Below are 129100 nucleotides of genomic sequence, written 5' to 3'. Positions count from 1 at the left end.
ATCTGCCGGACTCTGGAGCCAGAGTCAGCTCGGCGCCCATGAATGGAAAGCTGAGAAAAACGCAATTCGTCCAAATTCCTCGTCGCCATTTTGTTGTGTCGAGTAAACGTTGCTAATTATGCTGTGTGACCAAGGAGAACCCGCTGATGCTGTATTTTCATCATAAAGGTTTATTCATAACAAAGGGTTACAGCGTCAATTTACAGATACCTGCAGATACCTGGAGAATAATCGCCCCATCTCAAATCTGATTATTCTGTCGTCCTTTGTCCCAACTGTGGTATATATCCTATGTAATCTGATATGGGTGTTCCCCTACAGACCAATCCCAGGAGGACGCCTAACAGACTTCCTCTGCTTTAGGGTGCCCCTCTAAAACTGCTCCCCAGATGCTCCCTCTAAGCTGAATAAACCTGAATAAACCTCCTCTCAGGTTCCATTTGAAAACGTTAGCAAAGTCATAATTCCTCAGATACTACAGTTTCTGCGAGGATAACAGCAGCAGGCACTCTAGCGCACAGAGCAAAGGATCACGTACACTTGGCGCGAGCAGAGGACCAACGGGCAGGCGAGCAGAGGTAACGTAGACAGTGCAATGCACACGCACCAAAACTAAAGTAAAAAAGTAGGCCTATAAATATAAAGTAACTAGAGATTTCACACCAGTGACCTCAGTAAATGTTTTCCTGCCTATTAAAATTTAAATAACTTGAACATAAAGTACCAGTCAAAAGTTTGGACACACCTACTAATTCCAGGGTTTTTCTTTATTTTTACTATTTTCTATATTGTAGAATAATAGTGAAGACATCAGAACTATGAAATAACACATATGGAATCATGTAGTAACCAAAAAAGTGTTAAACAAATCAAAAATATATTTTATATTTGAGATTCTTCAAATAGCCACCCTTTGCCTTGATGACTGCTTTGCACACTCTTGGCATTCTCTCAACCAGCTTCATGAGGTAGTCACCTGGAATGGATTTCAATTGACAGGTGTGCCGTATTAAAAGTTAATTTGTGGAATTTCTTTCCATCTTAATGCGTTTGAGCCGATCAGTTGTGTTGTGACATGGTAGTGCAGTCGCAAGAACCATCAACCATCCGTTAACGTTAGGTAGCAAGTGCTACTGTGCTTGAAATTTAGCTAGCTTGTTGCTACCTGGATAGCTACTAGTAAACAATAGCTGGAACGACCGAGCGAACAGACGCGAACTGGCTGATTCAATTCAGTGGCTAGCTTTGCACTTGGCTAGCTAACAGTAGCTGCTAGGGGTAAGTCATAACCTACATTTGTGTTTTGTTTTTTACATATTGATAGCCCGAGTCGTTCAAGGAATTCGGGACATGGGTGACTAGTTAACGTTAGTTTGGCTCTCTCTGTGTGTTCGTGCCGTGAAAGGAGGGGTTCTTCTTTGTCTGAAAGCAATGGCTAGCTAGTTTGCTAACTATTTTAGCTAACTAACTGGCTGAATAAGTTGACGACGGACTCGCTCAAGCTGTCGGGACTAACCCACAACGTTAGACACGGACACGAACGATCTGCTTGCGTGTTGATACACTGGTGGTTTGTTGTGGCCGAGTATTGGTGCTAAACCGTGTTGTTGGAGTCCGGCATGCTAGCTGGCTGTGGCGTCTTATGACTAGGTGCCCGGACGATTTTTACTGAATAATACTGCACCTAGTTAGCTAGCTGAATAAACGAAGTTAGTCTATTCCTAGAAAACATTGAACCGCTGTAGTTTACAACAATTATAGTTTCTGAGGTGGAAGTTGGGAGAGTTATATTTGGGAGTTGTGGTGAGGGAGGCCCCGCTCTCTCCTTTCCCAGATGTTTAGTTCATTTCATTCCGATCTCCTCTGCATTATTGTAGCCATTTGCTGCAGCCTGTCAACTATGCCTCTGCCTATCCCTGTTCTCTCCTCTCCGCACAGGCTACACAAACGCCTCACACCGCGTGGCTGCTGCCTCTCTAACCTGGTGGTCCCTGCACCACCACCCACGTGGAGTTCAGGTCTCAGGCAGCCTCTGGAACTGCCGTTCTGCTGCCAACAAGGCAGAGTTCATCTCAGCCTATGCTACCCTCCAGTCCCTCGACTTCTTGGCGCTGACGGAAACATGGATTACCACTGAAAACACTGCTACTCCTACTGCTCTCTCCTCGTCTGACCATGTGTTCTCGCATACCCCGAGAGCATCTGGTCAGCGGGGTGGTGGCACAGGAATCCTCATCTCTCCCAAGTGGACATTCTAAATTTTTCCCCTGACCCATCTGTCTATCTCCTCATTTGAATTCCATGCTGTCACAGTCACTAGCCCATTTAAGCTTAATATCCTTGTCATCTATCGCCCTCCAGGTTCCTTGGAGAGTTCATCAATGAGCTTGACGCCTTGATAAGTTCCTTTCCTGAGGATGGCTCACCCCTCACAGTTCTGGGGGATTTCAACCTCCCTACGTCTACCTTTGACTCATTTCTCTCTGCCTCCTTCTTTCCACTCCTCTCCTCTTTTGACCTCACCCTCTCACCGTCCCCCCCTACTCACAAGGCAGGCAATACGCTTGACCTCATCTTTACTAGATGCTGTTGTTCTACTAATCTCACTGCAACTCCCCTCCATGTCTCCGACCACTACTTTGTATCCTTTTCTCTCTCGCTCTCCTCCAACACTACTCACTCTGCCCCTACACAGATGGTAATGCGCCGTCGCAACCTTCGCTCTCTTTCTCCCGCTACTCTCTCCTCTTCCATCCTATCATCTCTTCCCTCTGCTCAATCCTTCTCCCTCCAATCTCCTGATTCTGCCTCCTCAACCCTCCTCTCCTCCCTTTCTGCATCCTTTGACTCTCTATGTCCCCTATCCTCCCGGCCGGCTCGGTCCTCCCCTCCAGCTCCGTGGCTTGATGACTCATTGCGAGCTCACAGAACAGAGCTCCGGGCAGCTGAGCGGAAATGGAAGAAAACTAGACTCCCTGCGGACCTGGCATCTTTTCACTCCCTCCTCTCTACATTTTCTTCATCTGTTTCTGCTGCTAAGGCCACTTTCTACCACTCTAAATTCCACGCATCTGCCTCTAACCCTAGGAAGCTCTTTGCCACATTCTCCTCCCTGCTGAATCCTCCTCCCCCCCCTCTGTGGATGACTTCGTCCAACCATTTTGAAAAGAAGGTTGACGACATCCGATCCTCGTTTGTTAAGTCAAATGACACTGCTGGTCCTGCTCACACTGCCCTACCCTATGCTTTGACTTCTTTCTCCCCTCTCTCTCCAGATAAAATCTTGCGACTTGTGACTGCAGGCCGCCCAACAACCTGCCCGCTTGACCCTATCCCCTCCTCTCTTCTCCAGACCATCTCCGGTGACCTTCTCCCTTACCTCACCTCGCTGATCAACTCATCCTTGACTGCTGGCTATGTCCCTGGACAACACCCTGTCGTTCTCCGCTAACATCAGGGTGGGACCCGATCCTGTAGGTTCATGCTCTACAACATTCGGAGAGTACGACCCTGCCTTACACAGGAAGCGGCACAGGTCTTAATCCAGGCACTTGTCATCTCCCGTCTGGATTACTGCAACTCGCTGTTGGCTGGGCTCCCTGCCTGTGCCATTAAACCCCTACAACTCATCCAGAATGCCGCAGCCCGTCTGGTGTTCAACCTTCCCAAGTTCTCTCACGTCACCCCGTTCCTCTGCACACTCCACTGGCTTCCAGTTGAAGCTCGCATCTGCTACAAGACCATGGTGCTTGCCTACGGAGCTGTGAGGGGAACGGCACCTCCGTACCTTCAGGCTCTGATCAGTCCCTACACCCAAACGAGGGCATTGCGTTCATCCACCTCTGGCCTGCTGGCTCCCCTACCTCTGCGGAAGCATAGTTCCCGCTCAGCCCAGTCAAAACTGTTCGCTGCTCTGGCACCCCAATGGTGGAACAAGCTCCCTCACGACGCCAGGACAGCGGAGTCACTCACCAACTTCCGGAGACATTTGAAACCCAACCTCTTTAAGGAATACCTGGGATAGGATAAAGTAATCCTTCTACCCCTCCCTTACCCCAACCCACCCACCACCCAAAAAATATTTAAAAAATTAAAAATTAAAAATATATAAAAAATAATATAAAATAAAAACATTGTAAAGTGGTTATCCCACTGGCTATAAGGTGAATGCACCAATTTGTAAGTCGCTCTGGATAAGAGCGTCTGCTAAATGACGTAAATGTAAATGTAAATCAAGCGCAATGATGAAACTGGCTCTCATGAGGACCGCCACAAGAATGGAAGACCCAGAGTTACCTCTGCTGCAGAGGATAAGTTCATTAGAGTTACCAGCCTCAGAAATTGCAGCCCAAATAAATGCTTCACAGAGTTCATGTAACAGACACATCTCAACATCAACTGTTCAGAGGGGACTGTGTGAATCAGGCCTTCATGCTTCGAATTGCTGCAAAGAAACCACTACTAAAGGACACCAATAAGAAGAAGAGACCTGCTTGGGCCAAGAAACACGAGCAATGGACATTAGACAGGTGGAAATGTGTCCTTTGGTCTGGAGTCCAAATTGGAGATGTTTGGTTGGTGTCTTTGTGAGACGCGGTGTGGGTGAATGGATGATCTCCGCATGTGTATTTCCCACCGTAAAGCATTGAGAAGGAGGTGTTATGGTGTGGGGGTGCTTTGCTGGTGACACTGTCTGTGATTTATTTAGAATTCAAGGCACACTTAACCGGCATGGCTACCACAGCATTCTACAGCGATACGCCATCCCATCTGGTTTGGGCTTAGTGGGACTATAATTTGTTTTTCAACAGGACAATGACCCAACACACCTTCAGGCTGTGTAAGGGCTATTTTACCAAGAAGAAGAGTGATGGAGTGCTGCATCAGGTGACCTGGCCTACACAATCCCCCGACCTAAACCTAAATTGAGATGGTTTGCGATGAGTCGGACCGCAGAGTGAAGGAATAGCAGCCAACAAGTGCTCCGCATATGTGGGAACTCCTTCAAGACTGTTGGGAAAGCATTCCAGGTGAAGCTGGTTGACAGAATGCCAAGAGTGTGCAAAGCTGTCATCAAGGCAAAGGGTGGCTATTTGAAGATTCGCAAATATAAAATATACTTTGATTTGTTTAACACTTTTTTTTTACTACATGATTCCATATGTGTTATTTCATAGTTGTGATGTCTTCACTATTATTCTACAATGAAAAAAATAGTAAAAATAAATGGTTAAGAGCGTTGTGCCAGTAACCGAAAGGTCGCTGGTTCTAATCCCCGAGCCGACTAGGTGAAAAATCTGTCGATGTGCCCTTGAGCAAGGCACTTAACCCTAATTGCTCCTGTAAGTCGCTCTGGATAAGAGCGTCTGCTAAATGACTAAAATGTAAAAAATGAATGAGTAGGTGTGTTCAAACTTTTGACTGGTAGTGTATATATTTTTGGTAATACTCTGCTCAAAAAAATAAAGGGAACACTTAAACAACACATCCTAGATCTGAATGAATGAAATAATCTTATTAAATACTTTTTTCTTTACATAGTTGAATGTGCTGACAACAAAATCACACAAAAATTATCAATGGAAATCAAATGTATCAACCCATGGAGGTCTGGATTTGAAGTCACCCTCAATATTAAAGTGGAAAACCACACTACAGGCTGATCCAACTTTGATGTAATGTCCTTAAAACAAGTCAAAATGAGGCTCAGTAGTATGTGTGGCCTCCATGTGCCTGTATGACCTCCCTACAACGCCTGGGCATGCTCCTGATGAGGTGGCAGATGGTCTCCTGAGGGATCTCCTCCCAGACCTGGACTAAAGCATCCCCCAACTCCTGGACAGTCTGTGGTGCAACATGGTGTTGGTGGATGGAGCGAGACATGATGTCCCAGATGTGCTCAATTGGATTCAGGTCTGGGGAACGGGCGGGCCAGTCCATAGCATCAATGCCTTCCTCTTGCAGGAACTGCTGACACACTCCAGCCATATGAGGTCTAGCATTGTCTTGCATTAGGAGGAACCCAGGGCCAACCGCACCAGCATATGGTCTCACAAGGGGTCTGAGGATCTCATCTCGGTACCTAATGGCAGTCAGGCTACCTCTGGCGAGCACATGGAGGGCTGTGCGGCCCCCCAAAGAAATGCCACCCCACACCATGACTGACCCACCGCCAAACCGGTCATGCTGGAGGATGTTGCAGGCAGCAGAACGTTCTCCACGGCGTCTCCAGACTCTGTCACGTCTGTCACATGTGCTCAGTGTGAACCTGCTTTCATCTGTGAAGAGCACAGGGCGCCAGTGGCGAATTTGCCAATCTTGGTGTTCTCTGGCAAATGCCAAACGTCCTGCACGGTGTTGGGCTGTAAGCACAACCCCCACCTGTGGACGTTGGGCCCTCATGCCACCCTCATGGAGTCTGTTTCTGACCGTTTGAGCAGACACATGCACATTTGTGGCCTGCTGGAGGTCATTTTGCATGGCTCTGGCAGTGCTCCTCCTGCTCCTCCTTGCACAAAGGCGGAGGTAGCGGTCCTGCTGCTGGGTTGTTGCCCTCCTACGGCCTCCTCCACGTCTCCTGATGTACTGGCCTGTCTCCTGGTAGCGCCTCCATGCTCCGGACACTACGCTGACAGACACAGCAAACCTTCTTGCCACAGCTCGCATTGATGTGCCATCCTGGATGAGCTGCACTACCTGAGCCACTTGTGTGGGTTGTAGACTCCGTCTCATGCTACCACTAGAGTGAAAGCACCGCCAGCATTCAAAAGTGACCAAAACATCAGCCAGGAACTGAGAAGTGGTCTGTGGTCACCACCTGCAGAACCACTTCTTTATTGGGGGTGTCTTGCTAATTGCCTATAATTTCCACCTGTTGTCTATTCCATTTGCACAACAGCATGTGACATTTATTGTCAATCAGTGTTGCTTCCTAAGTGGACAGTTTGATTTCACAGAAGTGTGATTGACTTGGAGTGACATTGTGTTGTTTAAGTGTTCCCTTTATTTTTTTGAGCAGTGTATTTTCCCCAATACTCTTTTTGCCTCACTTTTTTTTTTTTAATCTTCCCGCATACCCTCTGGAGACTGCCCACTTAACCATAGAGGTACGCTTACCCCCTGTTGGGAAACACTGCTCTAGGACAAAGTTACTTTTATCAACATTTTCGCCTGTATTCACACTCCAGTGCAGTAGGAGGCGGTGTATACACCTTTCAGTTGGTTGTGATCCGCCAATGCACATTTAAAGAAGAATAAGAAGTATACCTGTATTTACGAAATTAGGAGATATGAACGCAGCATTATGCCGCGTTCATAACAACTGGGAACTCGGAAATCTCCGACGTCCAAGCGTTCAAAACAAATGGGAACTCGGGAAAAAACGAGCTTCGACTGGGAATAAATCGATTTGAACGATCATCCAACTCGTAATTCGAACTCGAGAATCTTTCTAGAGCTCCGACTTTCCGAACTGAAGATCACTGACGTCATGATTTGACCTCGTATTTTCCGTATTCACAGTTGTTCTGAACGCAGCATTAGACATCACCGGAGGTGTCATTTAGATTAGTGTGGCAAATTAGCTAAGCAACACATTTTATCTAATTCACAATACACATTTTATGAAAATGTTTGATATTTCAAGTTGACAAGCTATAGAGTCACCAGTGGAATATTTTGCGGCCCTCACAGCGTTCGTGACATGTATTATTTTGTCTCTATAAACCTGTTGCGTCCATATAATGTACATCTTTAGCAGCTAGCTAACAAGTTAGCTAACTATCAACAGTCTGCCTGCTAATCCAACTCAGTTGTCACAACTTCCTCTGCATCGAGAGTTCTCCAACACCAGAATGGTCAGTAAATAAATGTGCTTTCTTTCAAATGTGTACATTTGTCTTGGTGTTCCTTACTATGTTGCATGCATGCTCATTGCTAGCTGAGGAACGCTCAACTATGTTCTCTTATATCGAGGCGGTGTTCAGTATTGATAACTGTTCGCGCGATTTGTTAGAACAACATTGAGTCACGATCAGTCCACATTTCAATTCCGAAAGGGCTTACCTGTACCTATGTTTGTCCTGTACAACTGTGGTCCTTCCGCAGTGTTTCAATTAATAATTTTAATAAAAACGTATCAAATACAACCACCGACTTTTTCCTAATTTGTGTTGCTCAACTGCTGTAGATTTACTACGTAAACCGAGCTTCAATCCGAACAAACGCATTTGGACTGAGGTGAACAACACAAATCTGGAAAAAATCGGTGGTTGTATTCGATATTTAAAAAAATTAAAATTATGAATTTCAGCACCCCGCGGAATGACCGCAGTTGTACAGGAAAAACATAGGTACAGGTAACCATTTTTAGAAGTATGATGGTGACTGAATGTTGTTGCTAGCAAATTGCGCGACCAGTTGTCAATAGTGAAATATGCCTCGAACGTTGAGCGTTTCTCAGGTAGGTCATTGCATGCTGGAGAATTTAGCTAGTTAGATATTGAAGGTGGCGCGAATTTTCTGTGAATTTAAAACAATTCATACTTGCATGAGAAGACACTGATTTCATGAAAAGTTCCTGTCTTTACAAGTTCAGCATAGCTCTTCACACAAGAATGTCTGCTGTTGCAAGAATCGCTCTTAATTTTTTGTTAGAACATTACATGATTTAATGTGATTAAGCTACTTTGTATTCTGGATGTATTTAATTTGCAATACACATCACATTTCTTTCATGTGACAATATTAACTTAGTTGTATTGTACAAAGGTAGACCATTCTGAAGGGTAAGACTAACCTTAGTTATACATTCATTCAATTTTTATAGGAAAAGGACTACACAACCTTGTCAGGGCGTGGCCAAGGCTAGAAAATGAATGGCTCCTTTCTGAAACCAACACTGGATCAGAAACATACAGGATGTTGAACTCAGGGTTCATCCCCACATTCTGCAAGCCGTGACGATAAGGGCTTCTACACTCATCTGTGGGAGTTATAGCATGGGCATCCTGAGGGTTCTAGTCAACACTATGGGCAGGGTCAGCACCTTCAGGTTCTATCAGTTTGTCCTGCTCCTCGCAGCAGCTCTGGCTGTCGTAGCCTTCTACTACTTTGGCTCGGAGAGGCATGATTTCTCAAGCACCACCAAGCGCATCAAGCAGACCCAGGCCAGCCAAAACGCCAACCGGAACGACGCAGACCTTTCTCTGGACACCAGGCTGCTGCACACTGAGGGAGGAGAGGAGGAGAAGGAGGGAGATGTGGAGGAGGGCGAAGGCAGGGCTAGGAGGGCGGTCAGTGGGGCAGACAGTGGACCCGAGGTCAGCCAGTACTACCATGCCCTCATGATGTTCACCAAGGTTGACAAGAGCCGGAGCCTTCAGGAGAAGTTCCGGGTAGCCATGTTATCCATGGCGAAATACGGTCTCTTCCTGGACGAAGAGGTGCTGGTCCTTCATTTTGTGAGCGACGAGGCCAGCCGAGAGCTGGGCGAGAGGATGCTCCCGGAGCTGCTCCTCGACGCAACGTTTCAGCATGAGGCAAGTCTGTTTGGAGCCCTGATGCATTTCTTACCAGGATTACCACTTACCGGTCAGTGTATATGTGCTTGTGTTACATGGCATGTTAGTCCTAAAGTGTGATGACCTGAGTTTAATCCTTAATAAGAGGCTTAATCCCAAACCTGGCAAACACAGGCCCTGCTTGCATGAGTACACTGGCTGGAGAGTGCAGCAATGCACTGAGTGAACTGTTTTGTTCTTTAACACAGAGTGGCAGTGTTGCCCTTCCAAAACATCTTACAGTTTAGAAATCTTCTGGTTTTTTTCAACCAATGGGAGGATTATGCTGTATCTAAAATAGTAAACGCATGGTCTTGATGCATGTTCAGAATGTCTTCACTGACAGAACTAACTAAACCCTGTACCTGAAGAGTATGTGACTGTCTGATCTCAAACCTGCGTAGAGCAAAACATGGCAGACTTTCTGCCATAGAAGTTTGACCTCCGATTCCTGACTAGCAATTCCTCTGTCTTCCCCTCTCTATTTGCATGATCTGAGTACAGTTTGTTACAGTAAGGGAATCCCCTCCCCTCTTGTCTGCATCACAGAGCATGAGATAACAAACTTGTTTACAAGTTGTTTATCCCCCTCAAATGAAAATATATCCTCCCTCGCCAGCCAGGCACGTCCCCGGTAACATATTATCATCTGATGGGGGATGTTGAGGCACTGCATTAGCTTAGTCTGATCCTCTGCCTTGGATTGAGTGGCAGTTTGCTCAGTTTAGCAGTTTGCTCAGCTTAGCATCTTAGGCGGCTCAGAGCCAGAGGGACAGATTACTCCCTCTTCAACTAATGCTCCTCTCCCTCGCTCCCAACCGAACCCTGCTCCAGCCCCTTTGGCCAGGCACAACAGGGTAATGCTATATAATGAGGACTTGACAGGCCGTGACATCCAGTTTATGCCTCTGCGCTCCTGTCAGCCCCTGCCATGGGATGCAGCAGCACTCAGATGAGTAAAGCTTTACTGAACATCCAGGGCCCACTGAACACACACAAACACATCCTGTACAGTCACTAATGGGATGGAGCTTCCTGGGGCTGGCCGTGAACTGCGATGGCCTGTGAGCATGTTGACATGCTTTTCAGCAGATCCTCACCTAATTTCTTTAATTATTTATCTCTCAGGAGCGCCAACACAGGACAGTGGTTATGTAACCCTGCTGTTACTTTTTAGTGACAAAACACTGTCTGAGACCCCTGTGAAACCAGCGCAAACAGCCCATACAATTCCACTGCCGGGGGCCATGCTCGTTACAGCATCTCTGACCCACACTCACACGTGCATGTATGAGTTACACACTAACAAGTGCGTGTATATGCTTGCGTGGGGCCTTGTTGACAGAGTAGCCCATATGCTCTGAAGGAAAACATTGTTTCTGTTGTTATTTCCCAGTCCCATGGATGCTGCCCACATTGCTTATGATTTGTTAGGCAATAGGTACAAGCATGGGACAGGACATGGGGCTTTCCACGAAATCTGTGGTTGCTTGTACTGCAGGCTCATGACGTAGAGGGGTGACAGTCTGTGACCCTAGTCCCCCTGTTCAGTGGACTGAAGTCTTTGGCGAGCCAGCCAGGAAAAGCTGAAAGGAAGCTTTTCTCAATGTGGGCTTCCCTTCTCAAACCAGTGCAGAACCAAATACCTGCACAAATTCAGTTCTTATTAACTTGTTTGTATCTAACACTTTGATTCTTGTGTTTTTGTATGTTTTATTTTGACTGTACTGTATCCAGTTAATGTTAGCTAGGCTACATATTTAGGCCTATACTGAAATTGCTTTTTTTCAATTGAAAACATTCTTCTCAACAAAGCGGATGTTTGACTCAGATTTGGAGAGGAAACTGTTATTCTCTACCCAACAAGGTGACTGGAAATATGTCACCCTTTTTTGTTTTTCTCACTTGTGAGTCATTCACAATGGAACATTTGCTTTGCTTAGACTGAGTATTTTATTCTTCTTACTAAATACTGTCTTTTTTGCTAGTGTATAACCCAATTCAACTGTAAATTACTTTTGTAGCCAACTATGTAGCCTAATTATGAATGGAAATGTGACTTATCAATATAGTGTTGGCTTAGCAAACTGTTCTCACTCTCTGTTTTTGTTTATGACACATTGTAGCCTCACGCGAGTCATGATCATGTAGTGAGTTACGCTATAATGCTATAACTAGTAGACTTAATGGGATAATTATGTGGTCATGCCATGGTCTCAGGCCTTAGTGGTTTTTCAGAGAATCAGCCTGCTACAGACTGACAGCCAGCTGCCTCTGCGCTAATGTCCCATAGGATTTAATACAGAGTGGCCTTTTAATTTGATAAAGCTCCCCTCTCCTCAAGTAAGTAATTATCCCAGTGCTTTGTGCGTAAAGGAGGCTTAACCTCTCCTCTGTTGGCTGTAATGTAGTTAGTCAACTATCCAACTCAGAACATGCTCTTCTTATTGGCTTTAGTAAGCAATTGGATTTAGTTGTGCTCAATGGCTTTAGTAAGCAACTTGGTTCAGTCTGCATTGTTCGGTTTAGATTCAACGTTTTCTTGATTTAATCTATACTGAACAAACATTTACTGAGTTACAGTTCATATGAGGAAATCAGTCAATTGAAATGAATGAATTAGACCCTAATCTATGGATTTCACATGACTGGGAATACAGATATGCATCTGTTGGTCACAGATACCTTAAAAAAAAAATGGGCCTCACAATGGGCCTCAGGATGTCGTCACAATATTTTTGTGTATTCAAATTGCCATCAATAAAATGCAATTATGTTGTCTTTAGTTTATGCCTGCCCATGCCATAACCCCACCGTCACAATAGGGCACTCTGTTCACAACGTTGACATCAGCAAACCGATCACCCACACGACGCCATACACATGGTCTGCGGTTGTGAGGCCGGTTGGACGTACTGCCAAATTCTCTAAAACAATGTTGGAGGCGGCTTGCACGCTCCATCAAAACTTGAGACATCTGTTGCATTGTGTTGTGTGACAAAATTGCACATTTTAGAATGGACTTTTGTCCCCAGCACAAGGTGCACCTGTGTAATGATCATGCCGTTTAATCAACTTCTTCATATGCCACACCTGTCAGGTGGATGGATTATCTTGGCAAAGGATAAATGCTCACTAACAGGGGTGTAAACAAATTTGTGCACAACATTTGAGAGAAATAAGATTTTTGTGCGTATGGAGCATTTCTGGGATCTTTTTATATCAGCTTATGAAACATGGGACCAACACTTTACATGTTGCGTTTTATATTTTTGTTCAGTGTATAATCACAATGACAATCGTAGACAGCCTATTTTATGTTAGGTGAGTCTATTCTCTGCTGCTTCACTTTGCCTAACCTTTCCTTTATGTTGTGTTCTATAAAGTCGAAATAGAATGTAAGTTGTATGTTGGTTCAGTATAACTGAGGAATCTCCTACACTTCTCCTGTATTAGGCTATTTAGTACATGTGGGTTGTTGTGAGTGGTTCTGCCCCGTCTTGTTTACTATCTGAATTATTCATCCATAGCTCTGAAAAAAGAATGTAATCTATTAAATATACAAGCAAAATCTATAAATAAAAGTAATATAAATGTTTAATTTGCTGCTCTCATTCCCGCATTTTCTAAGCCGAGGTGCTCTCAGCTGCAAGTCATTTGGGAAAGGCAAAATCAGCACAACACTCAGTTTTCACCCAGTTAGGTTTAGAAGATTTAATTAATTAAAGCTACAATTCATGTGATGGTCTTTAATTGCACTGTGGTTAGTGGGTAGTCTACATAACAATACTGTCATGTACTGAAAAATGGGCTAACGTAACAGTTAGCTGTTTCCAAAGCTAGGCCTACGTGCTGTTGTTCCACTATACTATCTCCAGGGCTGTTTTTATTGCCGACGTAGGGGAGGCTTACCTTAATCAGTTATGGAACATTAAATGATGTGTGCACGTCCCAATCACACATCTCCTTTTAAATATGTCTAATCCCAACCTTTACCACACACACACTTCAATGCAGTAGCATTTAACCGAGACATAATCTGGAACACCTTTGAACATGTTTGTTTCTGCAGTAATAAAATGACCTGACTGGGGAGTGGGGACCACTGGTGATTTTCTGCCAAATCCCTGCACTGCACTGTGGGATTAGGGCCACCGGGGGCAGCAGGGTTTCATGGGAGCTGGGAGAGTGACCTGCTGAGGAGGGAGGAAGAGGGGAAGTGGGACAGGGGGCTCTTGCTTGAAAGTGTTGAACCCTTATGCGCATCCAGATTGCGATTAGAATAATAATGTCATTAATGTCATGGGCATGTGTCTTGTGCAATTGACAATATCAAGTGTGAATGACTTGAATGACATTTTTCTCATATCACTGACTGCCCTCATTTGTGTGTTTGTGGTGAAGGTGGTGTTCCATGACGTGGGGGTCCTGACCCAGAAGCTCTTCCCCATTGTGGAGGCCATGCAGAAGCACTTCAGCGCCGGCTCCGGGGCCTACTACAGCGACGCCATCTTCTTCCTGTCCGTGGCCATGCACCACATCATGCCCACAGGTAAGGGTTGCTTTAGTTACAAAGACAAATCTGAATGTTTAACTTTTTCATAGGTATTTACAGTATGTCCAACTCCACAGTTGATACCATCAGAAGATGATGTCTTGGCAGATAACATGTTTTTGACCATGACTGTTTAAAACTATGAAGTTCTGTTTCACACACTATATTAATTGGTTGTTGGGTGTTTTTTGCTCCCACACTCTGTATCAGATGTTTACTGCAATATTTATTTATTAATTTTTATTTTTTGGGATGACTGACAGAAAGTGCCCCAAAGTATATCCCAAGGTGACCAGCTCAATCTGAAGTTATGTGCTTGGTGGATGACTAATCTAGCCCGGGTGCCAGTCTGTTCCAGTCAGTCTCTTATGGAATGCTCATGCAAAACAGTTTGTCCTGACAATGGAGTAGGCAAAAGCACAAACAGATCTGGGAACAGACTATGACTAATCTGCGTTAATGTATTCTAACGGAGTCCGAGTCCCAGAAGGCTGTGTGGAGTAGACAGCTAGCCTCTAAATAACACCTTCCTGTCTGTCTGTCTGTCTCTGCACGGTAGCTTATTTCCTCAACCGGTCACTCTCTCTAACCCTCAGTGAGCCATGACTAGTGAGTGGGCACTGATAGGGCTCTCAATGGGAGACTGAGGAGTGTTTTGCAAACACTCTTACTCTCTTTCTCTCTCACACATGCATACTCTTTCATGCTCAAATACACTCATACATTCTCTCATTCACACACATGCACTCTCTCTCCCTCTTACATAAACATAGCCTACACTGTTTTTTTACACACTTAAAATTCAGTCAAATGTATACACTCGTTTATTCTGTGTCGCCTCACAGGGTGCTTGGGGAGAGGCAGGAGGGGGGAACTGAGGGTATGTGTGTTGAGGGTAGGGGTGCACACAGCTGGATAAAGGCGTCCGCAAACTGCACCAAACATGTTAGTTACAGTGGGGAGAACAAGTATTTGATACACTGCCGATTTTTGCAGGTTTTCCTACTTACAAAGCATGTAGAGGTCTGTAATTTTTATCATAGGTACACTTCAACTGTGAGAGACGGAATCTAAAGCACACTTGTTCGGTTTGCCTAGCCGAAGCATGCGGAAGCTTTAAGGTAGACTGGCAGGGGCCTGAAGGACACATGGCATGGAACGCTCTCCCAGGGAGGGAGGGAAGTGTTCTGTTCGATTGTCGCAGGACGCTTCAGCGTCCCTCAGTGTGAATGGATGATGGCAGTCCCCTCTGGTTGAGCGCTTTTAACGCCCCGCTGGAAGGACAGCATGGGGCTCAGCCAGTAGAGCCAGTAGCCGGGCTTTTGGGGCCAAATTAGGGCTGGGCAATATGGCCAAAATATCATATCACTATATACAGTGGGGAGAACAAGTATTTGATACACTGCTGATTTTGCAGGTTTTCCTACTTACAAAGCATGTAGAGGTCTGTAAATTTTATCATAGGTACACTTCAACTATGAGAGACGGAATCTAAAACAAAAATCCAGAAAATCACATTGTATGATTTTTAAGTAATTAATTTGCATTTTATTGCATGACATAAGTATTTGATACATCAGAAAAGCAGAACTTAATATTTGGTACAGAAACCTTTGTTTGCAATTATAGAGATCATACGTTTCCTGTAGGTCTTGACCAGGTTTGCACACACTGCAGCAGGGATTTTGGCCCACTCCTCCATACAGACCTTCTCCAGATCCTTCAGGTTTCGGGGCTGTCGCTGGGCAATACGGACTTTCAGCTCCCTCCATAGATTTTCTATTGGGTTCAGGTCTGGAGACTGGCTAGGCCACTCCAGGACCTTGAGATGCTTCTTACGGAGCCACTCCTTAGTTGCCCTGGCTGTGTGTTTCGGGTCGTTGTCATGCTGGAAGACCCAGCCACGACCCATCTTCAATGCTCTTACTGAGGGAAAGAGGTTGTTGGCCAAGATCTCGCAATACATGGCCCCATCCATCCTCCCCTCAATACGGTGCAGTCGTCCTGTCCCCTTTGCAGAAAAGCATCCCCAAAGAATGATGTTTCCACCTCCATGCTTCACGGTTGGGATGGTGTTCTTGGGGTTGTACTCATCCTTCTTCTTCCTCCAAACACGGCGAGTGGAGTTTAGACCAAAAAGCTCTATTTTTGTCTCATCAGACCACATGACCTTCTCCCATTCCTCCTCTGGATCATCCAGATGGTCATTGGCAAACTTCAGACGGGCCTGGACATGCGCTGGCTTGAGCAGGGGAACCTTGCGTGCGCTGCAGGATTTTAATCCATGACGGCGTAGTGTGTTACTAATGGTTTTCTTTGAGACTGTGGTCCCAGCTCTCTTCAGGTCATTGACCAGGTCCTGCCGTGTAGTTCTGGGCTGATCCCTCACCTTCCTCATGATCATTGATGCCCCACGAGGTGAGATCTTGCATGGAGCCCCAGACCAAGGGTGATTGACCGTCATCTTGAACTTCTTCCATTTTCTAATAATTGCGCCAACAGTTGTTGCCTTCTCACCAAGCTGCTTGCCTATTGTCCTGTAGCCCATCCCAGCCTTGTGCAGGTCTACAATTTTATCCCTGATGTCCTTACACAGCTCTCTGGTCTTGGCCATTATGGAGAGGTTGGAGTCTGTTTGAGTGTGTGGACAGGTGTCTTTTATACAGGTAACGAGTTCAAACAGGTAATGAGTGGAGAACAGGAGGGCTTCTTAAAGATAAACTAACAGGTCTGTGAGAGCCGACATTCTTACTGGTTGGTAGGTGATCAAATACTTATGTCATGCAATAAAATGCAAATGAATTACTTAAAAATCATACAATGTGATTTTCTGGATTTTTGTTTTAGATTCCGTCTCTCACAGTTGAAGTGTATGATAAACATTACAGACCTCTACATGCTTTGTAAGTAGGAAAACCTGCAAAATCGGCAGTGTATCAAATACTTGTTCTCCCCACTGTATATATATATATTATTTTTTTTATGGTGTGACTGTATTTTATGTTTTTGAATAATAATAAAAGTTATACATTTGCTTTATGAGTTGTGTATGACCCTAGGGAGGGAACACATCAATTGTAAGTGATTTCAATGGGGCTTTCTCCATTGTGATTTGTTTTATACCATTCAATCAAACTTCAACTAAAAGTTGATCTCATTTGAGATAATTTCGACACTGCCTTGTAGGGCTGCACGATATGGGCAAACATCTATTTGACTTGCGATTTAGATCGAAACACTTGGGTGAACTGTTGGAATCGTGGAAATATAATGATTAATGATAAAATATGGTATACCGCCCTAGACCAAATCAATGCTCACTACACAACACCTTTCCCTTGACACACACACACACACACACACAGTGGCCCTACTATGAATCACTTTCATAAAACAAGAGGGGGCTTTGGAACAATAGTTTGTTGTGTTCCTTCCTTACAGCAATAAGGAAGCATTGGGAGTGGAAGAGTTCAATAAATGCTTTTCAAATCATGCTTTTCCAACAAGATGTTACAGTGCATTCAGAAAGTATTCAGAGCCCTTGACTTTTTCCACATTTTGTTATGTTACAGCCTTATTCTAAAATGGATAAAATTTTAAAAAATCCTCATCAATCTACCTACAATATCCCGTAATGACAAAGCAAAAACAGGTTATTAGAAATTTTAGCAAATGCACATTAAATAAACAAACATAAATGCCTTATTTACGTAAGTATTCAGACCCTTTGCAGACCCTTTTGTTTCCATTGATCATCCTTGAGCTGTTTCTACAACTTGATTGGAGTCCACCTGTGGTAAATTCAATTGATTGGACATGATTTGGAAAGGCACACACCTGTCTATATAAGGTCCCACAGTTGACAGTGCGTGTCAGAGAAGAAACCAAGCCATGAGGTCGAATGAATTGTCCGTAGAGCTCAGAGACAGGATTGGGTCGAGGGACAGGTCTGGGGAAGGGTACCAAAAAATGTCTGCAGCATTGAAGGTCCCCAAGAACATAGTGGCCTCCATCATTCATAAATGGAAGAAGTTTGGAACCACCAAGACTCTTCCTAGAGCTGGCCGCCCGGCCAACCTGAGCAATTCGGGGAAGAAGGGCCTTGGTCAGGGAGGTGACCAAGAACCCGATGGTCGCTCTGACAGAGCTCCAGAGTTCCTCTGTGGATATGGGAGGACCTTCCAGAAGGACAACCATATCTGCACCACTCCACCAATCAGGCCTTTATGGTAGAGTGGCCAGACGGAAGCCACTCCTCTGTAAAAGGCACGACAGCCCGCTTGGAGTTTGCCAAAAGGCACCTAAAGGACTCTTAGACCATGAGAAACAAGATTCTCTGGTCTGATGAAACCAAGATTGAACTCTTTGGCCTGAATGCCAAGCGTCACGTCTGGAGGAAACCTGGCACCATCCCTACGGTGAAGCTTGGTGGTGGCAGCATGATGCTGTGGGATGTTTTTCAGCGGCAGGGACTGGGAGGCTTTTCAGTATCGAGAGAAAGATGAACGGAGCAAAGTACAGAGAGATCCTTGATGAAAACCTGCTCCAGAGCGCTCAGGACCTCAGACTGGGGAGAAGGTTCACCTTCCAACAGTACAACGACCCTAAGCAGACATCCAAGACAACACAGGAGTGGCTTCAGGACAAGTCTCTGAATGTCCTTGAGTGGCCCAGCTAGAGCCCGAACTTGAACCCGATCGAACATCTCTGGAGAGACCTGAAAATAGCTGTGCAGCGACGCTCCCCATCCAACCTGACAGAGCTTGAGAGGATCTGCAGAGAAGAATGGGAGAAATGCCCCAAATACAGGTGTGCCAAGCTTGTAGTATCATACCCAAGAAGACTTTAGGCTATAATCGCTACCAAAGGTGTTTCAACAAAGTACTGAGTAAAGGGTCTGAGTACTTATGTAAATGTGATATTTTAGTTTTAGATTTTTAATAATGCTCTTATCCAGAACGACTTACAGTTAGTGAGTGCGTACATGTTTTTTAATTTTTTTCATACTGGCCCCCCGTGGGAATCGAACCCACAACCCTGGCGTTGCAAGCGCCATGCTCTACCAACTGAGCTACACTGGGCCCATTATGGGGTATTGTGTGTAGATTGAGGAGGGGGAAAAACAATTTAATCAATTTTAGAATAAGGCTGTAACGTAGCAAAATGTGGAACAAGTCAAGGGGTCTGAATACTTTCCGAATGCACTGTATAAGATCACGGTCAGTCAGTTGTCCATTTAAGTCATAGCGAAACAAGGTTTCAGTGTAAAAATTACATAAGGTGCCCTTTAGAAATGAATGCACCTGAAGCACAAGCCAGAATTCCAAGAAATCCTGAATTCCTATTAGAAGAAGCAACATCCAGGAGAAGATCTTGAGATTGACAGACTTCACGGACATGTGGATCAGCGCTTTTTTTTCAAAACTTTTTTGTCATGTCTCAAGAACCAGAAGTGTGCCATTCACACTAGACTGGTTAACAATGCCTGGGCCTGAAGCGATGTGAAGAGGCCTGAAGAAAAAGTTAACCGCTCACATGAAAACACACTCAAAGGAACCGTACAAAGTCAACAGGCTGAGAGGGGAAGGAGTAGGAATGAATGCGCTGTGTTCCACTGTCTGAAGTGACTGAGCTTTCAGTTCTGCAAGACCAATTTACTGAAGAATCTGATACATTTTCCAGAGGACTTTGAACATGGTTCTTCAGTTCAACATTGGTGTTTGCCAAGCTGCTTGCCCCTTCAACTAGCAACTGAAGGCTAACCTGAGGTTGAATAGATGTTTTTCTGCCCGTCTAAATTGCAGAGGTGTGTGTGTGCGTGCACACATACGTGTGGCTTCTTTGGAGAAAGCTGCTCAGAACACAGTAAACAAAGGTTGATTCAGAGTCACCAAGTAGCTATTCCTCCGTCGGAGGAACTGTTATATCTGCAGGCGGCTGCTGGAGTCTTCACTTGAAGATGGGCAGTTTGTGTGAATATGATTGTGTGTGTGAACCACTGGACCTTATATGATCTGCACAGTTAAGTGCTAGCTATAATTGACACAGATGTGAGGGGGAAGTGCATTTGTATTTTATTTATCGTTTGGATGTTGATCATGTGTATGGAAATGTTCCAGCTGTTTCGGAAGTATGTAGCTCTCTATGGGGCCTATACATGAGTTTTGTTAGACTTCCTCCCTCTCTTACCCCAGCCATACAAACTGTTCATTACTCCAACCATACAGAATGCTTTGCACCCACCTGAGTAGAAGGGCAACCTGGTCATTCCAGGACACAACAGTTTCATCATAAAATCCTGTCAGTTGTCAAACGTTCAACTCCGAAGGGACTCACAAGTGCGTACAATGAGGGACTGAACAACAGCCTAAAAATAAGTATCATACGCAGAACTCGTTCTTCAAAATAGAAGAGGGGAAGTACACAATGGAAATGTTTCTCAGTATCTTAATTTAATGAATCCCCTGAGAGATTCATCCTTTTATAGATTATGTGTTTGCCTGTAATCTCCCAGAGGGTCTCTACAACATGTCCTGACCTGACTGTCCCCCTGGCCTCAACCACACCTAGCCCCCTTCATTTTCCACCTGGCCTTTAATAGAGCAAGAGACCGGAGTCTAATGTATGAAGCACTTTTGTGAGTGTGAAAGTGGTTGGGCAACAGATGGAGGTGTTTGAGGTGGCAGTCGTGCTGTTTTTCATCTATAATCAGCCTGTTTAGTACCTAGACAGTTGTTAGGCCTGGGCAACTTGAATGGGGGTGGGGGCCATAAAAAAGCTAAACTCATCATGAGGGGCCGCAGTTGCTCGCGGGTCTGTGTACCCACATCCATACCCCCCACATTGCGAGCGAAACATTTTAGCGGCTCCCCTCTTGACAGTGGAGATCATTTTTACGTTTTGCCGTGGGGCGGAGAGAAGATTTAGCATTTTTATAACTAATTTCAGGCAATTCTACACATTTTGCCATAAGGTGAAGATAAATGTTTTTAATATGATATCCGAGTGAGACTGACTAACAAAATCAACGGGGGCCCCCCGGCCTGTAATTCCACCATGATTGCTAAGTTTAGATAGTCTAGCGGCTAGCTAATTTACCAATCTAAAAAATGTTAGCTGAAATGGGCTAATTGAGTGACTATCAGTGACTGACATAACAAAAGAAAAACTGCTGATGCACAACCAAATTTAGAAATTGCACCTTGTGTATTCTACTATTCTAACTCTCAACAGTAAATTGCCCATCCCTGGCCAAGATGGTGCCATTTTCAATGTTCCCTTACCTAGGCCTATGTGGTGCTTTACATTGCACTGTGTCATGCTAAGTTGTTGTCCAAAGCAAGAGGGATTGGAGGGCAAAATGGAAGAGAGAAATTAATCTTAGAAAGTCTCATTTTACACGTGCTGCTCTGAAATTACTTTAGGTTTTTCTGTAAGCGGTGATGAATGAGCCACCGCTGGAATTGCAGCGAGGTCACCAGGCATTTCAATGGACACAGGATTCGATAGCTTGTTCCAGCTATTGAATCCTACCCAACAGATCCATCAATACAGGCTGAGAGGCCTGGGAAATGGGCTGGACTGTACTGTGTTGGACTTGGCTGTGTTGGCCTGCTGTGTGAATGACACCATTGGTCATGAATAAAGCCAGACAGATGGTTTTCAGTGTAGTATGAAATATTAATGTCTCTAGGCAGCCTCACAACAACCTGATCTGCAATATTCACGGTGTCCTGTGGCTACTATCTGATTCTGGGCCAGCCTTTTTTTTTCAGTATAACAAAGACAGACCGTTATAACAGAACGTCACACAGCAGTCTTTTCAGGGACTTTATGGCAGTTTGTATGAAGCTGTTCTTTAACCCTTGTGTGGTGTTCGGGTCTGTGGGACCTAAAAGAAAATAAAAATGATACAATTAATTATTTTGTCAACCTGAGACTCATTGGCCTTGGCTCATTTTCTGTGAATAACATGTAAAATAACACATTTTCATTGAGTGCACACTGTGCACCCCTCTACACATTTATATTACATACAGTGGGGGGAAAAAGTATTTAGTCAGCCACCAATTGTGCAAGTTCTCCCACTTAAAAAGATGAGAGAGGCCTGTAATTTTCATCATAGGTACACATCAACTATGACAGACAAATTGAGAAAAAAAATCCAGAAAATCACATTGTAGGATTTTTAATGAATTTATTTGCAAATTATGGTGGAAAATAAGTATTTGGTCACCTACAAACAAGCACGATTTCTGGCTCTCACAGACCTGTAACTTCTTCTTTAAGAGGCTCCTCTGTCCTCCACTCGTTACCTGTATTAATGGCACCTGTTTGAACTTGTTATCAGTATAAAAGACACCTGTCCACAACCTCAAACAGTCACACTCCAAACTCCACTATGGCCAAGACCAAAGAGCTGTCAAAGGACACCAGAAACAAAATTGTAGACCTGCACCAGGCTGGGAAGACTGAATCTGCAATAGGTAAGCAACTTGGTTTGAGGAAATCAACTGTGGGAGCAATTGTTAGGAAATGGAAGACATACAAGACCACTGATAATCTCCCTCGATCTGGGGCTCCACGCAAGATCTCACCCGTGGGGTCAAAATGATCACAAGAACAGTGAGCAAAAATCCCAGAACCACACGGGGGGACCTAGTGAATGACCTGCAGAGAGCTGGGACCAAAGTAACAAAGCCTACCATCAGTAACACACTACGCCGCCAGGGACTCAAATCCTGCAGTGCCAGACGTGTCCCCCTGCTTAAGCCAGTACATGTCCAGGCCCGTCTGAAGTTTGCTAGAGTGCATTTGGATGAACCAGAAGAGGATTGGGAGAATGTCATATGGTCAGATGAAACCAAAATAGAACCTTTTTGGTAAAAACTCAACTCGTCGTGTTTGGAGGACAAAGAATGCTGAGTTGCATTCAAAGAACACCATACCTACTGTGAAGCATGGGGGTGGACACATCATGCTTTGGGGCTGTTTTTCTGCAAAGGGAACAGGACGACTGATCCGTGTAAAGGAAAGAATGAATGGGGCCATGTATCGTGAGATTTTGAGTGAAAACCTCCTTCCATCAGCAAGGGCATTGAAGATGAAACGTGGCTGGGTCTTTCAGCATGACAATGATCCCAAACACACCGCCCGGGCAACGAAGGAGTGGCTTCGTAAGAAGCATTTCAAGGTCCTGGAGTGGCCTAGCCAGTCTCCAGATCTCAACCCCATAGAAAATCTTTGGAGGGAGTTGAAAGTCCGTGTTGCCCAGCGACAGCCCCAAAACAACACTGCTCTAGAGGAGATCTGCATGGAGGAATGGGCCAAAATACCAGCAACAGTGTGTGAAAACCTTGTGAAGACTTACAGAAAACTTTTGACCTGTGTCATTGCCAACAAAGGGTATATAACAAAGTATTGACCAAATACTTATTTTCCACCATAATTTGCAAATAAATTCATTAAAAATCCTACAATGTGATTTTCTGGATTTTTTTTCCTCATTTTGTCTGTCATAGTTGACGTGTACCTATGATGAAAATTACAGGCCTCTCTCATCTTTTTAAGTGGGAGAACTTGCACAATTGGTGGCTGACTAAATACTTTTTTTCCCCACTGTATGTGGTGTTCGGGTCCACTAGACCCGAGGGTAATAAAAGTGTGTGTGTGTGTGTGTGTGTGTGTGTGTAGGTGAAAACAAGTAAAAATGAAACAAAAAGGTTTGCTGTGTGCATTCACTCTGTCTTCCTCCCTAGGCCTGCTGTTTCAACATAGGCAGACTTGCAGGTTCTTGGTGCTGTCTCCCACTTTTCTCGCACTCTTTACCCTTTGTAGCGTGTGAAACCTCACAATGTCTTGCGGGGACTTGCACAATGTTATTACAATACATTATGTCAATACATTATTTCGATACACTACCCCAGCCAGGTGCAAATTGGGGGAGGGACACAACAAATAAATAGCTTTGAATGTGTGGCTCTTTACCACAATCAATCAGTATGGCAAAAATAATCTCTGCTCAGAGAGAGAAGCTAGTGTGGGAAGAGCGTCTTCCACTTTGGAAGATTAAGAATTTTCCGATATGAGGATCATGTCTCTGGACCGCCTTCCCCTGTTTTACAACCCTGGACCCAACGTTACTATTGATGAGTAGTTTATGCCACTTAGGGGCCGCTGCCCCTTCAGGCAGTACATACCATCTAAACCCATATGTCATCATATGCGGGGAACTTACAAGTGTATACAGGGAAGCCAGATGGAGGAGACCCTGAGAAGAACCAAGGGATGTGGGTTGTCCTGGACGTGACACAGGGACTCTGTGGCCATAACATCACATGCAATAACTTTTTTACTTCGCTCAAGCTGGGACAGGAGCTCCTCAAGAGGAAGCTGATGATGGTAGGAACAGTACGAAAAAACAAGCCAGAGCTCCCACCTCAGCTGTTGAATACACGGAACAGGCCTGTCAATTCCTCTAAGTTTGTGTTCACGGCCGACACGTCCCTAGTTTCCTACGTGCCAAAGAAAGGCAAAAATGTGGTACTCATGAGTACGCTACATAGGGATGGGAGAATCTGTGGCAAGGAACATCAAAACCAGAAATCATAATGGATTACAATGCCACAAAGGAGGGGTGGACAATTTAGACAAGCTAGTGACTGGCTACAGCTGCAAAATAAGAACCTTATACTGGTCACTTGTGATATTCTTCAACATTTTGGACATCTCGGCGTACAACGCGTTTGTCATCTGGATGGCGTTGAACCCAGATTGGAACAGGGGGAAGCTCCAGAGGAGATGGCTCTTTCTGGAGGAGCTGCGCAAGGCATTGGTAAGACCTCAAATCCAGAGGAGGTAACATATCCCAAGGACCCCAGCTTCTGCAGCCATCGTGAGGAGGATTCAGGAGGAGGATGCTGGTGCCCCATTCGCCCGACCCACAGAACCAACAACTCTAATACTGGAAGTAAGTGTGAGTGATGTTGTTGCATGTTTGTGTGTCTGACTCTCCTACATTGGCATGCTGTAACTATATATGTGAGTGGGTGAGATGTTAGCAAAATTCCTGAACTAAGTGTTTTCATCATTCTAGATTGCAGCCAGTAGCAACAAGAAGAAGCGCTGCGATGTGTGTGGACCCAAGAAGGACAGGAAGACACAGTACACATGCATCAAGTGCAAGAAATACATTTGCAACACACACAGTAAAACTGTCCCTCATGTGGTGTATGCACTCACTAACTGTAAGTCGCTCTGGATAAGAGCGTCTGCTAAATGACTAAAATGTAAGTGTAAAATGTGTGTAGACCGGCCTTAATTTGTGTTCAATGGGGCTCATTTATCATTTCCATAAAATACTGTATGTAAAATTTGTCCTTCCAATTTGTTCAGTTCAAAGCAATAAACATCAATAGTGATGAAAACCTTGTTTAATTTATATTTGTTCAAGATAAACATGATTTATTCCACCCATGTCTTGATTATAGTAGAGTGGGAGACAGGTCCTTCAGCTCGACTTGTCTAGCAATGATCAACAACCAATTTGACAGAGCTTGAAGAATTTCGAAAAGACTAATTGGCAAATGTTGCACTATCCAGGTGTGGAAAGCTCTTAGAGATTCAGAGCTGTAATCGCTGCCAAAGGTGCTTCTACGAAGTATTGACTCAGGGGTGTGTGTACTTATGTAAATTAGATATTTCTCTATTTCATTTTCAATAACTTTTCTAAAAAACCCTAGATTATTTAAATTGTAAGAAATTTGACTAAATGACACACTCAAAATGTACCAAGTATAATATATTATACATAAATATTATTTATATATACATATTTAAAACATAATCCAAAATGTGACCAGAGGACAATATTCAGAAAGCATTTCAAAACCCACACAAAGTAGGCTATTTGATTGACAACGTTGCTTCCTTTGCATTTAGCATACAACATGCCATGAAACTTATTGAAGCAAAGCCCCATCCTACAAAGTGGCACAAAATGTAAAAATAGTCCTTTGACAACAATTCAGTAAATGCAACAAGTATTAGATCGAGAAAGATTCAGAGAAAAAAGCCTGAGAAAAAAATCTAAATGCACCCACACAAAGTAGGCCATTGTATTGACAAAGATTCAAACAACTATTCAGAGACTTTAAAAATGTAGATAACCTCTCTCAATACGATTTGGTAAAGACTAGTCCTGACACAAAATCTGACAACAATTCAGTGAGTTGGATGTGGTGGCGGACAGGTTGGTGTTAATCAGCAGATATGAAGAAAAAAACAGACTCCTACCACTTTTGTAAAACAACTCCAAAACCCCTGCCGCTGTCACTTTAGGCCCAGGGTGTGTGGTACAAGGGTGAATGGTGGGACTTGGGGCAGACGGAAATGTAGGCTCCCCTCTCGGGTGTGCTCTCTCTCTTCTCCCTCTGCTTCCTCCTCTTCTCCCTCTGCTGCCACCTCTTCTCCCTCTGCTGCCTTCTCCTCCCTCTGCTTGCCTCCTCTTCTCTCTCTGCTTCCTCCTGCTCTCCCTCTGCTTCCTCCGCTTCTCCCTCTGCTGCATCCTCCTCTCCCTCTGCTGCCTCCTCTCCTCCCTCTGCTTCCTCCTCTTCTCCCTCTGCCTCCCCCTTCTCCCTCTGCTGCCTCCTCCTCTCCCTCTGCTGCCTCCTCCTCTCCCTCTGCTGCCTCCTCCTCTCCCTCTGTTCCCTCCTCCTCTCCCTCTGCTGCTGTCTCCATCCCTCTGCTGCATCCTCTTCTGCCTCTGCTGCTGCCTCCTCTTCTCCCTCTGCTGCTGCCTCCTCTTCTCCCTCTGCTTCCTCCTCTTCTCCCTCTGCTTCCTTTTCTCCCTCTGCTTCCTCCTCTTCCTCCTCTTCTACCTCTGCTGCCTCCTCTTCTCCCTCTGCTTCCTCCTCTCCACTATCCCTCCACTCTCCTCTCCCTCTCTTCACTCTCCTCTCCCTCTACTCCTCCCTCCACATCTCTATCCCTCCTATCATCTACAACTCCTCTTCCTCCTTGCCTTCTGCTGCTGACCCCTGAGTCTCCACATCACTTCCCACGCTTTCACTGACCTAGTGGAAGGAAAGGAGCAGACAACAGATAGGATACAATTTTGGTCAGGAACATCATCACACAGTCTCTCTCTTCCTTCCTCTCTTTTTCTCAACCATACACATGCTCTCTTCCTAATAATCACCTCTTAGGGGTTTCCATAATAAATTGTGTGGTAGTTACACGCCTCCCATTACACACACAGTAAACAGTATCATCATGATGCTATACAGCACTTTCAATAAATCAATCAATTATTTTATTAAGTCCTTAGTGGCCAGATTGTTTTTCAGTTCACGTGTGCATATGTATGGCAGACTGATGGATAATCAGACGGGGTAGATTACGCAAAAAGTTCATGAATATGTTCATAGATAGATGGGTCAGATTATAACCATAAAGGCTATATAGGATACACACACTTCAAGACCCATGGTCAGATTACTTTTCATAGATGGTAAGAAGTCAAAGTATGTGGCACAATGATTTACAGATTCAACATATCATCTGTTGTTTATTTAGGATGTTGAAAGTTAAAGATTACAAAGATGACACTGTGCAATTTAGCCAAAGAGGTTCCGAAACATTCTTCATCTATTTCGATGGGCATAGTTAGCTGGTTGTCTTTTATAGGGAGGGAGTGACTGGATCAAGTGTGACAGCGTTGCGAGCGAAGCACAATGTTGCCTCCAACGCTCGTTTTCTTGCCTGACAGACCAACTACAGAGTTCGCCAATGTTAGCTGATTAGTTACGAAGGTGGGACAATTAATTGCATCGGTAGAAACAGGACAAAACAAGCAACTTGTTAGCTGGCTATGTAAACAAATATCACTACAACGTAATAACATATGAGCGCCATTGCGCAAGCATCTATCCTAATACAACAGCTAAGCTGCCAAATAATAGAAAAACGAAGCAATGTATAGCCTAATAATATCTGTACCTAGCAAACATGACAAACCATGACCTAAGCCCAACAGAAACACAAATTACTCTAATCACCATTTCGGTGGCTAGTTAGGTGGTTGTCTGTATGGCTTGCTAGTGAAAGTGACAGCTGAGGTTGACGCTTCGCAAGTGCAGACCAAATCTACTGCCACACAACTTTTCTTGGCTGACAGACTAGCTAGCGAACTATAGCAAGCAGCCTCAAATCAAATCAAATTGTATTTGTCACCTGCGCCGAATACAACAGGTGTAGACCTTAAAGTGAAATGCTTACTTACAAGCCCTTAACCAACAATGCAGTTTTGAGAAAAATAATTGTTAAGTAAAAAATTGAAAAATAACAAATAATTAAAGAGCAGCAGTAAAATAACAGTAGCACGCTATATACAGGGGGTACCGGTACAGAGTCAACGTGCGGGGGCACAGCTTAATTGAGGTAATATGTACATGGTAAAGTGAGAATGCATAGATAATAAACAGAGAGTAGCAGCAGCGTAAAAGAGGGGGTGGGGGGGAATGAAAATAGTCCGGGTAGCCATTTGATTAGCTGTTCAGGAGTTTTATGGCTTGGAGGTAGAAGCTGTTAAGAAGCCTTTTGGACCTAGACTTGGCACTCCGGTACCGCTTGCCGTGTGGTAGCAGAGAGAACAGTCTACGACTAGGGTGGCTGGAGTCTTTGGCAATTTTTAGGGCCTTCCTGACACCGCATGGTATAGAGGTCCTGGATAGCAGGGAGCTAGGCCCCAGTGATGTACTGGGCTGTATGCACTACCCTCTGTAGCGCCTTGCGGTCGGAGGCCGAGCAGTGATGCAACCAGTCAGGATGCTCTCGATGTTGCAGCTGTATAACTTTTTGAGGATCTGAGGACCCATGCCAAATGTTTTCAGTCTGCTGAGGGGAAATAGGCTTTGTCGTGCCCTCTTCACGACTGTCTTGGTGTGTTTGGACCATGATAGTTTGTTGGTGATGTGGACACCAAGAAGCTCTCAACTTGCTCCACTACAGCCCCGTCGTTGAGAATGGGGGTGTGCTCGGTCCTCCTTTTCCTGTAGTCCACAATCATCTCCTTTTGTCTTGATCACGTTGAGGGAGAGGTTGTTATCATGGCACCACATGGCCATGTCTCTGACCTCCTCCCTATAGGCTGTCTCATTGTTGTCGGTGATCAGGCCTACCACTGTTGTGTCGTCAGCAAACTTAATGATGGTGTTGGAGTCGTGCTTGGCCATGCAGTCATGGGAGACCAGGGAGTACAGGAGAGGACTGAGCACGCACCCCTGAGGAGCTTCTGTGTTGAGGATCAGCGTGTTGTTACCTACCCTTACCACCTGGGGGCGGCCCGTCAGGAAGTCCAGGATCCAGTTGCAGAGGGAGGTGTTTAGTCCCAGGGTCCTTAGCTTAGTGAAGTGTTTTAAAGGCACTATGGTGTTGGAACGCTGAGCTGTAGTCAATGAATAACATTCTCACGGAGGTGTTCCTTTTGTCCAGGTGGGAAAGGGCAGTGTGGAGTGCAATAGAGATTGCATCATCTGTGGATCTGTTGGGGCGGTATGCAAATTGGAGTGGGTCTAGGGTTTCTGGGATGACGGTGTTGTGAGCCATGACCAGCCTTTTAAAGCACTTCATGGCTACAGACGTGAGTGCTACGGGTCGGTAGTCATTTAGGCAGGTTACCTTAGTGTTCATGGGCACAGGGACTATGGTGGTCTGCTTGAAACATGTTGGTATTACCGACTCAGTCAGGGACAGGTTGAAAATGTCAGTGAAAACACTTGCCAGTTGGTCAGCGCATGCTCGGAGTACACGTCCTGGTTTGGCCCTGCGGCCTTGTGAATGTTGACCTGTTTAAAGGTCTTACTCACATCGGCTACGGAGAGTGTGATCACACAGTCGTCCGGAACAGCTGATGCTCTCATGCATGTTTCAGTGTTGCTTGCCTCGACGCAAGCATAGAAGTAATTTAGCTCGTCTGGTAGGCTCGTGTCACTGGGCAGCTCGCGGCTGTGCTTCCCTTTGTAGTCTGTAATAGTTTGCAAGCCCTGCCACATCCGACGAGCTCGGAGCCGGTGTAGTACGATTCACTCTTAGTCCTGTATTGATGCTTTGCCTGTTTGATGGTTCGTCGGGGGGCATGGCAGGATTTCTTATAAGCTTCCGGGTTAGAGTCCTGCTCCTTGAAAGTGGCAGCTCTACCCTTTAGCTCAGTGTGGATTTTGCCTGTAATCCATGGCTTCTAGTTGGGGTATGTACGTACGGTCACTGTGGGGACGACGTCATCGATGCACTTATTAATGAAGCCAGTGACTGATGTGTGTACTCCTCAATGCCATCGGAAGAATCCCGGAACATATTCCAGTCTGTGCTAGCAAAACAGTCCTGTAGCTTAGCATCTGCGTCATCTGACCACTTCTGTATTGAGCGAGTCACTGGTACATCCTGCTTTAGTTTTTGCTTGTAAGCAGGAATCAGGAGGATAGAATTATGGTCAGATTTGCCAAATGGAGGGTGAGGGAGAGCTTTGTACGCGTCTCTGTGTGTGGAGTAAAGGTGGTCTAGAGTTTATTTTCCCTCTGGTTGCACATTTAACATGCTGGTAGAAATGAGGTAAAACGCCACTAGGCGCGCCGCCTCTGGATGAGCGTTTTCCTGTTTGTTAATGGCCTTATACAGCTCATTGAGTGCGGTCTTAGTGCCAGCATCGGTTTGTAGTGGTAAATAGAAAGCTACGAGAAATATAGATGAAAACTCTCTTGGTAAATAGTGTGGTCTACAGCTTATCATGAGATACTCTACCTCAGGCGAGCAAAACCTTGAGACTTCCTTAATATTAGATTTCGTGCACCAGCTGTTATTTACACAGACCGCCACCCCTTGTCTTACTGGAGGCAGCTGTTTTATCTTGCCGATGCACCGAAAACCCTGCCAGCTGTATGTTATCGATGTCGTCGTTCAGCCACGACTCCGTGAAACATAAGATATTACAGTTTTTAATGTCCAGTTGGTAGGATATTCTTGATCGGATCCAATGATTTTACGTTGGCTAATAGGACTGATGGTAGAGGCAGATGACCCACTCGCCGTCGGATCCTTACAAGGCACCCCGACCTACGTCCCCGATATCTCTGTCTCTTCTTCATGCTAATGATGGGGATTTGGGCCTTGTCGGGTGTCTGAAGTAAATCCTTTGCGTCCGACTCGTTAAAGAAAAAATCTTTGTCCAGTACGAGGTGAGTAATGCTGTCCTTATATCCAGAAGCTCTTTTTGGTCATAAGAGATGGTGGCAGAAACATTATGTACAAAATAAGTTACAAATAACGTGATAAAACACACACAATAGCACAATTGGTTAGGAGCCCGTAAAACGGCAGCCATCTCCTCCGGCGTCATTCCAAGCTTGGGCCGTTTCCATATGAATTAAATCAGTAGAAACAAGACAAAACAACCAACTAGTTAGCTGACTATTTACAGCTAAACACTGCAACTATTTCCATGAGACAGAGAGAAATCATTCAAGCTCCTGCTCCACCTCTGATGTGCTCACCTGTACCAACCAAGTGATCATGACAGGATTTGCTAATCTGAGAGCTATTCTCCAAGTTTCACAGCATCAATCAAAAACACCAAACATATATCTGCTGTTTACTTATTTCACTCACATCGACATCATCAAAGTGCAAGGATGTGTCCGAAGCCGTATCACAAACCAACATAGGTACAGCTTCTTCCACAATGAAAAGTCGTGGCCACTTCAGCACTTTCATTTTGAGTAATTAAGTGATTTTCTTTTCCTTTTAAAAGTCAAATGACAGCATACCTTGTTTCTGACTGATGACAACAGCCACACGAATACGACAGGTTGTTAGCAAGTTAATTTTGCGATATTGGTACAGATATTATTGTTAGAAAAACAAGGCAGTTCGCGGCCGCTGTAGGAATTCATAGAAAGACCGTTGACGACCTCTATGGGTTCTAAAGGGTTTTTAATTAAAGAACTGTCAATCTTTCAACTTACTGTTGAAAGTTGTAATAGTAGAATGGGAAAGGTGAAATTTCGAGATTGGGTAGTGCGTCATCAGTATTCCTCTTGTCATGTCAGTCATTACTTTAGAGAGCTATTTATAACTTGTCAGAAATGTCCAGATCAACTAGTCCATGTCAGCTAATGTTTTTAGCTAGGTTTTTTAGCCCATAGATTTTGTAGTAATGTTCAAGTTACTCAAATTTCACTTGAATACACATAAGACATAGTCAAATGTATAGAATTTGAGGAAAATGAGCTTTAAAACTGCAACATTTTCTCTCCGCCAACAAGAGGGTTGTGAACAGTTTGTCATGAACAGTGCTTGTGCTCATAGAAATAGACGTGGTGCGCAGGGGGGGCGTGGGATGTTCCCCAATGCTGGAAGGGGGGCCTGAGTGGAAATAGTTTGGGAACCCCTGCCCTGAGTAATGTTCTCTGTTGCTGTTGTTGTCAGTCATCTTGAGGTTGAGACACTACAGACAGGGCAGCAACAGTGTAATGCACTCGCTGCCTCTTTACCTCTGACAGACAATGCAGCCCACAGCTACTACGCTGTGTAAAAATAGATAGAACTGGGATGGATAAAGCTTGTCTTGGTACCCATTCCATTTTTATTCAATATGAGTAATTGAAAATGGCACAGCAGATTGCTGGCCTGAAGCATAGTGAGAGGAAAATGAGGCAAGGTGTTTGTAGATTATGTTGGTGATAGTGGATTAAGTTATGAAAGGGACTGACTCATTACCAATGTAATAATAATAATAATAATATGCCATTTAGCAGACGCTTTTATCCAAAGCGACTTACAGTCATGCGTGCATACATTTTTTTTTTTTGTGTATGGGTGGTCCCGGGGATCGAACCCACTACCTTGGCGTTACAAGCGCCGTGCTCTACCAGCTGAGCTACAGAGGACCACAATGTACATAGCAACAAGATACTGCAGACAAAATAAGGCATAGGCCTACATGATCTGGAGATCAGGTGATGACCACACCTCACATATTTTCTTTTAAAGAAGCAAATGGGAAAATAGAAGACCATGTCCCCCTCCCAAAACCCAAGCCCCCCATTCAATGCCACATACTTCACCTCAGACACAACATTCCCTTAAGGCATGATTTAGACAAAGCAGTGTTGTGCAGCCAGCCTGCCTGCCCCATCATGGCCTGCTGAAACCTGGTCCGTGGAGACGGTCTTTGCTGGTCCGCACGCTCGGTTGGACGCCGGAGGTGGGCAGGGGCGGTGAACCTGCAGTGACCCCTCCGGTTTGGGAATTGGTCTCTCCCTCCGGGTAAACTCGGCCTGGTGAAATTAATCTGAGTTGGCCGAACACAAACATTCTGTTATCGTGCACTGTAACGTTACCCCGAGGCACCGGCCAGAGAGCCTCCAGCTCCTCCGGTATGGTCAAATGTCACCCTGCATTTCCCTATCAGTATTAATAGGGAATTTGATCTGTGCAGTTCAAGTAAAAATTAAGTTTGTTTTAAAGGCCATCCTGCTGTCATTGACGGTTAAAGTGAAACGGCGATGGGAGAGTGTGAGTGAATGTGACTCTGCCTGTGTGGGCCTTTATGATTGATGTGGTTATATTATAGCTTAACACAATCATGTATCAGACAAATACTCTACTCCTGCTTTCCCCTGTTCCAAAGCAGGCCGTTTTAAGCCCCCTCAGAACGAACAAAGTCAGCATTAGCCGGGCATGACTCACCACCGATCTCCCTCTTCTAACGCAACACATGAAGGCATTGTGAGGGGGACTTCCTTGTTTAAAGAGCAGGGGAGAAAATGGTTGACACTCTGCAGAGTTCAGTTTCCGCTGCTTGTTTGGACAGAGACCGACCCTAAAATATCTCTCTGGCCAAGGTCTCCGTGGAGGCTCTGCTCTAGCCCAGTCACCCAGCATTGTTCTTGTTTCAACAGGCTTAGTTTAGGACACTTGTTTTCCTTTTTCCATATACAGGCCCATTGTCTGTGCAGTCTGGCCTCTCCAGGCCAGGGCCCCGAGTTCGGTTTGGCCTTTCCATTGTGACCTCAACCGTCAGATTGGGACAGAGACACGTTTGATTACAGTGCATGCCACTGTCTGACCACAAGAAGCTGGAAAACTGTTTCTTGTTCTATTATTTGTTAGTATTGTTAACTGGAATCACGTTTTTCTTGCTACACTTAGGCAGCGATTGCTTGTACTGTAGATAGGCCTAGATAATATTGGCTGATGCATAAAAAACAGTGAGCTGGGTTGGGGTCATCACCGACACATCACCGTTCTTACTTTGCGTTATAGATACTCAGTGTCATGGGTGTCAAACCCCTTACCCTAATTAACATTTTTTTTGCATAAGTCCCTGAATGGTCTAGAAATCAGAAAATGGGTCTCGCACCCAGGGGAGCGGCTCTCCCTCACTTTTTTCTATTTGAGAATACACGGAGCTGGTAAAACTATTTCTGGAAAATGTATTCTGATAAATTATAAATAAGTTATTTAATTACCACTAAAATTCCATGAAAAACGATGGCATGACAAACCAGATAAATATGTATAGCGGCCTAGAGGTAGGTAAATGGTGGTTTCTTCCCAGTCTTCTCTCTGGCGGTGGCGAGAATGATGAACTGTAGGCTACGTGTGCACTGCGGAGGCCCGTCAGATGCTTGGCCACTTTGATAAATCAGAAAGTAAAAAAACAAATCCTTAAATTTGCGTCATCATTATCCCTTTTCAGCATGCACGGTTAGCAGAGGCTTATTTTTGGGCAGCTGGCTAGCTGTCATAGACATAATGGCGACAAAACAAACAAGCATTGGTGCAATTTTTTTGTTTGTTGCAAAAGCTGCAGCAACTACCACCACCAATAGGCCTGACAACAACACAAACAGCCAGCAAGTCGACATAGGTGAAGATCCTGATCCAGCTCCCTCCTCATCTGACCTGGCTACTAGCATGGCAGCCCCCACCACAACCTTGACGGCTCCCTCCCAGTCTCCGGGTCCAGGCCTGATCTCCGCAACACTGACAGTTCCCAATCACACGTCCTCAGCTACCAATCCCACCACCACCTCAGCTACCTCTGTTCCCTCAGATGACAGAACAGCTCCGCTCCCTGCAGCTGGTACCACCACCACGGCACCAATAGGCCTGCTACCATGCGCTGATGTATGGACAAACAGTATGTGGAGGAACAAACAGGAGGCATACCCATGAATAGATTGTAAAGAAGATAAGCTGGGCTGCAAAATGTGCAGATGTCACACAAAGTCTCAAGGGTTGAAACTTTTTTAAACTAATGCCGTTTTGTACAAAGTAAGTCAGTGGGTCAAATCGCATCGCACAGCTGAAATCACGGTGAAAAATGTATCCAACACAAGCAATCAAGAGTGCACGAACAGGCACAACAAATCATTGACCACGATAAAGAGGAGACTCTTGAAAATATGTGTGACAGCATGAATGCATCCTACCTGAAAGCCACCTGTGCTGTTTTCAGGTCAGCCTACTATCTTGCCAACAAGGACAGGCCTTATTCTGATCTACTTGAGCTGCAAAACATCAATGGGGTAGACATTGGGTATGGACTGATTCCCATTACAGCACTGCTCAAATAATAGACCATAGTACAGTGGGGAAAAAAAGTATTTAGTCAGCCACCAATTGTGCAAGTTCTCCCACTTAAAAAGATGAGAGGCCTGTAATATTCATCATAGGTACACGTCAACTATGACAGACAAAATGAGAAAAAAAATTCCAGAAAATAATAATAATAATAATAATAAGCCATTTAGCAGACGCTTTTATCCAAAGCGACTTACAGTCATGCGTGCATAAATTTTTGTGTATGGGTGGTCCCGGGGATCGAACCCACTACCCTGGCGTTACAAGCGCCGTGCTCTACCAGCTGAGCTACAGAGGACCGTTAGACAGGGTTAACACACCATTATACTGCTGGTTAGACAGGGCGTTAAAGGGAGAGTGCATAAATACTCAAATAAACATATGGCTGGGAGTCAGGAGGTAGTCTTGAATAACTTTATTGTATTTTTTAGAAATAAGGAACTGCCGCTTATAGCCACATGAACAGGAAGCTTACAACCACACAGTGTATGTTGCCTTATAAATTATATACTGAGTGAACAAAATATTAGGAACATCTTCCTAATATTGAGTTGCAACCCCTTTTGCCCTCAGAACAGCATCAATTTGTCAGGGCATGGGACTCTACAAGGTGTCGAAAGCGTTCCACAGGGATGCTGGCCCATGTTGACAAGGCTTCCCACAGTTGTGTCAAGTTGGCTGGATGTCTTTTGGGTGGTGGACCATTCTTGATATACACAGGAAACTGTTGAGTGTGAAAAACCTAGCACCGTTGCAGTGCTTGACACACTCAAAACGATGCACCTGACACCTACTACCATACCCCGTTCAAAGGCACTTAAATCTTCTGTCTTGCCCATTCACCCTCTGAATGGCACACACAGACAATCCATGTCTCAATTGTCTCAAGGCTTAAAAAACCTTCTTTAACCTGTCTCCTCCCCTTCATCTACACTGATTGAAGTGGCTTTAACAGGTGACATCAATAAGGGATCATAGCTTTCACCTGGATTCACCTGGTCAGTCTGTTCATGGAAAAAGCAGGTGTTCCTAATGTTTTGTAAACTCAAAATCACATTGTAGGATTTTTAATGAATTTCTTTGCAAATTATGGTGTAAAATAAGTATTTGGTCAATAACAAACGTTTCTCAATACTTTGTTATATACCCTTTGTTGGCAATGACACAGGTCAAACGTTTTCTGTAAGTCTTCACAAGGTTTTCACACACTGTTGCTGGTATTTTGGCCCATTCCTCCATGCAGATCTCCTCTAGAGCAGTGATGTTTTGGGGCTGTCGCTGGGCAACACGGACTTTCAACTCCCCTCCAAAGATTTTCTATGGGGTTGAGATCTGGAGACTGGCTAGGCCACTCCAGGACCTTGAAATGCTTCTTACGAAGCCACTCCTTCGTTGCCCGGGCAGTGTGTTTGGGATCATTGTCATGCTGAAAGACCCAGCCACGTTTCATCTTCAATGCCCTTGCTGATGGAAGGAGGTTTTCACTCAAAATCTCACGATACATGGCCCCATTCATTCTTTCCTTTACACGGATCAGTCGTCCTGGTCCCTTTGCAGAAAAACAGCCCCAAAGCATGATGTTTCCACCCCCATGCTTCACAGTAGGTATGTTGTTCTTTGGATGCAACTCAGCATTCTTTGTCCTCCAAACACGACGAGTTGAGTTTTTACCAAAAAGTTATATTTTGGTTTCATCTGACCATATGACATTCTCCCAATCCTCTTCTGGATCATGCAAATGCACTCTAGCAAACTTCAGACGGGCCTGGACATGTACTGGCTTAAGCAGGGGGACACGTCTGGCACTGCAGGATTTGAGTCCCTGGCGGCGTAGTGTGTTACTGATGGTAGGCTTTGTTACTTTGGTCCCAGCTCTCTGCAGGTCATTCACTAGGTCCCCCCGTGTGGTTCTGGGATTTTTGCTCACCGTTCTTGTGATCATTTTGACCCCACAGGGTGAGATCTTGCGTGGAGCCCCAGATCGAGGGAGATTATCAGAGATCTTGTATGTCTTCCTTTTCCTAATAATTGCTCCCACAGTTGATTTCTTCAAACCAAGCTGCTTACCTATTGCAGATTCAGTCTTCCCAGACTGGTGCAGGTCTACAATTTAGTTTCTGGTGTCCTTTGACAGCTCTTTGGTCTTGGCCATAGTGGAGTTTGGAGTGTGACTGTTTGAGGTTGTGGACAGGTGTATTTTATACTGATAACAAGTTCAAACAGGTGCCATTAATACAGGTAACGAGTGGAGGACAGAGGAGCCTCTTAAAGAAGTTGTTACAGGTCTGTGAGAGCCAGAAATCTTGCTTGTTTGTAGGTGACCAAATACTTATTTTCCACCAAAATTTGCAAATAAATTCATAAAAAATCCTACAATGTGATTTTCTAGAAAAAAAATTCTCAATTTGTCTGTCATAGTTGACGTGTACCTATGATGAAAATTACAGGCCTTTCTCGTCTTTTTAAGTGGGAGAACTTGCACAGTTGGTGGCTGACTAAATACTTGTTTTCCCCACTGTATAATAAATACTACAGTGAGGGGAAAAAAGTTTTTGATCCCCTGCTGATTTTGTACGTTTGCCCACTGACAAAGAAATGATCAGTCTATAATTTTAATGGTAGGTTTATTTGAACAGTGAGAGACAGAATAACAACAAAAAAATCCAGAAAAACGCATGTCAAAAATGTTATAAATTGATTTGCATTTTAATGAGGGAAATAAGTATTCGACCCCCTCTCAATCAGAAAGATTTCTGGCTCCCAGGTGTCTTTTATACAGGTAACGAGCTGAGATTAGGAGTACACTCTTAAAGGGAGTGCTCCTAATCTCAGTTTGTTACCTGTATAAAAGACACCTGTCCACAGAAGCAATCAATCAATCAGATTCCAAACTCTCCACCATGGCCAAGACCAAAGAGCTCTCCAAGGATGTCAGGGACAAGATTGTAGACCTACACAAGGCTGGAATGGGTTACAAGACCATCGCCAAGCAGCTTGGTGAGAAGGTGACAACAGTTGGTGCGATTATTCGCAAATGGAAGAAACACAAAATAACTGTCAATCTTCCTCGGCCTGGGGCTCCATGCAAGATCTCACCTCGTGGAGTTGCAATGATCATGAGAACGATGAGGAGAATCAGCCCAGAACTACACGGGAGGATCTTGTCAATGATCTCAAGGCAGCTGGGACCATAGTCACCAAAAACAATTGATAACACACTACGCCGTGAAGGACTGAAATCCTGCAACGCCCGCAAGGTCCCCCTGCTCAATAAAGCACATATACAGGGCCGTCTGAAGTTTGCCAATGAACATCTGAATGATTCAGAGGAGAACTGGGTGAAAGTGTTGTGGTCAGATGAGACCAAAATCGAGCTCTTTGGCATCAACTCAACTCGCCGTGTTTGGAGGAGGAGGAATGCTGCCTATGACCCCAAGAACACCATCCCCACCGTCAAACATGGAGGTGGAAACATTATGCTTTGGGGGTGTTTTTCTGCTAAGGGGACAGGACAACTTCACCGCATCAAAGGGACGATGGACAGGGCCATGTACCGTCAAATCTTGGGTGAGAACCTCCTTCCCTCAGCCAGGGCATTGAAAATGGGTAGTGGATGGGTATTCCAGCATGACAATGACCCAAAACACACGGCCAAGGCGACAAAGGAGTGGCTCAAGAAGAAGCACATTAAGGTCCTGGAGTGGCCTAGGCAGTCTCCAGACCTTAATCCCATTGAAAATCTGTGGAGGGAGCTGAAGGTTCGAGTTGCCAAACGTCAGCCTCAAAACCTTAATGACTTGGAGAAGATCTGCAAAGAGGAGTGGAACAAAATCCCTCCTGAGATGTGTGCAAACCTGGTGGCCAACTACAAGAAACGTCTGACCTCTGTGATTGCCAACAAGGGTTTTGCCACCAAGTACTAAGTCATGTTTTGCAGAGGGGTGAAATAATTATTTCCCTCATTAAAATGCAAATCAATTTATAACATTTTTGACATGCGGTTTTCTGGATTTTTGTTGTTGTTATTCTGTCTCTCACTGTTCAAATAAACCTACCATTAAAATTATAGACTGATCATGTCTTTGTCAGTGGGCAAACGTACAAAATCAGCAGGGGATCAAATACTTTTTTCCCTCACTGTATATACAGTGGGGCAAAAAAGTATTTAGTCAGCCACCAATTGTGCAAGTTCTCCCACTTAAAAAGATGAGAGAGGCCTGTAATTTTCATCATAGGTACACGTCAACTATGACAGACAAATTGAGAAAAAAAAATCCAGAAAATCCCATTGTAGGATTTTTAATGAATTTATTTGCAAATTATGGTGGAAAATAAGTATTTGGTCACCTACAAACAAGCAAGATTTCTGGCTCTCACAGACCTGTAACTTCTTCTTTAAGAGGCTCCTCTGTCCTCCACTCGTTACCTGTATTAATGGCACCTGTTTGAACTTGTTATCAGTATAAAAGACACCTGTCCACAACCTCAAACAGTCACACTCCAAACTTCACAATGGCCAAGACCAAAGAGCTTTCAAAGGACACCAAAAACAAAATTGTAGACCTGCACCAGGCTGGGAAGACTGAATCTGCAACAGGTAAGCAGCTTGGTTTGAAGAAATCAACTGTGGGAGCAATTATTAGGAAATGGAAGACATACAAGACCACTGATAATCTCCCTCGATCTGGGGCTCCATGCAAGATCTCACCCCGTGGGGTCAAAATGATCACAAGAACGGTGAGCAAAAATCCCAGAACCACACGGGGGGACCTAGTGAATGACCTGCTGAGAGCTGGGACCAAAGTAACAAAGCCAACCATCAGTAACACACTACGCCGCCAGGGACTCAAATCCTGTAGTGCGAGACGTGTCCCCCTGCTTAAGCCAGTACATGTCCAGGCCCGTCTGAAGTGCATTTGGATGATCCAGAAGAGGATTGGGAGAATGTCATATGGTCAGATGAAACCAAAATATAACTTTTTTGGTAAAAACTCAACTCGTCATGTTTGGAGGACAAAGAATGCTGAGTTGCATCCAAAGAACACCATACCTACTGTGAAGCATGGGGTTGGAAACATCATGCTTTGGGTCTGTTTTTCTGCAAAGGGACCAGGACGACTGATCCGTGTAAAGGAAAGAATGAATGGGGCCATGTATCGTGAGATTTTTGAGTGAAACCCTCCTTCCATCAGCAAGGGCATTGAAGATGAAACGTGGCTGGGTCTTTCAGCATGACAATGATCCCAAACACACCGCCCGGGCAACGAAGGAGTGGCTTCGTAAGAAGCATTTCAAGGTCCTGGAGTGGCCTAGCCAGTCTCCAGATCTCAACCCCATAGAAAATCTTTGGAGGGAGTTGAAAGTCTGTGTTGCCCAGCGACAGCCCCAAAACATCACTGCTCTAGAGGAGATCTGCATGGAGGAATGGGCCAAAATACCAGCAACAGTGTGTGAAAACCTTGTGAAGACTTACAGAAAACGTTTGACCTGTGTCATTGCCAACAAAGGGTATATAACAAAGTATTGAGAAACTTTTGTTATTGACCAAATACTTATTTTCCACCATCATATGCCAATAAATTCATTAAAAATCCTACAATGTGATTTTCTGGATTTTTTTTTCTAATTTTGTCTGTCATAGTTGACGTGTACCTATGATGAAAATGACAGGCCTCTCTCATCTTTTTAAGTGGGAGAACTTGCACAATTGGTGGCTGACTAAATACTTTTTTTCCCCACTGTATATAGAATAATTGACCATATAGCCTTTGATATGCACAATACTAATAACAAGTCTACTAGCCTTAGCAGCAAAACTAAGTTGATAGTTTATCTCAAATGTAAAACCGACAAGACCCGTGACCCAGATTTAGTCTTGATCTTATCGAGCTTCCCAACCAAAAGGCAGAGACTCTGTAACATTTGTTAGGATGCTTGTGTGGTCACGGATTCAACAACGATTGTGTGAAGAAACACTTTGCAAGTGATGGTGCCAGTGTCATGCTTGGGAAGAAATCAGGCGTTGCACGCAGGCTCTCCCAGCACTATCCCAACCTTGTTGTGTGGCACTGTCTAAACCATAGACTTGAACTGGCAGTAGGGGACGTAGTGTCAGAGGTTGGTGGTGTGAACCACTTCCATATCTTTATGAACAAATTGTACACTGTATACATTCGATCTCCCCAAAACCAGAACCAACTCGCTGATTGTGCTGCCAAACTTCAGCAACAAGTGTCAAAAATAGGACACGTATTGGGAACATGCTTTTTCTGCACAGTGTGTGCAGTATGGTCCAACTTTGAAGCGCTCTGTGCTCACTTTTCAGATTCAGAGATTCAGTGTTTAATAGTCACATGTACAGGGTTGCAGGTGTGATTGCAGGGTACAGTGAAAATCTTAGGCTCCGAGCTCCAACATGCAGGCAAAGTGAATTAAAATAATGAAAATTGTAATAAAAAACAACAACAATATAAATGTAAATAGCACTATATACATCATAACTGTAGCAGTGATGAATAAATGTCCATTGGGGTGGAGTCAGAGTAAAGACTGTTGAGGGGGTGTGATGGGGAAATGTCCATAGGTGGAGTAGCAGGGGGGGAAATGTCCATAGGGGGAGTAGCAGGGGGGAGTAGGTCGCTGACTAGTGGTGGCTATTCAGCAGCCTGATGGTCTGAAACTATTGGCCAGTCTTCCAGTTTTTGCCATGATGCTCCTGTACTGCCCGCATCTGAGTGATTGAAGCAGGGAGAACAGGGCATGGCTTGGGTGCTTGGGGTCCCTGATGATCTTCTTGGCCTTCCTGCGACACCTGGTGTTGTAGGTGTCCTGTAGGGCAGGCAGTGTGCACCCAATGGTGCATTTCGGCTGCATGTATCACCTTCTGAAGCGCCTTGCCGTCTGCGGCGGTGGAGTTGCTGTACCAGGCTGTGATGCAGCCTGACAGTATGCTCTCGATGGTGCTCCTGTAGAACACTGTGAGGGCCCTAGGGGACAGGCCGAATTTCTTCAGCATCCTGAGGTTGACGAGTCGCTGTCGTGCCTTCTTCACCACTGTGTCCATGTGGTTAGACCATTTCAGATTCTCTCACTACATCTGTCGGTACAAACTTTGAGGAAATATATATATTTTTTTTTTGCTCCCTCACCTAAACAAATTGTACTACACCACTGTTCGAACCAATAGATCATGTGGTTTTCCCATGAAAAATCATTGAGTGCCAAATGATTGCACCACCTGGACACCCAGCTAGATTTGGGACTTCTTCTTGTACCTGGATTTCTTTCTTGGAGGTTGGTTAGCAATTCACACTTCTTGGACCCCCAGATAACTTTCTTGAACCATCAGGGGGCACACTGAGATCACTTTCTTGGACTACTAGATTGGGTTTTTGGACCATCTGCGTACGTGGTCTAGATCAGTTTTTTGGACTTTAAGGTTACTATTTTCTATAACACTTGTTAACTGTATTGTACAATATACAAAGTTGTGAGTGACATCTTTAGAGTCGCTGTAACATTTTAGCAGTTCGAGATGCCAAGACCCAATGCATGGTTTTCAGATTGACACCGATTGATACTGCTCTGTTGTCCATTGCACAGCAGTCCAGCACCTTAAGTATTTCCTAACCTTTCACTGCCATGCCAATCAGCAAAACACAGGAAGATGGAACAATGAACAGATGAGTCTGTATTTCCTGGGGTGACTGTGTCCACAGAGTGCTGCTTCCTGGCTATTAGTGATGGGGGAAAAATCGATACAGTTATGTATCGGGATATTATTTTTGACGATATAACGTATTGTCAAAAATAAGTCGTAAGTCGCTCTGAATAAGAGCGTCTGCTAAATGACTAAAATGTAAATGTAAAATCTATTGTTTTGACTGTCGCAATATTATTTTTGGGCTAGTTGGCTGTACCTGTACCAAAACTCCAATATGTTTCTTTCATAGCTTGTTCTACATCTTCTTTTTAAATAGGGAGATAATTTGTTTTCAGCACTTTTATTTCCATGACTGATCAAAACTAATCTTCTCATTGCTCTCTCTTGTCCCTCTGCAGCAGACATATGGTGAGCAATATGTTTGGAACATGAAATAGTAATAAAATCACAGTATCGAATCGTAATACATAAAGAATCATGAGAATCGCAATACATATCGTATCGGCACCTAAGTATTGTGGTAATACCATGAGATCCCTGGCAATTCCCAGCCCTACTGGCTATTGACCGGTGGTAGCTACCCAGAAACGGGGCCTACATCAGCGCTATAATTAGCGATGCACGATATCAGCCTTCATATCGGTATCAGATGATGGCTAAAAACATATTTGGTATCGGACGATAATCAGAATCATTTCATAGCCGATAGTCTTGGCTGATATGATGTATAGCCAAAGTAATCTGCTACTCAAGGGGTGCTAGCAAGACATTTTAATTTCTGAGTAAAAATGTATTTAACGCTTTGTTTCAGATCTGCAGTGCATTGTACAGCTGGACCTGGATCTGAAGTACAGGAGCAACATCAGGGAGCTGTTTCTGGAGTTTGATCGCTTCCCTCCTGGAGCTGTGATCGGCATTGCCCGAGAGATGCAGCCGGTATACAGGTATTCAACACACAATAAACACACACACACACGTACCTTTGTTTTATTATCCTTGTTGGAACCAAACAATTGATTCCCATTCTAAATCCTATTTTCCCTAAACTTAACCTAACCTTAACCCTATCTCCTAAACCTAATTCTAACCCTAAGTGTAACCCTAACCCCTAAACCTAACCCCTAAGCCTAAAATAGCCTTTTTTGTTGTGGTGACCGGTGAATATACAGTACCAGTGAAACGTTTGGACACACCTACTCATTCCTTTCTTTATTTTTACTATTTTCTACATTGTATAATAACAGTGAAGACATCAAAGCTATGAAATAACACATGGAATCATGTAGTAACCAAAAAAGTGTTAAACAAATCAAAATATATTTTATATTTGATATTCTTCAAATAGCCACCCTTTGCCTTGATGACAGCTTTGCACACTCTTGGCATTCTATCAACCAGCTTCATGAGGTAATCACCTGGAATGCATTTCAATTAACAGGTGTGCCTTCTTAAAAGTTAATTTGTGGACATTTTTTCCTTCTTAATCCCCCCCCCCCAAAAAAAAAAAAAGTATAATTGTAAAGTGGTTATCCCACTGGCTATAGGGTGAATGCACCAATTTGTAGTCGCTCTGGATAAGAGCGTCTGCTAAATGACGTAAATGTGCCCTTGAGCAAGGCACTTAACCCTAATTGCTCCTGTAAGTCGCTCTGGATAAGAGCGTCTGCTAAATGACTAAAATGTAAATGTAAATGAGCCAATCAGTTGTGTTGTGACAAGGTACGGGGTGTATACAGAAGATAGCCCTATTTGGTAAAAGACCAAGTCCATATTATGGCAAGAACAGCTCAAATAAGCAAAGAGAAACGACAGTCCATCATTACTTTAAGACATGATGGTCAGTCAATACGGAACATTTCAAGAACTTTGAAATTTTCTTCAAGTGCAGTCGCAAAAACCATTAAGTGCTATGATGAAACTGGCTCTCATGAGGACCGCCACAAGAATGGAAGACCCAGAGTTACCTCTGCTGCAGAGGATAAGTTCATTAGTTACCAGCCTCAGAAATTGCAGCCCAAATAAATGCTTCACAGAGTTCAAGTAACAGACACATCTCAACATCAACTGTTCAGAGGAGACTGTGTGAATCAGGCCTGCATGGTCGAATTGCTGCAAAGAAACCACTACTAAAGGACACCAATAAGAAGAAGAGACCTGCTTGGTCCAAGAAACACGAGCAATGGACATTAGACCGGTGGAAATGTGTCCGTTGGTCTGGAGTCCAAATTGGAGATTTTGGGTTCCAACCGCTGTGTCTTTGTGAGACGCGGTGTGGGTGAACGGATGATCTCCGCATGTGTATTTCCCACCGTAAAGCATGGAGGAGGAGGTGTTGTGATGTGGGGGTGCTTTGCTGGTGACACTGTCTGTGATTTATTTAGAATTCAAGGCACACTTAACCAGCATGGCTACCACAGCATTCTACAGCGATACGCCATCCCATCTGGTTTGGGCTTAGTGGGACTATCATTTGTTTTTCAACAGGACAATGACCCAATACACCTCCAGGCTGTGTAAGGGCTATTTTACCAAGAAGGAGAGTGATGGAGTGCTGCATCACATGACCTGGCCTCCACAATCCCCCGTCCTCAACCCAATTGAAATGGTTTGGGATGAGTCGGACCGCAAGAGTGAAGGAAAAGCAGCCAACAAGCGTTCAGCATATGTGGGAACTCCTTCAAGACTGTTGGAAAGGCATTCCAGGTGAAGCTGGTTGAGAGAATGCCAAGAGTGTGCAAAGCTGTCATCAAGGCAAAGGGTGGCTATTTGAAGATTCTCAAATATAAAATATACTTTGATTTGTTTAATACTTTTTTGGTTACTACATGATTCCATATGTGTTATTTCATAGTTTTGATGTCTTCACTATTATTCTACAATGTAAAATTATAGAAAAACCCTTGAATGAGTAGGTGTGTCCAAACGTTTGAATGGTAGTGTATCTGCCCACAATATCCAACAGAACACAATGACATTACATGTACAGTAGGGTCTGAAATGATTGACACCCTTGATAAAGATGAGAAATAATGACTGTATAAAATAAACAATTCAAATACTGAGCTAAAAATTTGGAAATTGTATTATTTTATCCTAATACAATTGCTCAGAGAAAGATATTTTGTGTAACAGGTAATACTTTTTTTCTCAAAAAGGTAGGGGGCAAAAATTATTAACACCCCTAAAGATTCGTATAAATAAAGTAGTAAAATGTTCCTTGTTTTACTATCCTTGTGAGGACTTCTGGTCACCAGAAGGATAGTAAAACCAAGCACACATGCACACGTGAGGAATCTTGGGTTGGAAAACATCAGTGTGTTATTGAAAAAATGAAATCACTGCCACAAACTATTGTACAAACCAAGACCATTTCACATCACAAAAATCAATATCTTAAACTCTGACAAACATCATCATAGTACTATTTCAGACGAGAGAGCAGACCAGAACTTTCTCCTGAAACGTATGGCTTTGGGTGGCAGAGAGGCAAAACTGGTCGATATGGTCTTGTGGCCAGTCGATGCCAGCCTGTTGAAAGTGGGGCACTCTAAAAGCTGAAAGGAGATGGCACTTTTTGAGTTCCGAGTGCTCCCTTGCCACACATTCCCACTAAAGTGACAGTGACAGGAGCTGGCAGAGAGGAGGTCCACTCAGAGCCCTGCTGTCAAGGGCTGTCCAAATGGAAAGGGGGAGGAAGTGAGAAGAGGGGAGTTGAGAGAGACCAAGATGTGTTGAGAGTCTGAGGAGGAGGGTCGAGAGTCCAGTGGGAGGGGGGAGGTTGGAGGTGGGGGAGTCAGGGAAGGGGATGGATGCAGGCACCAAAAGGAAACGTGTGTGTATGTTACGACATTCTGAAGGTCACTGTGTTTTTAGGCTGCAACAACAGGAAGCACTGTGCTGCTGTGCTCATCAGTGCTGCATCACTCTCTCTCTCTCTCTCTCTCCACTGGAGGACAGTTCCCTTTCTTCCTCTCCTTTACTCTGATGCCCTCTCCTTTCTGGTGTCAAATAAAACTAATTGCGGAGACATAAGAGCCAATCATATGGTTCTAGGAAGCGTCCAGTTGCCCTGTGAGTGTGTCCAGTGTCCACAGCCCTCTGCTTAATTACTTTCCTCCCTAAGGTATTTGTCTGCTCACGTTAATCCCACAGTAATTAGTTCTGCCACAAAGCTGTGTGTGTTTGCAGGGAAAACTTGCACTAGATAAACATACTCCTCTGTAATATTCAGGGGACAAACAGACAATGTCTTAACAGGTACTTATCAAACAGATTTTTTTTTTTTTTTGGGGGGGTTGCCATTACATCAATGTCATTGTCATCCATCAAGGAGCTCTGGGGTAGTTTCAGAGATTTTCTGAATAAGTTTCAAGTACATACTCCAGTAGATAAGCTCCCAAAAAAGACCATATTGTTCGATTTGGTATAGAAGTGTGAAAATTGGCAGACTTGTATAATATTTAGCGTTGAACAAAACCTGAAATAGTGCCATTTCAGCAAAGCTTTGTGTCAGACTGTAGCGCCTCCTGTAGGTCATGGCTTCCCCTGTGTTAGGTCTACATTGCCCCAAAATAGCTTACAATGTTTGTATTGGTTTGAAGAACACATTGCATCAACAACCAAAACCATATGTTCTTTGTTTTTACCTTGATGATCGCAACAATGATGAAAAACCATCAGAAATAACAGTAAAATGTTGATAATTTCACTTTCAAAGTGGTGTATTAAATACAAAGTTACCATTTATACTTTTATACCGTTTATAGAAAAGTGATGTGTTCCCTGATGTCTACTAGTTACAATGATACATAATATGATATTACAGTGAACCAAATATAAACGCCACATGCAACAATTCCAAAGATTTTACTGAGTTACAGTTCATATAAGGAAATCAGTCTATTGAAATATATTCATTAGGGCTTAATTTATGGATTTCACATGACTGGGAATACAAATATGCATCTGTTGGTCGCAGATATCTTAAAAGTAGGGGCATGGATCAGAAAACTATTCAGTATCTGATGTGACAACCATTTGCCTCATGCAGTGCAACATCTCCTTTGCATAGAGTTGATCAGGCTGTTGATTTGTGGCCTGTGGAATGTTTTCTCTTTTTTTTTGGGGGGGGGGGATGGATCAGCTTAATATTGCAGATAGATTGTATCTTCTATCAATGTAATTGTCTGCATCACTTCCAATCCCCCATGTTTTTTATATATATACTCCCCTTTATTACTTTTCAACCCTGCCATCCTTTCCCTACTTGGAGTAAATTAGTGAACAACAATGCCCAGGCCTCTACTTCCGGTCTATACTTACTATCTACACCTTATGGACACAGTTAATTTTACAATAATTCTATTATATATATATATATATATACACACACAGTGGGGAAAAAAAGTATTTAGTCAGCCACCAATTGTGCAAGTTCTCCCACTTAAAAAGATGAGAGAGGCCTGTAATTTTCATCATGGGTACATGTCAACTATGACAGACAAAATGAGAATTTATTTTCCAGAAAATCACATTGTAGGGTTTTTAATGAATTTATTTGCAAATTATGGTGGAAAATAAGTATTTGGGCAATAACAAAAGTTTCTCAATACTTTGTTATATACACTTTGTTGGCAATGACACAGGTCAAACGTTTTCTGTAAGTCTTCACAAGGTTTTCACACACTGTTGCTGGTATTTTGGCCCATTCCTCCATGCAGATCTCCTCTAGAGCAGTGTTGTTTTGGGGCTGTCGCTGGGCAACACAGACTTTCAACTCCCTCCAAAGATTTTCTATGGGGTTGAGATCTGGAGACTGGCTAGGCCACTCCAGGACCTTGAAATGCTTCTTACGAAGCCACTCCTTCGTTGCCCGGGCGGTGTGTTTGGGATCATTGTCATGCTGAAAGACCCAGCCACGTTTCATCTTCAATGCCCTTGCTGATGGAAGGAGGTTTTCACTCAAAATCTCATGATACATGGCCCCATTCATTCTTTCCTTTACACGGATCAGTCGTCCTGGTCCCTTTGCAGAAAAACAGCCCCAAAGCATGATGTTTCCACCCCCATGCTTCACAGTAGGTATGGTGTTCTTTGGATGCAACTCAGCATTCTTTGTCCTCCAAACACGACGAGTTGAGTTTTTACCAAAAAGTTATATTTTGGTTTCATCTGACCATATGACATTCTCCCAATCCTCTTCTGGATCGTCCAAATGCACTCTAGCAAACTTCAGACGGGCCTGGACATGTACTGGCTTAAGCAGGGGGACACGTCTGGCACTGCAGGATTTGAGTCCCTGGCGGCGTAGTGTGTTACTGATGGTAGGCTTTGTTACTTTGGTCCCAGCTCTCTGCAGGTCATTCACTAGGTCCCCCCGTGTGGTTCTGGGATATTTGCTCACCGTTCTTGTGATCATTTTGACCCCACGGGGTGAGATCTTGCGTGGAGCCCCAGATCGAGGGAGATTATCAGTGGTCTTGTATGTCTTCCATTTCCTAATAATTGCTCCCACAGTTGATTTCTTCAAACCAAGCTGCTTACCTATTGCAGATTCAGTCTTCCCAGCCTGGTGCAGGTCTACAATTTTGTTTCTGGTGTCCTTTGACAGCTCTTTGGTCTTGGCCATAGTGGAGTTTGGAGTGTGACTGTTTGAGGTTGTGGACAGGTGCATTTTATACTGATAACAAGTTCAAACAGGTGCCATTAATACAGGTAACGAGTGGAGGACAGAGGAGCCTCTTAAAGAAGAAGTTACAGGTCTGTGAGAGCCAGAAATCTTGCTTGTTTGTAGGTGACCAAATACTTATTTTCCACCATAATTTGCAAATAAAATCATTAAAAATCCTACAATGTGATTTTCTGGAATTTGTTTTCTCAATTTGTCTGTCATAGTTGACGTGTACCTATGATGAAAATTACAGGCCTCTCTCATCTTTTTAAGTGGGAGAACTTGCACAATTGGTGGCTGACTAAATACTTTTTTCCCCCACTGTATCTCTTAACACCATCCAAATAGGATTTCTATTTGCCATATATATTTCAACCGTACTGTGATGTTTTACAAAAGTTCTGAACCTTTCTATTCTCATTGCTTCTACAGATTGTGAATCAATTTTTTTTTTTTTGGCTAAAAGTATTATTATATTATTGATCGATTGACTATGACTTTTCAGATCACCCAGTAATGCTATCTGCAAGGTTAGCTCCAGGTAAATATTGCAATCCTAAAGCCATTCCTGGACCTGTGTCCAAAAACAAGCTACAAATGGACAGAACCAAAACAAATGATCTAATGATTCTGTCTCTTCACAGCAAAATCTGCAGAGCTGGGAAGATTGTATCCCCCATATAAATAACATTCTATTGGTAGCAAGAATTTTATATAATAATTTTAATTGAAAGATTCAAATTTTTGAATCCGGTGTCGTTTTGCGTGTCAGTTCATAAACACTATGCCATGGGATCGGTACGTCAAAAATCTCTTCCCAACTATTTTGCAATCTATATGGGACGGCTGTCAATCCTTTGGTCCTTAAGTGAAACTGATATACTTTTTTATTTATCACAGTTTTCCTTAACCAATTATGTTCTTTAATGCAAGGCTGACAGACAAGTTCCTTACTTTCTCCCCCTTCCACTTTCCTCTTCCACTTTTGCGGTAAGGCTGCAATTATTTGGTTGTAATTTTGGGTAGAGCAGACATTTCCATATGTTTTTGTTAGCTGCATGTGCGACATAACTCCACCAGTCCTACCGATGATATCATTTACAAAGATTATACCTTTTTTTAAACATTCTGTCAAAAAATAAAGGTTTTTTGTCAATTAGTATATTTGAATTTAACCACAATATTTGTTGCATTATTTGTTCTGTCGTTTCTGGAGGATTAAATTGAAATTGCAACCAACTTTCTATGGCTTGTTTTAGAAATAGTGATATTTGGGAGATTATTTCCTTTTCAAATAACTGCAAATGAGTTGTTGTAATCTGAATAAAGGGAAAAAGGCCTTTCTTGAACATTGGGTGAGACAATCTTACTAATTTGCTTGAGAACCAGTTCGGATTTAAGTATAACTTTTGTATGACTGAAGCTTTTAGTGATAGGTCTAATGCTTTAATATTTAATTTCTGTCCTCCGAATTCATATTCATTATATAAATATGCCCTTTTAATTTTGTCTGGCTTGCCTTTCCAAATAAAATTGAATATTTTCTTCTCATATAATTTAAAAAACTGTTCGCTAGGCGTAGGCAAGACCATAAGCAAATAGGTAAACTGGGATAATACTAAAGAGTTAATCAGGGTGATTTTTCCACAAATTGACAGGTATTTTCCTTTCCATGGTAGTAAGATCTTATCTATTTTTGCTAACTTTCTATTAAAATGTATTGAAGTGAGATCATTTATTTCCTTTGGGATATGTATTCCGAGTATATCCACATCACCATCAGACCATTTTATTGGTAAACTACATGGTAATGTAAAAATTGTATTTCTTTTAGTGATCCAATACGTAATATAGTACGTTTGTCATAATTTGGTTGTAATCCAGAGAGGTTAGAAAATGTATCTAGATCCTCTATGAGGCTGTGGAGGGATTCTAGTTGTGGATTTAAAAGAAAACATGAATCATCAGCGTACAATGACACCTTTGTTTTTAAGCCCTGGATTTCTAATCCTCTGATATTATTATTGGATCTGATTTTAATAGCTAACATCTCGATGGCCACAATAAATAGATATGCCGATAGTGGACAACCTTGTTTCACTCCTCTTGACAGTTAAAAACTTTCTGAGAAATAGCCATTATTTGCTAATTTACACCTAGGGTTACTATACATGATTTTGACCCATTTTATAAGAGATTCTCCAAAATTGAAATGCTCCAGGCATTTATATATAAACCCCAGTCAAACTTTATCAAATGCCTTTTCGAAGTCTGCTATGAAAAGCAGGCCTGGTTTCCCATATTTTCCATAGTGTTCTATTGTTTCCAATACTTGCCTTATATTATCTCCAATGTATCTTCCATGTAAAAAACCTGTCTGATTAGAATGAATAATATCCGACAATACCTTTTTAATTCTATACGCTATACATTTTGCTAGAATTTTTGCATCACAACACTGAAGTGTAAGGGGCCTCCAATTTTGTAAATGGACTGGATCTTTATATTTTCCTCTTGTATCCTGTTTCAGTAATAATGAGATCAGACCTTCTTCTTGAGTGTCAGATAATCTACCATTTACATAGGAGTGGTTAAAACATGCTAATAACGGTCCTCTTAGTATATCAAAAAAGGTTTGGTATACCTCGACTGGCCTGTGGAATGTTGTCCCACTCCTCTTCAATGGCTGTGTGAAGTTGCTGGATATTGGCGAGAACTCGAACACGCTGTCTTACACGTCGATCCAGAGCATCCCAAACATGCTCAATGGGTGACATTTCTGGTGAGTATGCAGGCCATGGAAGAACTGGGACATTTTCAGCTTCCAGGAATTGTGTACAGATCCTTGCGACATGAGGCCGTGCATTATCTTGCTGAAGCATGAGGTGATGGCGGTGGATGAATGGCACGACAATGGGCGTCAGGATCTCATCACGGTATCTCTGTGAATTCAAATTGCCATCGCTTAAATGCAATTGTGCTCGTTGTCCGTAACTTATGCCTGCCCATACCATAACCCCTCTGCCACCATGGGGCACTCTGTTCACAACGTTGACATCAGCAAACCGCTCGCCCACACAATGCCCTACACGCTGTCTGCCATCTGCCTGGTACAGTTGAAACTGGGATTAATCCGTGAAGAGCACACTTCTCCAGAGTGCCAGTGGCCATCGAAGGTGAGCATTTGCCCACTGAAGTCGGTTAGGACGCCGAACTGCAGACAGGTCAAGACCCTGGTGAGGACGACGAGCACGCAGATTAGCTTTCCTGAGAAGTTCTCACAGTTTATGCAGAAATTATTTGGTTGTGCAAACCCACCGTTATATCAGCTGTCCGTGGCTAGTCTCAGACGATCCAGCAGGTGAAGAACCCGGATGTGGAGGTCCTCGGCTGGCATAGTTACACATGGTCTGCGGTTGTGAGGCCGGTTGGACGTACTGTCAAATTCCCTAAAACGACATTGAAGACTGCTTATGGTAGAGAAATGAACATTTGATTTGATTTATTAGGATCCCCATTAGCCGACGCCAATGGCGACAGCTAGTCTTACTGGGGTCCGACATATAACGAAAATACATTACAGACAAAATACTTTACAATTGGCATACTTTTAAAAACATGAACATGTAGTGTGTGTGCGCGCATCTATCAGTTACACATACCTGTCAGTACGTACACATAACAAGTAGGTCACATGGGGGAGAGGCGTTGTGCCGTGAGGTGTTGCTTCATTTGTTTTTTGAAACCAGGTTTGCTGTTCACTTGCGCTATATAAGATGGAAGGGAGTTCCATGCAATCATGGCTCTGTATAATACTGTACATTCAAACATTAAATTCTGTGACAACAGCTCTGGTGGACATTCCGGCAGTCAGCATGCCAATTGCATGCTCCCTCAACTTGTTAAATCTGTGGCATTGTGTTGTGTGACAAAACTGCACATTTTAGAGTGGCCTTTTATTGTCCCCAGCACAAGGTGCACCTGTGTAATGATCATGCTGTTTAATCAGCTTCTTGATATGCCACACCTGTTGGGTGGATGGATTATCTTGATAAAGGAGAAAAATGCTCACTAAGAGGGATGTAAACACATTTGTGCCCAAAATTTGAGAGAAATAATATTTTTGTGCTATTGGAAAATGTCTGGGGTCTTTTATTTCAGCTCATTAAACATGGGACCAACACTTTATGTTGTGTTTATATTTTTATTCAGTATATATACTGTGTCACTTATAAGAAAACCTGCTATGTACATATCACTCTATGTAATATCCCACAGGAATTAGGGTTGGGCAGTATCCAGATTTTCATACCGTTTCTGTACCATACCTGGTTATACAGTATAACGTACAAAACAATTTATGCAACAGGATCTTGATCCAGGAGGGGATTGAATGTCTCTGCTGTCAAGATCAAGCTTCTTGGTTACATCTAGCCACTTAGCTAGCAAGTCAGCCAACCCAAATGCATAGCTGGAGCCCTGAGTTGGATATAATTTATTTAACACATCTTACATTTCTTATAGGTATACTTAACTGATAGTTATAAGCACTGGTGTAGCATGCACCCCCGCGGCCCCCGCAAGGCGAGGGTGCCCCCAACCCCCAGAAATAAAATAAATATATATATTATTTTATTTATTTTTTACGGTATTGAAAATCATACCGTCGGTATTTCAAAATACCCCGGTATATGGTATAAGCGGTATATCGCCCAAGCCAAATAGGAATTCATTATGTCAAGCAGGGAGATAGGTAAGCAATTTTAACAAAATGGCAGTATGATGACACCTGAGAACTTTTACAAAAAGCCAAGTATGTCTAACTAAAAATGCCTAGGTATAGTGCCAAACCTGGCACCATCCCTACGTGAAGCATGGTGGTGGCAGCATCATGCTGTGGGGATGTTTTTCAGAGGCAGGGACTGGGAGACTAGTCAGGATCGAGGGAAAGGTGAACGGAGCAAAGTACAGAGAGATCCTTGATGAAAACCTGCTCCAGAGTGCTCAGGACCTCAGACTGGGGCGAAGGTTCACCTTCCAACAAGACAACGACCCTAAGCACACATCCAAGACAACGCAGGAGTGGCTTCGGGACAAGTCTCTGAATGTCCTTGAGTGGCCCAGCCAGAGCCCGGACTTAAACCCGATCGAACATCTCTGGAGAGACCTGAATATAGCTGTGCAGCGACGTTCCCCATCCAACGTGACAGAGCTTGAGATGATCTGCAGAGAAGAATGGGAGAAACTCCTCAAATACAGGTGTGTCAAGCTTGTAGCATCATACCCAAGAAGACTCGAGGCTGTAATCGCTGCCAAAGGTGCTTGAACAAAGTACTGAGTAAAGGGTCTGAATACTTACGTAAATGTAATATTTAAATTTGCACAAATTTCTAAAAAACTGTTTTTGCTTTCTCATTATGGGGTATTTTGTGTAGATTGATGATGGAAAAAAACTATTTAATCCATTTTAGAATAAGGCTGTAACGTAACAAAATGTGGATAAAGTCAAGGGGTCTGAATACTTTCCAAATGCACTGTGCCTTGCAAAAGTATTCATCCCCCTTGGCGTTTTTCGTATTTTGTTGTATTACAACCTGTAATTTAAATTGATTTTTATTTGGATTTCATGTAATTGACATACACAAAATAGTCCAAATTGGTGAAGTGAAATGAAAAAAATAACTTGTTTCAAAGAATTCTAAAAAATAAATAACGGAAAAGTGGTGCGTGCATATGTATTAACCCCCTTTGCTATGAAGCCCCTAAATAAGATCTGGTGCAACCAATTACCTTCAGAACTCACATAATTAGTTAAATAAAGTCTACCTGTGTGCAATCTAAGTGTCACATGATCTGTCACATGATCTCAGTATATATACACCTATTCTGAAAGGCCCCAGTCTGCAACACCACTAAGCAAGGGGCACCACCAAGCAAGCGGCACCATGAAGACCAAGGAGCTCTCCAAACAGGTCAGGGACAAAGTTGTGGAGAAGTACAGATCAGGGTTGGGTTATAAAAAAATATCCGAAACTTTGAACATCTCACGGAGCACCATTAAATCCATTATTAAAAAATTGAAAGAATATGGCACCACAACAAACCAAGAGGGCCGCCCACTAAAACTCACGGTCCAGGCAAGGAGGGAATTAATCAGAGAGGCAACAAAGAGACCAAAGATAACCCTGAAGGAGCTGCAAAGCTCCACAGCGGAGATTGGAGTATCTGTCCATAGGACCACTTTACGACAAACACTCCACAGAGCTGGGCTTTACAGAAGAGTGGCCAGAAAAAAGCCATTGCTTACAGAAAAAAATAAGCAAACACGTTTGGTGTTCACCAAAAGGCAAGTGGGAGACTCCCCAAACATATGGAAGAAGGTACTCTGGTCAGATGAGACTAAAATTTAGCTTTTTGGCCATCAAGGAAAACGCTATGTGGTTTTGGGGGGTGAATAATTATGCACGCTCAAGTTTTCTGTTTTTTTTTATTATTTCTTGTTTGTTTCACAGTAAATAAATATTTTGTGGTAGGCATGTTGTGTAAATCAAATGATACAAACCCCCAAAAAATCAATTTTAATTCCAGGTTGTAAGGCAACAAAACTTTCGCAAGCCACTGTATGTGTATCCTTTAACATTTTAGCACAAAAGTGGCGAAAAAGTGCCTTAATCTACCTGGGTTAATGGTTTTTGTCTGTTTTCAACCTAGTTTGAATTTGTTTTACTTCCAAACCCTAAATGTTGTTATTTACACTACCAGTTAAAAGTTTGGACACACCTACTCATTCAAGGCATTTTCATTATTTTTTTAAATGTTTGACATTGTAGAATAATAGTGAAGACATCAAAACTATTAAATAACACATATGGAATCATGTACAGTGAGGGAAAAAAGTATTTGATCCCCTGCTGATTTTGTACGTTTGCCCACTGACAAAGAAATGATCAGTCTATAATTTTAGTGGTAGGTTTATTTGAACAGTGAGAGACAGAATAACAACAACAAAAAATCCAGAAAAACGCATGTCAAAAATGTTATAAATTGATTTGCATTTTAATGAGGGAAATAAGTATTTGACCCCCTCTCAATCAGAAAGATTTCTGGCTCCCACTTAAAGGGAGTGCTCCTAATCTCAGCTCGTTACCTGTATAAAAGACACCTGTCCACAGAAGCAATCAATCAATCAGATTCCAAACTCTCCACCATGGCCAAGACCAAAGAGCTCTCCAAGGATTTCAGGGACAAGATTGTAGACCTACACAAGGCTGGAATGGGCTACAAGACCATCGGCAAGCAGCTTAGTGAGAAGGTGACAACAGTTGGTGCGATTATTTGCAAATGGAGGAAACACAAAAGAACTGTCAATCTCCCTCGGCCTGGGGCTCCATGCAAGATCTCACCTTGTGGAGTTGCAATGATCATGAGAACGGTGAGGAATCAGCCCAGAACTACACGGGAGGATCTTGTCAATGATCTCAAGGCAGCTGGGACCATAGTCACCAAGAAAACAATTGGTAACACACTACGCCGTAAAGGACTGGAAATCCTGCAGCGCCCGCAAGGTCCCCCTGCTCAAGAAAGCACATATACAGGCCCGTCTGAAGTTTGCCAATGAACATCTGAATGATTCAGAGGAGAACTGGGTGAAAGTGTTGTGGTCAGATGAGACCAAAATCGAGCTCTCTGGCATCAACTCAACTCGCCGTGTTTGGAGGAGGAGGAATGCTGCCTATGACCCCAAGAACACCATCCCCACCGTCAAACATGGAGGTGGAAACATTATGCTTTGGGGGTGTTTTTCTGCTAAGGGGACAGGACAACATCACCGCATCAAAGGGACAATGGACGGGGCCATGTACGTCAAATCTTGGGTGAGAACCTCCTTCCCTCAGCCAGGGCATTGAAAATGGGTCGTGGATGGGTATTCCAGCATGACAATGACCCAAAACACACGGCCAAGGCAACAAAGGAGTGGCTCAAGAAGAAGCACATTAAGGTCCTGGAGTGGCCTAGCCAGTCTCCAGACCTTAATCCCATAGAAAATATGTGGAGGGAGCTGAAGGTTCGAGTTGCCAAACGTCAGGCTCAAAACCTTAATGACTTGGAGAAGATCTGCAAAGAGGAGTGGGACAAAGACCCTCCTGAGATGTGTGCAAACCTGGTGGCCAACTACAAGAAACTTCTGACCTCTGTGATTGCCAACAAGGGTTTTGCCACCAAGTACAAAGTCATGTTTTGCAGAGGGGTCAAATACTTATTTCCCTCATTAAAATGCAAATAAATGTATAACATTTTTGACATGCGTTTTTCTGTATTTTTTGGTTGTTATTCTGTCTCTCACTGTTCAAATAAACCTACCATTAAAATTATAGACTGATCATGTCTTTGTCTGTGGGCAAACGTACAAAATCAGCAGGGGATCAAATACTTTTTTCCCTCACTGTAGTAATCAAACAAGTGTTAAACAAATCAAAATATATTTTATATTTGAGATTTTTCAAATAGCCACCCTTTGCCTTGATGACAGCTCTGCACACTCTTGGCATTCTATCAACCAGCTTCATTAGGTAGTCACCTAGAATGCATTTCAATTAATAGGTGTGCCTTGTTAAAAGTTAATTTGAGGAATTTATTTCCTTCTTAATGCGTTTGGGCCAATCAGTTGTGTTGTGACAAGATATGGGGGTATACAAAAGATAGCCCTATTTGGTAAAAGACCAAGTCCATATTATGGCAAAGAACAGCTCAAATAAGCAAAGAGAAACGACAGTCCATCATTACTTTAAGACATAAAGGTCAGTCAATACGGAACATTTCAAGAACTTTGAACGTTTCTTCAAGTGCAGTCGCAAAAACCATCAAGCGCTATGATGAAACTGGCTTTCATGAGGACCGCCACAGGAATGGAAGACCCAGAGTTACCTCTGCTGCAGAGGATAAGTTCATTAGAGTACCAGCCTCAGAAATTGCAGCCCAAATAAATGCTTCACAGAGTTCAAGTCACAGGCACATCTCAACATCAACTGTTCAGAGGGCACTGTGTGAATCAGGCCTTCATGGTCGAATTGCTGCAAAGAAACCACTACTAAAGGACACCAATAAAAAGAAGAGACCTGCTTGGGCTAAGAAACACGAGCAATGGACATTAGACCGGTGGAAATGTGTCCGTTGGTCTGGAGTCCAAATTGGAGATTTTGGGTTCCAACCGCTGTGTCTTTGTGAGACGTGTGTGGGTGAATGGATGATCTTCGCATGTGTATTTCCAACCGTAAAGCATGGAGGAGGAGGTGTTATGGTGTGTGTGTGCTTTGCTGGTGACACTGTCTGCGATTTATTTAGAATTCAATGCACACTTAACCACCATGGCTACCACAGCATTCTGAGACGATACCCCATCTCATCTGGTTTGGGCTTAGTGGGACTATAATTTGTTTTTCAACAGGACAATGCTGGCTGTGTAAGGGCTATTTTACCAAGAAGGAGAGTGATGGAGTGCTGCATCAGATGACCTGGCCTCCACAATATCCCGACCTCAACCCAATTGAGATGGTTTGGGATGAGTCGGACGGCAGAGTGAAGGAAAAGCAGCCAACAAGTGCTCAGTATATCTGGGAACAAGTTCTCAGCATATCTGGGAAGAATCTCAAATATAAAATATAACTTTTTTGGTTACTACTTGATTCCATAAGTGTTATTTCATAGTTTTGATGTCTTCACTATTATCCTACAATGTAGAAAATAATTAAAAAATAAACTTTTTACTGGTACTGTAAGTGTTACCTGAAGTCTACTGGTTGCAATTATATATAATACAATATTATATACTGTGTCACTTTTAAAGGGGAACTGCACCTGCTGATTTGGCCTCGTTTTTTGACTTGCTTCTCAATTGACAGAAGCCAAACATGAGTTAGCTTGGGGGTGTGGTTTGATGTGGGTGTTTCGTGGGTGTGTCCTAGCCACCACCAAGACACACCCATCTGTCAATACCATGTCCGCAGCTGTTTCCCCCCACTCAAACTTCCTGTAGGTTGAGTTCAATAACTGCAGCAAGATGTATGGTGAGATGCTGAAGGAAGCTTTGAATAGGTCAGTAGCCTACAGAGTAATATTAAAAGAATGCAATTGCCGAATGTATGTAGATATTCTAAACTAATTGTTTTGATAACTTTCAAATGTAGTAACAGGTCCATGTAGAATAAACAACGTTTACATAATACCATAGAAGCAGTGTTCTGCTAATGTGCACCTTTCATTGCTATTCCCAGCCGATACAGATACTATGCCTATCGGCATTTTGTCTGGTGGTAATGGGGCTACCTTGGAAACATGTCAGTAGTCATACCTTCCTGTCTGGTGTCCCATATAGAACAGGAGTTCCCTGATCCTGGTGCAGAATACACTGGGTTTCTCTCTCCCCATATTGACTGATACCATTCAATTCAATAATAAAAAAAGACAATACAAGTAAAAGTTGACTAGTAAAAATGTAATGCCGAATGCCAGGTCTCTCTCCATTTAGAGACACCAGTATAAAGCCTGTCTGTCAGTCTGGACTTCATCACATCATCTTGCAAGTCTCTGTGCTGGCTCCGTACATGCTTCTGTGAACACATACACATATAGTCACTGTTCTATTACCAATGGCAGTTAGGATAGTTAATACAGTGGGGGAAAAAAGTATTTAGTCAGCCACCAATTGTACAAGTTCTCCCACTTAAAAAGATGAGAGAGGCCTGTAATTTTCATCATAGGTACACGTCAACTATGACAGACAAAATGAGAAAGAAAATTCCAGAAAATCACAATGTAGGATTTTTTATGAATTTATTTGCAAATTATGGTGGAAAATAAGTATTTGGTCAATAACTAAAGTTTCTCAATACTTTGTTATATACCCTTTGTTGGCAATGACACAGGTCAAACGTTTTCTGTAAGTCTTCACAAGGTGTTCACACACTTGCTGGTATTTTGGCCCATTCCTCCATGCAGATCTCCTCTAGAGCAGTGATGTTTTGGGGCTGTCGCTGGGCAACACAGACTTTCAACTCCCTCCAAAGATTTTCTATGGGGTTGAGATCTGGAGACTGGCTAGGCCACTCCAGGACCTTGAAATGCTTCTTACGAAGCCACTCCTTCGTTGCCCGGGCGGTGTGTTTGGGATCATTGTCATGCTGAAAGACCCAGCCACGTTTCATCTTCAATGCCCTTGCTGATGGAAGGAGGTTTTCACTCAAAATCTCACGATACATGGCCCCATTCATTCTTTCCTTTACACGGATCAGTCGTCCTGGTCCCTTTGCAGAAAAACAGCCCCAAAGCATGATGTTTCCACCCCAATGCTTCACAGTAGGTATGATGTTCTTTGGATGCAACTCAGCATTCTTTGTCCTCCAAACACGACGAGTTGAGTTTTTACCAAAAAGTTCTATTTTGGTTTCATCTGACCATATGATATTCTCCCAATCCTCTTCTGGATCATCCAAATGCACTAGCAAACTTCAGACGGGCCTGGACATGTACTGGCTTAAGCAGGGGGACACGTCTGGCACTGCAGGATTTGAGTCCCTGGTGGCGTAGTGTGTTACTGATGGTAGGCTTTGTTACTTTGGTCCCAGCTCTCTGCAGGTCATTCACTAGGTCCCCCCGTGTGGTTCTGGGATTTTTGCTCACCGTTCTTGTGATCATTTTGACCCCACGGGGTGAGATCTTGCGTGGAGCCCCAGATCGAGGGAGATTATCAGTGGTCTTGTATGTCTTCCATTTCCTAATAATTGCTCCCAGAGTTGATTTCTTCAAACCAAGCTGCTTACCTATTGCAGATTCAGTCTTCCCAGCCTGGTGCAGGTCTACAATTTTGTTTCTGGTGTCCTTTGACAGCTATTTGGTCTTGGCCATAGTGGAGTTTGGAGTGTGACTGTTTGAGGTTGTGGACAGGTGTCTTTTATACTGATAACAAGGTCAAACAGGTGCCATTAATACAGGTAACGAGTGGAGGACAGAGGAGCCTCTTAAAGAAGAAGTTACAGGTCTGTGAGAGCCAGAAATCTTGCTTGTTTGTAGGTGACCAAATACTTATTTTCCACCATAATTTGCAAATAAATTCATAAAAAATCCTACAATGTGATTTCTGGATTTCTTTTCTCTCAATTTGTCTGTCATAGTTGACGTGTACCTATGATGAAAATTACAGGCCTCTCTCATATTTTTAAGTGGGAGAACTTGCACAATTGGTGGCTGACTAAATACTTTTTTTCCCCCACTGTATCTGACCCACAAACAGATACTATGTTGAAGTTTTAACAGGTCAGATAAAACCTACCAAGTGATGGTCTCCCCATCAAACGACCAAGTCTGGCATCTGGCAAAAGCATCTACAGTCCTCTCCATCTGTAGAAATAGGCAGAGTTGAGGCAGAGTTGATCAGTGACACATGGAATGAAAAGGGTGTTGCAAATACTGAACATTTCTGGTGTACTGTATTATTAGTAATCACCTTCAGTCCCACATTGTGGACGTGTTGAGTGCCAGGTCTCTCTCCATTCAGAGACGTCAGTTTCAAGCCTGTCTGTCGGTCAGGACTCCATCACTTCATCTTGCAAGTCTCCAAGTGCTGGCTCCATAGATGCATCTGTGAACACATGCATCTGTGAACACACATCTGTGAACACATGTTCTATTACCGATGGCAGTAAGGATAGGTGATATCTGAAAAACGAATTGTTTGAACAGATCAGACTAATCATACCCAACTCTGTTCTCCACATCGACGACCGGTGATTAGCAGGCAAGAGGTGAGGCTGGTGGTAAGGTCTTTGCCAGTGCCCCATTGATGGGCATGGCAGTAATATATCAACTCCTGGCCCCTCATCAAAGATACTGGTCAGTCACACACAAACACACACACAGAGCACTGATTACATTGTCAATGGAGGTTATGATTAGCATAGTGGAACCAACCTGATCGCTGCATTCACCTTTCTATTTCACTTCAGATATCATGATATGTGAAGTGAAGTGAAATAGAATGGTAAACGCAGGCTAGGTTATGAAAGTGAATTGGGACAAAACTCAAAACAGTTTTGACCTTTGACCAGGTCAAATGTCACCAACCTGATTTCAAGTGTCCTCCCTGTTCCATTTATCGGAATGTGAAGAGCGAGAGCATGTCTGTGTGATGCTGAGAGTCCCCTGGCTGGTATTTTCTATGTTGCATGTTTGGTTGCAAACTGGACATCTCTCGAACAACTGCAGCAGGCAATCCTCATAAACAATGTGCTTCCTCATCTTATGAGGTGGTGTTGACTGGGAGGGCCTTTGACAGGGTGATACAATAGACAGCCAAGTGGTAAATTGGAATTTGTTATAAAGAAAGGACAAAGCTTTTTGATAATGCACTTCACAACCAAAATGACTGCTTGTATCTGCTTGGCTGGGTAATTAACCTACTAGTTTATCAAACTGGGTATTTTTTAATACAACTTTTCACATAAAACATATTACCGTTGTTGATGAAGCCATCTGTGTCATGAGGGCAGTAAATCAGGTCAAGCTAAATCTAGGTCGTCACTAGTTACCACAGCCAAAAAGTAATAAAGCCTGCCTATTTCTACAATTTGTCTTCTTAAAATATGATTTTAAACCTAACCGTAACCACACTGCTAACATTATGCCTAACCTTAAATGAAGATGAAAAAGCAAATTTTTGTTTTCATGAATTAGCCAATTTTGACATTGTGGCTGTGGTAACTAGTGGAAACCATAATTCTATGCTTTTCAGATGTAGACTGACTGTAGCTATAGATTGGATTAGATTCATGCCGGTGGCGCTGTTAGGGTTTGTTGCGCCTAGTTCAATGTATTAGTTGGACTAAGACAGCTAGCTACCACCATAGCTGCATCCATTATTTCGTTTTGCCCTAGACAATACAGAATGCACTTGTATGCGCTACGAACTAACTTGGAAATCCGGCTTGTTAGCTAGCTAGCTAACGTTAGCTAGCCTGTAGCTAGCTAGCCTGCCTCGCTAGCATTATCAAATGATAACATTACATAACCAGCAGTATCTAGACAATACACAAACTTGAATGAGCTACAACCTAAGTTATAATGAGCTAGCTAGCTACATTAACGTTAGCTAAAACGTTAGCTTGCCTGTCTCATTGACTATGTTATCTAGCCTGCCTCACTTATCAAAATATGGCTACCTACATAACCAGCAATAACGTTATCTAGCTAACGTCGTTAGTTAAGTTCTACCAGAGAGTTCATTATATCCCAGTATCTGTGGTTATACTCATCACCACCGGTCGTTACTGCCGTGGAAATTCTAACCAAAAGGAAGAACAACTGTAGATTCTTCAAACAACAACTTTATTATAAGATTAGTAAAAATGGAGCGGTTAACAATCATTCAATGGTGTAGAGTTAAGAGCCCAACGAACAGAGTTGGCTCTCAGTTTTTATAGAAAGTACAACCTTTGTCTACGTGGCAGTTAGCAGATGTGTGGAAACAGGGGCGGAACATAGTGTGTAAAAGGTATTAGCTTGTCTGTACAGATTAAGATAGCTGACGTTACCACTATTCTTTGTTCCTTCCTGCAAGTTTCCACACAGCTAAGTTCATGCAGATTTTGAAAACAGAATATCACATACTGCGGTCGCACCCAAACGGCTCTTACCTGTACGCCCAGACTTATGACTACGTCACACAAGACAAGTTTGTATCAGTAAAAAACACTAACAAATAACAATAGACAATTCTCTAAGTACAAAAACAGCATAGCATGTCTAATTTGTAATTTTCCCCCACATTACACACCAAGCAAGTGTTACTGGTGCAGACTTGGGGACCGACGAACTCCAAGCAACTATTCCATACTAGGTTCTTTCGGCAGGGCATGCAAACCATAGAACTTTGTCTGTGGAGGCATGGTCAATCCGTATAGGGCCCGTGATTCTTTGAACACGTTGGGGGGCATGAAACAACAGAGTCCCATTCAATGAAGGTAAGCGGAGGGGCGATTTGCACGTGGAGCTTGGCAAAAGGGAGCATTATTTGTTGACATAATTGTAATCCAAACCCTCATTTACTCGTTGTGACGCGCTGAGGTTCCAAACTCTGTTTTAGACGAGACTGACTTTATGACCAAAATTATCCTATTTATAGTTTGTAGTCAATTTTGACACTAGAATAAATGTTTCATATTGATGCCACATAGGCAGTTTTCAAAGGGATTAGTTTTTATTATTATTATTATTATTTTTAATATTTTTCAAAGGGATCTTTAAGAAATGTGACAGGAAACCGGCCCTGTACATGTCACTCTAGGTAAAATCCCATAAGAATGCATCATGTCCAGCAGGGAGATGGGTAAGACATTTAAAAAAAATGCCTTTATGATGACACCACAAAACTTTTACAAAAAGCCAGGATATGTCTAAATAAAGATGTCAAGCTATAGTGCCACTGCAGATTTAACCAATAAGGCCACTGCAGCAGTTTTACATTATGGCTACCATCCAGCTCCCTGGAGCTAAATTAGAGGATTTTCACCTGGTCAAAACTATTTCAGTGATATGATAAAGCCAAATGATGTCTAAATGCTTGAGCTTGTGTGAAAGACCAAATTACATGAAACAGGTATGCTATTTATAGATGTTTTTGAAAATATGACCATGTTGAAAAAATGCGGATATGAATGAAAGCATTCAAATTCATAGAAAGAGCTATGGATGCAAGGCTTACCATCCATAATATAAAAATGATAGTTTTAACCATGTTTCATTTACAATTACATTGCATACAATTACATTGTGTAAAACAAGCTTATTTTGGGTTCTGCTGGGATACACCTTATTTTTTTTGGTGCCCACATGTTTTGTTATTTTTTCATTTCTTTTTTGTAGAGGGGGTTACAGGTATAATATACAAATTCATATAGTTTCATATTCAGTTCATATTTACCTGTGAGCTGCCACTCAACAAGGAACAACATAAAAAGGTACATTAAATACAAAGTCTTGATCATTATGATCATATTACAGTTAACCCCCTAGAGTCGATGTCCATGCCCCCGCGGAAATCTAATCAGCATAATAAATAAACAAATCTGTCAGTTTAAGCTAGAGATCTGTTTTTTTGCATTGATGTGTCTCAATCCACAGCATCTACCGATGTCGCACTTCCACATCTGAGGTGAAAGGTGACAGAGCTAGAGCGGTGTTGTCAGACCGTCTTCTCACAAAGTCGTCTGTAGCTTCTGAACAGTTTTGCGCTACGACCCCCACAAGCGTCTTGGGACTCGTCTGAAGTCGGTACAGCCGATCTGCCAACTTCTGTCTGTAGCTTCCGAACAGTTTGGGCTACACACTAATATGACCCCTCTGTGGAAAGGTGAGACTCTCACGAACACGTCGGTTGTTTTGCTCTAGGATACCCACAGGCCTCACAAGACTCATCTGAAGGTCCCCTGGTACCAGTTGAAAAAATGAATGGAAGTACAGTGCATTGGGAAAGTATTCAGACCCCTTCACTTTTTCCACATTTTGTTACGTTACAGCCATATTCTAAAAAGTTTTTTTTTTAGTTTTTTTATCCTCATCAATCTACACACAGTACCCCATAATGACAACGCAAAAGCAGGTTTTTAGAAATGTTTGCAAATGTATTTAAAAAATACAACTGAAATATCACATTTACATAAGAATTCATGAATGGATCAGTGATTCACCAATCAAGACCTTGATTGGCTTAGCAACAGTAACAAGGCGTGATGTGTAATGACATATTACATTTTTTTGGGAGTATGTTTCTTTGGGACCATCAGTAGACGTCCTGACAGCTGATACACAGAAATATTCCTGCAACGTTCCCATCAAAGGTATCTAAAACATTAATATCTTATATTCTGAGAACATGGCAACTATGTTCTGTGTATGTTTAGTGTGACGTAGATGGAATGTTCTCCAAACCTACAGAAAACTGGACACATGAATGTTCTTGCAACATTCCCATGAAACCTGTCTAGAACATTAATATCTTAATGTATGAAAGTGAAAATATAAAGATTTTGCTAAGGTTTTTGATGCCATTGTTAGGACAAAACACAGGCCATATGGTTTTGGCTGTTGATTGAATGTGTTCCCCTAACCAATCCAAACATTAAAGCTATTTTGGGGCCTATAGACCCAACCCAGGGGAGGCCATTACCCAAAACGTCATTAAAGGTAAATGCATTTTCACCATTGACCTGTAGGGGGCGCTACACGTCTAACCGGGGCTTTGCTGAAATGGCACAATATCAGGTTTTGTTCAGCATAAGAATTATACAAGTGTGCCAATTTTCACGCTTCTTTACCAAATGAAAAAAATTTGAGCATTTCTACTGGACTATATCTGATGTAGCCAGAATACATCTCTCATAGTGACTGATTCAGACTTGCCTCATGTTGCTTAGTCACACTTGACTTGAGTAAACCTGTTAACTGTTTGTTCAACAGTGTAAACCAGCCAGCATCACTCACCTACACTACCGGTCAAAAGTTACTACTCATTCAAGGGTTTTTCTTTATTTTTACAATTTTTTACATTGTAAAATAATAGTGAAGACATCAAAACCATGAAATAACACATATGGAATCATGTAGTAAGCAAAAAAGTGTTAAACAAATCAAAATATATTTTATATTTGAGATTCTTCAAATAGCCGCCCTTTATCTTGATGACAGCTTTGCACACTCTTGGCATTCTCTCAACCAGCTTCATGAGGTAGTCACCTGGAATGCATTTCAATTAACAGGTGTGCCTTCTTAAAAGTTAATTTGTGGAGTTGATTTCTTTCTTAATGCGTTTGAGCCAATCAGTTGTGTTATGACAAGGTAGTGGGGTATACAGAAGATAGCCCTATTTGGTAAAAGACCAAGTCCATATTATGGCAAGAACAGCTCAAATAAGCAAAGAGAAACGACAGTCCATCATTACTTTAAGACATGAAAGTCAGTCAATACGGAACATTTCAAGAACTTTGAAAGTTTCTTCAAGTGCAGTCGCAAAAACCATCAAGCGCTATGATGAAACTGGCTCTTATGAGGACCGCCACTGGAATGGAAGACCCAGAGTTACCTCTGATGCAGAGGATAAGTTCATTAGAGTAACCAGCCTCAGAAATTGCAGCCCAAATAAATGCTTCACAGAGTTCAAGTAACAGACACATCTCAACATCAACTGTTCAGAGGAGACTGTGTCAATCAGGCCTGCATGGTCGAATTGCTGCAAAGAAACCACTACTAAAGGACACCAATAAGAAGAAGAGACATGCTTAGGCCAAGAAACACAAGCAATGGACATTAGACCGGTGGAAATGTGTCCTTTGGTCTGGAGTCAAAATTTGAGATCTTTGGTTCCATCCGCTGTGTCTTTGTGAGATGCGGTGTGGGTGAACGGATGATCTCCGCATGTGTAGTTCCCATCGTAAAGCATGGAGGAGGAGGTGTTATGGTGTGGGGGTGCTTTGCTGGTGACACTGTCTGTGATTTATTTAGAATTCAATTCACACTTAACCAGCATGGCTACCACAGCATTCTGCAGCGATACGCCATCCCTTCTGGTTTGGGCTTAGTGGGACTATCATTTGTTTTTCAACAGGACAATGACCCAACACACCTCCAGGCTGTGTAAGCGCTATTTGACCAAGAAGGAGAGTGATGGAGTGCTGCATTAGATGACCTGGCCTCCACAATCCCCGACCTCAATCAAATTGGGATGAGTAGGACCGCAGAGTGACGGATAAGCAGCCAAAAAGTGCTCAGCATACGTGGGAACTCCTTCAAGACTGTTGGAAAAGCATTCCAGGTGAAGCTGGTTGAGAGAATGCCAAGAGTGTGCAAAGCTGTCATCAAGGCAAAAGGCGGCTATTTGAAGAATCTCAAATATAAAATATATTTTGATTTGTTGAACACTTTTTTGGTTACTACATGAATCCATATGTATTATTTCATAGTTTTGATTTCTTCACCATTATTCTACAATGTAGAAAATAGTAAAAATTAAGAAAAACCCTTGAATGAGTAGGTGTTCTAAAACTTTTGACCGGTAGTGTACAGTGCCCTTGGCTTTTTCCACATTTTGTTGTGTACAGCCTGAATTTAAAATGCTTTATTTTTTTTACTGGGGTATGAATACTTTCTGAAGGCACTGTACCTTAAACATGCCATAGACACCACCTCCTCTAGGTCAGTGTTTCCCAACCCTGGTCCTCGAGTACCCCCAACAGTAAACATTTTTGTTGTAGCCTTGGACAAACACACCTCATTCAGCTCATTGAGGGCTTGAGGATTAGTTGACAAGTTGAATCAGGTGTGCTTGTCCAGGGTTACAATGAAAATGTGTACTGTTGGGGGTACTGGAGGACCAGGGTTGGGAAACAGGGCTCTAGGTGGTAGTAGAGACAGCTAATAGTCTGAGCTCATTGTTTTGTTTTCTCTTGTTCCCTCTCTTCCTCTTTCCCCTCTGTCCAGCCATCCTAGCCGGACAGGGAATACACAGCACTCAGCCCATTGTTTTACCCCCTTCCAAAACAGATGTCACGCTTCAGCAATGTGCATACCGGCACATCCCGTAAATAGCCATAAACATATAGTACTTCAGTCAGTGTATGTTGAGTCAGTAAGTGTTCACGATATAATGCCCCATTTACCGTTATGTGAGTGAAGTAAGACTTGGAAATTCATTGGAGTATAGTGTCAACATTTTAGCTTGCACGATCTGAGACAAACTGATGTAAGCATGGACGGATGTTGCCTAAGGAGAAGCAGACTCCCAGATCACAGTGCTGTGAAGTTCATCCAATGAGATGATCTAATCTGTGATCCCATTCCCCACCACACACTTTCCCCTTTCTCTCCCACTATTTGTGGCTTGGGCTGGAGGAAGGCACACAATAACATAATACAGAGTAGTGAGAGGCTCAACCGTACCTAATGCTGTGTATAGTATATACAGTGCCTTCAGAAAGTATTCATACCCCTTGACTTATTCCACATTTTGTTGTTACAGCCTAAATTCAAAATGGATTATAATCTTTTTTTTCTGTCACCCATCTACACACAATACCCCAAAATGACAAAGTGAAAACAGGTTTTTAGAAATGTTTGCGAAATGTATTGAAAATTAAATGCAGAAGTATCTCATTTACATAACTATTCACACCCCTGAGTCAATATTTTGTAGAAGCACCTTTGGTGGCGATTACAGCTTTGAGTCGTCTTGGGTATGTCTGTATCAACTTTGCACATCTGGATTTGGTGATTTTCACCCATTCTTCTGTGCAGATTTTCTCAAGCTTTGTTAAGTTAGATGGGGAGCGGCGGTGAACGGCAATCTTCAAGTCTTTCCACAGATTCTCAATGGGATTGAAGTCTGGGCTTTGGCTGGGGCCACTCAAGGACTTTCACATTCTTGTTCTGAAGCTATTCCAGCGTCGCTTTGGATGTATGCTTGGGATCATTGTCCTTTTGGAACATAAATCTTGGCCCCCAGTCTGTCATTTGGACTCTGAAGCAGGTTATCATCAAGGATTTGCCTGTATTTGACTCCATTCATTGTTCCCTCAATCGCTACCAGTCCCCTGGGTACTGCTGCTAAAAAGCATCCCAATAGCATGATGCTGCCACCACCATGCTTCACGGTAGGGATGGTGTTCGACGGGTGATGAGCTGTGCCTGGTTTTCTCCAAACATGGCGCTTTGCATTCAGGCCAATGAGTTCAATTTATGTCTCATCAGACCACATAATCTTTTGCTTTATGATCTGTCTTTCACATGCCTTTTGTCAAACTCCAGTAGTGCTGTCATGTGCCTTTTTCTCAGGAGTGGCTTCCGTCTCCCATAAAGCCCAGATTGGTGAAGTGCTGTAGAGACTGTTGTCCTTCTGGAAGGTTCTCCCATCTCAGCCAAGGAACTCTGTAGTTCTGTCAGAGTGGTCATTGGGTTCTTGGTCACCTCCCTGACCAAGGTCCTTCTTGCCCGGTTGCTCAGTTTGGTCGGACGGCCAGCTCAGGGTCTGGGTAGTTCCATATTTTTTCCATTAAAAAATGATGTGCTCTTGATAACTTTAAACACTCTAGAAATTGTTTTCTACCCTTCCCCAGAGATACAGTGAGGGAAAAAAGTATTTGATCCCCTGCTGATTTTGTACGTTTGCCCACTGACAAAGACATGATCAGTCTATAATTTTAATGGTAGGTTTATTTGAACAGTGAGAGACAGAATAACAACAAAAAAATCCAGAAAAACGCATGTCAAAAATGTTATGAATTGATTTGCATTTTAATGAGGGAAATAAGTATTTGACCCCTCTGCAAAACATGACTTAGTACTTGGTGGCAAAACCCTTGTTGGCAATCACAGAGGTCAGACGTTTCTTGTAGTTGGCCACCAGGTTTGCACACATCTCAGGAGGGATTTTGTTCCACTCCTCTTTGCAGATCTTCTCCAAGTCATTAAGGTTTTGAGGCTGACGTTTGGCAACTCGAACCTTCAGCTCCCTCCACAGCTTTTCTATGGGATTAAGGTCTGGAGACTGGCTAGGCCACTCCAGGAACTTAATGTGCTTCTTCTTGAGCCACTCCTTTGTTGCCTTGGCCGTGTGTTTTGGGTCATTGTCATGCTGGAATACCCATCTACGACCCATTTTCAATGCCCTGGCTGAGGGAAGGAGGTTCTCACCCAAGATTTGACGGTACATGGCCCTGTCCATCGTCCCTTTGATGCGGTGAAGTTATCCTGTCCCCTTAGCAGAAAAACACCCCCAAAGCATAATATGTTTCCACCTCCATGTTTGACAGTGGGGATGGTGTTCTTGGGGTCATAGGCAGCATTCCTCCTCCTCCAAACACGGCGAGTTGAGTTGATGCCAAAAAGCTCGATTTTGGTCTCATCTGACCACAACACTTTCACCCAGTTCTCCTCTGAATCATTCAGATGTTCATTGGCAAACTTCAGATGGCCCTGTATATGTGCTTTCTTGAGCAGGGGGACCTTGCGGGCGCTGCAGGATTTCAGTCCTTCACGGCGTAGTGTGTTACCAATTGTTTTCTTGGTGACTATGGTCCCAGCTGCCTTGAGATCATTGACAAGATCCTCCCGTGTAGTTCTGGGCTGATTCCTCACCGTTCTCATGATCATTGCAACTCCACGAGGTGAGATCTTGCATGGAGCCCCAGGCCGAGGGAGATTGACAGTTCTTTTGTGTTTCTTCCATTTGCGAATAATCGCACCAACTGTTGTCACCTTCTCACCAAGCTGCTTGGCGATGGTCTTGTAACCCATTCCAGCCTTGTGTAGGTCTACAATCTTGTCCCTGACATCCTTGGAGAGCTCTTTGATCTTGGCCATGGTGGAGAGTTTGGAATCTGATTGATTGATTGCTTCTGTGGACAGGTGTCTTTTATACAGGTAACAAGCTGAGATTACTCAGCTGAGATTACTCAGCACTCCCTTTAAGAGTGTGCTCCTAATCTCAGCTCGTTACCTGTATAAAAGACACCTGGGAGCCAGAAATCTTTCTGATTGAGAGGGGGTCAAATACTTATTTCCCTCATTAAAATGCAAATCAATTTATAACATTTTTGACATGCGTTTTTCTGGATTTTTTGTTTGTTATTCTGTCTCTCACTGTTCAAATAAACATACCATTATAATTATAGACTGATCATTTCTTTGTACGTACAAAATCAGCAGGGGATCAAATACTTTTTTCCCTCACTGTATGCTTCATCACAATTCTATCTCGGAGATCTACGGACAGTTCATTGAACTTCATGGTATAGTTTCTTCTCTGACATGCACTGTCAACTGTGGGACCTTTATATATTCATGTCCAAACAATTGAATTGGCCAATCAAGTTGTTGTGACATCAAGGATGATCAAAGGAAACTGGATGCACCTGAGCTCAATTTGGAGTGTCATAGCAAAGGGGTGTGAATACTTTTGTAAGTTAGATTTCTGTATTCCGTTTTCAATACATTTGAGCACATTTCTAAAAACATGTTTTCACTTTGTCATTATGGGGTATTGTGTGTAGATGGGTGAGAGGAAAAACATTGATTTAATCCATTTTGAATTCAGGATGTAACACAACAAAATGTGGAAAAAGTCGAGGGGTATGAATACTTTCTGATGGCAGTGTATACTGTACTATAGGGGGAGACTAAACGGAGTGAACACTTTAGTATAGGAAGAATAATAATCCCCCTCCATTCTTGGAGAAAACAGAGCCATGCGTACACATGGGCTGTGCTCCTTAAGAGATGTGAGGCAATGTGGTTGTAGCAAGAAATGTATCATAATGTTCATGCTATTTTCAGAAAATGATTTCATCTTTTACTTTACTGCCAAGCTGATCAGTGGTCAGGTAGGTAAAGGGTGTATGAAAAGGCAGCATGTTATTGGACCTGCTCCAGAGCGGTTTTCCTGCAGTCCCAGCTGTGTGGGAGTGAGCCTGGGCTCCGGACTCAGTCATCCCCAGCCTTTGTTCTTGGCCTGATTGTGACATCCCATTCACAGCCACGAACACAAACACCACCGGTCCGTTTAGACTGCAGCGCTGTTTTCCACCCGGGTCCTGCATCAAAACAGGACGTCACAGTCGGAGGGAGGCTGTGTGTGTGTGTGTGTGTGTGTGTGTGTGTGTGTGTGTGTGTGTGTGTGTGTGTGTGTGTGTGTGTGAGAGAGAGAGAGAGAGAGAGAGAGAGAGCGAGACTGGGCCATGCTCACAGGAAGGGGTTGTTTAGCAGCTGCTTACTGCTGTAAACAAACAAGTCTAGGACCTCTTGTAGATTTTAGAAGGAGGGAGTGTAAATGAGTGAATGTGTATGAGCGAAGTCTGTGTGTCTACAAGTGTATATGAAATGAAGTTGGAGTGAGTTTGAGTGTCTGCATCTCTATCATTGTAGACTTAGGCCTGTTTTTCTGTTTAACCCCTCTCACTTTTGGGTAGAGGTCCCTCCTTTTTTGAGTACAAATGCTGTGGAGATGGGCAGTGTGCGCTGTGCCTATTACATACAGCCTTTTTCATAGAACATTCTATGCAGTTAATGAGTAGTAGAAGTGCACAGGTTCTCTCTGCTCATATTCGCCCAAGTGTCAGAGGGGAGTCTCAGTCTAGAGCGGGAAATGTTGCTACTTTTCTCCACATCCGGAGCAAATTCATCTCAGCAAGACTTTGAAAAGAGAAAGACTGAGAAAGAATCCAATTTAGCTGGACCTGCATATCATCAATCTTGCGCTCGCTTTAAGGAAAAGCTTTTTCCCTCAATATTCACTCTCCAGAAGGTTGTGTAGACAAGATGAATGTGTTTTGTTTACAGCTCATTATTTTACTCTTAGCAGAAACCCATTACCCATACATTTGCATGAATGTAAATTGGCTGGTTAATGTACCATTTTACACTACAGAGCACTTTTCACTCCTGAGTCACTAAACTGCATTCCTCAGCAAAAAAAAAGGATTCTGCAAGTCTCCAGTGAAATCAACACAAGGCAGTTCATGCAAAACTGTATCTGGTCACTCTGTGTACTCAAGCAGTCTGTTTTTGAAGACATCTGGAAAGACCATCGGTTCTGGTGGATTTTGTATATAGTGTATTGTTTTTTTTTGTGTCACTTATGTCCCCTTGTCCATCCCCCATGGAAGTGAAGACACCGGCCCTGTCTATCCTGTGCTCGCCCCTCTGGTCCTCTTTTCGGGTTACACTAGAGTTCACATAGAGAGGTTATTGTCCTAACGTTGTGTCTCTATGCAGTGATTTTCCAGTAGGGATGCCGTCTGCCTGGGCCGAACAGATCCCCATCTCTGCTCCCACCGTAGTCCTGCCACTGTTGCCACTCACTGGGGGGGTGAGTGCCACTGTTGCCACTCACCCCCCCCCACCCCGCCCTTACTGTTCTCTGTGTCTGGATGTACACAAACAGACAAGTGTCCACATCACTTACCGCACGCACACAGTCGTACTGGCCTCTCTAGAGTTTACCGTATCCCACAAGGACCTACGTCAAGACCCAGTATGTTTCCAATCCCGACCTGTTTGTGTGTGTTCCCAGGCAGCAATGACGTGTTTGTCCAAGTCAGGGTGGCAGCATAACACAACAGGCTGAAGTTGAATCAGTTAGTAAAACAAGTCAGTTAAAGTTGTGGGAAGAAAAGGGGACAAGAAAATGGGTGACAGCTTTTTTGGGGGGAAATAAAATGTTTTTACAGCACAGTGAATTTAGTTTGTTAGACAGAAAGGCCCAAGGTTTTTTGGCCCACAACCAAAACAAGCAGTAATAAATCAGCTTAATCCCAAAAGCAATTTTTCTTGTTGAATATCAACTATTTTGAATATTTAACTGCAGTCCTTAAATGCTCAGTAACGACAGTAGGCAGCAAGCGTTAATGATGTGATTGTGGAATGTTTTCCAGTATTACAGATACACTGGGAATATTAGCATCATACTCATACAGTACGTTTTCTGCTGTTGTACACCTTGTATGTTCATGCAAAAATATAAATAGTCTGTGTGCGTGCATTCAAAGGGGTTTGTGAATGAATACTGATTTGTGTGTGTGTGTGTGTAACCACTCCTCCTCGGGCGCTCTCCGTGCTGAGTGAGAGGGCTGAGAAGGCTCTCTGCTCCTCATATTGTTTGTTGCTAACGGAAAGAGCGTTATGCAGGAGCGCACAGCCCTCCTCGTCGTCATTCACAACACGTCCCTCCAATGAAAAGTTCATTATTGGAAAATATGTTCTTCCTGTCTCATCCTTTAATGTTTTAAAGCTCAGCTGCCCCTCTTACATAACACCTGTATGTACAGCCAGACAGAGACAAAGAGAAATCGGACCACTGTGTACCAGAGAGAGACAATAACTATAAGCCAGTGCACCTGTCTGGTTTACTTGCTGGTTGCAGCAGATCTGGTTTACTTCCACACCTCCATAGTCCACTTAGGCTGTGTTTTACACAGACTCCAATTCTGATATTTGTTCCACTAATTGGTCTTTTGACCAATCACATGGGATCTCTTCACATCAGATTTTTTTCAGAGCTGATCTGATTGGTCAAAAGACCAATTAGTGAAAAAAAAAGATCAGAATTGGGTTGCTGTGTAAAAACAACCTTAAAAGCCTATTAGAAAGTAAAACTGATTGAGCTCAATTATGGGCCATTTATCTCATGTCATTTCCTGAAAATGTTCTTGACACAGAATGACTACACAGCATCCACTTACCTACCAAGGTTATCATGTGAGTGCTATAATCATTAGCTTCTAATTGGTCTTAAAATACTGTTTTCCTCACTGCACAGTCAAAGAGCCATCTGTCGGAGGAGTAAGACCTACCTACTTGTAATTCTAGTTGTGTTTCAGAGAATACACATAACCCTATGTGATTTAAGGGCATAGACTCATACTATGTTTGTGGTTGATGGATTATTTTTGTACCAAGGTGTCATTTCCTTATGAGGGGGTTGGTACATCATTTAATGTGAATGCGTATGAGGTGTAGGCTGATGTTTCCACCGGCCAAGTAGTTCCTTATTATATGCCCCTTTGGCCTTTTTCTGGATAAATCAAAATAGAACTTTTTTTTTGGAAGGGGGTTCTGTTTTTGTGCTTCACGTTGTCAAATGATAATCGGTTGGGGAATATAGTGTGAATGTTTTATTAAAGGTGTAGAAGTTTTCACCTGCCGAGTGCCAACTCTTTTTACTTTCTTGTTATATCCCCATTTCATTCTCCTCATTGAAACAGTCTGCTATACATTTTACATTTTAGTCATTTAGCAGACGCTCTTATCCAGAGTGACTTACAGTTAGTGAGTGCATACATTTTCATACTATACCTGCACAATCTGCCGAACAGCACTGCAATGCAGAGAACAAGTGTTCGTTTTTTATCTCTGTAAGAATAGTATTCCCCATCTCCGACTCAACATGTTTAATCTGCTCTGTGAGTTCCGGTTGTTCCCTGCTCTGAACAATGTGGAGGGCAGATTTGAATGAGGAGTGGTACAGATCGTCCCTGACGTTTTCTTATGCTCCTGTTCGAGAGGCTTCACGCCACAGCCTGGCGGCTTCCTGTGAGCTCACAAAGAAACAGCAGATGAGAGCGCCGACAGCAGACTGTTCTGAATGGTGACCTACTTTATTTACCAAGTAGAGGACTATGGTCTCAAAGGCAAAGAATGACAATTCATCCATTAAGTCCAAGACCCAGACCCTTTGGCCTCATGCAATTTGGTTACATATTCGTTGCCTATACTCCCTCATCTACATGCATCGAGTTCATTTTGATCAAATGTTGAATCTTGATTTATCTGTTGCTTTTAGACTTTGGGCTGAAAACAGCAGATAACTATTTGACATGGAGAAGTGAGAGGTGAAATGTTCTGGTATACTTGTAATTGTAAACACGTGTTTTAGCACATCAACCATGCTGTCCCCTTTGAACAGTTCCTTCTGGGCTCTTATGTAAAGCTTTTATTGGAAATAGTTTCATGCACATTTCGCTCAATTGATGTAGATGGATGGGCCTGAGCAGAGTTTGTGTTCAATTCCTATAAAGGAACATGTTAACTCTACTTTTGGCTATGTCACTGTGACTTTAATGACCTTGGACATGAGGACTTTAAAATGAGCAATTTTCACCTTGCAATTTCCCTGTTTTATCATCAGAGGATTGTAGTTACTTAAGTGGACAGAAGTGTGTGTGCTGCATGCTTGCGGGTGTGTGTTTATGCATGTTACCCTGTGGACATTTGAGTCTGCCACCAAGATTCTATCCAACCCTAACCCCACACTGTACACTCCCCTACGTATGTATTTGGACACTGATGCTACTTTTTTGTTCAAATTTGACTCGATACTCCAGCATTTTGGATTTGAGATCAAATGTTTCCTTTTATTGTCACCTTTTATTCAATTTTGTATACATACCTGATTTACCGTTTAGTAATGAAAGCACTATAGATCTAGTCCCTCCATTTGAAGATGTCAAGTATTTGGACAAATTTCACTTATAGTGTACAAAAGTAGTCAAAAGTTTAGTATTCGGTCTCATTTTCCTAGCACGCAATGACTACATCAAGCTTGTGACTCTACAAACTTGTTTTGGTTGTGTTTTGGGTTATGTTTTACCCAATAGGAAGTGAATGATGACTGGAGTAATTTTATTTCTAAGTACGGTAGATAAGATATTTCTGAACACTTAGAAAATCAAACCTGATAATGCCATGATTAAGAAAAATCATGAATGAATCATGAATAATGATGAGTGAGGCTACAGCAAAGCATGTTACCTCTCAACATTACCAAGAATGGAGGAGATTAGCATTTTTGGGGGGTATGATCTTTGTCCCTCAAACTTTCTCACTCATCATCATTCACGATTCATTTATTATTATCCATAATCATGGTAGCATCCACATTCTTGTCGAAGTGTTCAAACATTTTCTATTCTTACTTACAATAAAAGTGGCTCCAAAATGACACAATACATTATTCACCATTCACTTCCTATTGGACAAAACATTATCTGAAACACAACCAAAACAAGCTGTAAATGCATCCAACAAGTTTGTAGAGTCACAAGCTTGATGTAGTCATTGTTTGCAAGGAATGAGACCAAATACTAAACTTTTGACTACTTTAATACACTAAGTGAAATTTATCCAACTACATATAACATCTTCAAATGGGGGGACTAGATGTATAAAGAGCTTTCATTTCTAAACGGTAAAACAAATGTATGAAAATACCATCAAATAAAAGGGGACATTCTGTGCTGTCGCCTCATATAAAACATTTGATCTCAAATCCAAAATGCTGGAGTATAGAGCCAAATGTATAATGTTAACATCACTGTCCAAATACATACGTAGGGGAGTGTCCTTCCCCCTTCGTAGCTCACTCTTCACCTTGGCCCTAGCTCAGCAGTCGGTATTGGCCAGGGTTTTCCTCCACTGCAGTCTTAGTGCCGTTTGTCCTCCGTCTGTATGATGGCTTCCTATTCAACGTAAGGCCTGGTCTCAAAACAGTCATGTGAAAGGCTTTGTCAATGTTGCCCTAGCCGATTGCAGAGGGCCCAAATATGTGGCTGAGTGCACGTAGCACTCTGCCTGACTAGACTTAGGAGAGAAGGATGGTTTCCAAGATCTGGATTGAGGCACAACAAGTGCCCTCTCATAAATAAGATGTGAAAAACTATCAGGCCAGAAGAATTTCACCAAAACACCTACGCTTTCCCTTGTTTTGTTGACACACGATGCCCAAAGATAAATGACTAAAATCAAATCAAATCAACTGTTATTTGCCACATGCGGCGAATACAACAGGTGTAGACATTACAGTGAAATGCTTACTTACAAGCCCTTAACCAACAATGCAGTTCTTAAGAAAATTTAAAAAACTGTTAAGTGAAAAATAGAATATAGCAAATAATTAAAGAGCAGCAGTAAAATAAGATAACAGTAGGGAGGCTATATACAGGGGTACCGGTACAGAGTCAATGTGCGGGGGCACCGGTTAGTCGAGGTAATTGAGGTAATATGTACATGTGGGTAGAGTTAAAGTGACTATGCATAGATAATAAACAGAGTAGAAGCAGCGTAAAAGAGGGGGGTGGGGTGGGGGTGGGGGGGTGGGGGGGGGGCAATGCAAATAGTCCGGGTAGCCATGATTAGCTGTTCAGGAGTCTTATGACTTGGGGGTAGAAGTTAAGAAGCCTTTTGGACCTAGACTTGGCGCTCCCGTAATGTTTGCGGTAGATGAGAGAACAGTCTATGACTAGGGTGGCTGGAGTCTTTTGATAATTTTTAGATCCTTCCTCTGACACCGCCTGGTATAGAGGTCCTGGATGGCAGGAAGCTTGGCCCAATGATGTACTGGGCCGTACGCACTACCCTCTGTAGTGCCTTGCGGTCAGAGGCCGAACAGTTGCCATACCAGGCGGTGATGCAACCAGTCAAGATGCTCTCGATGGTGCAGCTGTATAACTTTTTGAGGATCTGAGGACCCATGCCAAATCTTTTCAGTCTCCTGAGGGGGAATAGGCTTTGTCGTGCCCTCTTCACAACTGTCTTGGTGTGTTTGGGCCATGATGGTTTGTTGGTGATGTGGACACCAAGGATCTTGAAGCTCTCAACCTGTTCCACTACAGCTCCGTCGATGAGAATGGGGGCGTGCTCAGTCCTCTTTTTTTTCCTGTAGTCCACAATCATCTCCTTTGTCTTGATCACGTTGAGGGAGAGGTTATTATCCTGGCACCACACGGCCAGATCTCTGACCTCCTCCCTATAGGCTGTCTCATTGTTGTCGGTGATCAGGCCTACCACTGTTGTGTCGTTGGCAAACTTAATGATGGTGTTGGAGTCGTGCCTGGCCATGCAGTCATGGGTGAACAGGGAGTACAGGAGGGGACTGAGCACGCACCCATGAGGGGCCCCCGTGTTGAGGATCAGCGTGGCAGATGTGTTGTTACCTATCCTTACCACCTGGGGGCGGCCCATCAGGAAGTCCAGGATCCAGTTGCAGAGGGAGGTGTTTAGTCCCAGGGTCCTTCCTTAGCTTAGTGATGAGCTTTGAGGGCACTATGGTGTTGAACGCTGAGCTGTAGTCAATGAATAGAATTATCACGTAGGTGTTCCTCTTGTCCAGGTGGGAAAGGGCAGTGTGGAGTGCAATAGAGATTGCATCATCTGTAGATCTGTTGGGGCGGTATGCAAATTGGAGTGGGTCTAGGGTTTCTGGGATAATGGTGTTGATGTGAGCCATGACCAGCCTTTCAAAGCACTTCATGGCTACAGACGTGAGTGCTACGGGTCGGTAGTCATTTAGACAGGTTATCTTAGTGTTCTTGGGCACAGGGACTATGGTGGTCTGCTTGAAACATGTTGGTATTACAGATTCAGTCAGGGACATGTTGAAAATATCAGTGAAGACACTTGCCAGTTGGTCAGCGCATGCTCGGAGTACACGTCCTGGTAATCTGTCTGGCCCTGCGGCCTTGTGAATGTTGACCTTCTTAAAAGTTACTCACGTTCGGCTACGGAGAGCGTGATCACATAGTCATCCGGAACAGCTGATGCTCTCATGCATGCTTCAGTGTTGCTTGCCTCGAAGCGAGCATAGAAGTGATTTATCTCGTCTGGTAGGCTTGTGTCACTGTGCAGCTCGCGGTTGTGCTTCCCTTTGAAGTCTGTAATAGTTTTCGAGCCCTGCCACATTCGACGAGTGTCAGAGCCGGTGTAGTACGATTCAGTCTTAGTCCTGTATTGACTCTTTGCCTGTTTAATGGTTAGTAGGAGGGCATAGCGGGATTTCTTATAAGCGTCCGGGTTAGAGTCCCGCTCCTTGAAAGCGGCAGCTCTACCCTTTAGCTCAGTGCGGATGTTGCCTGTAATCCATTACTTCTGGTTGGGGTATGTACGTATGGTCACTGTGGGGACGATGTCATCGATGCACTTATTGATGAAGCCAGTGACTGATGTGGTGTACTTCTCAATGCTATCGGAAGAATCCTGGAACATATTCCAGTCTGTGCAAGCAAAACAGTCCTGTAGCTTAGCATCTGCGTCATCTGACCACTTCCTTATTAACTGAGTCACTGGTGCTCCCTACTTTAGTTTTTGCTTATAAGCAGGAATCAGGAGGATAGAGTTATGGTCAGATTTGCCAAATGGAGGGCGATGGAGAGCTTTGTACGCCTCTCTGTGTGTGGAGTAAAGGTGGTCTAGAGTTTTTTTTTTCCTCTGGTAGAAATTAGGTAGAACGGATTTAAGTTTCCCTGCATTAATGTCCCTGGCCACTAGGAGCGCTGCCTCTGGATGAGCGTTTTCCTGTTTACTTATGGCCTTATGCAGCTCATTGAGTGCAATCTTAGTGCCAGCATCGGTTTGTGGTGGTAAATAGACAGCTAGGAAAAATATAGATGAAAACACTCTTGGTAAATAGTGTGGTCTACAGCTTATCATGAGATACTCTACCTCAGGCGAGCAAAACCTCGAGACCTCCTTAGTATTATATTTTAAGCACCAGCTGTTGTTTGCAAATATACACAGACCGCCACCCCTTCTCTTACCGGAGTCAGCCGTTCTATCCTGCCGATGTAGCGTATATCCCGCCAGCTGTATGTTACCCATGTCGTCGTTCAGCCACGACTCGGTGAAACATAAGATATTATAGTTTTGAATGTCCCGTTGGTAGGATAACCTTCATCTTAGGTCGTCCAATTTATTTTCAAATGATTGAACATTGGCTAATAGGATTGATGGAAGAGGCAGTTTACTCGCTCGCCGTCGGATCCTTACAAGGCACCCCGACCTACGTCCACGATATCTCAGTCTCTTTCTCATGCGCAATGACGGGGATTTGGGCCTTGTCGGGTGTCTGTAGGATATCCTTCGCATCCGACTCGTTGAAGAAAAAATCTTCGTCCAATGGTGAGTAATCGCTGTCCTGATATCCAGAAGCTCTTTTTGGCAGAAACAGTATGTACAGAATAAATTACAAATAATGCGAAAGAACACACATAATAGTACAATTGGTTAGAGGGCTTTAAAATCGCAGCCATCTTCTCCGGCGCCATTCTTGAATTTCAACTCCAAGAAGCATTTTACAAAGGGACAAACGCTGCGTTGGGAGGTTGACATTTGACATTTTGTTCATGTGATTTGGCTGTTAATTGTATTCCACTTTTAGGTCCTCATTATTTCATAGTGAAGGCCGCTTTGTGCGGCAAACGTTGTCAAGGTCATTATGTATTTTAACTATCGCCAGGCAAAGGTGGTGGCCCTGCAACTTCATCATTCTCTTTCTCTCAAGCATCAAAACTTTGATCCTTTGATTTTAAAGGTTTCTGTCATTGTATTACTGTGATTCAAATTTTCATTTCATCATAGAGCTCACAAGTTAACCTGTTGCGCTTTGAAGACAACCCATGGAATGGAGATGCAGTACTGTAACTCAGAAACTGTCAGTTCACCATATCAGGTAGTGGAGACAAAACAATTGGTTAGACTTTCAGTTCTCCCTGTTTCTTTTAAGTTTTCTCGTTCTTGTGGCTTTTCAAGCTAAAGTCCCAAGTGGAGGTTACACAGATAAAAGCAGGAGGCGTAACATTTCAGGTGCCTCCGGAGCTTCAAAGAGCACGAGTTAATTCCAGGAGGCCTTTGAGATGTGCTTGCTATCTCCTGGTTGTTTACCTGGACAGCTTTCAGCTCCAAAGGCCTTCAAGTAGAGGAGGGACTTTCTCTGAATTGGAGGCACGTGGATAAAAGCTGTGTTTTCAAGTCTTCATTGACACTGCCTGAGCCTCTCCACAGCAGTCAAGGAGAGTCTGGGAGGCCATCACTCTATTGTTTCCTGACCGTAGAGACTGACTTAACTGCACTATCCTTGAGAATAGGCTCCTATGAACTTCAGTCCACAAAGAGATGGAGAGGGAAGGATGAGTTTTTCACCTTGCCTGTGTTTTGACAGCGCTTTTGCAAACCATCCTCTGAATGGTTGTAGAGCATTCTGTGGATTTCCTGCATGAGCTGCTGCTTATGCGAGAAAGGCCTGCTCTGCAGGTATGCGTTATTCACTCTCGCACGCTGCAAAGGGCTAAGCCTGCAGTGTGTGGAGGGCTAAATGACTCTCAGTCCTGAGTCCACCCTGAGCTCGGTCCATACCGCATCTGCCCTCGGTCACCATTGGAGAGTGCTGTGGTGTTGATGTGGTGGAGAGTCAGAGTCTGGCCCTGAGGGTAACCACAGCTGAGCAAACACACTGTTAGACTACTAGGCTGCTGGCCTCACATTCCTCTGTTTGAGTTGGAGAGCAGAGCACAGCATGTTGGAGGCAGGCTACTCCTTTCCTAGAAATTACCCTTCAGATCAGAGCTGCCTGGGGTTAGCCAGAAGGCTAAAAACAAAGAGCTACTGAACTAGGACTATGCACATGACCTGGCAGTTAAAGGGATCATCCACTCCAGAAAGGAAACTCCTGTCAATTTGGTTATAGCCTATGTTCTATGAGTGGGTAAAATAATGATTTTCACCATGTTTTAAGTGGTCCGTCTGTGAAATCAGGAAATCCTGTTGTGCCGCGTCAAGGTTCTCGTCACTGGAGATATGGAATAACAAACTATCACATTTCTTAATGCTTTTAAAACAATTACCTGCATTCCAGATTGCAAAATCAGCCAATAGATGGTATGGGCATAGGCATACATATCTAGAACACATCCATCTGTCCATATCGCCATGACAAAGTATTTATTTAGTTAAAATGTCCTCAAAGTACACAGTGCACCTTCAGATCAATATCCTTTCTTCCTTAAAGGCCCAATGCAGCCATTTTTGTGTCTCAATATCAGCAGGGTCCCAAGCTTGGTAACGAGCTTGGAGGGGACTATGATGTATTCCTGTTATCTAGGTGGGTGAGGGCAGTGTGGAGTGCAATTAAGATTGCGTCGTCTATGGATCTGTTGGCGCGGAATGCAAATTAGAGTGGGTCTAGGGTGTCTGGGATGATGGAGTTAATGTGTGCCATAACCAGCCTTTCAAAGCACTTCATGATTACAGATGTGAGTGCTACAGGGCGGTAGTCATTGTGGCAGGTAGCCTTAGAGTTCTTGGTGGTCAGCTTGAGACGTGGGGATTACAGACTGGGACAAGGCGAGGTTGAAAATGACCGTGAATATGCCTTTCAGCTGTTCTGTGCATGCTCTGAGAAACCTAACTCACGCCGGCCGCGGAGAGCGAGATCACCCAGTCCCCTGGGTCGCGGGGGCCCTCGTGCACGGTTCGGTGTTGTTTTTGTCGAAGTATACACAAAATGCATTGAGTTCGTCTGGTAGAGAGGCATCGTTGGGCAGATCCTGGCTGGGTCTTCCTTTTGTAATCTGTCGGAGCCTGTGTAATTCCACCCTGTTCCTATATTGTCCTTTTGCTCTCCTGCCTCTCTTTCAACAGTGTTTTCTCTTAGGTCAGAATTACACAGAGCCCAAGGTAGATGAGTCGAAGTTGAAGCCGAAATTGAGGTTCGTAACTGCCGATCTGATGTTCAAAAAGTGTTGAAGAAATTTCAGCGGATACATTTAGTGCCAAAAAACTAAAGATGAACACCAAAATAATCACAAAATAGCACAGCTCGCAAGACTGCAGCCATACAGTACGGCGCCATCAGTAGAAGGTCCTGTAGATTGTATTTTCAACTAGAAATTATCAGGAAATAACTGTTGTACAATATGATACAAAACACAGGAACAACAGAATGTTGACTGCACTGGGCCTTTAAGGTGAAAAGAAAAGTAACCACATGTAACATATGGATTTGCATTAGTATACGCATCAAAAGTAGGCTTGGGCGGTATACCGTATACCGGGGTATTTGGAAATAGCCACGGGAAGTTTTTAAATAAATTGTTATATTTGTAGCTTATTTTTTAAGTAAATGCCTGCAGTCAACTTGTGCAATACTGAATGAGATAAACGAGGTCACGTTCTTCATTTCACTGGTCACATTATTTTACATTGAAGCTTACCGTAGTTCTCCAGAACAGCTGAGCCAGTCACGTCTTTGTTTGTAAGTAGCACATCGGGAGAAGGCGGGAGCAGGTGAGTCCAGCTGGGGGGCATTGTCATGCTGAAACAGAAAAGGGCCTTCCCCAAACTGTTGCCACAAAGTTGGAAGCACAGAATCGTCTAGAATGTCATTGTATGCTGTAGCGTTAATATTTCCCTTCACTGGAACTAAGGGGCCTAGCCCGAACCATGAAAAACAGCCCCAGACCATTATTTATCCTCCACCAAACTTTATAGTCTGCACTAAGCATTGGGGCAGGTAACGTTCTCCTGGCATCCGCCAAACCCAGATTCGGCTGTCGGATGGCCAGATGGGGAAGCATGATTCATCACTCCAGAGAACGCCTTTCCACAGCTCCAGAGTCCAATGGCGGCGAGCTTTACACCACTTCAGCCGACGCTTGGCATTGTGCATGGTGATCTTAGGCTTGTGTGTGGCTGCTCGGCCATGGAAACCCATTTCATAAAGCTCCCGACAAACAGTTCTTGTACTGACGTTGCTTCCGGAGGCAGTTTGGATTTTTACGCGCTACGTGCTTCAGCACACAGCGGTCCCGTTCTGTGAGCTTGTGTGGCCTACCACTTCGCGGCTGAGAAGTTGTTGCTCCTAGATGTTTCCCCTTCAAAATAACATAACTTACAGTTGACCAGGGCAGCTCTAGCAGGGAAGAAATTTGACAAACTGACTTGTTGGAAAGGTGGCATCCTATGACTGTGCCACATTGAAAGTCACTGAGCTCTTCAGTAAGGCCATTTTACTGCCAATGTTTGTCTATGGAGATTGCATGGCTTTGTGTTCAGTTTTATACTCCTGTTAGCAACGGATTTGTATAAAATAGCCAAATCCACTAATTTCAAGGTGTGTCCACATTTTTGTATGTGCATTCGGAAAGTATTCAGACCCCTTGACTTTTTCCACATTTTGTTATGTTAGAACCTTATTCTAAAATGGATTAAATAAATACAAATCCTCATAAATCTACACACAATACCCCATAATGACAAAGCGAAAACAGGTTTTTAGAAATGTTTGGAAATGTATTAAATATAAAAAACAGAAACCTTATTTACATAAGTATTCAGACACTTTGCTATGTGACTGGAAATTGAGCTCAGGTGCATCCTGTTTCCATTTATCATCCTTGAGATGTTTCTACAACTTGATTGGAGTCCACCTGTGGTAAATTCAATTGATTGGACCTGATTTGGAAAGGCACACACCTGTCGATATAAGGTCCTACAGTTGACAGTGCATGTCAGAGCAAAAACCAAGCCATGAGGTCAAAGGAATTGTCTGTAGAACTCCGAGACAGGATTGTGTCGAGGCACAGATCTGGGGAAGGGTACCAAAAAATGTCTGCAGCATTGAAGGTCCCCAAGAACACAGTGGCCTCCATCATTCTTAAATGTAAGAAGTTTGGAACCACCAAGACTTTTCCTAGAGCTGGCTGCCCAGCCAATCTGAGCAATCAGGGGAGAAGGGCCTTGGTCAGGGAGGTGACCAAGAAACCAATGGTCACTCTGACAGAGGTGCAGAGTTCCTCTGTGGAGATGGGAGAACCTTCCAGAAGGACAACCATCTCTGCAGCACTCCAAAAATCAGGCCTTTATGGTAGAGTGGCCAGACGGAAGCCACTCCTCAGTAAAAGGCACATAACAGCCCGCTTGGAGTTTGCCAAAAGGCACCTACAGTGAGGGGAAAAAAGTATTTGATCCCTTGCTGATTTTATACGTTTGCCCACTGACAAAGAAATGATCAGTCTATAATTTTAATGGTAGGTTTATTTGAACAGTGAGAGACAGAATAAATAAATAAAAATCCAGAAAAATGCATGTCAAAAATGTTATAAATTGATTTGCATTTTAATGAGGGAAATAAGTATTTGACCCCCTCTCAATCAGAAAGATTTCTGGCTCCCAGGTGTCTTTTATACAGGTAACGAGCTGAGATTAGGAGCACACTCTTAAAGGGAGTGCTCCTAATCTCAGCTTGTTACCTGTATAAAAGACACCTGTCCACAGAAGCAATCAATCAATCAGATTCCAAACTCTCCACCATGGCCAAGACCAAAGAGCTCTCCAATGATGTCAGGGACAAGATTGTAGACTTACACAAGGTTGGAATGGGCTACAAGACCATCGCCAAGCAGCTTGGTGAGAAGGTGACAACAGTTGGTGCGATTATTCGCAAATGGAAGAAACACAAAATAACTGTCAATCTCCCTCGGCCTGGGGCTCCATGCAAGATCTCACCTCGTGGAGTTGCAATGATCATGAGAACGGTGAGGAATCAGCCCAGAACTACACGGGAGGATCTTGTCAATGATCTCAAGGCAGCTGGGACCATAGTCACCAAGAAAACAATTGGTAACACACTACGCCGTGAAGGACTGAAATCCTGCAGCGCCCGCAAGGACCCCCTGCTCAAGAATGTACATATACAGGGCCGTCTGAAGTTTGCCAATGAACATCTGAATGATTCAGAGGAGAACTGGATGAAAGTGTTGTGGTCAGATGAGACCAAAATCGAGCTCTTTGGCATCAACTCAACTCGCCGTGTTTGGAGGAGGCGGAATGCTTCCTAAGACCCCAAGAACACCATCCCCACCGTCAAACATGGAGGTGGAAACATTATGCTTTGGGGGTGTTTTTCTGCTAAGGGGACAGGACAACTTCACCGCATCAAAAGGACGATGGACGGGGCCATGTACCGTCAAATCTTGGGTGAGAACCTCCTTCCCTCAGCCAGGGCATTGAAAATGGGTCGTGGATAGGTATTCCAGCATGACAATGACCCAAAACACACGGCCAAGGCAACAAAGGAGTGGCTCAAGAAGAAGCACATTAAGGTCCTGGTGTGGCCTAGCCAGTCTCCAGACCTTAATCCCATAGAACATCTGTGGAGGGAGCTGAAGGTTCGAGTTGCCAAACGTCAGCCTCGTAACCTTAATGACTTGGAGAAGATCTGCAAAGAGGAGTGGAACAAAATCCCTCCTGAGATGTGTGCAAACCTGGTGGCCAACCGCAAGAAACGTCTGACCTCTGTTTTTTGCCAACAAGGGTTTTGCCACCAAGTACTTAGTCATGTTTTGCAGAGGGGTCAAATACTTATTTCCTTCATTAAAATGCAAATCAATTCATAACAATTTTTACATGCATTTTTCTGGATTTTTTTGTTGTTATTCTGTCTCTCACTGTTCAAATAAACCTACCATTAAAATTATAGACTGATCATGTCTTTGTCAGTGGGCAAACGTACAAAATCAGCAGGGGATCAAATACTTTTTTTCCTCACTGTAAAGGACTCTCAGACCATGAGAAACAAGATTCTCTGGCCTGATGAAACCAAGATTCTTTGGCCTGAATGCCAAGTGTCACGTTTGGAGGAAACCTGGCACCATCCCTACGGTGAAGCATGGTGGTGGCAGCATCATGCTGTGGGGACTTTTTTCAGCAGCAGGGACTGGGAGACTAGTCAGGATCGAGGGAATGATGAACGGAGCAAAATACAGAGAGATCCTTGATGAAAACGTTCTCCAGAGCGCTCTGGACCTCAGACTGGGGCGAAGGTCACATTCCAACAGGAGCGCGACCCTAAGCACAGAGCCAAGACAACGTTGGAGTGGTTTCGGGACAAGTCTCTGAAAGTCATTTAGTGGCCCAGCCAGAGCCCGGACTTGAACCCGATCAAACATCTCTGGAGAGACCTAAAAATAGCTGCGCAGCGATGCTCCCCAACCAACCTGACAGAGCTTGAGAGGATCTGCAGAGAAGAATGGGAGAAACTCCCCAAATACAGGTGTGCCAAGCTTGTAGCGTCATACCCAAGAAGACTTGAGGCTGTAATCGCTGCCAAAGGAGCTTCAACAAAGTACTGAGTAAAGGGTCTGTAAATGTTATATTTCTGTTTTTTTATTTTATTTTATACATTTGCAAAAATCTCTGAAAAACTGTTTTTGCTTAGTCATTATTGGGTATTGTGTGTAGATTGATGATATTTTTTTTTTTAATAAGGCTGAAACGTAACAAAATGTGGAAAAAGTCAAGTGGTCTGAACACTTTCTGTACATAAGGCCATCTAACCAGTTATCAAATAATGTTCTATGCAGTTATCCTTGCCGGCAAGTTATCCAGCCAGCTAACATCAGCTATTTTAGCCAGATAGCTAGCCTAGCCAGCTAGCAAGCCTAGGCCCTAGCCAACCACCCCGGAGGCATAAGCACCAAGCCAGAGCCTGTCAACTCGAGACTAGCCAGCACAGGCAGGAACCCACAGAACAAAACTTAAACAAAACCCTCGCCAGCAGATCAAAAGAAAAGAGAGAGCAGAGACTTCCAGCTGTATTTACAGATTGACAGCTGGGGGAGGCAGGATCGTGCTTCATTGGGCAGAGGGAAAGTCAGTGAGGGTAATCCAATAGCGATATAGCGAGGGAAATCAAAAGTAGATGGATTCCAGAGGTAATAATCCAGAGCCGGCAGAGGGCACAGGGGACAAGGGGAACAGTCAACAAGACTTTACTCCCTCAAAACCATATATCTTTGCTGAGACGGAGGTCCATAAATTCTTATATTTGAATTGACTTAAAATGCAGGTGCAATTGTGCCAAACTTTTTGCTCTTAATTTGCAATCATCAGTGCCATCTCTCTGTCTCCCACACAAGGAAATTACATATTCTCTACACTACCTCTCAATTTACCTCTACATTACTTTATCTGCCTTGTTCTAAACATCCTGCTTTACTGAACAACCAATGGTTATTTCTCTAAACTTCCCTTTGTCTCTGTGTCCCCTTCAGACACACCTTCTGGCAGTACCGTAAAGAGAACCCTCAGTCCCGTGTGGGTGAGCCTCCTCCGGACGGCTTGCCGGGCTTCAACAGTGGCGTGATGCTGCTGGACCTGGGGGCCATGCGGACCTCGGCCCTCTACAACCAACTCCTGGAGCCCAGAAACGTGACCCTGCTGGCCGACCAGTACCACTTCAGGGGCCACCTGGGCGACCAGGACTTCTTCACCATGATCGGCATGGAACACCCAGGGCTGTTCCATGAGCTGGCCTGCGGCTGGAACCGCCAACTGTGCACCTGGTGGAGGGAGCACGGATATGGGGACGTGTTCCAGCTCTATTACCACTGTGACGGGCCGGTGTATATTTTCCATGGAAACTGTAATACGCCCATTCCCGATGACTGAGTTGGGACCTTGTTCTGGAGAGAAATAAGTTATTTGCTACACAACTTTCTGGGTCACAACAAAACTCCAAAAAGGCCTTAGTTTGGCAACAAACATTTTGGAACCAGAACCACTTCGGTACTGTACCGCTGCTACTGTAAAAGCACTCCTGCCCCCTGCTGTAGCTAATAATGAATGTGGTGCATTAATACTTAAGTGTCAGTCTAAGTAACATAATAAAACAATCCCCATCAAAATCCGTCAGTTTAAGCTAGAGATATGTTTTTTGCATGTGCTGTGTCTCAATCCACCGCATCTGCCTATGTTGGCCTTCCGCATCTGCGGTGGAAGGTGGCCGAGCTACAGCGGTGTTTGTCAGACCATGAGACATCCCAAAACGTCTTCTCACGAAAACGTCTGTAGTGCCTAGAAACTAATATATTTTACTCTACGACCCCCACAAGTGTCACAGGACTCATCTGAAGGTAACCCATACAAATGAATGGAAGTATGGAGGCAGTTTTGTGGCAACAAAAATAATATATAGGACAGACACTTCAAAACCTTATTCCTCATGATTTATTTATTGACTGTCTTTTTGCCATTTATGAATGTTATTCAATGCGTTTCTATGGGCTATAGTAGTAAAGGCCAACTTTAATATTCTATCCCCCCAAAAAGTATCTATATATATTTTTTTATATCTAAAGGTCCTAAAATGCAATATCATATACAGTAGCTAAATGATCCATGGTATGACCATCTTAAAACAATTCCCCAATGGTTTAGACTTGTAGGGACCTTGCTGGTGAAAATGGCCCCTTTGCCGAATGCCATACTTTGGTTTCTCAGTTCACTTATTGGGAACATTCAATGTTCTTGACAGATTTTGGGAGAGAAAGGGGAGTGTGCAAAAGAGAAGATGGCAAACCTTCCCAACAAAAATGACTCTGCGAGTTTGCATTTAACATTTTAATATAAACTGTAATAATGTATGAGAGAATATGAGCGGTTTAGTGTGAGTACTGTTTTGAGCTTCTGTCTGTCTGTGTGTGTCTGTCTGTGTTTTGTCTTTCTCTCTTCTCCCTCTTATCAGCCTCTCAGGTGTGAGACTAGGTGAGGGTTAATAATCAGTGCCCATTCACTTCCTGTCCCGGTGACGTTCTGAGGGGGCTTTTGTTTGCCAATTCTGGACTCTTCTCTGGCAGGTTGAGTGGGCAGGACACATTGGCACCCACTAGACATCCCACTGAGTTCCTAATGGAGAGAAAAAAGGGGGAGGGTAGAGGTGAGGGATGAGGAGAGTGCTGATAGGCTACACCTACACATACTTGACCCACTCACACACACAAGACTTTTCAAGTGGGATGCAGCCACCATAGTGACTGTACACACTGACCCACTTTTGTGTTAGTCTCTTTGTTCCCGGGAGCTGATGTTAACACATTCTACTCATCATACATGCACATTGAAAATGTGTGGTACAAAACATGTAAAGAAAAAAAGAAGGGATTGAATACCCAAAGGAAAGGGCACCGATGTCTGCTCATTAGATCAATTTGGGTTCACCCTATTTCTTGACAAATTGGCAGATTTGTTCTTCAGACATTTTCCCTATTTCAGAAAAAAAGAGGAAGCTTTTTATGTATATTATAGTTGAATGTGTAATTCAACTAGACTATAGGGGGTAGTATTTCCTTCCACTCTACCCAATACCTACCTCCGGCATAGTGATAAAGATGTTCATTAGATGGCAGCTGATTTGATTCATATTTCCTAAGTATTTCCAAAATAAATCTAAAGGCAAGCTAATGATGTCACTCTTTTTTTGGATTTGGTCCATTGACTAGCTCCTATGTGTAAGTACCCTATGAGCCTATCGAGTAGATTAAGTATAGCTGAACCCAGCAATCAGCCTGCAGGTAAGAGGAATCCACTGCTTTGACACATCAACTATGTTGTGCAGCCAAGAATAAGGATAAGCCACTCCAGACTTGTCGATGCACTCCAGAATATATAGAAGAAAATGCAATAGGAGAGGTCATCTGCTGCTGTTGTTGTGTGATGACGGAGCCAAAGTCATGTATTTTCTTTTCATTTGTTGAGTGAGACAGAATCACTTTTTTTTTTTTTTTTTTGTGCTTGTCAAGTTAATTGTCTATTTTGGGCTCTGTCAGTTATGACATTTAAATGTTTTTGTATTACTGCTTTTGTACTGTACTTTATTTTATTTTGAAAGGTCTTATTTTGGTGCTGTGGATGTTCATGTGATGAGTTGTATTTTGTTGTATTATGGTAGTGTCAGTGCCACTTGTTTGTGTCGTATTGTACAATGTCATTTCAAAGGGCAACAAGGGTTCAAAAGACCCCAACTATACTTTCTTTCACGTCTTTAAATTATCTGGCTGCATTCCAAACCACTGCATGGACTGGACTCAAATGCTCCTGTATTGAATGTAGAAACCCCAAAATGTTATGTTTTCTACAAGGGCATATTCAGCAAACAAGTGTACTCAACACAATGAGCACATGCACTATGTATTGTATTTGTAAAAAATCTCAATAAGACCTTGTGTGTCTTTGCAATCTGTGGCATTTTCTATGGCATTTTCGTAACCTCTGTCTCCTCGAAGATATCACTTTAACATTGACTGAAAAGGAGTATCTGTCATTTGAATTCAGCATTATGCTCTATATTAAATGGGAAACCACTCACTGATGTCACTTCTCATACTTTTCTGTAACATTTACCCTTGGCATCGTGAAAGGATCCCTAATCAGTCATTCACGTACACTGGTTTTTATCATATTTGTTCAATAAATCAATAAAACATTTAGGATATTTGTGTTTCAGGCTAGCTTGTGGGACCTCTCATAATGGTAGATGAAAGTAACATGAATATAGTAGATCATCTGTTTCATGTGAACGTCTGACAATGGCTGTGTGTGTCCCAATCGCCAAGGCAAGACCAAGAACAAAGTGTGTTTTCAAGAGCGATTTTGAAGTCAGCATCCAGTGTACAGTATCTTTCGCAGGGCAGCTAAAACTCCCAATTTGGCGGAATCTGATTAGATTCATTTGTATTTTTTACAGAAAAGTAGGTTGATTTTGTTACCAATATTTTTGGCAGTTTGTCCTATGAATGTACAAAACATTAGGAACGCCTTCCTAATATTGAGTTGCACCCCCTTTGCCCTCAGAACAGCCTCAACTCGTCGGGGCGTGGACTCTACAAGGTGTCGAAAGTGTTCCACATGGATGCTGGCCCATGTTGACTCCAATGCCTCCCACAGTTGTGTCAAGTTGGCTGGATGTCCTTTGGGTGGGGACCATTCTTGATGCACACGGGAAACTGTTGAGCGTGAAAAACCCAGCAGTGTTGCAGTTCTTGACACAAACCAGTGTGCCTGGCACCTGCCATACCACTTTCAAAGGCACTTAAATATTTTGTCTTGCCCATTCACCCTCTGAATGGCACACACACAATCCATGTCTCAATTGTCTCAAGGCTTACAAATCCTTCTTTAACCTGTCTCCTCCCCTTCATCTACTCTGATTGAAGTGGATTTAATAAGAGACATCAATAAGGGATCATAGCTTTCACCTGGTCAGTCTGTCATGGAAAGAGCAGGTGTTCCTTGTGTTTTTTACACTCAGTGTATTTCCCCCACATTTTTTTCAGTTTTGGGATTTATTCTTATCCCGCACAGTAGGTGGTGGCATGCACAATAAAGGTTTGTTTGCCGACCGCCAGAGTGAAGAGCAAGAAGTTAATGGCGGACGGAAGTCCCCGTTTCGGATCAGAAATTCCAGAAGCATGAGGAATAATTTCATGAAATGTGAGCGTTATGTTTGTGCTGACCTAATTATTTTAAAATGTTAAGAAAATTGCTTTCATATTAATTTTAAATTCAATAATTTGGTCATAAAATGCTGTTTGCTTATATCAGCCCGCTAGCCTAGCTAGCTAGCTAATATTTGACACAATCTAACAGCTAGCTAGGATAGCTAGCTAACAAGCGATCTTGTCCGAATTTGCTTATCAGCTGTTTAGATTAACAACTAAACTAACTAATTGTGAATTCAAGAATATGTAAATTATGAATGCCCGGACACTTTTTAAATCCTGAAATGGTGAACATGCTAGCCAGCTAATGACAAATGTAGCAAATCATTTTTTAAATCTGTTTTTTAGGACTAAAGAGGGCAAATGATGGGTTCACTTCATTGCAAACAGTGACTCTTTCCCGACTAGTTTGGAGGTAAGACATTTGATCATTATCTAATTAAAAACAAAAGATATGCAGCTAGCTGTGTTGTGCCCAATCTAGGCTTGCTAGCTAGCCAAGTCATTTGTGCATTGATTCTAACATAGATTAATATGTACTATAATGGTAGGTGAAAATAAAATTGAATTTATGATTGGAGTAGATTAGAAGATCTGTTTAATGTAAAATTCTGGCAATATATCCTGTCCATGTGAAAAACCTCCAGGTCGATGATGCAAGAGTTTTATTAATAGCATAGCCAGCAGTAAATCCTGTGATTGATTTATACTGAACAAAAATATAAACGCAACATATAAAGTGTTGGTCCCATGTTTCATGAGCTGAACTAAAAGATCCCAGAAATTATCCGTATGCACAAAAAGCGTATTTCTCTCAAATTTTGTGACAAATTTGTTTGCAACTCTGTTAGTGAGTATTTCTCCTTTGCCAAGATAATCCATCCACCTGACAGGTGTGGCATATCAATAAGCTGTTTTGAGGGATCGCGCCGTTGGCATGCTGACTGCAGGAATGTCCACCAGAGGCTTCTTCACCTGCAGGATCGTCTGAGACTAGCCACCCGGACAGTTGATGAAACTGTGGGTTTTCACAACCGAAGAATTTCTGCATAAACTGTCAGAAACCATCTCAGGGAAGCTCATCTGTGTGCTTGTCGTCCTCACCAGGGTCTTGACCTGACGGCAGTTCAGCGTCATAACCGACTTCAGTGAGCAACTGCTCACCTTCGATGGCGACTGACACGCTGGAGAAGTGTGCTCTTCACAGATGAATCCCGGTTTCAACTGTACCGGTCAGATGGCAGACATGTATGGCGTCATGTGGGCGAGCGGTTTGCTGATGTCAACATTGTGAACAGAGTGCCCCATGGTGGCGGAGGGGTTGTGGTATGGGCAGACATAAGCTACGGACAACGAACACAATTGCATTTTATCTATGGCAATTTTAATGCACAGAGATACTGTGACGAGATTCTGAGGCCCATTGTCGTGCCATTCATCCACCGCCATCACCTAATGTTTCAGCATGATAATGCACGGCCCCATGTCGCAAGGATCTGTACACAATTCCTGGAAGCTGAACATTTTCATGAACAGCCTGATCAACTATATGCGAAGGAGATGTGTCGCGCTGCATGAGGCAAATTATGGTCACACCGGCTACTGACTGGTTTTCTGATCCACGCCCCTACCTTTAAGGTATCTGTGACCAACAGATGCATATCTGTATTCCCAGTAATGTAAAATCCATAGATTAGGGCCTAGCCGCATCCTCAGAGCATGCGCAGACCAGCTGGCTGGAGTGTTTACGGACATATTCAATCTCTCCCTATCCCAGTCTGCTGTCCCCACTTGCTTCAAGATGTCCACCATTGTTCCTGTACCCATGAAAGCAAAGGTAACTGAACTAAATGACTATCGCCCCGTAGCACTCACTTCTGTCATCATGAAGTGCTTTGAGAGGCTAGTTAAGGATCATATCACCTCTACCTTACCTGACACCCTAGACCCACTTAAATTTGCTTACCGCCCCAATAGATCCACAGACGATGCAATCGCCATTGCAATGCACACTGCCCTATCCCATCTGGACAAGAGGAATACTTATGTAAGAATGCTGTTCATTGACTATAGCTCAGCATTCAACACCCTCCAAGCTCATCATTAAGCTCGGGGCCCTGGGTCCTGGACTTCCTGACAGGCCGCCCCCAGGTGGTGAAGGTAGGAAACAACACCTCCACTTCGCTGATCCTCAACACAGGGGCCCCACAAGGGTGCGTGGTCAGCCCCCTAATGTACTCCCTGTTCACCCATGACTGCATGGCCACGCACGCCTCCAACTCAATCATCAAGTTTGCAGATGACACAACAGTAGTAGGCCTGATTACCAACAATGATGAGACAGCCTACAGAGAGGAGGTGAAGGCCCTGGGAGTGTGGTGCCAGGAAAATAACCTCTCCCTCAATGTCTACAAAACAAAGGAGCTGATCGTGGACTTCAGGAAACAGCAGAGGGAGCACACCCCTATCCACATCGACGGGACTGCTGTGGAGCATGTGGAATGCTTCAAGTTCCTCGGCGTACACATCACTGACGATCTGAAATGGTCCACCCACACAGACAGTGTGGTGAAGAAGACGAAACAGCGCCTCTTCAACCTCAGGAGGCTGAAGAAATTTGGCTTGGCACCTAAAACCCTCACAAACTTTTACAGATGCACAATTGAGAGCGTCCTGTCGGGCTGTATCACCGCCTGGTACGGCAACTGCACCGCCCGCAACCGCAGGGCTCTCCAGAGGGTGGTGCGGTCTGCCCAACACATCACCAGGGGCACACTGCCTGCCCTCCAGGACACCTACAGCACCCGATGTCACAGGAAGGCCAAAAAGATCATCAAGGACAACAACCACCCGAGCCACTGCCTGTTCACCCGGCTATCATCCAGAAGGCGAGGTCAGTACAGGTGCATCAAGCTGGGACCTAGAGACTGAAAAACTGCTTCTATCTCAAGGCCATCAGACTGTTAAATAGCCATCACTAGGCGGCTTCCACCCGGTTACGTAACCCTGCACCTTAGAGGCTGCTGCCACATTTACATAGACTTGAAATCACTGGCCACTTTAATAATGGAACACTAGTCACTAATAATGTTTACATATTTTTGTTTTACTCATCTCATATGTATATACTGTATTCTATTCTACTGTATTTTAGTCTATGCCACTCCGACATTGCTCATCCTAATATTTCTTATATTTATATATTCCTTAATTCCATTATTTTACTTTTAGGTTGTGTGTATTGTGAATTGTTAATTATACTGCACTGTTGGAGCTAGAAACACAAGCATTTCACTACACCCGCAATAACATCTGCATGCACAGCATGCATAGCATTTTCTGTTGGTCACGTCATTTTACTGTTTGTAACATGAAACCATTTGTTAAAGGGGAATTTCACCTTGGCTCTGCCTCGGTATATAGTCATTACTATATTAACAACATTACGTTTGTATCATAAACATCACAATCATACAAACCACAAGCTAGAACTTGCACATTTTCATTTCACTAGTAGAATCGGGAAGTTTCGACTCCCTGTGTATTCATCTGCTCATAGTGAACCACAAAGTCCAGCATTCATAGCGAATGCTGATACCGCCCGCTAGGTAGAGGGGACGTGGCCACAAATGTGATTAATGGCGTTGTTTACTTTGAACGACCAACACACAGTAATCTCAGAACTTCTCTAGGCAAGATTATTTTTGAAAACGTTTGTTTTTCACAAATGTTTGTCATCATGCCTGTGTGGTGTTCTGTGCCTGGCTGTGCTAATTACAAACAAGCATGAAAATGTGTTACCTTTCACCGTTCTACCAGACTGTTAAATAGCCATCACTAGCCAGCTACCACCCGGTTACTCAACCCTGCACCTTAGAGGCTGCTGCCCTATATACAGTGGGGAGAACAAGTATTTGATACACTGCCGATTTTGCAGGTTTTCCTACTTACAAAGCATGTAGAGGTCTGTAATTTTTATCATAGGTACACTTCAACTGTGAGAGCCGGAACAAAAATCCAGAAAATCACATTGTATGATTTTTAAGTAATTCATTTGCATTTTATTGCATGACATAAGTATTTGATACATCAGAAAAGCAGAACTTAATATTTGGTACAGAAACCTTTGTTTGCAATTACAGAGATCATACGTTTTGACCAGGTCTACTGTATTTTAGTCTATGCCACTCCGACATTGCTCATCCTAATATTTCTTATATTTAGGTCTTGACCAGGTTTGCATACACTGCAGCAGGGATTTTGGCCCACTCCTCCATACAGACCTTCTCCAGATCCTTCAGGTTTCGGGGCTGTCGCTTGGCAATACGGACTTTCAGCTCCCTCCAAAGATTTTCTATTGGGTTCAGGTCTGGAGACTGGCTAGGCCACTCCAGGACCTTGAGATGCTTCTTACGGAGCCACTCCTTAGTTGCCCTGGCTGTGTGTTTTGGGTCGTTGTCATGCTGGAAGACCCAGCCACGACCCATCTTCAATGCTCTTACTGAGGGAAGGAGGTTGTTGGCCAAGATCTCGCGATACATGGCCCCATCCATCCTCCCCTCAATACGGTGCAGTCGTCCTGTCCCCTTTGCAGAAAAGCATCCCCAAAGAATGATGTTTCCACCTCCATGCTTCACGGTTGGGATGGTGTTCTTGGGGTTGTACTCATCCTTCTTCTTCCTCCAAACACGGCGAGTGGAGTTTAGACCAAAAGCTATATTTTTGTCTCATCAGACCACATGACCTTCTCCCATTCCTCCTCTGGATCATCCAGATGGTCATTGGCAAACTTCAGACAGGCCTGGACATGCGCTGGCTTGAGCAGGGAGACCTTGCGTGCGCTGCAGGATTTTAATCCATGACGGCGGAGTGTGTTACTAATGGTTTTCTTTGAGACTGTGGTCCCAGCTCTCTTCAGGTCATTGACCAGGTCCTGCCGTGTAGTTCTGGGCTGATCCCTCACCTTCCTCATGATCATTGATGCCCCACGAGGTGAGATCTTGCATGGAGCCCCAGACCGAGGGTGATTGACCGTCATCTTGAACTTCTTCCATTTTCTAATAATTGCGCCAACAGTTGTTGCCTTCTCACCAAGCTGCTTGCCTATTGTCCTGTAGCCCATCCCTGCCTTGTGCAGGTCTACAATTTTATCCCTGATGTCCTTACACAGCTCTCTGGTCTTGGCCATTGTGGAGAGGTTGGAGTCTGTTTGATTGAGTGTGTGGAGAGGTGTCTTTTATACAGGTAACGAGTTCAAACAGGTGCAGTTAATACAGGTAATGAGTGGAGAACAGGAGGGCTTCTTAAAGAAAACCTAACAGGTCTGTGAGAGCCGGAATTCTTACTGGTTGGTAGGTGATCAAATACTTATGTCATGCAAATGCAAATTAATTACTTAAAAATCATACAATGTGATTTTCTGGATTTTTGTTTTAGATTCCGTCTCTCACAGTTGAAGTGTACCTATGATAAAAATTACAGACCTCTACATGCTTTGTAAGTAGGAAAACCTGCAAAATCGGCAGTGTATCAAATACTTGTTCTCCCCACTGTACATAGACTTGAAATCACTGGCCACTTTAATAATGGAACACTAGTCACTAATAATGTTTACATATTTCTGCTTTACTCATCTCATATGTATATACTGTATTCTATTCTACTGTATTTTAGTCTATGCCACTCCGACATTGCTCATCCTAATATTTCTTATATTTATATATTCCTTAATTCCATTATTTTACTTTTAGGTTGTGTGTATTGTGAATTGTTAATTATACTGCACTGTTGGAGCTAGAAACACAAGCATTTCACTACACCCGCAATAACATCTGCTAAACGTGTATGTGACAAATACAATTTGATTTGATTTAATGAATATTTCAATTGACTGATTTCCTTGTATGAACTGTAACATTGTTCCATGTTGCATTTATATTTTTGTTGAGTTTTGTCAACCAGCCAGTACATCGCACCACTCTCAGAAAATACATTGGCTCTTGCAGGGAATCCCTATGCTAGTTCTAAATCACTAGTGTCATTTTTTCATACCTCTCTGTTGCCTCCTGTCAGGCGCTACACAGATTATCTGAAGATGACAGAGTGAGAGACACTACCTATTTCTGACTCTTTCCTCCCACACATGCCATTCCTTCATCCCAAGCTGCTAGTCGCTTTGTAGCATCGCTGTATGGCCATTCCACACAGAGCAACGACCAGTAACCTTGCCTCCCAACTTGTAGAGTAAGGTGAATTTCACAAGCCGTTTCCTACAGTAAGATAGAAGCATCCATGGAGTAATTAATGCTGACATTTAGATAAAAAGTATTATGTAATTTTCCTCCTACTTATAATTAGTAACCACAGTAATTTCAAGCTGAAGCAGCAGTCTGCAAGGACAGTCATTTGAGATAATTCACCTGTGTGTCTTCAAGGCACCTCCCATTGTCTCTCGACTCTCGCCACTTATTCTGCACTAGGTAGTAGTCGTGACTTGAGTCACGTACTGTAAAACTTCAATTTAAATGGTGTCTCAGATAGCCTCCTGTCCCTTTTAATAGCAAGGCATCGGCACACATTTCAGCAAATAAACACCTGTTTCAAATAAATGCTGGGTCTAAATAAATTGTTTCCGAGTAGGCTACCGTAAAGATTGCGCAAAATAAGATGGAGAGCTTGGATGAGACAGCAGTGTGGTTTGACATGGTTGGCTCAACTGGTGGATCTAAGATGGATTTGGTAGAATAATGTTTATACTCTGGGGCTCAACTTTGGTTTTAGAAGTGGGGGGGGACATATTATTATTATTTATTTATTTATTATTATCCAGTCGGATAAACACTCTAAACAGCCTACCCGACCGCTTGGAGGCGTCCGCATGGTCCTAAAGCACACAGTTTCCTCGTTCTGTATCACATTCCAATGATCGAACTGGGCGGGACAAAAATGCCATTTCAGAATGTGGACGGGGGACAGTCCCATTTGAAAGTTGCACCCCTGTTTATACTGGTCATAATAAACGGTTTGGTAGTCTTTTCAACATTTTACTGAGCAAAAGCTGTGTGCATTAAGGAAATAGACGCCTGGCTCAAATAGAAGCGCCAGTTGTGTTCAGTGATTGAAGCAAATAAATGCCCGGGCTATTAGAAGTTTTACGGTACATTCCTATATGACAAGCTTGCATTTTTCACAGAATTCAGCCAGTTAGACAGTGGAATGACCTCTTATTTTTACCATTTAGGCTACTCTCGACAAATCTTTACACACAGAGAGATTGTCTATCATTAACGTTGTGCATGCATAGGTTTGTGGAATAAATTTACACTTAGTCAATTAATTTGAAGAGCAAAATTATTATCAACATTGTCTGCATATTCATTTTGCGAAATCATTTCCATTGAGTGGAATTTACTCCTGCAATTTGATGCCACTGTTTGATAGTCACCCTTGACTTCACTTGAAAGAGCTGTGGTAATGCACACCTCTCTGCCTACGACTGAGTGGGAACTGAAATTCCAATTACACTTTCTGTTTTCACTCTGCCTGCCAGCCCCTGCTTCTGTTCTTCTAAAAGGCAGAGGAAGAGAGAGAGGGAAAGAGAAAGAGTGAAAGAGCAACAGAGAGTAAGTGCTTGACTTTCATCTTCGTCAGAATGTGGGTCAAACTAGAGGTGGACACGGCTGCTCTAGTAACCCTTTCTTCCTTCCGCCTGCCTCCGGGCTTCATTTATCTCCTTATTTGTCGGTCATGACCAGACAAGGAACACTGCATCCTCAACAAGACTGCACACCGACTGAAAGGCCAATTCAATCACACAAACGACCCCGTTACCCATTGCCTTTCTCCACGTCAGACTCATTAGGCTGTTTAGGACCAGACATGGTCTCTCACTCACATACACACAAAAGAACACACACATATAGGCCTCTGTGTCCTGTCTCTGTTACACATCTGGCCTTTAAGACATTTCTCTGAGAAGGGCAGTGGGATTGGTTTGAGGTGAACAGGTGACAGATATGGCCTGCAACATACTGACCCATGTCCCTATGATTGTACCCCTATGATTGTAAATCTCTATTCTCTACTCTACCTCATCATTTAACGAACAAAGATGTCACCCCTGTGCTTCTCAGTAATGATGGCAAATTGTTTTGTTGATATTTGCCTATATAAATGTCTAGTTTGGGGAAAATAAATAGGTATTCGTCAGAGAATGATGAGCCTCACAACAAAATAAGTTGGACAGCATGTTTATTCATTAGTGATTTCCTATTCCAGGTGTCCTTAAATTGGGAGACTAAACTCACCAATCAATAGATCCAACAGTGATGACACGTGACACTGCTCTTTGAAAGAGAGTTCTACTGGCTTTCTTTTTCATTTTCCAAGTGGCAGCAGTTAGCTTAGTCTTAATTAGGCCATTTGACATCCTGGTCCTCGTCAGAGGCTTTATGTAAGAGGAACTGCAGGGGGATGAGAGCAGCAGTAACAGATTCACGGAGGTGTCACAGCATACTATAGTTCTCCCTCTGAACAAGGAAAGCCACCACTGTCAGTCCCAGTAATATTGCCTCCTTCCCTCATTTGTATTTGTGTTTATTATGGATCCCCATTAGCTGCTGCCAAGGCAACAGCTACTCTTCCTGGGGTCCAGGGAAATTAAGGCAGTTATACAATTTTAAAAACATTACAATACATTCACAGGTTTCACAATGCACTGTGTGCCCTCAGGCCCCTACTCCACCACTACCACATATCTACAATACAAAATCCATGTATACACGTGTGTATAGTGCGTATGTTATCGTGTGTATGCATGTGTCTGTGCCTATGTTTGTGTTGCTTCACAGTCCCTGCTGTTCCATAAGGTGTATTTCTATCTGTTTTTTACATCACATTTTACTGCTTGCATCAGTTACTTGATGTGGAATAGAGTTCCATAGTCTGTTCTGGACTTGGGGACTGTGAAGAGACCTCTTGTGGCATGTCTTGTACGGTTTAGTTGAGGTTTAGGGTTTAGTGAAAGATTTTTCCCAAATACAATGCTTTTAGTTTTAGAAATATATAGGACTAACTTATTCCTTGCCACCCACTCTGAAACTAACTGCAGCACTTTGTTAGGTGTTGCAGTCATTTCAGTCGCTGTAGTAGCTGACATGTATAGTGTTGAGTCATCCTCATACATAGACACACTGGCTTTACTCAAAGCCAGTGGCATGTCATTAGTAAAGATTGAAAAAAGTAAGGGGCCTAGACAGCTGCCCTGGGGAATTCTGGATTCTATCTGGATTATGTTGGAGAGGCTTCCATTAAAGAACACCCTCTGTGTTCTGTTAGACAGGTAACTCTTTATCCACAATATAGCAGTGGGTGTAAAGCCATAACACACATTTTTCCAGCAGCAGACTGTAATCGATAATGTCAAAAGCCGCACTGAAGTCTAACAAAACAGCCCCCCCAATCTTTTTATCATCAATTTCATCCATCAGTCATTTGTGTAAGTGCTGTGCTTGTTGAATGTCCTTCCCTATAAGCGTGCTGAAAGTATGTTGTCAATTTGTTTACTGTAAAATAGCATTGTATTTGGTCAAACACATTTTATTCCAAAACTTTACTAAGGGTTGGTAACAGGCCGATTGGTCGACTACTAGAGCCAGTAAAGGGGGCTTTACTATTCTTAGGTAGCGGAGTGACTTTTGCTTCCCTCCAGGTCTGGGGGCACACACTTTCTAGTAGACTTAAATTGAAAATATGGCAAATAGGAGTGGCACTATCGTCCGCTATTATCCTCAGTAATTTTCCATCCAAGTTGTCAGACCCCGGTGGCTTGTCATTGTCGATAAACAACAATAGTTTTTTCACCTCTTCCACACTCACTTGAATGAGCCATCTGATTCAATAAATAATGGAACTGAGTGTGTGCATTTTTTCCCAAAATGTCATTTAAGGTGCTCCAAAGCTTTTTACTATCATTCTTCATGTCATTTATCTTTGTTTCATTGCGTAGTTTCTTCTTCTTTTTATTCAGTTTAGTCACATGATTTCTCAATTTACAATACGTTTGCCAATCGGTTGTGCAGCCAGACTTATTTGCCATTCCTTTTTCCTCATCCCTCTCAACCATACAATTGTTCAATTCCTCATAAATCCACAGGGATTTAACTGTTTTTACAGTCATTTTCTTAAATCGGTGCCTGCTTATTAGTAACTGGAATAAGCAATTTCATAAATGTGTCAAGTGCCGTGACTGTTTGCTCCTCATTACACAGCATGGACCAACAAATATTCTTTACATCGACAACATAGGAATCACTACAAAATGTATTGTATGACCTCTTATACACTATATTAGGCCCAGCCTTTGGAATATATGGCTACTATATTGTGATCACTACATCGATGTATCTGGATACTACTTTCAAGCTAATTTCTGCAGCATTAGTAAAGATGTGATCAATACATGTTGATGATTTAATTCCTGTGGTTTTTGTAACTACCCTGGTAGTTTGACTGATAACCTGAACCAGGTTTCATGCACTGGTTACAGTTTGAAGCTTTTTCTTGAGTGGGCAGCCTGATGAAAGCTAGTCAATAAATCACCCAGAAAATATACCTCTCTGTTGATATCACATACATTATCAAGCATTTCACACATGTTATCCATATACTGGATGTTAGAGCTTGGTGGTCTATAGCAGCTTCCCACAAGAATGGGCTTTAGGTGAGACAGATGAACCTGTAGCCATATTACAAAAAACAGTATTTAACATGAGATCCTCTCTAAGCTTTACAGGAATGTGGTTCTGAATAGAAACAGCAACACCTCCACCATTAGCATTTATGTATTTTCTGTAAATGTTATAACCTTGTATTGCTACCACTGTATCATGAAAGGTATTATCTAAGTGAGTTTCAGAGATAGTCAGAATATGAATGTCATCTGTTACTAGCAAATTATTGATTTCATTAACTTTGTTTCTTAAACTACATATGTTAACGTAGGCTATTTTGAGCACTTTTCTTCTGGGATGCTTACTTGTTTTCATTGCTTTACTGCAAAGCTTAGCAGAAGTAGATATGCTCATGTTATTTATGTTAGTGCAGGGTGAGCTGCACAGTGGACTTCCTACTAGGGCACACCGCCTCAGTGCTAACAGTATACATCTGGTTCATAGGCACATGATTACTGCATACCATAGCTGTAGGATCAGCAGAGGCATTCAGGGCAGTTAGAGGGACATAAATTAGGTCACTTACATTGTGTCTACTGTCGTGACGTGACTTAATCTGAAGACTTATCTCTAATTAACTAACTATGTTTAATTGTTACCCGACTAAATTAATCATGTAACAATTAACTCATTAGTATCTGGGGCACCACGAGAGCGGTTCTTTAGAGTATACTTCGGTTCTCCCGAAGTATACTCTAAAAGGTCTTTACCTATCACATCTATAAACAGTCAACTTATGAATCATAACCTCGTATCATATCATCATTCTGAACAGTCGTAACCATGTATCTGCAAAAAACCCAAGCCTTACTTATGATTCAGTACTACACAAATTGGTTTAATTACTTTATTTACTAGCTAATTAAATGGGAACACAGGATAAACACACACACTCTGCACCGGTTATTGACTGGAGAAAACAGGTCCCTAGCGGAATGACAACAACATGGCTTGTTAAAGAAGAGAGGAAGAGGAAGAGAGACACTTAACATTCGGAAACTACTCTCCTCTATAGTAACCATATACTTTGCACACGAACCACCGCCCGCTTTGAGTAAGAAGTCATTAATGTATTTACGTGAAATGTCTTAGTTCGCCGAGGATCTCTCCGTGAACCCGGGCCGCCCTGGAAAGGGAGTTGGGCCTCCACGTGGCACGCTTGTAAGGCTCTGCTTGTCCAAACAGGTTCCAACAAGTCTTCTACTGTTGTTTTCTTCTTCGTAGTTGTCCGGTATCCGATGACTTGTCATGTAGTCCTGAACAGAACTACAGAGTTGACTTTCCTTCCATTCGCTCTTGAAGATGCTTCTTTGAAGATAGGCTAGCCAGCCATATCGGTGATTCCTAGTGGGGTGATGGGCGTAGCATAACAGGATGGCTTAAGCAGAGTAATAGGATGGGCCTACTTAAATTCGCCTTTGAAGATACTATACTTAGGACAACTAATCAGCCGTACCAGTGATTGTCTGGGAGGTGAGTTTTTTATCTCCACCTCGTGTTGAGATTCAAAGTTCTAACCATTTTAACATATAGCGGCCGCTTCACGTCTTTCTGGTCTGATATGTTAATTTCTTTACCCAGCTTTTATTCACTCTGTTCGAAAGCGGGCGGTTCCGTCAAGCTGACACGCTTTCTGATCTCACTTTGGGCGGTGACTACTAACTGTGCCAAGTTATGAAAACAATGATCCCATATAACCTCTCAAATCACATCCCTCTCTTAACAAAAACACTTTCATCATTTTTCATATTATATGCACAACGCATAGGATGGAAACTTCGTACCTGTAGTGGGTATACTTTCCAAGTTACAGTATTTCCTTTATAACATTTTTAATGACATCACAAAATAACAAACCAAATTACATTAGTGTTCTATAGATCGCATCCGACCATTCCTCACGTTTTACATTAGGAATATTATTCCAGTATTCGCTTTTGAAAAAACCTGTTGAAACAAAGACATTCCTTTGGGGATCTTGAGAGGGAGAGCCTGGGCCTTCTCCCTTGATTAACGACAGGGCGTGAGCTGTTAACCCCCCTCTATGGGTGAGAGGGGGTCTGATTGAAGTTATTAATTGCAAACCTGATCTGACCTATTTGGATTCTCATGGACAGTCATGACACTACCAACGCCCCTGGTATAATGTACATTTGCTGAAGCATCATGACAACCCAGCGTCACAATGGTAGGGATTAACTGAGCTGGGCTTGGGTCACTGATAAGTAATTGTTTCAACGCAGCCTTATAATGCTGTGAAAGGATTCAGGAACCCAAATTATTTGGGTGGATCCCATCCTCCTTATAAAACATGTTTTGTTTCCAAAAGGTATCGAAATTGTCAACAAAAGTTACTTCCATTGAGCTGCAATAATCACGTAGCCAGTTGTGAAGAGAAAGAATGCTAAAGCGTTCAATTCCACGATTCAGAGAGGGCACAGGGCCAGATATGATGGGTATTTTATTAGTGTCTAGTGGAGAGTCAATCAGCTCTTTAAAATCCAGTTTCAACTGTTCAGAGCTGCCCTTCATAATGTCATTAAAACCCACATGGACTACGATAGAATCGATCTCCATGTCCTGACGTAGTACTTTCGGGAGCAGCTTAGTAATGTAGTTTACTTGAGCTCCGGGATAGGACATTGTTTTTGCACCAGGAACGGTCACATTTCTTACCATGGAGCTGGCGGAAAGGACGAGGAAATCCGCCCACTCCCACACTTCACAGTATTAGGAGAACCCTTTATGGACGGATAACTTGAGCCCGTTGAGTGAAGTTGACTGATTCAGTTTCCACAAAGTTGAGCTCTACAAAAGAGCCTAGTCTCAGTTCAGAAATAGGAGCTGCCGGTCAAAGTCGGGCGTGATGGATGATGATTATGTTGGAGATCTGAATTAGTCCTCTGCAGGTAGTGATTATAGTCCTTCTGTGGAGAGATGAGGGCAGAGTAATTGAGCTTCACACACTGACGACACAGATCGGTGCTTCTACAGTGTGTGTAGTTTTGGAAGAAATTGCCACCTGCTGAGACACACTACCACCCTGAATTGGTTTCAGGGGATCAGGTGTGCGGCATTACGGCGCTAACTCACGTGTAGAGTATCATCAGGTGCTATGTAGTACCTGTGATTGAAAATGTGCTGTCAAGCGACTGGTGTCTTTGATTGCGTGCGTGTGTATGCGCATATACGTAATTGCTGGCCATGTGGCGGAGCAGCAAATGAATTGACTCTGACAGCTTCCATCAACAGGCTTATATGAATGTATCTCACCAAAGATGATCTATTATATTGACAAGATGGTCGACTGACCGCGCTAACAATGGAAATACATGTTCACAAAGGTGAAAAGGCAGGTGGGATGAGGCGAGATCAGGTGGGAACATTCTAGCTAGCCAATGATCTTTTGTAGAAAACATACCAATACACTCATAACAACCTAAGCATTATGAAACTTCTATTAGATCAAATAAGCCTCACCTATCAAAATCACTTTTATCTTGACCAAATTCGACACTCATTGCCCCCCATACAAAAACCCCTCACTTGGTCTGCTTAACGTTATAAGCGTTAAGCAGACCAAGTCTGCGTAATTTGCACAGACAGATTTTGTGCGGAGTCGACCCTCTCACTTCTTCCTCTCTTATCTCACTGACTAGGGGTTAGCTTAGTTTATTAGTCACATGCACAGGGTCGCAGATGTAATCGCACGGTAGAGTGAAATTCTTATGCTCTAAGCTCCAACAGCGCAGGTTAAAAAAGACGTGAATGAGACAATAATAAACTATATATTTTTTTACAATTATTAGAATAATAATAATTGATACACATTTACAACTGTAGCAATGTAAATGTCCATTGGGGGGTGGGGGCAGGGTAAGTGTCCTTTTTGGGGGCGGAGGCGGGGGGGGGTGCAGAATGTCCATTGGGGGAGCAGCTGGGGGAGAGAGGGTGAGAAGTAAATGAAGCAATAATAAAAAATAATATAGTGCAGTATTTACAGTATCCTATATTAGGTAACCGTTAATTGGTTAGCTGGCGCAAATACATTTCAACAGTCATGCTTATCGGTCAAAAGGTTAATTTGCATAATTTATTGGAATTCAATTGGTGCATGTGTATTTTCGTTAGTTGTCATGCATCTTATTTATCACATGCGCACAGCATACAGAGCCTAGTCTAAGCAGAATATGACCTGAAGTTAAACGTGTTCTTATAAACCCAGTCATTCCTCAACAATTCTATTGCGTGTTAAAAACAGAGTTTTGATGGCCACGATTAACAAGAGGAGGATCCCAGCTTTCTATTGCTACTATTTTTATTTCTCAACTCCTAATTGAAGCACGTCCTCCATTCGAGTGCATAGGCAATATGGTAGGCAGGCTATCAGTGCGTCACCCACCACCTTGCAACTCGAGCTGGAGGCAGTATGCATTTTCAAAACATATACTTAATTGTTTGAAACCTGGACATTTTACTTCATATTATGAGGCATGTCTTACCTTGCTTCAAAGTAGCCTAGCCAAAATCCGACCATAGAAACATGGAGGCAATTATTTTATAAAGTGTCACGAGTTACAAAGCCAGAACCCAGAAGCAGACCAGGACAAGGTAAGTTGAAACGAAGGTGAGTGTTTATTTACAAATTCAAGAGTGATGCTGAATAATCCAGGGAACAGAGCGGGCGGCGTTGATTAGTTGTTGGGGGTGCAGTGGTTGTTCCAATCATGGCTCGGCAGCCGCCGACCACCAGGCAGAGGTTGGATGAAGGTTCCGGACGAGTGACTGCAGATGGAACAAAACGGAGGTAAGTAAACAACAAACCAACAAGGTGCAAAACAACAAAACTAACGCTAGAAGCTCTAAGACTGATACTCTGGTAAACCTACTGTTCATGGCTAACGATCCGGCAGGGAATGGATGTTAGGCCAGAGCCTAAGAAGGGTGATGATCAGGACCAGGTGTGCAGATTGCTGATGGGATGCAGGTGCGGAAATCAAGAGAGCTCCCGCCTAGCAACGTTGCCCGGCAACCAGGCAGGGAGCGTTCCAGAACCCTCGGGAAACTGGAGATCACGAGCAGAAAAACTAGTCCACAGACAGGACCCGACTCAGACTGCCGGGATCGTTACAGTACCCCCCCTCCGACGAACGCCACCGGGCGGACTCCCCGGAGCGCCAGGATGGAGGCGGTAGAAGTCACGAATGAGGTCAGCATCTAGGATCTGTCGCCGCGGAATCCAACTCCTCTCTTCAGGACCATACCCCTCCCAGTCCACGAGATACTGGAAACCCCGGCCCCGCCGTCTGGAATCCATGATGCGTCGCACCGTGTAGGCAGGACCACCTCCGATCATCCGAGGAGGAGGAGGAGGAGGCGGAGGAGGCAACAGAGGACTGAGGAAAACAGGCTTGAGGCAGGAGACATGAAAGGTGGGATGGACTCTGAGCGTCCTCGGTAGTTTGAGCCGAACTGCCACTGGATTGATCACCTTCTCCACCACAAACGGACCAATGAACTTCGGTAACAACTTCCTAGACTCAGTCCGTAAAGGAAGATCCCGTGTGGCCAACCAGACCCTATCTCCGATGGTATAGGTGGGAGCGGGGATCCGCGACGATTCGCCTGGAGCTGATACCGGTCCGAAACTCTAAGGAGTGCCTTTCTGGCCCGATGCCAGGTCCGGTGGCAACGACGAATATGGGCCTGAACAGAGGGCACTGAGAGCTCCTTCTCCTGAGAAGGGAACAAGGGAGGTTGGTAGCCATACAGGCACTGGAAGGGAGACATCCCAGTGGCAGATGTAGGGAGAGTATTGTGGGCATACTCAACCCAAGGCAACTGAGAGACCCAGGAGGTGGGGTTGGAAGAGACCAGGCAGCGTAGCGTGGATTCCATCTTCTGGTTGGCTCTCTCCGCCTGACCATTGGATTGGGGGTGAAAACCAGATGTGAGACTGACTGTAGCTCCAATGGCCAAACAGAAGGACTTCCAGACAGCAGAGGTAAACTGAGGGCCACGGTCGGAAACGATATCACTGGGCAAACCGTGGACCCTGAACACCTCCCTAACCAGGATCTCGGACGTCTCCGAGGCAGAGGGAAGCTTGGCAATTGGCACAAAGTGGGCGAACTTGCTGAATCTGTCCACGATAGTCAGAACGACCGTGTTCCCCTCAGAAGCGGGCAACCCAGTGACGAAGTCCAGGGCCAGATGCGACCATGGTCGCCGGGGAATAGGAAGGGGGTGAAGCAGTCCAGAGCTGGGCCGATTGGTACTCTTATTCTGCGCACACACTGGACAGGCAGCAACAAAACCCCGAGTATCCTCGGCCATGGCAGGCCACCAAAAACGTCTGCGAAGAAACGCCATCGTCCGAGCCACGCCAGGGTGACAAGCCATCTTGCTGGCGTGGGACCATTTGAGGACAGCAGGACGAACCGACTCAGGCACAAACAACCGACCGGGTGGACCGTTACCGGGACCGGGCTGCGTCCGAAGGGCCGCCATCACCTCCTCCTCAATCTTCCACATAACTGCTCCCACGACGCAGTTCCGGGGGAGAATTGTCTCGGTCTTGGACCCACTCTCCTCCGTCTTGGAGAACATCCGGGACAAGGCGTCCGCCTTGCCGTTCTTAGATCCAGGTCGGAACGTCAGGGAAAACTTGAATCGTCCGAAAAACAACGCCCACCTGGCCTGGACGGGAGTTGAGACGTCTAGCCGACTGCACGTAAGCAAGATTCTTGTGGTCAGTCCAGACAATAAACGGTTGCTCCGCCCCCTCCAACCAGTGGCGCCACTCCTCCAAGGCAAGTTTCACCGCGAGAAGCTCCCGGTTACCCACATCGTAATTCCTCTCCGCAGGCGAAAGGCGACGAGAGTAGTAGGCGCAGGGATGGAGTTTACTGTCCGTGGAGCATCGCTGCGACAGGATGGCGCCAACTCCCACATCAGACGCGTCCACTTCAACGACGAACTGACGGGCCGTGTCCGGTTGAGAGAGAATCGGTGCGTTGGTGAATCGCCTCTTCAAATCCAGAAACGCTCGATCCGCCTCCGGATTCCACTTGAAGGTCCCGATACTGGAAGTCAAGGCAGTTAACGGAGCGGCCACACGGCTGTAATCCCGGATGAATCTGCGGTAGAAATTCGCAAACCCCAAAAATCTCTGGAGCTGCAATCTCGTACCGGGCTGGGCCCATTCCAGAACCGCTCTAACCTTCTCCTGGTCCATCCTAATCTCTCCCCTGGAGATGATGTACCCGAGAAAGGATGTCGTGTGGGCGTGAAACTCGCACTTCTCGGCCTTCACGAACAGGCGATTCTCCAACAATCGCTGCAGAACCTGCCGGACATGCTGGACGTGGTCGGAAGGTTCCTTCGAGAAGATCAGAATGTCATCCAGGTAAACAAACACAAAGAGACCGATCATATCTCTCAGGACGTCGTTCACCATACTCTGGAATACCGCTGGAGCATTGGTCAGTCCAAACGGCATCACCTGATACTCGAAGTGACCCATCGGTGTATTGAAACCCGTCAACCACTCGTCCCCCTCTCTGATCCGGACCATGTGATACGCATTGCGTAGGTCTAGCTTGGTGAACACCGTAGCACCCTGTAAGGAGTCGAAGGCAGAACTCATCAAGGGCAGGGGATACTTGTTCTTGACCGTGATGTCATTCAACCCCCGATAATCAATACACGGTCGAAGAGAGCCATCCTTCTTACCCACAAAGAAGAATCCTGCCCCCAGGGGTGATGACGAGGGACGAACGAGACCAGCAGCTAGGGACTCCTTGATGTAGGTCTCCAAAGCCTCACGTTCAGGTCGGGAGATACTGTATAACCTTCCCTTAGGGTAGACAGCTCCAGGGAACAGGTTGATGGCACAATCATATGGTCGGTGGGGGAGGGAGTGACAGAGCCTTCTGCTTACTGAACACTTCCCCCAAATCGTGATATGTCTCGGGAACCAGGGACAAATCTGGGGGTTTAGCCTCAATCACCTGACTGGGAACCGAATGGGGACAGGCAGTCTTGAGACAGTTAGCATGACAATCAAGGCTCCAACTCGTTACCTTGCCCGTCACCCAATCGAACGTGGGATTGTGTTCCTTCAGCCAGGGGTATCCAAGGACCAGAGGAACATGGGAAGACGGCAGAATGAAGAATGAAATCATCTCCGAATGATTCCCCGACAACAGCATCTTAACCCGTTCAGTCCTCATCGTGATACGTGCCAGACTACTGCCGTTCAGAGTGGTCGCTTCAATGGCTTCCGGCAATTGCTCCTTGGAAAGCCCCAGCTGTTCCACCAACTCGGCATCAAGAAAGCTTCCATCGGCACCTGAATCGATAAAAGCGTTAATCGCTAAGCTCTGATTCCTGTTCATAAGGGTAGCCGGGAAACGGGGTCTGACAGAGGTATTGAGAGGTCGAAACTGGCTCGCTAAAAGTCCTCCCAACTTTAGCGAGCCGCGCAGTTTGACGACCGCCGGGAACAGGTGGCGAGGTAATGTCCCGAACCACCACAGTAGAGGCAACAGTTAGTCCTACGTCTGAGTTGGCGTTCCTCCTTGGTTAACCCGTGCCGCCCTACTTGCATTGGTTCAGAATCGGGAGACAGGACCTCTCCACTAATCCTGTGTGGTGGACGATGATCGACGTATTCTGGTCCAATCCCCGACCCGACTGGAACCTGAGAAGCTGATCGATTGGACGGAACCCATTGCTTCTCCCTCCTTCGCTCCCGGACTCGATTATCCACCCGAATAGACAAGGCTACCAAGCTGTCCAGGTCACTAGGCTCCGGATAGGAGATCAACTCATCCTTGAGCTGCTCCGACAGACCCTGGTAAAAGGCCGCTTGCAGAGACTCCTCATTCCACCCACTCTCCACAGCCAACGTCTTGAACTCGATCACGAAGTCGGCCACGCTGCGAGTTCCTTGGTGAAGCGAAAACAGGCGCCTAGCTGCGTCCCTCCCTCGGACGGAATGGTCGAAGAGCTTCCTCATCTCGGCCGTGAACCCCTGGTATGAAGCCATGCAGGGGTCTTGTCGTTCCCAAACGGCTGAAGCCCACTCCAGCGCTCGACCACGCAGTAACTCAATCACGAAGGCTATCCTAGCCTTGTCTGTGGCATAAGAGTAGGGCTGTAGATCGAACACTAACCCACACTGCATAAGGAAAGAAACGGCATCTTCCCAGCTCCCCCTCATATTTATCCGGCGTCGGAACCTTGGGCTCACGGAAGGACACAGCTCCAGAAGCGGCAGGCGAGATGGGTGAAACCGGTAGTGGATCCTCCACCGGAAACTTGCGCTGGTTCTGGACCTCCGTCAGACCGGTAGAAAGGTTCCGAACTGCCAACGCGATCTCCTGTAGCTCCGTGCTATGATGGCCCAACATCTTCTCCTGATGGGTAATGGCATGGCGAACAGAGTCCAGGTCCGCTGGGTTCATTACTGGCCGGATCGTTCTGTCACGAGTTACAAAGCCAGAACCCAGAAGCAGACCAGGACAAGGTAAGTTGAAACGAAGGTGAGTGTTTATTTACAAATTCAAGAGTGATGCTGAATAATCCAGGGAACAGAGCGGGCGGCGTTGATTAGTTGTTGGGGGTGCAGTGGTTGTTCCAATCATGGCTCGGCAGCCGCCGACCACCAGGCAGAGGTTGGATGAAGGTTCCGGACGAGTGACTGCAGATGGAACAAAACGGAGGTAAGTAAACAACAAACCAACAAGGTGCAAAACAACAAAACTAACGCTAGAAGCTCTAAGACTGATACTCTGGTAAACCTACTGTTCATGGCTAACGATCCGGCAGGGAATGGATGTTAGGCCAGAGCCTAAGAAGGGTGATGATCAGGACCAGGTGTGCAGATTGCTGATGGGATGCAGGTGCGGAAATCAAGAGAGCTCCCGCCTAGCAACGTTGCCCGGCAACCAGGCAGGGAGCGTTCCAGAACCCTCGGGAAACTGGAGATCACGAGCAGAAAAACTAGTCCACAGACAGGACCCGACTCAGACTGCCGGGATCGTTACATAAAGACCTCATATTGAAACCAGCATTTCTCTCCTCTTCTATAGTTTTTCATATCAACTTTCTTTAGTTGTCCAGAAGCCAAAGGCACAATCCTAGTCATATTAGCCACCCATCCTAGTTGTAGCATCTTTAGATTCCCCCTCTTTCTAAGTTTCTAACCAAGATTTTCATATCTGTCACATATGGAACTGCTCGGATCACGTGTGTTTTCAGAACGTTGTTTTCCTGCAAATTGCATGTTTGAAAATGACATTTTACATTGGCTGCTTCATTACAGGAGTTACATGTTTCGGCTGTGATGATCATATAAATATCTTGGAATTCTAATTGATGACGGCCTCTCTTTTAAATTGCATATTCAACAATTTACAAAAAAATTTAAGCTGAAATTGGGATTTTATTTTAGGAATAAGGCCTGTTTTTCTTTTGAAGCCAGAAGGAGGCTAGTATCAGCTACATTTATGCCTTTACTAGACTATGGGGATATTTTATATATGAATGCTTCCGCTCAGTGTTTGAGATCAATTGACACTCTTTATCATGGTACTTTGAGATTTATTTTAAACTGCAAAACCCTTACGCACCACTGTACTTTGTATACCAGGGTTGGCTGGCCTTCTCTAGTCACTCGTAGGCTCAGTCACTGGTATACTTTTATTTACAAAGCCATTTTGGGTTTACTACCTTTTTATTTGGGCATTTTTATTGTTCAGAAATGTGGTGGGTACTCTCTTCGTTCACTGGACTTTATCCTGCTAACTGTTCCAAATGTCCGAACTGAATTTGGTAAAAGGTATTTTATGTACTCTGCGCCATCGTCTTGGAACACCTTACAAAATAATTTTAAACTGGAAGAACTTGTCCCGATTGGTGTTTTTAAATCTCTGATGAAGGATTTTGAGGCTGATTCCCTGACCTGTCAATGTTTTTAATTTGCTATTTTTGATATTGTTATACTCTTGTGAATTCATGAATGGTTTTTACTAGATTACTTGTAGTTGTTCATGTTGTCTGTCTGTAATTTTTTGTAATGACTTGGTGCTGCCTATCTTGGCCAGGACGCTCTTGAAAAAGAGATTTTAAATCTCAATGAGCCCTTCCTGGTTAAATAAAGGTTAAATAAAATAAAAAAATAGGCTTGCTATTGTTGAATGTTTCAATTAAGCTCTTAAAGGCCCAGTGCAGTCAAAAACGTGATTGTCCTGTGTTTTATATATATTTCCACACTATGAGGTTGGAATAATACTGTGAAAGTTATGACAATGTCCTTTGAGTGTAAAAGCTGTTTGAAAAGACTGCCTGAAATTTCAGCCTGTTTTGGTAGGATAGAGTTTAGGCCTGCCTAAATTTGTTGATAGACCAATAAGAAAGAGTTCCAACCCTCTCTGCCAATAACAGCTAGTTTTCAATTTTCCCCTCCCAGTCAGTCCTAGCAAAGTTCTTGCTAGAGAAATGCTATTTTTGGAAATGTTTGGAAATTTTGATTGAAAACAATCACAGTAAGGTACTTAATTGTAACACAGAAATGACTTGATATTAATTGAGATAAAAACGGCTGCATTTGACCTTTAATGAAAAATGTCCTTTCAGTGAATGCATGCATAGCATTTTCTGTTGGTCACGTCATTTTACTGTTTGTAACATGAAACCATTTGTTAAAGGGGAATTTCACCTTGGCTCTGCCTCGGTATATAGTCATTACTATATTAACAACATTACGTTTGTATCATAAACATCACAATCATACAAACCACAAGCTAGAACTTGCACATTTTCATTTCACTAGTAGAATCGGGAAGTTTCGACTCCCTGTGTATTCATCTGCTCATAGTGAACCACAAAGTCCAGCATTCATAGCGAATGCTGATACCGCCCGCTAGGTAGAGGGGGCGTGGCCACAAATGTGAATAATGGCGTTGTTTACTTTGAACGACCAACACACAGTAATCTCAGAACTTCTCTAGGCAAGATTATTTTTGAAAACGTTTGTTTTTCACAAATGTTTGTCATCATGCCTGTGTGGTGTTCTGTGCCTGGCTGTGCTAATTACAAACAAGCATGAAAATGTGTTACCTTTCACCATTCTACCAGACTGTTAAATAGCCATCACTAGCCAGCTACCACCCGGTTACTCAACTCTGCACCTTAGAGGCTGCTGCCCTATATACAGTGGGGAGAACAAGTATTTGATACACTGCCGATTTTGCAGGTTTTCCTACTTACAAAGCATGTAGAGGTCTGTAATTTTTATCATAGGTACACTTCAACTGTGAGAGCCGGAACAAAAATCCAGAAAATCACATTGTATGATTTTTAAGTAATTCATTTGCATTTTATTGCATGACATAAGTATTTGATACATCAGAAAAGCAGAACTTAATATTTGGTACAGAAACCTTTGTTTGCAATTACAGAGATCATACGTTTTGACCAGGTCTACTGTATTTTAGTCTATGCCACTCCGACATTGCTCATCCTAATATTTCTTATATTTAGGTCTTGACCAGGTTTGCATACACTGCAGCAGGGATTTTGGCCCACTCCTCCATACAGACCTTCTCCAGATCCTTCAGGTTTCGGGGCTGTCGCTTGGCAATACGGACTTTCAGCTCCCTCCAAAGATTTTCTATTGGGTTCAGGTCTGGAGACTGGCTAGGCCACTCCAGGACCTTGAGATGCTTCTTACGGAGCCACTCCTTAGTTGCCCTGGCTGTGTGTTTTGGGTCGTTGTCATGCTGGAAGACCCAGCCACGACCCATCTTCAATGCTCTTACTGAGGGAAGGAGGTTGTTGGCCAAGATCTCGCGATACATGGCCCCATCCATCCTCCCCTCAATACGGTGCAGTCGTCCTGTCCCCTTTGCAGAAAAGCATCCCCAAAGAATGATGTTTCCACCTCCATGCTTCACGGTTGGGATGGTGTTCTTGGGGTTGTACTCATCCTTCTTCTTCCTCCAAACACGGCGAGTGGAGTTTAGACCAAAAAGCTATATTTTTGTCTCATCAGACCACATGACCTTCTCCCATTCCTCCTCTGGATCATCCAGATGGTCATTGGCAAACTTCAGACAGGCCTGGACATGCGCTGGCTTGAGCAGGGAGACCTTGCGTGCGCTGCAGGATTTTAATCCATGACGGCGGAGTGTGTTACTAATGGTTTTCTTTGAGACTGTGGTCCCAGCTCTCTTCAGGTCATTGACCAGGTCCTGCCGTGTAGTTCTGGGCTGATCCCTCACCTTCCTCATGATCATTGATGCCCCACGAGGTGAGATCTTGCATGGAGCCCCAGACCGAGGGTGATTGACCGTCATCTTGAACTTCTTCCATTTTCTAATAATTGCGCCAACAGTTGTTGCCTTCTCACCAAGCTGCTTGCCTATTGTCCTGTAGCCCATCCCTGCCTTGTGCAGGTCTACAATTTTATCCCTGATGTCCTTACACAGCTCTCTGGTCTTGGCCATTGTGGAGAGGTTGGAGTCTGTTTGATTGAGTGTGTGGAGAGGTGTCTTTTATACAGGTAACGAGTTCAAACAGGTGCAGTTAATACAGGTAATGAGTGGAGAACAGGAGGGCTTCTTAAAGAAAACCTAACAGGTCTGTGAGAGCCGGAATTCTTACTGGTTGGTAGGTGATCAAATACTTATGTCATGCAAATGCAAATTAATTACTTAAAAATCATACAATGTGATTTTCTGGATTTTTGTTTTAGATTCCGTCTCTCACAGTTGAAGTGTACCTATGATAAAAATTACAGACCTCTACATGCTTTGTAAGTAGGAAAACCTGCAAAATCGGCAGTGTATCAAATACTTGTTCTCCCCACTGTACATAGACTTGAAATCACTGGCCACTTTAATAATGGAACACTAGTCACTAATAATGTTTACATATTTCTGCTTTACTCATCTCATATGTATATACTGTATTCTATTCTACTGTATTTTAGTCTATGCCACTCCGACATTGCTCATCCTAATATTTCTTATATTTATATATTCCTTAATTCCATTATTTTACTTTTAGGTTGTGTGTATTGTGAATTGTTAATTATACTGCACTGTTGGAGCTAGAAACACAAGCATTTCACTACACCCGCAATAACATCTGCTAAACGTGTATGTGACAAATACAATTTGATTTGATTTAATGAATATTTCAATTGACTGATTTCCTTGTATGAACTGTAACATTGTTCCATGTTGCATTTATATTTTTGTTGAGTTTTGTCAACCAGCCAGTACATCGCACCACTCTCAGAAAATACATTGGCTCTTGCAGGGAATCCCTATGCTAGTTCTAAATCACTAGTGTCATTTTTTCATACCTCTCTGTTGCCTCCTGTCAGGCGCTACACAGATTATCTGAAGATGACAGAGTGAGAGACACTACCTATTTCTGACTCTTTCCTCCCACACATGCCATTCCTTCATCCCAAGCTGCTAGTCGCTTTGTAGCATCGCTGTATGGCCATTCCACACAGAGCAACGACCAGTAACCTTGCCTCCCAACTTGTAGAGTAAGGTGAATTTCACAAGCCGTTTCCTACAGTAAGATAGAAGCATCCATGGAGTAATTAATGCTGACATTTAGATAAAAAGTATTATGTAATTTTCCTCCTACTTATAATTAGTAACCACAGTAATTTCAAGCTGAAGCAGCAGTCTGCAAGGACAGTCATTTGAGATAATTCACCTGTGTGTCTTCAAGGCACCTCCCATTGTCTCTCGACTCTCGCCACTTATTCTGCACTAGGTAGTAGTCGTGACTTGAGTCACGTACTGTAAAACTTCAATTTAAATGGTGTCTCAGATAGCCTCCTGTCCCTTTTAATAGCAAGGCATCGGCACACATTTCAGCAAATAAACACCTGTTTCAAATAAATGCTGGGTCTAAATAAATTGTTTCCGAGTAGGCTACCGTAAAGATTGCGCAAAATAAGATGGAGAGCTTGGATGAGACAGCAGTGTGGTTTGACATGGTTGGCTCAACTGGTGGATCTAAGATGGATTTGGTAGAATAATGTTTATACTCTGGGGCTCAACTTTGGTTTTAGAAGTGGGGGACATATTATTATTATTTATTTATTTATTATTATCCAGTCGGATAAACACTCTAAACAGCCTACCCGACCGCTTGAGGCGTCCGCATGGTCCTAAAGCACACAGTTTCCTCGTTCTGTATCACATTCCAATGATCGAACTGGGCGGGACAAAAATGCCATTTCAGAATGTGGACGGGGGACAGTCCCATTTGAAAGTTGCACCCCTGTTTATACTGGTCATAATAAACGGTTTGGTAGTCTTTTCAACATTTTACTGAGCAAAAGCTGTGTGCATTAAGGAAATAGACGCCTGGCTCAAATAGAAGCGCCAGTTGTGTTCAGTGATTGAAGCAAATAAATGCCCGGGCTATTAGAAGTTTTACGGTACATTCCTATATGACAAGCTTGCATTTTTCACAGAATTCAGCCAGTTAGACAGTGGAATGACCTCTTATTTTTACCATTTAGGCTACTCTCGACAAATCTTTACACAGAGAGATTGTCTATCATTAACGTTGTGCATGCATAGGTTTGTGGAATAAATTTACACTTAGTCAATTAATTTGAAGAGCAAAATTACTATCAACATTGTCTGCATATTCATTTTGCGAAATCATTTCCATTGAGTGGAATTTACTCCTGCAATTTGATGCCACTGTTTGATAGTCACCCTTGACTTCACTTGAAAGAGCTGTGGTAATGCACACCTCTCTGCCTACGACTGAGTGGGAACTGAAATTCCAATTACACTTTCTGTTTTCACTCTGCCTGCCAGCCCCTGCTTCTGTTCTTCTAAAAGGCAGAGGAAGAGAGAGAGGGAAAGAGAAAGAGTGAAAGAGCAACAGAGAGTAAGTGCTTGACTTTCATCTTCGTCAGAATGTGGGTCAAACTAGAGGTGGACACGGCTGCTCTAGTAACCCTTTCTTCCTTCCGCCTGCCTCCGGGCTTCATTTATCTCCTTATTTGTCGGTCATGACCAGACAAGGAACACTGCATCCTCAACAAGACTGCACACCAACTGAAAGGCCAATTCAATCACACAAACGACCCCGTTACCCATTGCCTTTCTCCACGTCAGACTCATTAGGCTGTTTAGGACCAGACATGGTCTCTCACTCACATACACACAAAAGAACACACACATATAGGCCTCTGTGTCCTGTCTCTGTTACACATCTGGCCTTTAAGACATTTCTCTGAGAAGGGCAGTGGGATTGGTTTGAGGTGAACAGGTGACAGATATGGCCTGCAACATACTGACCCATGTCCCTATGATTGTACCCCTATGATTGTAAATCTCTATTCTCTACTCTACCTCATCATTTAACGAACAAAGATGTCACCCCTGTGCTTCTCAGTAATGATGGCAAATTGTTTTGTTGATATTTGCCTATATAAATGTCTAGTTTGGGGAAAATAAATAGGTATTCGTCAGAGAATGATGAGCCTCACAACAAAATAAGTTGGACAGCATGTTTATTCATTAGTGATTTCCTATTCCAGGTGTCCTTAAATTGGGAGACTAAACTCACCAATCAATAGATCCAACAGTGATGACACGTGACACTGCTCTTTGAAAGAGAGTTCTACTGGCTTTCTTTTTCATTTTCCAAGTGGCAGCAGTTAGCTTAGTCTTAATTAGGCCATTTGACATCCTGGTCCTCGTCAGAGGCTTTATGTAAGAGGAACTGCAGGGGGATGAGAGCAGCAGTAACAGATTCACGGAGGTGTCACAGCATACTATAGTTCTCCCTCTGAACAAGGAAAGCCACCACTGTCAGTCCCAGTAATATTGCCTCCTTCCCTCATTTGTATTTGTGTTTATTATGGATCCCCATTAGCTGCTGCCAAGGCAACAGCTACTCTTCCTGGGGTCCAGGGAAATTAAGGCAGTTATACAATTTTAAAAACATTACAATACATTCACAGGTTTCACAATGCACTGTGTGCCCTCAGGCCCCTACTCCACCACTACCACATATCTACAATACAAAATCCATGTATACACGTGTGTATAGTGCGTATGTTATCGTGTGTATGCATGTGTCTGTGCCTATGTTTGTGTTGCTTCACAGTCCCTGCTGTTCCATAAGGTGTATTTCTATCTGTTTTTTACATCACATTTTACTGCTTGCATCAGTTACTTGATGTGGAATAGAGTTCCATGTAGTCATGGCTCTATGTAGTACTGTGCGCCTCCCACAGTCTGTTCTGGACTTGGGGACTGTGAAGAGACCTCTTGTGGCATGTCTTGTACGGTTTAGTTGAGGTTTAGGGTTTAGTGAATGATTTTTCCCAAATACAATGCTTTTAGTTTTAGAAATATATAGGACTAACTTATTCCTTGCCACCCACTCTGAAACTAACTGCAGCACTTTGTTAGATGTTGCAGTCATTTCAGTCGCTGTAGTAGCTGACATGTATAGTGTTGAGTCATCCTCATACATAGACACACTGGCTTTACTCAAAGCCAGTGGCATGTCATTAGTAAAGATTGAAAAAAGTAAGGGGCCTAGACAGCTGCCCTGGGGAATTCTGGATTCTATCTGGATTATGTTGGAGAGGCTTCCATTAAAGAACACCCTCTGTGTTCTGTTAGACAGGTAACTCTTTATCCACAATATAGCAGTGGGTGTAAAGCCATAACACACATTTTTCCAGCAGCAGACTGTAATCGATAATGTCAAAAGCCGCACTGAAGTCTAACAAAACAGCCCCCCAATCTTTTTTATCATCAATTTCATCCATCAGTCATTTGTGTAAGTGCTGTGCTTGTTGAATGTCCTTCCCTATAAGCGTGCTGAAAGTATGTTGTCAATTTGTTTACTGTAAAATAGCATTGTATTTGGTCAAACACATTTTATTCCAAAACTTTACTAAGGGTTGGTAACAGGCCGATTGGTCGACTACTAGAGCCAGTAAAGGGGGCTTTACTATTCTTAGGTAGCGGAGTGACTTTTGCTTCCCTCCAGGTCTGGGGGCACACACTTTCTAGTAGACTTAAATTGAAAATATGGCAAATAGGAGTGGCACTATCGTCCGCTATTATCCTCAGTAATTTTCCATCCAAGTTGTCAGACCCGGTGGCTTGTCATTGTCGATAAACAACAATAGTTTTTTCACCTCTTCCACACTCACTTGAATGAGCCGTCTGATTCAATAAATAATGGAACTGAGTGTGTGCATTTTTTCCCAAAATGTCATTTAAGGTGCTCCAAAGCTTTTTACTATCATTCTTCATGTCATTTATCTTTGTTTCATTGCGTAGTTTCTTCTTCTTTTTATTCAGTTTAGTCACATGATTTCTCAATTTGCAATACGTTTGCCAATCGGTTGTGCAGCCAGACTTATTTGCCATTCATTTTGCCTCATCCCTCTCAACCATACAATTGTTCAATTCCTCATAAATCCACAGGGATTTAACTGTTTTTACAGTCATTTTCTTAATCGGTGCCTGCTTATTAGTAACTGGAATAAGCAATTTCATAAATGTGTCAAGTGCCGTGACTGTTTGCTCCTCATTACACACCATGGGACCAACAAATATTATTTACATCGACAACATAGGAATCACTACAAAATGTATTGTATGACCTCTTATACACTATTTTAGGCCCAGCCTTTGGAAGATATGGTTACTATATTGTCATCACTACATCGATGTATCTGGATACTGCTTTCAAGCTAATTTCTGCAGCATTAGTAAAGATGTGATCAATACATGTTGATGATTTAATTCCTGTGGTTTTTGTAACTACCCTGGTAGGTTGACTGATAACCTGAACCAGGTTTCATGCACTGGTTACAGTTTGAAGCTTTTTCTTGAGTGGGCAGCCTGATGAAAGCTAGTCAATAAATCACCCAGAAAATATACCTCTCTGTTGATATCACATACATTATCAAGCATTTCACACATGTTATCCATATACTGGATGTTAGAGCTTGGTGGTCTATAGCAGCTTCCCACAAGAATGGGCTTTAGGTGAGACAGATGAACCTGTAGCCATATTACAAAAAAACTGTATTTAACATGAGATCCTCTCTAAGCTTTACAGGAATGTGGTTCTGAATAGAAACAGCAACACCTCCACCATTAGCATGTATGTCTTTTCTGTAAATGTTATAACCTTGTATTGCTACCACTGTATCATGAAAGGTATTATCTAAGTGAGTTTCAGAGATAGTCAGAATATGAATGTCATCTGTTACTAGCAAATTATTGATTTCATTAACTTTGTTTCTTAAGCTACCTATGTTAACGTAGGCTATTTTGAGCACTTTTCTTCTGGGATGCTTTCTTGTTTTCATTGCTTTACTGGGAAGCTTAGCAGAAGTAGATATGCTCATGTTATTTATGTTAGTGCAGGGTGAGCTGCACACAGTGGACTTCCTACTAGGGCACACCCCCTCAGTGCTAACAGTATACATCTGGTTCATAGGCACATGATTACTGCATACCATAGCTGTAGGCAGGGACGGCTTGTTCAATAGGGCGATATGGGCGACGCACTGCCAAACGGGAAAAGGAAGGGATTTTTTTTCTAATCAATTATTTAAAAAAAAAATAAAAAAAATATATATAATTTTTTTTTATAAATTTATAAAAAATTATATCACGGCAACAGCAGTTATCAGTGTTCACGTCTGATCTGCCAGCCACTAAATGTCAAATCAGGCTAAAGTCGTGCTTCAAATGGCCCCGCCCGTTTTTTGGGCGATTTCAGTCAGGTTGAAAATCGCCCAGAAGTCTCTCATAGCCTGTCATGTAAAATCTATTTTTTCACATTTCAAAGCTTTCAATACATTCTCTATGGGTGTCTGTGTGCATGCACTTACGGCGCTTTCGTCATACGTGACGTAACGTTGAACGTAACTAAGACAATGGCGGCTATCAGCGTCTATGTTGCGACCTGCAGTGTGGCGTTATTTTATGTTTTTAATTTGTAGACTTAGTTTACAAACATTCTGCAAACATTCTGCTTTGGACTGATCTTCGGTTTTGGACTGATCTTGTTGATCGTGTACATACCCGCTACGAACGGACTAAATAATGAAAACGCTGCTGGCAGAGAGGTGGAGCCGGCCACCTTCACCCTGGTCAGAGCGGACCGCGATCCTGGTAAGAGAGCGACTGTACCCCGACATTGAACTGCTTTCTGTGTCATTGAACCTTACTATTGTTGATAAAACAAGTTTACTGGAGAACGGAGAAAAAGTAGAGACTTTTGGACAAGGTGGATAATTGTATAATATAAGGCAGTTTATTCAGAGGTAAAGATATCTGCAATCGCGTTCACGGACCCGTTCGTCAAACTCTTAGGGAGCTATAAATCAAGCCCCATTACTTACCATATCAGATAAGAGAAATTGCTGCAGCTACATATATTTTACATCCTGGCCCTACATAGTTCACTATTTGCATCACTTACCAAAATATTACATGTGGTCATATATGCTTGGAAAGTGGAGATGCCATAGAACGTCAAAAAAGTAAACATTGCTGGAGACACATTGCGTTTGCTAGCGAAGAGATTTGTTGTGGCAAATGAACTTGGGCTGGGAATTGCCAGGAACCTCACGATAAGATATATGCATCAGCATTGCGAGTCTCATGATTCTATACGTATTGCGATTCGATACTGTGATTTTATTGCGCACCATATGTCTGTTGCAGAGGGATCAGAAAGCCATGAGAACGAGTTTTGATCAGTCATGGAAATAAAAGTGCTGAAAACAAATTGGCTCCCAATGTGAAAAGATTGAGAACAAGCTATGAAGGAACAATAATGGTGTTTTGGTGCAGGTACAGCCAACTAGCGCTAAAATATTGCGATATTGTCAATACAGTATATCGTAAAGTATCACTATGTAACTCGATTTCTTTCACCCCAATCCCTCAAATTAACGGTAAATAACTGAATTGTTTGCCCCACATTTAGCTAAGATGATTAGCTAGCCAGCTAAAATGTTTTATTTAGTTAGCAGTCGCATCTACAATAGTTTACTGTCAATAACATGTCTCCAAAAATGACGTGGTGTCTCCAATTGTGTTGACATTTTACAATTGCAATGCGCATCCATGAGTATCCACTTTCTGTAGCTCAGCTGGTAGAGCATGGTGCTTGTAACGCCAAGGTAGTGGGTTCGATCCCCGGGACCACCCATACACAAAAATGTATGCACGCATGACTGTAAGTCGCTTTGGATAAAAGCGTCTGCTAAATGGCATATTATTATTATTATTATTATTATTATCTGAAGAGAGCCCGAAACATTGTGTGCAGACATTTTATGCAATAAATGAAGTAGGTTCAATCTAGTAGTTCTGATCTTCTGATTGGTCCTGATGAGTTGGGCGAGGTCCCCTCCAGGCTACTGTCACTGTTGCATTGGCTCTGAGTCGGGTTCTCTGTCTTCAAATGTTCAGCCTAAGAGAGGGGATTTTTTGGTGTGTGTGTGTGTGTGTGTGTTTAACAGTGATGATGTGTGTGTGTGTGTGTGTTTAACAGTGATGATGTGTGTGTGTGTGTGTGTGTGTGTCCTCAGAGCAAGAACTCGTGAGTTGGAAGAACTGAGAGGCCTATGGCGTGGGTGTTGTCCTTGGCCACCTGCTGACAAGGCTGACAAGATAGGACCCTTTTGTCCATTGTTATTGGATAGGAACATAACTTATAACCAGCTCCTGACCTAAATAGATCTTAGCACAACATTTTACTCAACATATCATATTCCATATTCACTATAACAAATATATTTACTACGACATTAGCAAGAACCGCCACATCCTCAGCCGGCTAATCCAGTGTGTGAAGTTTTGCGGAGTGTTTGAGTTAGCTTTGCGAGGCAAAGATGAAACTGAGGGCTCCACCAACCCTGGTAAGCCAACACTTTTGAGATCAGTCAATAAATGCTTCTGGTATTGACTTATATGCTGCCCCTGTCTTCATGTTGTTGCTGGACATATCTTTTTTTAAATGTGTGTAGGTCACCTAAATCATCAGAAAAATTGCCCCTCCTGAGAATTTTTTCAGGAGCCGCCACTGGCTGTAGGATCAGCAGAGGCATTCAGGGCAGTTAGAGGGACATAAATTAGGTCACTTACATTGTGTCTACTGTCGTGACGTGACTTAATCTGAAGACTTATCTCTAATTAACTAACTATGTTTAATTGTTACCTGACTAAATTAATCATGTAACAATTAACTAATTAGTATCTGGGGCACCACGAGAGCGGTTCTTTAAAGAGTTACCATCTCCCGAATTATACTCTAAAAGGTCTTTACCTATCACATCTATAAACAGTCAACTTATGAATCATAACCTCGTATCATATCATCATTCTGAACAGTCGTAACCATGCATCTGCAAAAAACCCAAGCCTTACTTATGATTCAGTACTACACAAATTGGTTTAATTACTTTATTTACTAGCTAATTAAATGGGAACACAGGATAAACACACACACTCTGCACCGGTTATTGACTGGAGAAAACAGGTCCCTAGCGGAATGACAACAACATGGCTTGTTAAAGAAGAGAGGAAGAGGAAGAGAGACACAACATTCGGAAACTACTCTCCTCTATAGTAACCATATACTTTGCACACGAACCACCGCCCGCTTTGAGTAAGAAGTCCTTAATGTATTTACGTGAAATGTCTTAGTTCGCCGAGGATCTCTCCGTGAACCCGGGCCGCCCTGGAAAGGGAGTTGGGCCTCCACGTGGCACGCTTGTAAGGCTCTGCTTGTCCAAACAGGTTCCAACAAGTCTTCTACTGTTGTTTTCTTCTTCGTAGTTGTCCGGTATCCGATGACTTGTCGTGTAGTCCTGAACAGAACTACAGAGTTGACTTTCCTTCCATTCGCTCTTGAAGATGCTTCTTTGAAGATAGGCTAGCCAGCCATATCGGTGATTCCTAGTGGGGTGATGGGCGTAGCATAACAGGATGGCTTAAGCAGAGTAATAGGATGGGCCTACTTAAATTCGCCTTTGAAGATACTATACTTAGGACAACTAATCAGCCGTACTCAGTGATTGTCTGGGAGGTGAGTTTTTATCTCCACCTCGTGTTGAGATTCAAAGTTCTAACCATTTTAACATATAGCGGCCGCTTCACGTCTTTCTGGTCTGATATGTTAATTTCTTTACCCAGCTTTTATTCACTCTGTTCGAAAGCGGGCGGTTCCGTCAAGCTGACACGCTTTCTGACCTCACTTTGGGCGGTGACTACTAACTGTGCCAAGTTATGAAAACAATGATCCCATATAACCTCTCAAATCACATCCCTCTCTTAACAAAAACACTTTCATCATTTTTCATATTATATGCACAACGCATAGGATGGAAACTTCGTACCTGTAGTGGGTATACTTTCCAAGTTACAGTATTTCCTTTATAACATTTTTAATGACATCACAAAATAACAAACCAAATGACATTAGTGTTCTATAGATCGCCTCCGACCATTCCTCACGTTTTACGTTAGGAATATTATTCCAGTATTCGCTTTTGAATGTGTTAAAGTTTCAGTGGGAAAAAACCTGTTGAAACAAA

General features: G+C 43.3%; 1 protein-coding gene across 1 annotated transcript; it reads left to right on the top strand.

Moving 5' to 3' along the window:
- Positions 1-7538: 7538 nt before the first annotated feature.
- On the top strand, positions 7539-91173 carry xxylt1 (xyloside xylosyltransferase 1). Its single transcript, XM_041839756.2, has 5 exons — positions 7539-7856; positions 8828-9539; positions 13965-14112; positions 44232-44364; positions 90500-91173. The coding sequence occupies exons 2-5, from the start codon at positions 9000-9002 to the stop codon at positions 90894-90896; spliced, it is 1218 nt and encodes a 405-aa protein (XP_041695690.1). The 5' UTR covers positions 7539-7856; positions 8828-8999; the 3' UTR covers positions 90897-91173.
- Positions 91174-129100: the final 37927 nt, after the last annotated feature.

Source organism: Coregonus clupeaformis, chromosome 20 (assembly GCF_020615455.1).
Source record: "Coregonus clupeaformis isolate EN_2021a chromosome 20, ASM2061545v1, whole genome shotgun sequence".
Classification (NCBI taxonomy): Eukaryota; Metazoa; Chordata; class Actinopteri; order Salmoniformes; family Salmonidae; genus Coregonus; species Coregonus clupeaformis.
Note: the sequence above shows the minus strand (reverse complement) of the source record. Positions and strands in the feature narration are given on the sequence as shown.

Excerpts from the sequence above, each read along its gene's own strand:
- xxylt1 (XM_041839756.2), top strand. The coding sequence starts at position 9,000 with ATGGGCATCCTGAGGGTTCTAGTCAACACTATGGGCAGGGTCAGCACC. Across the intron at positions 9,540-13,964 it reads ACGCAACGTTTCAGCATGAG|GTGGTGTTCCATGACGTGGG; the intron begins GCAAGTCTGTTT and ends TTTGTGGTGAAG. Across the intron at positions 44,365-90,499 it reads GAGATGCAGCCGGTATACAG|ACACACCTTCTGGCAGTACC; the intron begins GTATTCAACACA and ends TGTCCCCTTCAG.